We start from the raw sequence: 144,179 nt of genomic DNA on the forward strand, positions 1-144,179 counted from the left end.
TATAGGAAAATTAATACATAGAGATCAAGTAGGCTTCATGCCAAATAGACAGGCAGGCAATAATATACGCAGGGCAGTGTTATTGGCACATATTGCTAAAAAATGGAAAATCCCTTTATGTTTTCTATCTCTCGATATTAAGAGGGCATTTGACACAGTATCCTGGCAATATATGCAATATTCATTACAAAAATGGGGTTTTGGACCCAACTTTTTAACATGGATCAAAGCATTATATAATAGACCCAAAGCCTATATAAAATATGCTGGATACAAATCTGATGCCTTTAATATCGAAAGAGGTACCCGACAGGGTTGCCCATTATCTCCCTTATTATTTGCCCTTATACTCGAACCCATGGCCCAATACATCAGAACAAACCAAACTATAACTGGCATTGAAGTAGGAGGTATTACACACAAATTATGTATATTTGCAGACGATATATTACTTTTTCTATCATCACCACAGGTCTCTGGTCCTAACTTAATACCAGCTCTTGATGGATTTGCAGCCCTATCCGGCCTTATGATTAATCCTAAGAAATGCCTAGTGCTTAATATTTCACTCACAAACATGGAATTGATCCCGGCTAGGGCTGCACTCCCATTCACATGGGCAGAAAAATCAATCCCATATCTTGGAATTCATTTAACAGCATCTCATTCTGACTTATTCTCAACCAATTATCCTCCTGTATTAAGACAGATCACAAATCTAATAAAACAATGGTCGCAACTTCCTTTATCCTGGATAGGGAAGATTAATGCAATCAAAATGACTATTCTACCCAAATTGCTTTATCTATTCAGAGTCCTCCCTATTCCAATTCCTTCCTATTTTTTGAGAATAGTACAAAAAAGAGCAACTTCGTTTATATGGGGCTCTTCTAAACCACGTATACCTATACACACACTACATTTTCCCAAAAATAAAGGAGGCCTGGGATACCCTAATTTTACTAACTACTACAGAGCAGCACATTTGGCCAGTCTGTCCAAATACCATGCAAAACAGGAAATCCCATTATGGGTATTTATAGAAGCTTCAGAAAATGACCCTCTATTAATATCAAATTTATTATGGCTTGATCCTAAAGACCGCTTTAAAATTCATAATCCCATAACTAAACACTAATCTCTCTGGGATAAACTAAAAACCAAATATCAGTTACAATCTCCACACAATCCTCTCCTTTCTTTTATCAGAAATCCGGCCTTTTATCCGGCATGGATCTACCCAAATTCTTTTAAAGCTTGGACAACATCAGGCATTCAGACACTAAATGACTTCATAGCATCTAAATCATTCCTTTCATTCCCATCGCTTAGAGAAAAATATGATCTACCAAACTCTGAGATATTTAGATATCTCCAAATCAAAAATTTCTATACACCATTCCTAAAGGGGGATACACCATTATCCCAATTATCCATTTTTGAATCAATCTGTACAAAAGATCCATTTGCTAAAGGTACAATTTCATCACTTTATAATCAATTATATGGAGTAGTAAATCTTAATAGACCCTCTTACGTTCAGAGGTGGGAGGAGGACCTGGGACGAACTTTAGAAGACACGGACTGGTCTAACATATGGCTCACATCTAAGTCATCTTCACCCAACATCTTAGCACTGGAGACAAATTATAAAGTCCTAACTCGCTGGTACCTTGTACCCGCTAGAGTGGCAAAATATTCACCTAATACCTCAGCTCTTTGTTTTCGAGGATGCCCAGAAATAGGCACATATTTACACATACGGTGGACGTGCCCAGTAATCCAAACCTTCTGGAAGGAAGTCTTCGTGATTGCATCTAAAATATTTAAAAAAATAATACAACCAGATCCATATTTAACTTTACTTAATCTAAAACCGGAATGGTTAACACTCTCTCAATTCAAACTTATGATCCAACTAATAACTTCTGCAAAACAAACAGTGGCCAAGGCATGGGAATCTCCTACATTGGTACTAGCAGAAACAATTCACAGAATGAATAATACAATGTCCCATGCTAAGATGGTAGCCATCGATCAAAATCAAATTCCAAAATTTGAAAAACTTTGGCATCCTTGGATAAAACAACAGTTCCTGTCAAACTTCAATGACTCTGTCCTGTTGCCATGGTAACAGATTAAATGACTTACAGAGACACCCATTCTAAGGCTTCAAAGAGAACTAAAAAAGAATAATAAACTGACGAGCGGGACAACCTTGTGGACCATACCTCTACCTTTCAACCCTTTTTCTTCTTTCTGTTTCCTTTTCTCCACCTTACGATTAAAGCTCATTATCAGAATTTATTTGACCTATATACACTCTACTTGTAAACAATATGTATAGTAGATATAAATCATTTAAATACCTACAAAAGTAACTAAAGAAATGATATATATCTTTAATTTAGGTTTACGTGAACCCAATGTTTAATATTTGAAATTTCATGATATTTACCTATATAAACCCTACTGTAAAACAATGAGCTTACTTTATAGATCCTTGTAAACTTACTTTATGTATCTTTATAACATTGTATACTCAATAAACTTCTTTTGACAAGGAAAAAATGGAGTGTTGGGTCCAGGGGGGGATGGATAGAGTTCCTATGGGGAGAATTTAACTCTTGCCGTAATTAATGCTGAGGCCTGAGCAGGACCTAAATTCGTCAAATACCTTTTTGATAGTGGACATGTCAGAGGAGGGGTTTGTGGAAAATATAAGGACATCGTCCACAAAGAGGGACGTACGCAGGTAGTGTTTGCCAATTTTATTGCCATGTAGGAGGGCTATTTGAGCTAGGTGTCTGGATAGGGGTTCTAGTGCAATATTGAAAAGGAGCGGGGATAAGGGGCAGCCTTGTCGTGTACCTTTTGTGGAGGCGAAATTCATCAGAGAGTAGGCTTGCTGCCACCAGCTTAGCTGCGAGGGCTGTATACATGGTGTTAATGAGGTGGCAAAAGGGACCTTTGAAACCAATTTTTGTCATAGCCATGGCGAGCCGATTGAAGCTGACATTATCAAAGGCTTTCTCCGCATCTAACGTAATGATGGCGTAGTCACCGTCTGGATTATTTTTGGCATGTTCCAGGGCCAGCATGACCTTACTGATGTTCAGAGTGGCTGTCCTGCCTTTCACAAATCCAGATTGGGCTGGATGTATTAGGGAGGGAATGATGGCAGCAAGCCTAGTGGCGATGATTTTGGATAGGATTTTGACATCTAGGTTTAATAGGGAGATGGGTCTGTAGGAGCCTGGGTCTTGGGGGTCTTTGCCTTTCTTTGAGAGTAGTTTAATAATGGCCTAGTTGCCTGTTGGTAAGTATGAGCCACCGGACCATATGCCATTGTAAACCTTGTGAAGAGTGGGTTCTGCGATAGTTTGTAAGGTTTTGTAAAATTCACTAGTGAATCCGTCAGGACCCGGGGCCTTAGAGGGGGTTAGGTTGTGAATGGTGTTAGAGATTTCGGATAGAGAGATAGGAGCACTGAGAGCTTCTAGTTGCGAGGGAGTGACTTTAGGAATATCTATTTTCTCTAGGAAAGAGCATGCTGTCTGTTTATCTATGGGGTCTGGAGCATACAGTGCTGAATAGTATTTGAGCATTGCTCTATTTATCGTTTGTGGTGTGATATTTACATTGCCGTTAGTGTCTCGTAGGGAGGTAATGTGGGTCGGGCGGAAAGGTACCTTACAGAGCCTGGCTAGTAGTTTGCCTGCTTTACTTCCGAACTTGTGGAGGGTGGCGTCTAAGTGTGCTTTTTTAGTTAACTCGTGTGTCTGCCCAGGTGTCGAAGACCCTCTTGGCTGCCTGCCATTCGTTTTCTAGTGTCAGGGGAGTCCATGGTATATAGGGATCTTTGTGCCTGAAGTAGTCGCGTGCTGGCTATTTTGTATTGTGATAAAGTATTCATTTTAAAGGAGGTAGCATAAGAGATGATCTGACCCCGGCATCCCAGAAGAGGTTCGGGTCATCAGAGTGGGGGGCATTGGCCGTGGAGTATTCCGTCCATGATTTCTCCATGAATTGTTGGAAGTCAGTGTTATTGTGGAGGTATGAAGGGAAACGCCATATCTTGGGATGGGGAGGTAAATCGAGATTGTCGAGTTGCACTGAAATTGGGGCGTGATCACATATGGCAATGTTAAGGATGTCTGCACCAGATAACATGGGGATTAGATTGTCAGAGCCAAAAAAGTAGTTGGTTCTGGTGAATACATTATGTGGGTTGGAGTAGAAGGTTAATTCCCTGTCAGCAGGGTGTGTTAGACACCAAAGGTCTTGGAGGTGGAGGGATTCCATGGTGGATGTAAAGTGCATGGGAGTGGTGGGATCAAGTTCTGACCTGAGACGTTTAGGGGAAGATCTGTCATCAGTCTGATGTAGGATGTCATTGAAATCTCCTCCAATTAAGTGTGGGAGGTGGATGTTTTGAAGTAGCCATGCAGATAGTTCACTAAAGAAGTGTTTATTGGGGTTGTTAGGGGCGTATATGTTTGAAATCACTAGGTCCTTGGATCCTAGTTGGATATGTGCTGAGATGAACTGTCCCTGGCTGTCTGATTGTACGGATAAGACCGTACAGGGAAGGTTTTTGTGTAGCAGCAGGAGAACACCTGCTTTGCGCCCATTGGTATCTGAGCCTATGACTGTGCCTACCCAGAGCTTTTTCATAAAATGAAAATCAGGGGTTGATAGGTGATTTCCTGTAGTAGGGGGATATCAGTTTTAATTGTTTTGAGATGTCGGAGTATCTTCATTCTCTTGTTAGGTGATCTAAGCCCTTTTACGTTCCAAGAAACGATTTTCATGTTGGGGGGTTGGAAAATAGAAATGGGCTGAAGTTACAAATTTGTCACCATGTAGTTGATATTGTGAGGTTGTTACAGTATCAGGATGTATGAAACTATTCCCACTATAGGAGAGTGGTGTCAGGGAGACTAGTGGCATGCTAGTGCCCCAGGATAGATGGCAGGGGGGGAGGCAATAGGGAGGGAAACCTGAAACAAAAATAACACATGCAATTGAATGAACTTCACTGCGTGGAGTCACTGTGTAAGCCAGCTCCCAGTACACGAACCTGGTGGTATGACATACGAGAGCCCATTTCTGGATAGAAGATTTTTGAGTGGTTGGCACGGGTCGTGTATGGGGAGAGATGGTAGGGCTGCACACAGTGAGGCCAGGAGGCGGTAGTATAGTATATCAGAAACAATATAGAAAGAGAACAAATATTACTAGCTGAAAAAAAAAATAACCATAGAACACAATGATACATATACGGCCATCATAACGGTGGTAACATCACTATTTGAAACTGGTGGAAAGAGGGAGAAGCAGCGAGGTGCTTATACAAAACAGATTCAAACCTGAGGTGTTGCAGAGTATGCGACCTTGAGAGAAAGAGTTGCAGGGACAAAGGTTTGCGTCCCCCATCTCAACGCAGAGTGGCATGGTGGTGATCCGGGGCCGAGGGCCAGAAGCATTTGGGGGAGTCTTTTCGTGGGCTCCTTTGGTCCAGGGAGCGGTTGATTGGGGCAGCTTTAGATGGGTGTGGGGGTGTGAGCCTGCATGCAGAGATCATAGGAAAGCTTCCGCTTCAGAGGGGTCTTGGAATGAAAGTTGTTCACCATTAGGGGTCTTGAGAGTAGCCGGAAAGGCTAGTGTGAATTTGATTTTCTGTTTATAGAGTTCCATGCAGACCTGCTGAAAAGCTTTTCTTTTCTTTGAGACCTCAATTGAGTAATCAGCAAATATCAGAACCCTTATTCCATCAATTTGAAGTGAGCGGGATTTTCTGAACTTTTGTAAAATAAGAGCCTTGTCGGAGTAGTTTAGGTATTTGACGATTATTGGTCGGGGGGTTTGTGTTCAGAGTTGAAAGATCCCATGCGGTGGGCCCTTTCCACTGTGCAGGGGCCTGGAAGGCCTAGTGCTTCCGGAATGCGCATGGAGCAGAATTCAGAAAGAGCAGAAAATTTAAAATTCAAAATTAACATCCTCTTTTTCCCACAAATAGAGTTTTCTTTTGGTGGTATTTGATCACTTCTGCTGTTTTTATTTTTTGCGCTATAAACAAAAAAGTGCAACAATTTTGAAAAAAAACGCATTATTTTTTACTTTTTGCTATAATAAATATCCCCCAAAAATATATAAAAAAAACTATTTTTTTTCCCTCAGTTTAGGCTGATATGTATTCTACATATTTTTGATAAAAAAATCGCAATAAGCGTATATTGATTGGTTTGCGCAAAAGTTATAGCGTCTACAAAATAGGGGATAGTCTTATGGCTTTTTAAATTTTTTTTAATTAGTAATGGCGACAATCTGCGATTTTTATTGGGACTGTGACATTATTGCAGACACATCGGACAATTGACACTATTTTGGGACCATTGTCATTTATAGAGCGATCAGTGCTATAAAAATGCATTGATTACTGTGTAAATGACACTGGCAGTGAAGGAGTTAACCACTAGGGGGTGATGAAGGGTTTAAGTGTGTCCTAGGGTGTGATTCTACCTGTGGGGGGGTGTGCTTCAAGTCACATGACAGCGATCACCGCTCCCGATGGCAGGGAGCGGTGATCTCTGTCATGACACTAGCCAGAACGGGGAAGTGCCTTGTTTACATCGGCACTTCCCCATTCTGAGGCTCCGTGACATGATCGGCGAGAGACCAGCGGACATCGAGTCCGCCGGTCCCGCGGTCATGGTCACGCTGCACGCTGCGGTCGCACGCGGCGGGCGCGCCTGCTATCCCTGGCTCTTAAAGAGAATGTACAGGTACGCCCATTTGCCCACCGCTGCCATTGTGCCGACATATATAAGTGTGCAGCGGTCGGCAAGTGGTTAAAGAATGTGAACTTATGTTGAGATTAGTGATGGGTGCTTTTATTTTTTTTTCCAATTACATATGCATTTTTATTAAAGTGGTAGTAAACTGCTATGTGCTTTTTTTTTTTTTTTTTTTTTTTTTCTTTTTAAACCTGCAAGGTAAACCCATGATATACGAGCACACTATGTGGAATTTACCTTAGAACGAAGCCTTCCCACAGTGAGCTGTCACAAGGCTTCCATCTTCACTTGGTCATCCATCCGGGTTCACAGACTCCAGCTGTGTAAGTGGCCGGAGCCGCAATGACATCAAGCTGTGCCGTAAATGACGCTATGATGTTCTTTACGGCACAGGACTCTGAAGGAACGGCCCAGATGGCCGTTCTTTCAGAGCCCATGCGTCGATAACGTAACCGGCTGCATGTACCATAAATATCTCCTAAACAGCGCAGATTAAGCCTTATTAAGGGCTTACCTATAGGTACAAATTATGCATGGGAGTTTGCTCCTACTTTAAGCAGTATTAGGCCTGCTTTGCCCAGTAGTTTTAGTCTCAACAGGCCTAAATGCAAATTGGGAAATCACAGGTAGGCAGTTTCTTAAAAAAAAATAGAAAGACATGGCAAGTCCTTTAGGCTTGGGTGGGAAAAAAATGATCCAGTATCATCACAGTTTGATGGCATTTTATATATTCAAAAGGTGAAAAAAACAGTAAAAAAAAGCACAAAACACTTTACACCACCATCCCACATTTCTGACACCATACTGGCACCCTTATATAAACAGGCTTGGTTGGCTAGAAATTGGCTAAAGGCAATACAGTTTGAAGACAATGCAAAACAACAAGGAGATAGATGGCATAGGCAGGTGTTTTTTGACAAAAAAAAATAGAGCTACTGTACTAGGGCTTAAGTGGGTAAAGTGGTCAGTGGTAGCATAGTTTTGCAGCTGCTTAAACAAGACTGAACACAGAGGCAGAAGGCACTGTTTAATCCTAAACTGATTGTGAATGTATTTTTTTTTAAAAAAGATAACAACATCTCTATACTTACCTGCTCTGTGCAATGGAGTTGCACAGAGCGCCCCGAACCTCCTCTTTTTGGATCCCTCTTCGGCGCTCCTGGCTCCTTCTCTATGTCCAGTGCTCCCACGTGAAGCAGTTTTCCATGGGAGCACTTGTTTGTGCTCGCTCCTGGGCCCTGCTGCTGCATCCATTGACACAGACTGCAGGCCCCAGCTCCTCGTCACTGGATTTGATTAACAGCAGTAGGGAGCCAAAGGCTCCCAGTGCCCCAGCAAAGCCAGTAAAACCCAGAAGTGAGGGGAGCACAGATCTGCAAACATACATAATGCTAAATCACATTAGGGGCTCAGGTAAAGGGGGGGACATGAGGGAGGATACTGATGCCTAAACATTTTTTACCCTAATGCAAGGAATGAACATTATGGAAGATTGTAGCTATTCACTGACTACAAAATTGGCCAATATTTGATCATTTGAATTACATGCAAATTCAACTTGTGCCCATTTCCATTAGCTGGCTTCTGGCTGTAAAGTAAAAATGATCTGACAACTGTATAGCCACCGGTCAGCCCCCCCCCGGGAGCCCTCTTTTTCGAATCAATCTCCTCTGCATGGAATGAAACCAGAAGTGATCAGAGCAATGGTTCACTAGCTGTTATAGCCAAGGAGGCATCTAACTGAGCAGATTATGGAAACCCCCCAATGTCTCCATAAAGAGTACCTGTCACCTGCCCAATGCTATCACATGGGGGTTTGTTAACATCTTGTGTTAACAATAAAGTTCAATAAAAAAAGAGAAAAAGTTTAAAAATATATAATTATAAAAATATTTGTTAAAAACAAACAAAAAAATAACCATAACCCCTATTTTTCTGAACACACCCACAAAAACAAACATGTGCCTAGGGTGCGCACAAGTATGTAAACCGAGGTTGCACTACACATGTGAGGTGTCACCCTGAATATTGGATTGAGTGCAGTAATTCTAGCACCATTTTAAATTGGTGAGCAGTAAAGGCTTTTAAAGCAATGTCTATGGAGATGTTTGGGTACCATTGTTTATCATGATATAATTTGCTCCTTCTTTTATACTTTAACAAAAACTTGCATATTATATTGTATGTTTGCACTAAAATCCATTTTAATATATTTTTTCCTGAAAATATGTGTAATAAACAATTGCACAAATATTATGTGACATAAAAAAATTACAACATTTTTTTTTATTTTCAGGTCCTTTGCTTTCAGAAAATATATAATTTTCTGGTGGGTTTCAGTAATTTTATAGCCAAAAATGCAGATTTTTACATGTGTACAACAAATTAAAAAATTTTCCTCTAGTACTAAAGTGGATAATGGTTATTTTTGTCTTTTCTATCTTTTTAAAGCTGTAAAACATTAAATAAAAAAAATGTTGATAATCTCCTAATATGAAATATATAAACCTGGTACACCAGGTAGAGAAAGAGGGCTGCAAACTCGGGGCCTTGTCTTCTGTTATTATAGATTCTAACTTAGCTTCAATCCAGACAAAAAGTCCCTCTAAATATTCAACTGTCAAATGCCAGAAAATCTAAAGCCTCGTACACACGATCAGGTTGTTGGCCAACAAAACCATGGAATTTTGTCCGAAGGGCATTGGCCCAAACTTGTCTTGCATACGCATGACCACACAATTGTTGGCCAACAAACACGAACGTAGTGACATACTATGTTGTTTTTCAGCTCTTTAATACCACCCTTTGGGCTCCTTCTGCTAATTTCGTGTTAGTAGAAGTTTGGTGAGTGTTGATTTGCGCTTTTCATTTCACACTTTTCATTTTGTTTCTGAACTGCCGTTCATCAACCAGGCATGTTGAGGAATCGGAGAAGATCAGTGTTATTTATTATTGGCCTTGGAGTTATTGCTTTGACATTATTTTTTTGGTTGAATAATGATTTGATTTGGCATATTTTCTATATTTTTGAATGCATAGAATGCACTTTTGGTTAAGTTCTATTGAGAGATAGCATGTCTACTTTTATTTGTTTTCTTTTTTTAATGCAAAATAAAAATAATAAAAAAATTGTGGAGAATAATACTTGGCTATGTGTTTTACTTCAAATGACAGTTTGGGAGTAGGCAGTTACATTAAAAAAAATACAATGTAAAATTGACAAGGGACACCAACATAGTTCTATCTTTGATCTTAAAAACTACTGGATAATGGTGTTGTGGTAACTTTCCCAAATAAAAAAAAAAGCATAATATTATTATTCTTGCCATAACTCCATCAGTATCACCAGCAAAGCAGCTTCATTATTATCCCATTAAAGAAGAAGAGAATTGTGTGCTGTATTTCGAAATTGCATAATTTGCCAAGCCACAAATGTTGATTCTCCATTACGAATGCAAGTTTACAAGACAAACCGCTTCTGGCTCACCCTTGCTTCCGAGCATGCGTGTTTGTACTTTGGACTTTTGTCCGACGGACTTGTGTACATACGCTTGGAAAATCCGACAACACACATTTGTTTGCGTAAAATTTTAAAACATGCTAGCCAACATTTGTCCATGGAAAATCCGAGAGCAATTGTCCACTGGAGCATACACACGGTTGGATTTACCGCCAACAGCCTGTCATCGAACATTTCCTGTCGGAAAGTCCGATCATGTGTACGAGGCTTAAGTCTTTGTTGACAAATGAGTGACAGGTGGGGCTTAATGTTGAGTTAGCCAGAATTCAAGGCCTTGCAAACAGCTCAGATGTAGGATCTAATGGGGCTTTATAAGTAGTAAACGATCTGATTTCTAAACCCTTTTTTACATAATTCTATAGTGATGAATCCCACACTTTTTTTATAATTGGCTTATGCCTATGATAATGTGAACACATTTCTTTACAAAATATACAGCCAGTTGTGAGGTATTTCTTACGTGGAAAATCATTAACAGCATGACCGAACAACAGAAATTTGTCCCTGCTCTCCTGCAAATGATCACAGAATTTGGAACAAATAGGAATGGTTCTGACCAGTTACATAAAATAATTCTGACCTGCTATGTAAAATAGGAGACACGGTCAACAGTGACTTTCTACCACTGTACAATATCCAGACATTTGGCTTGGGAAATGAACATCAGTATTCTCCAAATCTTGTGAAATGTATGTTAGACCCCATACACACTATTAGATTTTCTGCTGATTTTTGTCTTCAGATTTACCAAAACCACATAATATGAGGTCAAACCTTAAGAGTTTCAATTTGTATGCAATCAGGCAGGCCCTTGCACTACATAGTTTTGGTAAATCTGAAGACAAAAATCTGCAGAAAATTGAATAGTGTGTATGGGGCCTAAAGCTGAGAGATCAGATCGTAAGTGACATTCTATTGCCAGATTTATTTGTCTGATTGTAATATGCTGAAAATGAAATTATCCTTAAAAAACAATATTAAGGCAAGGTAGACTGCCTCCATCTAATGTATGATGAATTGTTAAATGAAATACCGTATTTATCGGCATATAACACGCACAGGCGTATAACACGCACATTCATTTTAAGAGGGAAGTTTCAGGAAAAAAACTTAAATTTTAAATAAGGAACTTTTGAAGTAAAATAAGGGTCAGTGCCCATCTGCAGCCTCACCATTGCCATCAATGCAGCCTGATCAATGCCCATCTGCAGCCTCACAAGTGCCATCAATGCAGCCTCATCAGTCCACATCAATGCAGCCTTACCATTGCCATCATTGTAGCCGCCTCACCATTGCCATCAGTGCAGCCTGATCGATGCCCATCTGCAGCCCAGAGAGGACAGGGAGGGGGGCGGGACGAGCGCCAACAGATTACATACAGTGAGAATCTCCTATGATAGACAGAACAGAGGTCCAATGGTGGCCCAGGCGACAGGAGTTCCTATTACAGAGGCCGCCAAGTAAACAGGAGATTCTCACTGTATGTAATCTGACGGTGCTCGTCCTGCCCCCCCTCCGTGTCCCCACTGAGGCAGCTAAAACTGAAGTATTGGCGTATAACACGCACGCACTATTTGCACCCAATTTTCATGGTGAAAAAGTGAGTGTTATACGCCAATAAATACAGTAGATGTTTTATTAAATGTGTCTGCCATAAGAAATAAAAGGTTATTAATTCAATAAATGAATTTAATCTAGTACAAAGGTTTATCTTCTTTGTAACAAAAGGTACAGCAATCCATAATAACAATTAAAGAAAACCTCTAGCTTTGTAAAAAAAAATGAAATCTACTGCATATAGAGTGCCTTGAAAAAGTATGGATACGCCTTAAAATTTTCCACATTTTGTCATGTTACAACCAAAAACGTAAATTTATTTTATTGGGATTTTAGGTGATAGACCAACACAAAGTGGCACATAATTGTGAACTGGAAGGAAAGTGATAAATGGTTTTCATTTTTTTTTACAAATAAATATCTGAAAAGTGTGGCGTGCATTTGTATTCAGCCCCCTTTACTCTGATACCCCTAACTAAAATATAGTGGAACCAATTGTCTTCAGAAGTCACTTAACTAGTAAATAGAGTCCACCTGTGTGTAATTTAATATCCGTATAAATACAGCTGTTCTGTGATGCCCTCAGAGGTTTGTTAGAGAACCTTAGTGAACAAACAGAATCATGAAGGACAAGGTGCACACCAGACAGGTCATGGATAAAGTTGTGGAGAAGTTTAAAGCAGGGTTAGGTTATAAAAAAAATAACTCAGGCTTTGAACATCTCACAGAACACTGTTCAATCCATCATCTGAAAATGGAAAGAGTATGGCACAGCTGCAAACCTACCAAGTCATGGCCATCCTCCTAAACTGACAGGCTGGGCAAGCATTGATCAAAGAAGCAGCCAAGAGGCCCATGGTAACTCTGGAGGAGCTGCAGAGACCCAAGCTCAGGTGGGAGAATCTGTAATCTACACAACTATTAGTTGTCTAGTCTACAAATCTGGCCTTTATGGAGGAGTGGCAAGAAGAAAGCCATTGTTTATGGCCATGTGGGGGACACAGCAAACATGTGGAAGGAGGTGCTCTGGTCAGATGAGACTAAAATGTAACTTTTTGGCCTAAAAGCAAAAAGCTATGTGTGGCGGAAACTAACACTGCACATCATCCTGAACACACCATCCCCACCGAAAAAAATGGTGGTGGCAGCATCATGTTGTGAGGATTCTTTTTTTCAGCAGGGAGCTGGTCAGAGTTGATAGTAGGATGGATGGAGCCAAATAAAGTGCAATGTTAGAAGAAAACCTGTTAGAGTTTTTGCAAAAGACTTGAGACTGGGGCGGAGGTTCACCTTCCAGCAGGTTAACGACCTTAAACATACAGCCAGGAATAGTTTAGATCAAAACATATTCATGTGTTAGAATGGCCCAGTCATAGTCCAGATCTAAAGCCAATTGAGAATCTGTGGCAAGACTTGAAAATTGCTGTTCACAGACGCTCTACATCAAATCTGATAGAGTTTGAGCTATTTTGCAAAGAAAAATGGGCACAATTGTCACTCTCTAGATGTGCAAAGCTGGTAGAGACATACCCAAAAAGACTTGCCGCTGTAATTGCACGAAAGGTGGTTCTACAAAGTATTAACTCAGGGGGTGAATACAAATGCACCTACACTTTTCACATATTTATTTTTTTTAAATTTTGAAAACTTTTTATCATTTTCCTTCACTTCACAATTATGTGCCACTTTGTGTTGGCCTATTACATAAAACGCCAATAAAATACATTTACGTTTTTGGTTGTAACATGACAAAATGTGGAAAAGTTCAAGCGATATGAAAACTTTTGCAAGTCACTGTATGGTGAAACCTACCGAGCACAAAAAATACAAACAATGTGCAAGCCAAGCTGCAAAAGCAAAACAAAATTTAGCTAATGACACTCCAGGTTAAGGCAAGATCCTTACATTTATACTGCCATCAACATCTTTAACACATACATTAGTCTATTATCCTGGAGTTAAATATTTCTCATCTTGTTTTATTATCACCACATATAAGTGTGTAGTCATAAGCCAATATATGACATTTTGTGGAACACATAGCATTTTTTAATGTCTCAATCTATCTGTGTCACAACTAAAGAAAAACAGTCTTTGGAATTCAAGAAATCTCAATATTTCTTCGCATACAAAAGCAAATTACCATACATTGATAGCAGGAGCCTCAGCAACACAGTGGGGTGCATGTGTTTGTTATCAATGTTGTTTAAACGAAATACATGAGCTCAAGGTCCTGAAAACATTTGTGAATCGCGGCACTCACACAACTCTACTGTTATTGTATCACACTGCGTTACTGCTTCCTCAATGTTATTAACAATATGCCATCATGCTGACACAAACACAGCATAAATAATTCTCATATAAAGCAGCAAGAAAGCAATTTACTTGAGTTGTTACACAGCTGTGCTTTTGTCACCAATATAGTACCCCTAATCCTCTATCCTTTTTCAATTATTGGCACTGGATTGTAATACAGGCATTAGAGAAGCTTAGGTTCCATTGAATTCCAATCTGCTACTATTTTCAATTTTTGTAAGCTAAAATGTGTTCTGCCCTTAAATGATAAGTAGCCTGTTACATTTGTCTTTGTAAATTTGATGTTATATTTTGAATTTAATTCTGCTTTTCTTCATCTCATCTTCATCTCTGTCTGCTTTGCTTGTAGATTAGAGCTTTCTATACATATGATATGATCTGTCATTAGATACAAACTGGTAACTACAACTATCTCTCTGATGAGTTTGAAGGTAGAACAGAATAATTTTGGATGGAAAGTTGCACAATTTTGCAGTGTATGCAGCAAACATGCTGTACCATATTTACCATCCTTTTACTTTTCTCTCTCTGTCCCACAGTCACTCAAGATACAGAGATTATTAAGAACAACCTTTATGGGTGCATGTCTGAAATGGTGCCAGGAGACGCCTGATCACGGGGCTAGACATGTGCATTTTGTTTCGTTCCAAATCGAAATTTGGACAAATTTTTCATTATTCGGAAATTCGTATGCATCCGAATTTCCGAGTGACAAAAGTAACGAATTTAAACGAATCCGAAAAAATGAACTAATTTGAAAACAAATTCGAATCGAATTCAAAAACAAAGTCGAATCGAATTAAAAAAAATAGAAAACGATTTTCTAAAAATACAATAACATTGAATATAAAATGATAAAGCAATAGAATATATATATATATATATATATATATATATATATATATATATATATATATATATATATATATATATATATATATATATATATATATATATATATTTTTTTTTTTTACTGTTCTGTTCTATTGTTTTTCTATGCTTTTCTTTTCTATTATTTTCTATTCTATAATAGTCTTTTCTATTCAAATTCATATTCATTCTATACAAAATTCAAATTTCGGAACATGGCTTCTGAAGTTCGAATTTCATATAGAATGAATTTTAATTTTAATAGAAAATATTAGAATAGAAAAGAATAGACTAGACAAACAATAGAACAGACAGAATAAAATATAATAGAATATATATATTATTCTATTCTGTTCTATTGTTTTTCTAGTCTATTCTTTTCTACTCTATTCTAATCGTTTCTATTCAAATTCATTTTATACAAAATTCAAAAATAAATAAATATATATAAATATTTTTTTTTTCTATTCTGTTCTATTGTTTTTCTATTATTTTCTATTTTATTCTAATCTTTTCTATTTGAATTCAAATTCATTCTATAGGAAATTCAAATTTTGGAAGATGTTTTTATATATATATATATATATATATATATATATATATATATATATATATATATATATATATATATATATATATATATATATATATATATATATATATATATATATATGTGTGTATACACACACATATATATATATATACATAATATTATATTTTTTATATGCTGGTCTATTGTTTTTCTATGCTATTCTTTTCTATTATTTTTTATTTAATTCTAATCTTTTCTATTTGAATGCAAAATCATTCTATATGAAATTCGAATTTCGGAAAATGGTTATACAGAAATAGAATGAAATCGAGATATATATATATATATATATATATATATATATATATATATATATATATATATATATATAAAACCATCTTCCAAAATTGGAATTTGGTACAGAATGAATTCGAATAGAAAAGATAAGAATAGAATAAAAAATAATATAAAAGAATAGCATAGAAAAACAATAGAACAGAATAGAAAAAATATAATATATGGTATTCTAATCTTTTCTATTCAAATTAATTCTTTACCAAATTCCAATTTCGGAAGATGGATATGGAATATATATATATATATATTCCGAAATTCAAATTTCGTATAAAATGAATTCGAATTTGAATAGAAAAGATTAGACTAGAGTAGAAAAGAATAGACTAGAGAAATAATAGAACAGAATAGAATAAAATATAACATATTTATTATATTTTATTCTGTTCTGTTGTTTTCTATTATTTTCTATTATTTTCTATTCTAATCTTTTCTATTCAAATTCATTCTATACGAAATTCAAATTTCAGAAGCCAATTTTTCTATTTTTAATTTGAATTCATTCTATACCATATTTGATTTTTTGGCTTCTGAAATTCGAATTTCGTATAAAATGAATTCAAATTTGAATAGAAAAGATTAGAATAGAGTAGAAAAGAATAGCATAGAATATCCATCTTCTGAAATTGGAATTTGGTACAGAATGAATTCGAATAGAAAAGATTAGAATAGAATATATTATATATTTTTTCCTATTCTGTTCTATTGTTTTTCTATGCTATTCTTTATATTTTCTATTCTATTATAATCTTTTGTATTGCAATTCGATTTCATTTTATATGAATTTCGAATTTCGCAAAATAGTTATATATAGTTTACTTTTTAACGGTTAAATTTTTTTCGAATGTGGTAGAATTTTTTTGCATTTGATATTTTTTCGAATGCAGGCAAATTTTTTCGAATACGAAACTAAACGAATTCCGAAAACAAATGTAACAAATGCAACAAATTTAACTAAACAAATTTAGTTAAATAACTAATCGAAACGAAACTAAACAAATTTTTTCATCCTGCACATGTCTATAAGGGGCTCCGCTATCCGATCTATTGATCTACTGACCTCAGTGGCATCACTAGGGTTGGTGTCACCTGGTGCAGTAAAACATGGTGTCACCCCCCTTCCCAGGCGGGGGGGATACCATGTTTTACCGCACCGCCACGGCTCTCCCCTCCTAGCCCTCCACAGTGCTCTGTCCTGCCAGAGTGGAGTGACAGCAGAAGCAGGACAGAGCAGTAGACACTTGGCAGGCTAGCGCATCAGGCTCTCTCCTGTCTAGCCTGCCACAGTGCACTTGATGGTGTCACCCAAGGCTCAACCACGGACACTCCACAACCCCCTCACAGGGGGAGAGTACACCACATTAAAGGGTAGGTGTGGCCAAATTGCAATGGTAGGTCTTACAAAGGCATTGTTAAATACCATGAGTGCATTATGCACAGGGTTCAGAAGTACACTTCATACAGAGTGCAGAATTTAGGAATGTGATACAAACAGAGTGAAGAAGTTCAGGGTGCAAGGCTCAGAAGTTCGCTATGCACAGCCAGGGTGCAAGGATCGCTATGTACAGCCAGGGTGCAATGGTCGCTATGTACCAGCCAGGGTGCAGGGATCGCTATTTACAGCCAGGGTGCAAGGGTCGCTATGTACAGCCAGGGTGCAAGGATGCAAGGATCGCTATGTTCAGGGTGCAAGGATCACTATGTACAGCCAGGGTGCAAGGGTGCAAGGATCACTATATACAGCCAGGGTGCAAGGGTGCAAGGATCGCTATGTACAGCCAGGTTGCAAGGATTGCTATGTACAGCCAGGGTGCAAGGTTTGCTATGTACAGCCAGGGTGCAATGGTGCAAGGATCGCTATGTTCAGGATACAAGGGTGCAAAGATCACTATGTACAGGGTGCAAGGGTGCAAGGATCGCTATATATAGGGTGCAAGGATCGCTATGTACAGGGTGCAAGGATCGCTATGTATAGGGTGCAAGGATCGCTACGTACCGGGTGCAAGGATCGCTATGTACAGGGTGCAAGGATCACTATGTACAGGGTGCAAGGCTCTGAGTTCTCAATGTATGCTTCACAAGACAGAAGAGAGGATAGAAGAGAGGACAGAGGGGCTGCTGCCAAAGAGCGGCTTTAACTTACAGAGGATGTGCAGTCTGCACACATGGGCTTTAGAAGCAGTTACCGCCAGGATAGTGGAGCCGCTGATATAGTGGACCTGCCGGGATAGTGGAGCTGCTTGGATACTGGAGCCGCCGCTAGGATAGTGAATCTGCCTGGATAGTGGAGCTGCCTGGATACTGGAGCCACCGCCGGGATAGTGGATCTGCCTGGATACTGAAGCCGCCTCCAGGATAGTGGAGCCGCTTGGATAGTGTAGCCGCTTGGATAGTGGATCCACCTGGATAGTGGAGCTGCCTGGATACTGGAGCCACCACTGGGATAGTGGAGCTGCCTAGATACTGGAGCCGCCTGGATAGTGTAGCCGCTGGGATAGTGGAAGTGCCGGAATAGTGGAGCTGCCTGGATACTGGAGCCACGCCAGGATAGTGGAGCTGCCTGGATACTGGAGCCGCCACCAGGATAGTGGAGCTGCCTGGATACTGGAGCTGCCGCTGGGATAGTGGAGCCACCACCAGGATAGTGGAGCCATCTGGATAGTGCAGCTGCCTTGATAGTGGAGCCGCCACCGGGATAGTGGAGCCACCTGGATAGTGGAGCTGCCTGGATACTGGAGCCACTGCCGGCATAGTGGAGCTGCCTGGATACTGAAGCCACCTCCAGGATAGTGGAGCCGCTTGGATAGTGTAGCCACTGGGATAGTGGAGCCACCTGGATAGTGGAGCTGCCTGGATACTGGAGCCACCACTGGGATAGTGGAGCTGCCTAGATACTGGAGCCGCCTGGATAGTGTAGCCTCTGGGATAGTGGAAGCGCCGGGATAGTGGAGCTGCCTGGATACAGGAGCCCCTGCCAGGATAGTGGAGCTGCCTGGATACTGGATCCATGCCAGGATAGTGGAGCTGCCTGGATACTGGAGCCGCCACCAGGATAGTGGAGCTGCCTGGATACTGGAGCCACCGCTGGGATAGTGGAGCCACCGCCAGGATAGTGGAGCCGCCTGGATAGTGGAGCTGCCTTGATAGTGGAGCTGCCTTGATAGTGGAGCCACCGCCGGGATAGTGGAGCCACCTGAATAGTGGAGCCACCACTGGGATAGTGGAGCTGCCTGGATACTGAAGCAGCAGCCGGGATAGTTGAGCCACCTGGATAGTGTAGCCGCTGGGATAGTGGAGCTGCTGGGATAGTGGAGTCGCCAGGATAGTGGAGCTGCCAGGATACTGAAGCAGCAGCCGGGATAGTTGAGCCACCTGGATAGTGGAGCTGCCGGGATAGTGGAGCTGCCGGGATAGTGGAGTCGCCGGGATAGTGGAGCTGCCTGGATACTGGAGCCGACACTTAGATAGTGGAGCTGCCTGGATACTGGAGCGGCCACCGGGATAGTGGAGCCGCCTGGATACTTTAGCCTTCACCTGGATACTGGAGCCGCCGCCAGGATAGTAGAGCTGCCCGGATTCTGGAGCCGCCGCCGGGATAGTGGAGCTGTTGTGCACATTCCCCCTCTCTCTCTCATAAAGATACTGCTGGGCACCGCCGCCGGGATAGTGGAGCTGCCTGTATACTGGAGCCACCGCCGGGTAGTGCAGCTGCCTGGATACTGGAGCCGCTGCAGGGATAGTGGAGCCACCTGGATAGTGGAGCTGCCTGAATACTGGAGCCACCGTCAGGATAGTGGAGCTGCCTGGATACTGGAGCCGCTGCTGGGATAGTGGAGCTGCCTGGATAGTGGAGCCACCGCCGGGATAGTGGAGCCGCCTGGATAGTGGAGCTGCCTTGATCGTGGGAGCTGCCGCCGGGATAGTGAAGCCACCTGGATAGTGGAGCTGCCTGGATACTGGAGCCCCTCCCAGGATAGTGTAGCTGTCTGGATACTGGAGCCGCCACTGGGATAGTAGAGCTGCCTGGATACTGGAGCCCCTGCCGGGATAGTGAAGCTGCCTGGATACTGGAGCCGCCACTGGGATAGTAGAGCTGCCTGGATACTGGAGCGGCCATGGGGATAGTGGAGCTGCCTGGATACTGGAGTGGCCACAGGGATAGTGGAGCCGCCTGGATACTGGAGCCGCTGCCGGGATAGTGGAGCAGCCTGGATAGTGGAGCCCCAGGGAGAGTGGAGCTGCCAGGATACTGTAGCTGCCATCAGGATAGTGGAGCTGCCTGGATACTGGAGCCGCCGCTGGGATAGTGGAGCCACCTGGATAGTGGAGCCACCAGGATAGTGGAACTGCTGGGATAATGAAGCTGCCTGGATACTGGAGCTGCCGCCGGGGTAGTGGAGTCGCCTAGATAGTGGAGCTGTCAGGATAGTGGGGCGGCCGGGATAGTGAAGCTGCTGGCATAGTGAAGCCACTGGGATAGTGAAGCCGCCGGGATAGTGGAGCTGCCTGGATACTGGAGCGAGCCGTCACCTGGACACTGGAGCCGCCACCGGGATAGTGGAGCTGCCCGGATACTGGAGCCGCTGCCGTGCACATTCCCTCTCTCTCTCTCATAGAGATACTGCTGGGCAGAGAGGACTGTGCACACCGCCGGAAAAGGCAGGGCGCTGTCACCTGCTCTGTGTAAAGGTTAGAGCCAGGCATGTACTGGCCATTGGGACTATAGGGAGTTTCCCGGTGGGCCGATGGCTCAGTGGGCCAGTTTTTATGCAGTGTTCGGCAGCAGCGGAAGCGTGGCAGCAAACAGCGGCGGGGATTCGGTGAAGGTGGCCAGAGAGGAGGGCAGTTAGATGTGAGAGCCCAGGAGGGAGAAGAGCTCCACCCCCTCCCTGACCACTGAAGAGGCAAACAGGAGTGGGCCTGGCCACCCCAGCACTCCCAGAACCTCGTTTTCTCAACTCCTCTCTGCTCCAAGAACATTGTGGCCCGGGCAGGAGGACAGGCTGACTGAGGGTCCGGAGGAAGAGGATAGGCTGGAGGCGGAGGCTGCCAAGGAGCCACTGGAAGGAGCAGAGCAGCGAAAGCACCTCTGGATCAAGAGGGAGACTTGGTGCTGTTGCTGCTGGACATCAGGTACCCTGCATCCTACACATGCCTGCCCGCACACAGAGCCTGCAAGGGGGGGAGCAGAGGAGTGAATGCACATAGGAACAGTGCTATGTGGTCTGTCTCAGCCCTCCGCTCTTTCTCTCAGCACCCCTCTTTCAGCCCCCCTCTTCCTCTCAGTCCCCCTCTGTCTTCCAGCCCCCCCTCTTCCTCTCAGTCCCCCTCTGTCTTCCAGCCCCCCCTGTCTCTCAGCCCCCTCTGTCTCACAGCCCCCCATCTCTCATTCCCCCCTCTGTCTCTCAGACTCCCCTCTGTCTCTCCACCCCCCTGCTGTCTCTCAGCCCCCCTCTGTCTCTCTGCCCCCCACTGTCTCTCAGCCCCCCACTGTCTCGCAGCCCGCTCCTCTCTCTCACCCCCCCTCTCTCACTCACTCCCTCTCTCTTACACTCACCTCCTCTCTCTCTGTCTCATCCACCCCCTCTCACCCCTTTCTCTCAACCCCCCTCTCTCTCACTCCCACCTCTCTCTCTCACCCTCTCATGATATTCAATAATGGATGTGGGGTCCTTTTGGTGTGATTTTTTTTTTTTTTGGGGGGGGGGGGCAGCATTTTATTCATTAAAAGTGGGCCAGTCTGAATGAAGTCCAGAGCCACATTTTTGTCCCAGTCCAGCCCTGGTTAGAGCAGTGAGCGATGCGTAAGAGGCTATCGCCAGAGGTGGTCACCCCTCTGGCAGGTGTCACCCGGGTGCGGCCCGCAGCCCCATAGTGATGCCACTGACTGACCTAACGCTATAGGGTACCCCTAACTGACCTGGCCTGGCTCTCCCTAACTCTTAGGTGCCAGTGGATATGACCAGAAACAGAAGTGCTGGCCTGACCCACCGCACCAGTGATTTAGTTGCCGCTCTGGATTTGGCAGGAGATCGCTCTGCCATTACAAGCAGCATTTCTCGATCGTATTACAGAAGTGGAACAGAGGGTTTTCTTCTCACCTGAGGAAGCTGACTCCTGGCTCGATACCATCCTCAGGTCATGATACCCTATTGTTGTTTCACCGCTGGGTAATCCTCAGGGTATCCTGGGGTTTATGTTAGGCTATTGCCTCTTGTTATTGTCCACACATACCCTGGACTGAGTTATATGAGTCCATTGTTTGGGTTCTCTTTTGGTATTCCTACTGATACCACTGGGTCCCCTTTGAGTTGACCCTGGAATCTGTGTCCTGAGTTGCAGTTAAACTTGGTTGCAATCTTTTGTTCTTGCCTAGATTTCAGTACTCCCAGTTTTTTGCTGGGAGACATTCACCACATTTATCCTCACATTAAACATTGTCTGATGAGAATGAACTTATACTCTCTTCATGCTTCTTGCACATTGTGCCCCCTACAAGTGGCTGTCAGCCATATTTACTACTGTTATACAGGCCACCCTAATTTTTAAGGGGTGTGGTAGGGTGCTGTGAAGGGAGTTTAGTGTTGTTTTTATTGTTTCTGTTAGTTTCTCTTTTAATGCGCTACAGCTCAGTCAGTATGGGTTCAGGAATTATATGTCTGTTCTTGCACTTACCATGTTGTGTACTATGCCAGTCCATGTGGGTCCACTGCACCTCCTGCATCTGGTGCAAATATTATTATGAAAACCTATGACCCATTATAACATTATCTCTTGGAACACAAGAGGCCACAACTCTCTCATTGAGTGTTCCTTGGTTTTCCAATTTTTTTAAGAATTATAATGTCTGAACATTTCAAAATATGCACCTTCTGAGGAGTAAAACTCAAAGTCGCAAGAAACCTTGTGTAGGTTATCATTACCACTCTAGATAGTCTAATTTTGCCAGGGGTGTGAGTGTTCTGGTGCACGAGTCCCTGCCTTTTAATTTATCAAACTTGATACTGGACCTAGATTGACCTTATATAGCTATAAATTGCTTGATTTAATGTATGGAAACTATATTGGTAGGTCTCTATCTACCTCCCCTTGCTTCACTTAAATTACTGCATAAATTGAATACTATTATAGCCACTATGGATAACATTATCTTTATGGGAGATTTTATTATGTTTCTGGACCCCGGCGTGTGCACTACAGATGGTATAACTCAATCTGACCTTTCAGCATGGGTGGAGGCAGATGTTTGGAGGGGGAAAATCCAGATGATAAGACCTTCAGCTGGCATTCAGCATTGTACAAAATGTTCTCTTGTATTGATTTAGCATATGTGAGGGATTTTGTCCTTTCCTGGGTCAAAGAAATTTCTATTCTCTCATGGGGGATCTCTGACCATGCTTCGCTATTGCTGCAGGTCTCAGTCTCAGAGAACCCCTGGGATAAATTGTCATGGCTCTCCAGGTTCTGGATATCCAATGGCAGTGTAGATTTACTTTCAAAGATTTTATTGGAATTTCAACAATATAAATACAAGAACATACCTTGCAAAAAGACATAACAAAATGCTTCAAATATTATCCGATCAAGAAAACCTCTAGAAGATATAGAAGGGGCCCTGGAAGTGACTGAGGAGTATGAGACCTCAAGAAATAATATGATCGGAAAAAGACAAAATAAAACCAAAATAGCCAATGGAATCCACAGGATGCCCCGTGTTACTCTTTACCATACTCGAGCCTAGCTCCAGTTGTCATATGAGCCCCCCGGCACCCCTAATGGGAACAAACTGTGCCGAGAGAGTCCCCCCGAGACCCCCGGAGCCCAGCCAAGACTATAAACAAACACATCACACCTCAGTGGAGAAGATTATATGAGCTTATTTCTTATTGGCTCCTATGGAAGGTTGAGACACTTTATAATGGGATCAATCTAACTGCATTGATATTCGTAGCATAAAGTCTGTTCGCAAAAAATGTGAACTAGTAATATCCATCACACAAAAAGAAAGCTAAAGGAAAACCAGAGGGGGAGGGAAAAGAAGGGAGGGGTATGAGAGCCACTCAGCAAGCCTCACGAAGGAGCAAGGGTGGTGCCGTTTACTTGGTTTATTTACATTCCAGGGATGAGGGAGATACCTATGTGTGTAGCCCAGGGATCCCAGGTTGATTCGAACTGCGTCTTGGAATTTAGTAAGGCGCTGGTCAATTTCTCCTGGGACATCAACCAGGAAATTTTTCACTTGGCTGCCATAAATGACACCTTAGGCTGTTTCCAGGCCTTTGCAATTGTAAGTTTGGCGCTCAGGGGGATGAAGTGGATTAATTTGTGAGTCCATTTAGAAGCGCCAGGGACATTAGCATTCAAGAGGGCCACTGTGGGAGTTCTGGGAATCTGTTGTCCTGTCACTTTGTGGATTAGAGCAAATATCCTCCTCCAGAATGACCCAATTTTGGGACATTCCCACCATTGTGGGCCATAGAGCCGATCAGTTCACAACCTCTGAAACACCTGGGGTTGACAGAGGGAAACGTGTGGGCCAATCTAGAAGGAGTGAGATACCACCTGGTCATCACTTTGATATTTGATTCTATTAGGGAAATATTTTATATCCCTTTATAGGCTCTGGAGAAGGATATTCGCCAATTATCTAGATCCCATTGGATGTGTAAATCGTTCTCCCACGCAGCCATATACGAGGTTTTGCCTTCCTGCTGAGCTAGAGATTGGTATATGACAGAGATTCCACCCCTCTGATTTGTGGTCTGGTCTATCCAAGCTTCAAAGGGGGTGATCCTTGGAGGGGCGGGTTTCCCTATCCATATTTTATGGAGAAAGCGACTTATTTGTTGAAACCTAAAATGTTCCCTATCCGGTATGTCCAGTTTTTGTTGACAGAATTTTAAAGTTAAAGGGCCTGACGCCGTAAAGAAGTGACCAATCCGATACAGCCCCTTGTCCACCCACCATTTGAATGAAGAAATATTAAGGCCAGGAGTAAAATCTTGATTATTGAACATGTGAGCCAGAGGACGATAGTTAGAGGTAAATGAAGGTAGGGTCATTATTTTGTCCCATAGGGTCATGGATTGAGAGAGGGTAGGCGAGAGTATGGGGAGTCTGTCCCTGGGAGGGATCCACAATAAGTAATCAAGAGTATGGTTAGGAACTGACTGTCTTTCGATTTGGATCCAATCCATTTTTTTCTGTTCTAGAAAGAACCGTTGAAAGTTGGGCGATTCTCGCTGCTTGATAATACCAGAAAAGTCTTGGTAAACCCAGGCCCCCCTGTGTACGTAACCTATAGAGAGTGCTATTTGGTAATCTATGACCCTTGTTTCCCCAGATATACTTATTGATTGTCCTTTGGAGGGATTGCAAGTGATCCTTTTTAAGGTTAATCGGAATTGCTCTAAATAAATATAGCAGTCTGGGGAGGAGTGTCATTTTTATTGAGTGGATCTTCCCAAGCCAGGAAAGCTCTTTACTCCCCCAGGACTTCTGAATCCAGTTTCTTATACATGGGTGAGAAATTCACTGGGTAAAGTTGGTCAATTTTGGCAGTGAGTTGAATCCCTAGGTACTCTAGTGACGATTCGTTCCATTGAAATTTGAAAGATTTTTTCAGCAATTCTACTGTGGTTGGTTTCAATGATATGTTGAGAGCATGGATCTTGTCATACAGTAGGTGACTGCGATATTGTGTCAATCTCGGCGCTTTTCTTGGCGAGATTTGACACCTACGAGACCCATTTCGGGAGCCAGCAACGAGATGGCTCACTCATCGGGAAAGGAAAACTTTTTTTTCCTTTTGCGATGAGCGACAGGCAGTGCTGACAGCTGTCTGGTATGAATCCTGAGGGGAAATGCCGCGCCAAATTTTAAATGAAAAAAACGTTGTGGGTTCCCCCCAGGGGCGTACCAGGTCCTTAGGTCTGGTATGGATTGTAAGGGGAACCCCCTACGCCGAAAAATCGGCGTGGGGGTCCCCCCCAAATCCATACCAGACCCTTATCTGAGCATGCAGCCCAGCCGGTCAGGAAAGGGGGTGGGGACGAGTGAGCGCCCCCCCTCCTGAACCGTACCAGGCCGCATGTTCTCAACATGGGGGGATTGTGCCTTGGGGAGGGGAGTGCCCTGTGGGCCCCCCCACCCCAAAGCACCTTGCCCCCATGTTGATGATGGGTACCATGTACCCCATACTCATTCACATAGGGTGGGAGGCTGGGATCTGGGGGCCCCCTTATTAAAGGGGGCTCCCGGATTCCGATAAGCCCCCCGCCCGCAGACCCCGACAACCAACGGCCAGGGTTGTCGGGAAGAGGCCCTTGTCCTCATCAACATGGGGGCAAGGTGCTTTGGGGTGGGGGGACTCGCAGGGCGCCCCCCTCCCCAAGGCACAATCCCCCCATGTTGAGAACATGCGGCCTGGAACAGGCATAACAAACCCAAACGTCCTCTATCCGGAGAAGACGGGAATGCACATAAGAAACACATTTCCGAACACCCCACTCCCATTGCCCCATCCACCTCACATATGTCGGGCAACCACGGTGCACGTAGCGAGGATCCCTATCCCCCCACAGACATCTCTGGTGGTAACACTGCTTCCTCCTCACTTACGGCTGTTCAGCTCTCGCAATCTAGTGCGAGCTCAGCATCTAAGATGGTGGTGGGCCAAAGCCGATTTTTTCCTCAGGACACCATTCCCAAATTAAAAACTTAAAAAGTATACAATTAAATACCATCAATGTTGATGATAGAAACATCATCAACTTATCCAATTACATTTTATCAGATGAAGAGAAATCCCTCCTGTCAAAGGGTCTGAGCTTCTGTCCCAACTCCAATCTTGACACCTTTGAGGCTATTAAAGACCTAAACCTGTTCGCCCGTCAGTTGCCATTGAAGAGCATGTACTCTAAGGCCAAAACTAAACCCGAAACTACCGATGAACAACATGACAAGGACTTGGATGTCCTTTTGTCACTATTGGAGAATGAGGACTCTTCTGACCTTATCGACACAATTGATTTAGATTCCCTCCTTCTTGATAAACCCATTAAACCAACCACCTCATCTTATGCTAATAAGAAGCTGAAGAATAAATCGGATAAATTCCCTTCCCTTGGTTCTAACCCCAATCTGTTATCCTTCGTCACTACGGTCACGTCTGAAATCAAAAAACGTAAAATACACAAAAAGACCGGTAATGTATCTCCTTCTGAATTGCTCGCCTTAAACACCCTTAAAAAATGCCACTCCCTTGTCATTAAGCCCTCTGATAAGGGTGGCAACATTGTGATCATGTCGAACGAGCAATATAAAAGCATGTGCCGGTTCTGTCCAACCGGGACTGGTACAGGCCTATCCCCAGGACTAGTATTGCCAAATTTGAGATTCAATTTTATGCCCTAGTGGACGGTGCCTTTTCACAGGGTATCATCAATCAGGACATCTGGGAATTTCTACGAATAAAGTTTCCCAAAATTCCAACCTTCTATTGTCTACCCAAAGTTCATAAAAACTGTATAACTCCACCAGGTAGGCCTAAAATCTCCGGGAATGGGGCTATTACGGAACACCTGAGCCTTTTTGTAGATTCCCACCTAAAACCATTCGTCGAAAACCTGCCTTCATATGTGCGTGATACTATCCACCTACTACAATCCCTGGAAGGTCTACATGTCTCATCACAGTCATTGCTGGTAGCCATCGATGTCGAGGCCCTTTATAGCTCAATTCCGTACCATTTGGGGTTGACTGTGGTCAGACACTTAATCACCCAAACACACAGAGATGATAAAAAACTCTGTGAGTTTGTCATTATGGCCCTGGAGTTTATCCTTCATCATAACATCTTTTCTTTTGATGGCTCCCACTTCCTCGAGGTACAGGGCGTCGCTATGGGGACCTCCTGTGCCCCGTCCTACGCAAACCTGTACCTGGGGGAGTGGGAGCAGTCCTTTCTTTCTGACGAGGCCTTTAGATCGCACACTCAACATATAGCCGCGTGGTATCGTTATATAGACGACATTTTGGTGTTGTGGGAAGGTTCCGAAAGTCAACTAAACAAATGCATCGAAATGATGCAGCATAACATCTTTAATTTAAAGTTCACTGTGACCCAAAGTCCACACAGTATTACATTTTTGGATACGACCATCAGCAAGAACACCGAGGGGACTCTCTCTAGCAGCCTCTTTCGGAAACCTACCGCTGGCAATACCATCTTACATGCCTCCAGCTCTCACCCCCAACCATTGATCCGAGCGATTCCCTACAGCCAATACTTGAGGCTGAGACGGAATTGCTCTGACCAACAGACATACCTGACGGAAGCTGCCGCACTCAGAGACAGACTTCGTCTGAGGGGCTACTCTTCTACGCTTTTGAAAAAAGCGTTTAAACGTGCAAACAGACTTACTCGGCGTGAACTCCTCTTTGGTCCTCAAAAAAAGGCTGCGATGGATTCCACCACTAGGATTATTATGAGGTTTACAAACCAACACGAATCGGTCAAATCTATTTTCAACAAACATTGGCACCTTTTACACTCTGACCCCACCCTACGTCCACACTTACCCGCACGACCAGCGATCACCTATCGGCGTACCAGTTCCCTGCGCGACCATTTGGTCCGCAGTGAATTTGTCGGTGAATCACGTGGGGATCCATGTAAGAGGTTTGGAACATTCACATGTGGAGGATGTTCCATATGCAGATTTATGAATACACGACAGAACGTGACCCTCCCAAATGGGCATCCATATAGACCACGCCACTTTTCAAACTGCAAGACTGAGGGTGTGATATATCTTTTAGTTTGCCAATGTCATCAATTCTATGTAGGCAAGACCAAACAAAAATTCTCTTTGCGAGCCTCACGGCACATCACCGCCATGAGGAAAGCAAATCCCGAGCTCCCATTGGGGAGACATGTGGTGAATGTGCATCATGGTATCTTTCCCAATATTTATTTTTTAATTTTGGACAGAGTTCACCACAGCCCGAGAGGTGGGGACTGGAACAAGGCCTTGCTACAGCGGGAAGCCCGTTGGATCATGGACCTTGCTGCCACCTCACCCCCCGGCTTAAATGATCACTTGAGTTTTAGACCCTTCTTAGAGGGTTTCTCTTCTGGGGTTTGTGAGAAAGATTTATAAGGTGTTGATTTGTAGGGTGCTGTTATGTCCCTCTTGGTTGCCCTCTTAATATTTTTCATATATATATATATTTTTTTTACTTTAGTGTATACAGGCTTATCATCACTTGAGGTACACTGTCGGTGTTACTTGGGGAACAACTTTTTTTTTTTTTTTACCACAGCTCTGGCCCCTCTTTGTCCCACCTGGCGCACGTGGGCCTCCCGGGATTTGCAGTCCCTTGGGGGGCCTCCTTATGGGCGCCCGGAACATACTCGCGGGGTGGTTGGCGGCCAACGGCTGCCCTTCCATGCCTGCGGATCCTGGCGCCCCTCTATGCGTCGGTGGGCGGTTGCTGCATGACCCCTCCCACAGTCCGCTGTGGGGGGGTGCCGTGCAGTTCCCGCCCAGGGTCCCACTGCCCCGACGGTGCCCATTCAGTGACCACCCGAGGGTACTAAAATATGAGGTTGGTGACTCCATTGCAAATTCATTCAGGTAGTTGTGCTTATTTATCGCTTTTGCCCCTCCCTCTTCTATTTATCTACTCCCCCCTTTAAATTTCATGTAGCAATGTTCTCTCAGCGGTCCCCTTTGTGGATTGGGCTGCAGTATTCGGGTTGGTGTATGCCCTGTCTAAATATCAATAGACTGGGCGGAACGCCTTTGCGCAGGACGTCTTTTTCCTGCTGTCAGGGCCTCCGTTTTCCCCTCCCCGTTGGACGGAGCGGCGTCGTAGCGTTACCATGGATCCCCTCTCCCAGCGTCCATAGCTGGATCGGCGTTGTGGGGTTTCCATGGTATCCACACCCTGATTGGAGCGGCGGTATGATTGGCGGAACCCAGACGCCAATCAGTACCGCATTTATTTCCTCTTCCTCTCTATATTTAACCACCGGACGCCGTGTCGGTGTCACTGTCCGGCTCGGCGGCGGTGGTTAGAGACGGCACAAACAGAACCATCGATTACACTGCAACACAGTACCTCAGACAAGGTAAGGTTGTCCCTCATCTCCTTGTTAGCACTGTCTCTTTTCTGGCAACCCCCAATCGTGGTATGCTTCTTATTGTGCCTTTTCTGAGGAGTTTCCCGTTTATGCACATTAGATATCATTATACACAGCCAATACTTTTGTCTTGCTGGTGAGTAAGCTCTTCCCTCTCCTGCATTATTTTACAGATTCTGTACTGTATGAAGCTGCTATCTTTTACAACTCCTGGAGCTTCTCGTGCTCTCAAGGAACATTCGTTCCCCCCGCTCGCACATTGGGGACATATATTTACATCTAATTACCATATCCCTCACATACCAGCATTGGGGTAAGCTATGAACACTTAGACTGTTTTTCTACACCCGGCCTGTATGCATACCCGCATGATGCGTTGTGTCCATGCATTTTCAGCATATGGGTGCTTTCCGCTTCTTTACAGTACCCCAGCCTAGTTGGCCCCTTTCTTTTGTGTTTTCAGATATTTCCCCCCCCCTCTGGCTCTTCGCTTTTTGGACCCCTTCGGGATAGTGCTGTCACTCCCGGAATCCTCTCCTGGGGTGGCACATTGGGACCAGTGTGGAGAAGGCGGGGCCAGATATACTCCCGTTTCCTCAGTTGGATTGCTGGCGTCCTGTGTGTTTTTGCCCCCGAGATTTACTCCGACAGTCAGCCTCCCTTCCTGATTATACTTGGGTATGCGCACTTTTTTTTTTTTTTTTGTACAGAATGATGTTAGATGCAGGAAACATGTTCAATGCATTTGTTTCTAATTACGCTATGTCATGTTTCATTATGTAGTGTAAAATCCTCCTACAATTTGCCCTTGATGAAGGGACTCCTGCAGTCCCGAAACGCGTAGGCTCAGGTGGAAGACTACATGAATACACATTTGGTTCGCTCACCAGTATATTCCTGATTTTATTGTTAATTGACTATTCTATGTGATTGTAGTAGATTTTTCCTCATATGTATATTTTTGTATATTTGTACCAATAAAATTGCTTTTATTTTACTCCGTTGCCTTTAAAGTCCCACCATTTCATGAGGGGTTATTTCTTTTTCTCCTTACGTCAGGGATGGCGGCAACTCTTGTGACATAATTGGATGGTACCCCCTTTTTTGATTACAATCCATACCAGACCTAAGGGCCTGGTATGCCCCTGGGGGGAACCCACGCCGTTTTTTTCATTTAAAATTTGGCGCGGCGTTCCCCCTCAGGATTCATACCAGACAGCTGTCAGCACTGCCTGTCGCTCATCGTGAAAGGAAAAAAGTTTTCCTATCCCGATGAGTGAGCCAGCGGGACATGCACAGTACCCTGTCGCCGAGAACCAGCGTGATGGGATCGCGCTGGAAACACAATCTTGCGGTCAGGTACTGTAGTTAACCCTTAAGCCCGACACATCAGTGAAGTCAGTAAGGAGGCTACATAAATTTGGGAGAGATGTGATGGGTGAGGTTATAAATAATAGCATATCGTTGGCAAAAAGACCACATTTATGAGTTTGAGGACCACAGGAAACTCCCCGAATATTGGGGTTAGAACGAATCACCACTGCGAGTGTCTCAATAGCCAAGGCAAAAATTAAAGGGGACAAGGGGCAGCCCTGTCTAGTGCCCCTTGCTATATCAAAGGGTCTGGAGTGGTGCCCGCATAGTCTAATCTGTGCTGATGGATTGGAATAGAAGGAGTGAAGAAAGCCCAAAAATCGGTGCCCAAATCCCCATCTTTCTAATAGCCCAAACAGAAAGGGCCACTCTACTGTGTCGAAGGCTTTGTGTACGTCTAAACATAGAAGCATCCCTTCCTGTTTGGGGCCCCCGTCCCAACCCCCTTGTAGAAGGGAGACCAAGTCAATGGCCCTTCTAATTTATTCCGGCCCCTGTCTCCCTGGAATGAATCCAACCTGGTCTTTATGAACGTATTGCCCAATGAAGGAAGATAAGCGGTTAGCCAATATTTTCGTCATGATCTTGAGGTCATTATTTATGAGGGAGATTGGTCTGTAATTCTCAACTGCTTTGGGGTTTTTATTAGGTTTGGGGATTATCATTACAAAGGCCGCATTGAGTTGTGGATTGAGGGGGGTACCAAGGGCTTTTGTGTTGAAGAATTTAGCCATGTGGGTAGCTAAAGTGTCTACGAAGGCCTTATAGTATGGCACTGAAAGGCCATCGGGACCCGGGGCCGAGCCTGTTTTCAGATGTTTCACAACTTCCTTTATTTCTTCAATAGTTACGCTTGCTTCCATAATCTCCCTGTGATCCTCCGATAACGTAGGTATCGGAAGGTCCTGAAGAAATCTGGGAATTAAAAGATCTTTGTTCTTGGTAGGTTTGGCATATAGTGCAGTGTAGAATTCCCAGAAGGCCTCTAAAACCTTGTTGGGGTCAGCCGAAGGAGGATGACCGGCTACCTTTATCCTGGGGATACAATGAGAATGTATGCGCGGAGATAGTTTTGAGGCTAGCATTGGACCTATTTTATCTTTTTGGTGGTAGAATCTGGCTCCACTGCAGTGGATATAATTCTCCACTTTTACCGTGAGGACCAGATTCAGTTCAAGCCTAGCTGCGTCCAGTTGTGCTAACAGGGTTTTAGAGGGATTTTTCTTATGTCTACTTTTAAGGGCAGCAAAGTTCTTTTCTAACTTTATAATGTCTATTAGTCTTTCTCTCTTCATTTGGGTTGCTATACTAATAATTTTGCCTCTAATGGAAGCTTTATGGGCTGCCCAGAGGGTCTCAGGGGATATATTGTCAGTATTGTTAAGTAGGAAATATTCTTTCAGTGAGTTTTCCAATTCTGAAGTTTTGATGGGGTCATTTAGAATAGATTCATTTAAACGCCAATGAGAACCGAAGGCCTGGAGAGGGCATTTTGCATATGTAGTAGAACTATGGAGTGATCCAACCAAGCAGTATCAAATATGGTCGCCTTGTATGTATAGGGAATGAGTGAGGGGGGTATCAGAATATGGTCTATTCTTGCGTAAGACTGGTGGGGAGCCGAGAAGTGGGTATAGTCCTTTTTTGAGGGATTTAGTTCCCTCCATATGTCAATTAGCCCATGGGCGTATAGTATTTTGGCTATTTTCAAACTAGCTTTGGTGGGGCACATCAGTTGGGCTTTGGGGGGCTTTGATTTGTCGAGTCCTTGGTCAAAGGCTATATTTGAGTCGCCCCCAAAGATAACCTTACCTTCCACTAGGGGCAGTAGGGTTTTGAGGAGAGATTGAAAAAAAGCAGTTTGGCCTTTATTGCGGGCATAGTATGAAATTATAGAATACATATTGCCTTCAATAGTGCCCTTAACCAGGATAAACCTACCCTCCTGGTCTTTGTGGTCAGAAATGTAAGAAAATGTACTTTTTTTAGAAAAAAGGACTGCTACATCTTTGGTCTTATTAGCTGCATTCGCTATATAGAATGAGGGATAGTGTGGATGGAGGAATTTAGGGCTGTATCGGATTGGAAAATGAGTTTCTTGTATTAAGACTATATCTATCTTCAAGGACTGGTAGTTTTCAAAAGCAATTCTACGTTTTCTAGGGGAATTTAATCCTTGGGTATTGTGGGAAGCCACTCTAAGATCACGTTACCTACAGACATTTAATCAGAGGGGTGGAATGCTGTTGAGGAAGACGTCACTTACCCTCGGAAGACTTTCCAGCCTGGGCCCTTGACTTTGGACAAGCTCAGAATGAGACGGAGTTGGTGTCATATGCTTTATGAAACCTGCCAAGTGGCTCAGAAGAGAGAAGCGGTTATGGAGGAGGGAGGTAGAGGAAGGAGAAAAAAAAGAAAAGTAAAAAAAAAAACGTCGTCTTCTAAGAAGACAAAAGATGCCAGGCGGGGTCAAACCCCATCCAACATCTACAGTGTGGCTTCGGAGACCTCTAGGAGGGGTCCGAAGTCTCATGCCACAGAGGAGTGATATCCTCATCTGTGGAATGAGTGAATGCGCAGGGGTAGCACCCCCGGCCCTTTCTTATATGATAACAATAATTAAAGTAAACTGAAACAGCGAAGATACAACATAACCTAGAACCCATAGAGATATAAAGGAAGTCCTCGGGTCTCAGAACCTAAAGTGATAAGTGGACAGCATCCAAGATTAAGGACACCTGCCCTTTTCCCTCTAGTCAGGGGGACAGGAGAGACCTGGGGGTATATCAGGAGAGATCAACTTTTTGATTGCAGGACTGTCCCCAGGCCCAAGGTCCTGTGTCGCATGCTATCTAATGACCCTGATATCATCAAGTTCTCTGGGTGGCAGATTAGAACAAGAAAACATTTGAAATCCGAAAAGTCACGAACCATCTTGTCCCATAGAGTAAAATAGGGGATGGGACCTAAATCAAATGCCCCAAGACCGTAATTCAGTCTGGCTGTGGTGTGGGAATACATGTGAGAAACAGGGAACCGTGTATTGAAACTTCATAAAACCTAAAGATAGGCAACATGGGTGTAGAAAGGAGCTCCAGCAACAGGGGGAAATGACATCCCCAAGTGGAAGGCCCCAATGAGGGCAAAGAGGATGATAGGAACCCCAGAAGCAGCTTATGGTGGACGACCTTCTTTGGGTTTCTTTGACTTGCCTTTGTTCCATAGAGGGGATATCGGACTCTTCGGCGTGGGTCTTTTGGAGGAACCTCCTGGAGCCGCAGTGAGATCCATGGGTGCTTCCTGGGATATCAGCTTAAGGTGAAGGAAAAGTTTCTCTCCTTCTTGCAAGGAGGAGAAGGAATAGGCTTTATCTTGGATGGAGAATTTTACTCCAAAAGGGAAGGTCCAACGATACTTGATGTCCCGTTGAGACAAAACTGTCAGAAGCGGTTTAAGGGACCTTCTCTTCTGGATGGTCGATGGGCTCTATGGGCCCTGTCCAGTTCCAGACGATGAGGGGGCGTGTTGGGGATCAGCTCCTTGATGAGATCCTGGATTGCGTGAGGAATGTCTGTGATGTTTTCAGGGAGAACTCGGACTCTGAAATTATATCTCCTCGTCTGTTCTCGAGGTCATCTATCCTGGCCAAGGCTGCATCCAGTTGTTCCTGGAGGACCTGTATGTGAGCCGCATTCTGGTTGGTGTGGGAGACTGTGATATCTAATTTGGTTTCTATAGCCTCCATTCTGGAGCCGAGGTTGGCAAAGTCTGACTTAATGTCTCTGGTAATCTGAGCAGCTGTGTTAGCCAGGCCCCTCTCCAGTAAGGCAGAGAATTTCTGGAATAGATCTCCCTGTGGTGAGGATTGATCCTGGTCCTGCTGATAGGGAGAAAAATCAGCCTGGAAGGGTGTATGAGCAGGCCCTGCAGGGGACAGGTTATATTCCTCCAGCGTTCTGCTCAGTAGGGATTCTGTGGAGTCTGGAGAGGGGGCTGGGCAGTTTTGATGGGCTCCCTGGACCACCTGGGAGAAGGTCAGCGTGGCTGGAGCAATCACTTGCCTGTATTCTGGCTGCTTCTCCCCGCAGGCCGCATGTTGCTGTGTGGAGGTAATGCCGGTGGCCATCTTGGTACACCCACCGCGGTACACTCGATCGAATTCCGGCTCCAGATCATGCCTGGCGGCCAAATTAGACATACAGGGGGGGACCTGGAGGAGACCCAAATGCATCAGGAGTATTGGGGGCTCAATTCCGCGGGTGCTGCTGCTGCTGTGAGGCTCAGAGGGCGGAGGTGCTGCGGAGCTCCCGGCTGAAGCAGCCATCTTGGAGCTTGTGCACATGCGCTACTGAGGGCAGTGTAGATTTAAACTTTAGGCAACAATTTAACGTCAATTGGACTGTCAATCCCAACTCCTCATCAGATGCAGTGGTATGGGATGTCTTTAAAGCATTCAGTAGGGGTCAATACTGATTCCTCATAGCACACATGCGTAAAGAACTACTTGAAGACCCAATTAAGGCTGAGACCAAGGCCTCTAAACTCTGAGAAATCCGTCTTCTATGTACAACGCTGACTAGAAAGTGCTTACTTCATTTATCCCAGCAAAAATATGAGCAGGGTGAATGAAATGGGCAATTCGGGGCCTGGCTTGCCAGGGAACAATTGGTTTTCAAGAGTATCCCCCAATTTACCAGCCCAACAGGGGATTTATTTACAAACTTTGTGGAGATAAATTGGCTGCTTATCTCTTATTATCATGGACTTTATACTTCTCCGGTAAATGATACTAATAATGATCTTAGGACTTGTCTAACTGTAGTGAACTTTCCTGTTCTTATGTCTACTTACAGAGACCATTTAGACTCTGCTATCACATGTGAAGAGATGCAGAGAGCGATTTCCTTCTTTCAATCCAGAAAGACCCCTGGCCTACATGGGTTCTCAGCGAAAATTCTACAAAACATATGCAGAAGAGTTGTATCCCCACTTCTATTCCACGTTACTGACTGTTAGGCGCCCGACTTCTGCTTGCGGCCTAGGCTCTTGAGATGGCTCAGTGGAGGACCACGCCGGCGGATAATCAATTACACATACACACGAAGTACGTGCTGAATGATTACAATGGTTTATTGAATGGTTTGCTGTTTTATGCTGTGCCTCTACAAGACTCTGCCCCATTTGGGGGCCAATCAAAATAATACACATAAATGTTCATTAGCATATTAGTAATTTCTTAATCTTGTGATTTTCCATATATTAGTAATGTCTTCATCTTGTGACCTTAATGTTAACCTCTATAGTTCAAGCTATTAGGTCATTGATTCCTTACTTTCTGTTATCGTCTGCTGACCATGAGGTGCCCAACCACAAGTTCCTAAAAAAACTAATTCTGGCCTTTGCTGGCCTTTCATACCCAGCAACAGTGTACAGAGATAAAAACCACAGACAGATGTTTCCTCAGATGAAGACATCAGACAGGAATAGACAGACAGGGTGATATTGCAATGAGATAATTCAGTTATTAAGTAATACTGTCATAAGACACATTCTCTAGAATGTACCAAGAAAATCTTTTAAATCACTAAGCAGATAAACAATCCTGAACTTATATCCTCAGGGTAAAATCAATAATCAAAATCAATAACCAATAATGCAATGTATTATGGAATCTCCTTACAATCCTCCCTTTGACCATTCGATATCATCGAAATGGTCATTCTACCTTTTCGTCACGCCTTAAGGATTCATATCCCCCGGCCTCATTTTCCTGGTTCTCGTACCATACCGTGGGATCTCTGGAAATGGAAGTCAGCTTCATGGTTTCGGAATGTGCTTCGCTACCCTTCTTGCAGAGGCATTTAAGTAACATGAAGCATGCATACAAGAACAATATGAAAAGCAGTATGGTAAAAATTGTCATTGCAGTGTTCTTCAACCATGAAGTGAGACCTCCCAAACTGAACCCGGTAGAGAAAGGGTCCCATGTTTTCCCAATATCCCTTGCATCCTGTTGTAGCTTGTTTACCTCTTTTCTGTGTTGTGTAATAATATCATAGTAATCAGGGATCTCGATACTTGTGTTATGTATCCAGGTGCAGCATTCATAGTCCTCAGTAATTTCACAGAGGCCAGTGAGGGCTGCACTCATGCTCTCTATAGCCAAGTCATGTAACTCTAGTTGTTTTCTAATTGCTCTGGTTTCTAGGTTTAATTTTGTGATGTCATCAGAGTCCTTTTCCAAGATTTCATCAATGATTGAGGTGTAGTTGTTTAGTTTCTTCATACTTAAACTTTAACAACAACATTTTGTCAGTGAAACCTGAAGGGGGTTCAGTGGGGGGTATATTTCTTTTATACTTTAAACTAGGTGCATTGGCTGTCTGGGCATTTCCACATATCCCTTTTAGTAGCCCTAAACCTTCTGGATGGTACACACAATTTGTTATTAACCAAGTAGGTAGGAATACTATCAGAATCAGACATGTCCAGAGGCATAATGTTTTTCCTGACACAAAGGTAGAAATCATTTTGTCAGGTACTGTGTGCAAAGTTCTGTTACTCGTTTCTTCTTGTTGGTGGGGGATTCGTCTCGTCGGTCCGAGAGATTTGTTTTATGCCTTCTTGAATGTCCTTCAAATCTGGTCGCTGTTCCTGGTCAGAGGAGTCTTGGGGTGCTGGAGGAGGGTCAGGGGTCTGGGGTTGCTGTGGACACTTCTTTAACCGGCTGGCGTGGATCCAGGTGTTTCCTAGATCGGTCAGTACAGCAGTTCTGGAAACCTTCTCTATCTTCCAAGGTCCAGAGAAAATGGGTCCAACCTTCTTTTTGTGTGCCAGTTGTTTCACCAGTACTTTGTCTCCTGGGATGAAGGGATGAGTAGGTTCTGTTGAAAGAGGAGAAAAGGTGACAGAGACTTGTTCGTTCATATCCTGTAGCATACTTACCAGATTTTTCACGTACATTTCCTGTTGGGAATAGATGTTAATGTCAGTGTTTTGATCTAAGGAGGGCAGCTCTATGTTTGCAGGAACTCCCATCAAAATCTCAAAGGGCGAGAGTTTTGTTCTAGCATGTGGCGTTGTTCTGATCTGAAATAGGACAGAAGGAAGGTAATCCAACCATCCTTTCATGGTGCCCCCCCGTAGCCTTTTTTAACTTGTCTTTAATGTTCCTATTCATTCTTTCCACTACTCCTGCACTTTGTGGGTGGTAAGGGATGTGCAATTTCCACTGTAAGCCTAGTAGCTTAGCTAAAGTCTGTGTAACAGAGGAGCTGAAGGCAGGCCCTCTGTCTGACCATATGGCCGTTGGTATTCCGAACCTACAAACCCAATGGTTCAGTATGCATTTGGCAGCAATTTTAGCGGTCTCACCTGTACAAGGAATTCCTTCAACCCAACCTGACCATTTGCACACGATCACGCAAAGGCATTTCAAATTGCCTTTTTGTTTGGGCATGTGTGTAAAGTCTATTTGCAAATCTGTTAGGGGACCCAGGGGTGGGGGCAGGTGGCCATGTAATCCATGATTTTTCCCTTGGACATTGTTTTGTGCACAGGTCAGACAACTGCTGGTGAGGAGTTTTGCCTGTTTACTTAAGTTGTTTGTACAGAAAGACTTTGCGTATATGTTTGTTAGGGCGGTGGTACCTATATGTCCTGGACCATGGAGATAGGAGAGTATGAGAACACTGCTTGATTCTGGTATGCCCAATATCTTCCCCTCTTTTGACCAAAGACCTTCTTGGTCCTTGGTCAAGCCATCCTTGACCCAAAAAGAAACATCCTCCTCTGTAGCTAATCCCTGTATTTGTGCCACAACGGTTTTAAAGTTGGGTGATGTAAAATGTTCTTTGAAGAACATGGTTGTGGGGGCTGTGTCATATATGGCATCATTCAAACTACTGAATGTAGCCCCTGAATCCAACAATAGACATATCAGGTGATTGTCTACCCGCAATAGTACCTGCGGGAGACTTTTCCACGATGAATTGTAACACACAAGGCTGAGGGACGGGACATACTCTTGGCATCCCTATTGTGGTGTCCGCCGAGCTGACGGCCACTGCATCGGGATGCGTGGGGGTGGTCTATGAGGCTGAGGCTGGTATTGGGGTTGTGGTGGGGGTGGTTGGGGTTGTGGTTGGTGAGGGTACCTGATATCCTGAAGGCGACGGGGGGTGGTGTTAAGATTCCTACCTCTTCCTCTCTGGGCGTTCGTTCTAGGTCTGTAGGGACATTGGGATTTCCAGTGCCCCAGTTCCCCACAGTTAAAGCACCCCTGGTCTGGTGGGTAACCCTGGTCTGGGGATAAGATTGCATTGGTGGATAAGGTTGCACTGTCATCATGTGGGTGGATGGAGAACCACCTGTCGGCAAAGTCTGGGTCGGTGTCAGGGAGGGAAAAATGCCCCCCTTCTGCTCAAATACCCCTGATGTTTCCCGTGACCTAGCATCTTTCATAAATTCATCTGGAGGTTGTTCTGCCCACTTTGGATTAGTGAATTTAAGCAACTGCGTCACCTTCGTATCGCCACCGGCCATAATGGTGGTGGTGAACAATTGGGGGTTGGCGTTATCTACTGCCTTCCACAAGCCATATACCCGGGTACAAAATTCATAGAATTTTTCCTTTTGTCCCTGTTTTGCTAGGATAAGTTCCTGAAGTGCGGATGAACCCTTGTATATAGTAGACCAGTGATTCCCCATACCTTTCCAAAAAGACACCCAATCTTTATTTGTTTCTATGTGAGTTGTCCATAAGTCATCTACGGGATGCTCTTCTGGACTGTCAGGGTCAATTATACTGAGGATCCCTGCTATATCTTCTCTATCCAAGCTCGTACCTGCACTGTATTTTGCAAGGAAAGCGCCGGCCTCCCTAGGGCTTTTCTTTGGGCTGGGGCATAACTCCTTTATTTTTGACAGTGTGCCTAGGGGTAGGGGAATATGTATTATTGTTTCCCCTATATGCATAAGTGGTGCTTTAAAGGTGGCACCTAGAGTTTCCTGTTCCATTTCTATCTCCGTTTCCCCAGTGGATGATTCACCCTGCTCTCCCTTAGTTAGTGCAGAATGCTCCATTAGTTCATCCGCCCTCCTATCTAGCTCTCTTTTGTAATTTTCTAGCTCTTCCTCCCTCTTTAACATTTTCTCTTCTAATTCCTCCTTTCTTTTATTAAGCTCTTTTAACTTTTCTTCTAATTCCCTTTCCTTCGGATCCAACCTTCTAATCCTCTCTTCTTCCCTTCTTCGTATACCTTCTGCCCGGACTTCCTCTTCCCTGTTTCTACTTTCGTTTTCCCATCGTGTAACTTGTGCCTGATCAGCTGTCCCATATACCATGGTGGCCAAAACTGCTGGGTCCAGAGATGGATACAGCTGAAGACGTGGACCCAATGTTCCATCTTCCTGTTTAACCATCACATAAGGGGGGGGGTGGTGCCTCAGGTTGCTGAGATAGGGCGGGTGAGTTTACAGGTTTTGTTGTGGGGGTTTTAGTTACATACTTTGTTTTATACTTGGCTAAGCATTTATTCCATGTTTTGTAACAATCTTTCATGTATTGGGTGTCTTCCCACTTCCCAGGTGGGTAAGAGTGCTTGTGCACCTGACACACCTTGCTCACTTCCTTCCAATCATCCTCTGAACAGGGACCTAGTGGCCCCGGGTCATGTATCCCCAATTGTTGGCATCTCTCTCTGACCTGTGTCCAAAAAGGTTCTACCTGTGGCCCCGGTAGTGTGTTTTTAACGTACTCATAGGGGGATGGGTTGGCCGTGGTCTGGGTTGCTGCAGAATTCCCCATCTAATAACCTTGGCAGGGTGTGTCTAGTACAGGGACAGAGATGAAAGCAACCTGTTTGTGCTATAATCTGTTCCCTGACTTGGGAATAAGTCCCCTCGTCTGTTATCGCTGTGGGGCTGATATAGCTATGTAGGTTAACCCTCAGTACTCGGTATAGGAAACCCCTCCTTGTGGCAGGATATACTCCCCTTGCACCAAGTCGGTATGAAAACCCGGTTGGTCTAGTGGTGAGCAGGATCCACGTCCTGTCCACACTAAGGAACAGTAAACCAAACGTGCAATGTGGGCAAGCGGGTGCTATCTCACTACAATCGGGTTCTCGCCTTATGTGGTTCATCTAGTGTATATATGTGTAATACCTTAACAAAAAAATCCTCTAAATCAATACAGTACTTTACATTCAGTTGTCATACACATATGTTATACACCTATCTCTAATACTGTAAATACTTACGGTGGTACCTAAAAGAAAACAAGCAAAATCTTATATACAGTGGCCAAATAAAGTTACATTATCTCAACATGTTATTATAAGTGCACTTTTCAATATTTTCCCCCAAAAAAATGGGCGTCCACTCAGCCACTCCTTATACTACGGGCGTATTTTATACTTCCCGAGTTTACATACACATATATATCTCTACTCAACACAGTCGGACCAACCTAGTCGGACTATTCAAAAACCTGCGAGCCCTTATTAACCCTCCAAGGGACCAGCCTAGTCCGTTGCGAAGGCACAGTTATGTAAATAGGTGGGTATACAAGGTTATTTGAACATGGCAAGCATCAACACCAGTTACCAAAAAAATAGGTAATAAGGAGCAAATGACTTACCTGTTCAAACACCCCCACACTTTCTGGTACCAAAACTGTTAGGCGCCCGACTTCTGCTTGCGGCCTAGGCTCTTGAGATGGCTCAGTGGAGGACCACGCCGGCGGATAATCAATTACACATACACACGAAGTACGTGCTGAATGATTACAATGGTTTATTGAATGGTTTGCTGTTTTATGCTGTGCCTCTACAAGACTCTGCCCCATTTGGGGGCCAATCAAAATAATACACATAAATGTTCATTAGCATATTAGTAATTTCTTAATCTTGTGATTTTCCATATATTAGTAATGTCTTCATCTTGTGACCTTAATGTTAACCTCTATAGTTCAAGCTATTAGGTCATTGATTCCTTACTTTCTGTTATCGTCTGCTGACCATGAGGTGCCCAACCACAAGTTCCTAAAAAAACTAATTCTGGCCTTTGCTGGCCTTTCATACCCAGCAACAGTGTACAGAGATAAAAACCACAGACAGATGTTTCCTCAGATGAAGACATCAGACAGGAATAGACAGACAGGGTGATATTGCAATGAGATAATTCAGTTATTAAGTAATACTGTCATAAGACACATTCTCTAGAATGTACCAAGAAAATCTTTTAAATCACTAAGCAGATAAACAATCCTGAACTTATATCCTCAGGGTAAAATCAATAATCAAAATCAATAACCAATAATGCAATGTATTATGGAATCTCCTTACACTGACCTCTTTAAACACTACTTTCCTTCCTGTCTCTACGTCTGAGGCAGTGATTGTTGTCGTTCCAAAACCATGTAAAAATCTGCAAAAAAAGACTTATATCGTTCCATTCCACTGCTAAATATGGATGCTAAACTGTTAAGAAATTTTTTGGCTAACTGCCTCAATGTAGTTATTACAGCAAAGGTGCACCAAGATCAATCTAGAGCAAGGAGAGGTACAGATATTAATATTCGTCATGCCATCCTTAGATTCTGAGAAAGCATTCAACTCTGTAGAGTGGAAATACCTGTAGATGGTTTTGGACAGTTTGTGGTTCAGTCCCAGATTTATTTTCTGGCTTAAGTTATTGTACGCTTTCCTCACAGCCAGAGTAAGTACGAATGGTACCCTCTCGGTTCCCCTCCCTCTGAAAAGGGGGGCGAGACGGCCATTTTTCCAACTCTACTTTTGGGCAGCAATAGAAGGAGCTCACATGCAGCTCTAAACAGTATGGTGTTATGGGGACCTCAAGCCTATTCTTCCATTAACTGTCTTATGCAAATGAGGATTTTTGTATGGAATCAGTCTAGGGGGTTACTATACAGACTACCTTTTTACCCCACCTCCTTGCATGGGGGGATCTGTCGCCCTGCTATCTCTGCCATATGTAAAAGGAGGACGGTACCAGAAAGAAGGTACAATCCAAAGTACCACTTAGTTGAGCCTCAGGGATGTAGCAACTGAAAAAGTCAAAAATAAGCAGGAATAAAAAATTACAAATTTTATTAATCACAAAATAATACAAAGAAACATACTAAACTTCCAACTTCCACCATCTAAAAAGACAACGTTGTCTTGACCAAAAAATGCATCTAGACACCACTTTTAAAAAAGGATGGTCACTTGGAAACTTCTACATATTACGTTACTTTGTGCTGATAGCTTTAATTCCAGATCACTGGTGCATGGAATCCCTATGGGCCAATTCCTCCGGATTCTGAGGAACTGCACCAGTGATTGTCAGGTCACCTGAGCCCAGGTGACAGATGCACGCCATTGGGGTCAGGAGTGCACTGCTAAGGCTGACTGCCACAGATGGAGTTCTGGGTGGTTCAGGAAAGCAGGTCCTCTGGAGAACCTACACGGATCACACTGGGAGCTAGAGCATGAGATTCCCCAGGGAGCGGAGTCTAAGAGCCAGAAGGTGTTCACCAGAGCCCCTAGTGGTGGAGATAGACTTCGCTGCAACTGACTTCAGGTCGCGGCCCCCAGGGTTTTCCAGCTCACGCTCACGGTAGGTTACAGGAGGATAGAGAGGAAGCAGAGACAACAAGGGATAGTCAGGAGATAAGCCAAAAGGACAGGGCAACGAGCAGACAGGGGTAGTCAAAGAACACACCAAAGGTCAGGGTATGATGCAGACAAGGATAATCAAGAACAAGCCAAAGGACGGTAAACAGAATCAGATGTAGAGCACATGGCAAGAATCACACAGGAAGCCAAACACACAATATTGATCAGTGAGGTTTGGCTGAAGTGCACAGGTTAATATAGTGTTCCCTGTTAGAGGCTGGGGTGTAGCCATGCTTGAGGGAAGATTACTTAAGCAGACAGGTGAACAGGGGTCGGTCTGTAAGCTGAACACAACAGGGAGGTAAGCAGACAGACATAAACATTATTGCAGACTCATGACAGTGATTCTGACTTAAAAAAAGAGGCCCATGAGATGTATGCTAGATTCAGGGAGAGAGGCTATAGCCACAAAGTATTAAGAGCAGCTAAGAAAAGAGATTTAAGAATTAAATCAAGATAGGGCTTCACTGATTGCAGATTGAGCAGCCCTCTGCTCCCCGCGATAAGAAACACAGAGAGCACCTATAAACTTTATTACACAATTTGGCACACAGTGGCCAAAAGTCAGAGAGGTCCTGGAAAGGCATTGGTCCACTTATGTCAAGAATAGTAGGAGAATATCCACATATGGTTGCCCGGAGGGCTCACAATTTATCTGACATGCTCACCCAGTCTGAATTTGTACAGAGTTCGGGTAGCTCCTGGCTGACCTCTTTCCCTGGAACCAATGGGATGGTAGGCCAAAGGGATGGCAAGCAATGTCAGAATTGTAGATTTGTGGAAGTACAGCGACTTTCACGGATGCGGACAATGTGAGTATATATAAGATCAAAAGCTTTATTAACTGTGCAACCACTAAGGAGGAGGAAAGTGATTACCAGCACCACGCCAGCCCTCTCTATTATCCCCAGAGGGGGACACCTCTAATTTGACTCAGATGTGAGGTGAGCAGCCTGTGATACTGGTAGAGGATAGCACAAGCAGTTTGGATTTTTGCACCGTGCACTGTGCACTTCAATCAGTCACAGATATTATATATGAACTTTTTTGTGGAAAAAAAAAATAAAAATAAATAAATATATATATATATATATATATATATATATATATATATATATATATATATATATGAACTTTTTTTTACACTTTTATTATTATTATTGATGTTTTTTTTATAGTACAGCACTGTCTATTGATAATTTGCACCTTTTAAGTGAAGTGAGAACACTTGTTAGTGATAGCAGCTATTATTAATTATTCAAAATGTTAACACCACTTTATTTCACTTGATTACGCAGATTGATATTCACTTTATACAACCACTAAGGTAATCTATTATTTCCAATGTCCATGTAAAAAAAAATCTATGTGGGAAAAGCTAAACGCCATCTTTGAATCCGTATTGGAGAGCACATTGAACATAAGGAGCCAAAATGCTTATTAGCACAACATTTTCTCCTGCACCATCAGTCCAAAACTGATGGGTTACGGGTGAAAATGATATATTCCTTAAAGCTGACTCAAAGGAGGGGTGATTTTGATAGTCTTATTTAAAAAAGAAAAATTCTGGATTTACAAACAAAATAATTTGATGCCAAGGGGATCAACAAAGAGCTCAATTTGTAGGTATTCTTAGATTGAAGAAACATCTAATAAACTTTAAAAGTAAAATCTAAATTTTACTCTCTAAAAAATCTGCATCCCCCTCATGACTTTTATTTTAAGTTATTTATCTTATATTTATTTTTATATTCATTGGCTTATTTACTTCCATTAATTTTTTTCATCTATTATTATTATTTTGCGAGCTGTTGTATGTGCATTGCTCGCCATTCACAAGGAGGTGTTCTTCCATCAGATGGGTTCATCCATTTAAGTTCTTTGATAATGTTCACACCCAATTTTAATGAAATGCAAATGATGCGTCAGGTGCCCCTAAGAGGAAAAGATAGGCTGGATTAGAAGGTGTATTTATACATGTCCCAGCTAGAGGGCACCAATGTCCTGACGAAGCTGGGGTTTTCTAGCAAAACACATTGATGTCATGCTCTTGCACATCTGACATCGCTCCATGCTCCTGCCCACTTCTACCGAAGATTGGATGTACCGGTGTGGTAGCGTTTGAAACTCTGGAGCAAGACGCCATGCTCCCGTATGCCTGACACCATTCTGCGCTCCTGTTGGCTTCCACGGAAGACCGGGTATACCGATGTGGCAATGAATTAAGCCTTGGGTGAAGGTGTTAGATCACTTGAGCTGCTCACCTACCTGCCTCGGCATTAAGTAACTAAGCAGCATGAAAGCACTGCACCTATACCCGGCAAGCCATGGAGTGCATGCAAATGAGAAATTATGGGACAGTCTGGTAGTTGGAAACTGAAAAGAAGAAAAGATATACCTGTGCTCAAATCCCAATAGCTTGTACATGTATTTGAACTATCGGGTCCTACACTGTGTTGCCACTGCAAAGGTGGACACCATGCCAACATGGGGCATAAAGATCCAAGGTGGGGGAGAGCTGCAAGGTCATGTATTTCTTTTCCTTGTTGTAACACAGGTCAGTGACCAGATCTGAACCTTGTAGCTCTCCCCCACCTTGAGTCTTTATGCCCCATGTCCACCTTAGCATTTGCAGTGGCAAGGCAATGTAGGACTGGCTAGAAGAGGGATTACTTTGATGCAGTTGGTCAGCTTAAACATGTATTGCAATATATGTGAACTAAATATCCCTGTTTTTCATTTCATAGTTTGCTTGCAAGGTTGTAGCAGTGTGCAGAGGGTCCATCCAGAATTTGTAGTGTTAAAATGTGGCCACCCCCTTTAGCACCTGGTAGTTCAAATACATGAGGGTTTGAGCACATGTATATCTTTTCTTTGTTGTAACACAGGTCAGTGACCAGATCTGAACCTTGTAGCTCTCCCCCACCTTGGGTCTTTATGCCCCATGTTGGCATTGTGTCCACCTTAGCATTTTCAGTGTCAAGGCAGTGTAGGACTGGCCAGCAGAGGGATTACTTTGATACAGTTGGTCAGCTTAAACATGTATTGCAATATATTTGAACTAAATATCCCTGTTTATCATTGCATAGTTTGCTTGGAAGAGTGTAGCAGTGTGCAGAGGGTCCATCCAAAATTGGTAGTTGGACACTGCCTGGGGCTTCATTGTACTCTGTAAAACTTGCAAGTCTACAAAGGGACACATAACTATGCATTTCTTCACCTACCGGTGTCCTTAGCTTTTTTCCTTTTGCAGTCGTTGTGCCTTTAGATAGGAGGTTGGATTCTCCATACCATATACTTGCATGTCATTGCTGTATGCTCATAGTTTGCTGACACATTGTCATATTCTGTCTGGACATTATGACCTTGAAGTTGAGAGACTTCCATTCATTCTACATATGTTCTACCCAGAGCTGATTTACTAACATTCGTGTACAGATCCATGGCATTTTTGTGATTTACAGCTTGATGAACTATCATTATGTACTTATGATTAATGCTCAGGTTTGCCTAGTGGTGTGAGTGGTATCTAGACCCATTTTTTGGTTAAGACAACGTTGTTTTTTTTTTAGATGGTGGAAGGTGGAAATTTAGTATATTTCTTTGCATTATTTTATGATTAATAAAATTTGTAATTTTTTTTTCCTGCTTATTTTTTTACTTTTTCAGTTGCTACAACCCCGATGCTCAACTAAGTGGATTGCACGTTCTTTCTGGTACCGTCCTCCTTTTACTTACATATGCTTGTTATTGCCACAGATCCCCACTTATATGTGACAAGTGAGTGGATGAGGAACAGAAGATACTTGGGTACCCAATATATTCTAACCCCCATAATCGAATTAGTGTTTGGGTATTTCTGTCAGATCCCAAACCCTAAAGCATAGTATTTCTGATGGTAAAATATCCTAATTTTCGTCATTGGAGTCTAAACACTCTCTACCCAGTACTATATACTTTAAATATTTAGAGCCATGGCATGCTGTTAATGTCCAATTTCCTGAATCCATTACTTTGCAGTCTGATCTCATTGAATACCTGCTGTAAATTTTGGGGGATTGTAGCTCCACAGGACCGAGTGCAAAGCGGTAGATTCCAGCAGCACACAAGCAGAATACAAAATAAAGTCTGCTTATCTTCAGCACAAAGTAAAAGTAAAAAGGCACCTACAGTTCGTGGATGGGTCTTTATCCCAAGGTTTTACCAGTCCTTGTTGATTATTTTAGCAGCCCCCAGCAAACTCACGGCTCTCCAAGACAGGTGTATTCACCAACTCCTCCTCACCACCACACCAAGCATTACTTCCTGTCCTTTAAGAGCTGCTTCCTGGCGGCTCTTAACCCTGTGCTGGAACACCTGTAGTCAGGGGTGGAGGCTCTTTCGCACCCGAATATCACTTCAGAGCCTCTGAAATTCCCGGTCCCAAATATCTCTCTATTAACACAGAGAGAACTCTCCTGACTAAGGCTATTCCTGGGAATTCCTCACTCATCCTGGATACGACCACACTTCCCGTAAAGGGACCATAACGTGAATATCGGTGCTATATAGCACCCGTCCAGGACCCAACCTTGGCGTCCTGTATATATCCCCCCTCTGCCTCAATGCAGAGGTGTTGGAGGCACCATTTACCACCATACAATGGACGTGGGAGAGGGCCTTGGCATTCTGATGTTGTCTCCTGGGTCTGTGTTCTACCCCAAAATTAAACTCCTGGAGAGAAAGAAACCACCTTGTTGACCTGGCATTGGTGTGCTTGTTTTGTCTCATCCAAGTCAACGGGGCGTGGTCTGACACCAGGCAAAACCTCCTACCTAGGAGAAAATATCATAGGGAGTCCAGAGCCCACTTGATGGCAAGACACTCCCTCTCTACCACAGCATAGTTTTTCTCTTTTGTCATTAGCTTCCTGCTCAGAAAAACTATGGGGTGCTCTTCCGCATTGACATCTTCAGACAATACTGCTCCTAAGCCCTCACTTGAGGCATCTGTCTGCACCACAAACTCTTTAGCAGAATCAGTAGGCACAAGCACCAGATGCCAGCACAATGCCACCTTAAGCTTCTGAAAGGCTTCTTCAGTAGGGATGAGCTTCGAGTTTGAGTCTAACTCATGTTCGACTCGAACATTGGCTGTTCGCCCGTTCAACGAACAGCAAACAATTTGGGGTGTTCGCGGCAAATTCGAAAGCCACGGAACACCCTTTAAAAGTCTATGGGAGAAATCAAAAGTGCTAATTTTAAAACCTTTTATGCAAGTTATTGTCATAAAAAGTGTTTGGGGACCTGGGTCCTGCCCCAGGGGACATGGATCAATGCAAAAAAAAGTTTTAAAAACGTCCGTTTTTTCGAGAGCAGTGATTTTAATAATGCTTAACCACTTCCCGCCCGCCCTATAGCGGATTGACGTCCGGGAAGTGGTTCTGTTATCCTGACTGGACATCATATGACGTCCAGCAGGATAACATGCCGCCGCGCGCCCCCGGGGCCGCGCATCGCGGCGATCGGTGGAGCAGTGTGTCAGCCTGACACACCGCTACACCGATCTTGGTAGAGAGCCTCCAGCGGAGGCTCTTTACCACGTGATCAGCCGTGTCCAATCACGGCTGATCACGCTGTCAATGGGAAGAGCCATTGATCGGCTCTTCCTCACTCGCGTCTGACAGATGCGAAAAGAGGAGAGCCGATCGGCGGCTCTCCTGGCGGGGGGGGTCTGCGCTGATTGTTTATCAGCGCAGCCCCCCCTCAGATCACCACACTGGACCACCAGGGATGCCACTAGGACCACCAGGGAAGGGGCAACGTGGATGGCCAGGTATGTACCCCATGGCCATCCACATGTGCCCAATCTGTGCCAATCAGTGCCCACAAATGGGCACTGATTGGCACCATTCTGTCATTGATGTGCCCAGCAATGCCCAGATCTGCCCAGCAATGTTTTATCAGTGCCACCTGTCATTGCCCATCGGTGCCACCTGTCAGTGCCCATCTGTGCCCATCTGTGCCCATCTGTGCCCATCAGTGCCCACCTATCAGTGCCCATCAGTGCCACACATCAGTGCCACCCATAAGTACCCATCAGTGCCACCCATATGTACCCATCAGTGCCACCCATATGTACCAATCAATGCCACCTACGAGTGCCCATCAGTGCCGCCTATGAGTCCCCATCGGTGCCACCTATGAGTGCCCATCAGTGCCGCATACCAGTGCCACCTATCAGTGCCCATCAGTGCCACTTATCAGTGCCCATCAGTGTCGCCTATCAGTGCCCATCATCAGTGCCCGTTAGTGCCACCTCATCAGTGCCACCTCATTGGTGCCACCTCATCGGTGCCCATCAGTGCCACCGTATCAGTGCCCATCAGTGCAGCCATATCAGTGCCCATCATTGAAGGAGAAAGCGTACTTATTTACAAAAAATTTTAACAGAAACAAAGAAAAACTTGTTTTTTTTCGAAATTTTCGTTTCTTTTTTTATTTGTTGCGCAAAAAATAAAAACCGCAGAGGTGATCAAATACCACCAAAAGAAAGCTCTATTTGTGGGAACAAAATGATAAAAAATGTTTGGGTACAGTGTAGCATGACCGCGCAATTGTCATTCAAATTGCGACAGCACTGAAAGGTGAAAATTGGCCTGGGCGGGAAGGTGTCTAAGTGCCTGGTATTGAAGTGGTTAAAGTGAAACAGAAAAAGTGTAATATTCCTTTAAATTTTGTACCTAGGGGTGTCTATAGTATGCCTGTATACCTAGGGGTGTCTATAGTATGCCTGTAAAGGGGGCGCATGTTTCCTGTGTTTAGAACAGTCTGACAGCAAAAATGACATTTCAAAGGAAAGGTAATTTAAAACTACTCGCGGCTATTATTGAATTGCCGGTTCGACAATACACATAAAAGTTCATTGATAAAAACGGCATGGGAATTCCCCACAGGGGAACCCCAAACCAAAATTTAAAAAAAAAATGATGTGGGGGTCCCCCTAAATTCCATACCAGGCCCTTCTGGTCTGGTATGGATATTAAGGGGAACCCTAGCCAAAATGTTTTAAAAAAATGGCGTGGGGTCCCCCTAAAAATCTATACCAGACCCTTGAGGGGAACCCTGCGCCAAAATTTTTAAAAAATTTCCATACCAGACCCTTATCCGAGCATGCAACCTGGCAGGCCACAGAAAAAGAGGGGGGACGAGAGAGCGCCCCCCCCTCCTGAACCTACCAGGCCACATGCCCTCAACGTTGGGAGGGTGCTTTGGGGTAGCCCCCCAAAACACCTTGTCCCCATGTTGATGGGGACAAGGGCCTCATCCCCACAACCCTTGCCCAGTGGTTATGGGGGTCTGCGAGCAGGGGGCTTATCGGAATCTGGAAGCCCCCTTTAACAAGGGGACCCCCAGATCCCGGCCCTCCCCCTGTGTGAAATGGTAAGGGGGTATTTTGTACCCCTACCATTTCACAAAAAAACCTGTCAAAAATGTTAAAAATGACAAGAGACAGTTTTTGACAATTTCTTTATTTAAATGCTTCTTTTTACTTCTATCTTCCTTCGGTTTCTTCCTCCATCTTCTTCTTCTTCTGGTTCTTCTGGTTCTTCCTCCGGTGTTCTCGTCCTGCATCTTCATCCGCAGCGTCTTCTTCCCTTCTTCTCCCCGGGCCACTCTGCATCCATGATCGCATGGGAGGGTGCTACCCCAAAGCATCCTCCCAGTGTTGAGGGCATGTGGCCTGGTAGGTTCAGGGAGGGGGCGCTCTCTCGTGCCCCCTCTTTTTCTGCAGCCTGCCATGTTGTGTGCTCGGATAAGGGTCTGGTATGGATTTTTGGGGGACCCCACGCCTTTTTTAAAAAAACATTTTGGCGCGGGGTTCCCCTTAAAATCCATACCAGACCTGAAGGGTCTGGTATAGATTTTGAGGGGGACCCCACGCCATGTTTTTAAAAAAATTTGGCTAGATTTCCCCTTAATATACATACCAGACCAGAAGGGCCTGGTATGGAATTTAGGGGGACCCCCACGTCATTTTTTTTTAAATTTTGGTTTGGGGTTCCCCTGTGGGGAATTCCCATGCTGTTTTTATCAATGAACTTTTATGTGTATTGTCGGACCGGCAATTCATTAATAGCCGCGAGTAGTTTTAAATTACTTTTTTTTCTTTGAAATGTCATTTTGCTGTCAGACTGTTCTAAACATGGGAAACATGCGCCCCTTTACAGGCATACTATAGACACCCCCCAGGTACGAAATTTAAAGGAATATTACACTTCTATTGTTTCACTTTTTAGCATTATTAAAATCACTGCTCCCAAAAAAACGGCCGTTTTTAAAACTTTTTTTTTGCATTGATCCATGTCCCCTGGGGCAGGACCCAGGTCCCCAAACACTTTTTATGACAATAACTTATAATAACATATAAGCCTTTAAAATTAGCACTTTTGATTATTCATGTTCATGTCCCATAGACTTTTAAAGGGTGTTCGCGTGTTCGAACAAATTTTTTGCCTGTTCGCAAGTTCTGGTGCGAACCGAACAGGGGATTGTTCGGCTCATCCCTATTCTTCAGCATCCGTATTCCATTTGATCATTACTGATTTCCTGCCTTTTTTAAGTCAGTCAATGGTGCAGCGGTGGTGGCAAATTTGGGGACGAATCTTCGCTAGTAACCAACTAGGCCCAGAAATGCTCTGACCTGCTTTTTGGTTAGGGGACAGGGCCAGTTCTGTATGGCTTCTACCTTATTCAACTGTTTCATTAACCCCATACCCACAGTGTACCCTAGGTACTTGGCCTCCTCCGTCCCAACCGCACATTTCTCCGGATTAATTGTGAACTCTGCTTTCCTCTGAGAGTCTATGACTGCCTGAACTCAGGGAAGATGGGACTCCCAATCGGTGCTAAAAATGACAATATCATCCAGGTAGACAGAGGTGTATTATCGATGGGGGGGTAATGTTTTGCCCATTGACCTTTGTAACTTGGCAGGGGCAGAGTGTAAGCCAAATGACATCCTCTTATACTGGAAGTGGCCTGCGGGAGTGGAAAAAGCAGTTTACACTCTGGCCTCTTTGGTGAGGGGAATCTGCCAGTACCCTTTTGTGAGGTCCAGTGTGGTGATGTACCGGGCAGGACCCAACCTTTCAATTAACTCGTCTAACCGGGGCATTGAATAGGCTTCAAACTTTGACACTTCATTAAGTTTCCTAAAGTCATTACAGAAACGCAGGGTGCCGTTGGGTTTCGGTACCAAAACTATTGGACTCGACCATTCACTCTGAGATTCTTCAATGACGTCAAGTTCAAGCATCCTTCTCACCTCTTTGGACACTGCCTTCCTATGAGCTTCTGAGATGCAATATAGTTTTAATTGGACTCTTATATTGATTGGGTTCTGTTATAATGTCATGTTCAATGACATTGGTGAGACCAGGTAACTCTGAAAACATTGCTCTGTTTCTCTGCAAAACCTCCTTTGTTTGTTGAGTTCGAGGCTTAGAGAGGGTAGCAGCAACCTGCACCAGGTCAATTCCAGCAGGGTCTCCTGCATTGACACCTACCACAGCGGACACCTGTTCTCGTTCTCTCCAGGGTTTCAACCAATCTTTGTGATAAATTTGGTACGGTTTCCTTTTACCAGGATGGTGCACCCTGTAGTTCACCTCATCATCTTTTTCCACCACCTCAAAGGGACCCTGCCATTTGGCTAAAAATTTGCTCTCTACTGTGGGAATCAGAACAGCCACCCGGACCCCTACTTGAAACTGCCTGATGTTAGTAGACCGGTTGTACACCCTTCTCTGGGCATCCTGGGCCTTTTGGAGATGCTCCCTCACTGTCACATACCTGGTGGAGACTGAGCTGTAGAGAGGGCTTATCTTGAACCTCCTGTCTAACACCCCTGGTAGAGATAACAGGGAGTAAAAGACGCAGAGTTCTGAGAACTGGAACTCCATGTTGCTGGATCAGCAGGCGGAAGTGTGGTCGGAACATAAGCCAGGAGGTCATCAACAGCCGAGCAGAGCAGGTACTGGAACGTGAGGCAGAAGCAGAGACAGAATACAGGCCAGGTTCAGTACACAGTCGGTCAGCGAGGTGAAGAATCATGAAGCAGGAACAGAGTCAAACACAAGCCGGGGAATCAGGAAGGCAGGCAGTGTAACGAGCCCCTGCTCACTCGATTCCACTCTCCCGACACTCCTCTGCTGCTATAGAATCAGATTGCAGATCGCAACATCTGATTGTTCGGTCATCCGATGCTCTGGGATTAGAACTACAGCTATGTGCCGTTCTAACCCAGTTGTGATAGCTCAGAACAAACACCAGGCAGGCTGTATGTAAGTTCAACCAGTTATCTCCTTTATTGAAAAATACAGGCTCTTTTATACAATAAAAGAGGAGGTGCGTACCTCCGGCTCATATTACTCTGAACATACACCTGTGACCAGAAACCTAATTAAAATGGGCTAATTAACTAATCCCTTTAGACAGCCAAGATGACATTATAGTGTCAAAAATGTGTTGATCTTGCCTTCATCAGATGGGGTGATGTCACCCCTTGTAAAAGCCAAATTTTGAAGATGCACACAAATTGAAAGTCAAACTGGGGATTTCCCTCCTGATCCCATGCCTAATATCAACATGTGCTAGCTCCTATCATGGGGGATCAATGGACGTGTTTTGGGGGTGCAACCACTTCCTCTCACGTACTTGCGTTGCGAGGAAGGGGTTGCACCCACAAAACACATACATTGATATCCCCTGATGGCAGATAGCACATGTTGATACACTGTGTGCATCTTCAAAATTTGGCTTTTAAAATGCTTCGAAAATTTAGAAAACTTGGTACAAAAAAATATAAAATGGTGTCATTTTGTGGTTATTTAGATTCTTCCTAGTACATCAATCATGTTCTTCAGTTTTTGTTCAACCTCATTTGTTTTTTGCTTTTTGATGTCTAAATCCCGACTACACCACATTATGCGCTGGATTAGTCTTTGTGCACTGTCACTGGTGAAATGAGGAGATTGTTCTTCCACAACATGCACATCACCTAAAAGAAAAAATACACACCATGTATTATATATATGCAGGCATACCTCTATTACCTGAATCTGTGATGTCAGACACTGACCTGTTGTGGTGACAATTTTAACCACTTCTTCCACCTCTCCTTCCTCCACATCCTGAAGTTGTGGTGTCCTCTGTTCCCCTTCTTTCGGAGGTGGGGGGTTCCCGGTGTCTTCAGACGTCCCGAGTCTTTTCTACCCTATGAGAATGAAACAAAGGGTATACTTAGCACACAGATATTTGAGGCCAGAAATAGGAATATGAAACATTGCTTGGATGTGTCGTACAATTGTCTGTTTTGGCAGAGTTCCAAGCTGAAGACATGATTTTTTCCCTTACCAAAGCTGGAATATTTACCTTTTTTGGACAAGTTTCACACATGGAGATACCCCAAGTATCCACTGGAGTACCTGTGTGGGACACCCTAAAAAGTTTGTTCTGGTGTCCAACACTAGTGCTCCTGAGTCCAGATGTGTAAACAGCTGCTGAGTGTCCTCTCCTTACATTAACAGTAATTACATTACTGAATCAGGCTTGCAATTCTTTCTAGATTCAAACACATCTAGACAACAATGTCCTAAACTTCTTTTAATACAAATTAGCATGAACAAATGTAGTTAACCCTGTATCTGCCAAAAACATTGTATCTAGTTGGCAAACGAACAATGTTTACTGCGACCGATTACTGTGCCCACGCACATGAAAGTAGCTATTTAAAACTGTACAACAATAAAGAAAAGCACATGGAGCAGCATGCAAATAATAATAATAGGAACATACGACCAGTACTTTTTAGAAGCCCTTTCTTTATTCTTCTGTACTGATCCTGCTCCCTCAATTTCAGGTCTGACCAGTGTTTCCTCAATTGCTCCTTGGATCGCCGTACCCCAAAATTCCTGTGCAGACTCTTCACAACTTTAGACATGATCTTGGCCTTTCTCACATTTGTTTTTAGGTAAGGTCCATACTTCCCGTCATAGTCAGCCCTCTTCAAAATGTCCCCCATCTCCACCATCTCTACAAAGGCCATATTTGAGGCCTTAAATCTCCTGCGGGATCGTGACGTTTCTGGTTCCAGGCTTTCCTCCTCGTTACTGCTATTACGCACCTGCTGTGTCTCCACCATGTTCCTCTCCCACTGTGATGAAAGAGACGGGGCGGGGAATATTCTAAAAAGAACATCAGGGGCGGGTGATGCGGGCGGAGGTTCACGCATGCGCAGTGTACATAAAGCTAACACGCGTGTGTCATACGTACAATCTGTGAGTGGAGGAAGCGACAATCGTGAGAACGCATGTAACATTTTAACTTGGGACATTAGTGGCCTATACTGATTTGAGATTGAGGCCTATATTGGGATAACATTAGGAGAGTTTAGCCTCATATTAGTGTTTTTGTCTTGTGTTTTGTCTTGCAGCAAATATAAAACAATTCAAAGACCCTCATGGGCCAGTTCATAGACAGATACAGGGATATGAGAAATTTGTGGACGGTTAAAAACCCCTTATATCGAAATAAACCAGCTAAGAAGGCATTGCTGGAGAAACTGCTGCAATTTGTGAAGACGCAGGTCCCCGATGCAAACATTGAATTTGTGGGTAAGAAAATTGGTAGCTTGAGAAGCACGTATAGGAAGGAGCTTAATAAGGTCCAGGCTTCCATGAAATCAGGAGCAGCAGCAAAGGATGTGTATGTACCCAGTCTGTGGTACTACATCAGGATGCGGTTTCTGGAAGACTAGATTGAAGCCAGGGAATCACTTTCTACACTTCCATCCTCCCTTCCCTCAACCCCAGCTGAGGCTTCCAAGGACCAACCTGGGCCTTCCATCCTAGAAGAAGTTGAGGAGCCCAGCTGGAGCCAGGTATAGTATTTTTTAACACATTTATTGTAGAAAAATTATTGTTGTTAACTAGATGTTATTATTTATAAAAAATAAACGATTTACCAAAAAGTGTTTTACATATCAATAGACAGTAGGGGCCAAAAATGATTGTGACAAGAATGAAAAATGCTGGGCTCAGAATATAGTCTTTTCTATATTATTAACATTCAGTTTGCAACAGTCATAAGCTGAAAATTGTGTGTGATTGATGAACCAAAAACTAAAACTATGTCCCTTTTTCATACACAGGAAGACCTCAGCCAGGATGAGGCTCTGGAATGTGGCAGACAGGAGGAGGCGGGGGTAAGTGTCAGCCAGGAGGTGGGGGTAAGTGTCAGCCAGGAGGTGGCCAGGCCCAGTAGCCTCACCCAATACCAGGTGCCTCCCCTCCGCCTTACATTAAAAAGGGCCAGGAAGGGGAGTAACGTGGAGGAGGCAGCACTGGGCCTCATTAAGGACACTAATGCGGCCCTGAAAACACCCCCACACTGAAGAGGCCTATGGCTGCTATGTAGCTGCAAAAATGCATCAAATGGAGGAGAGCCAATGCCTCATCTGTGAGTAGATTATTTTTCAGGCCCTTCATAAGGGGTTGAGGGGCCAAATGACTGATGACATGCACTTATGTGTGCTCGTCCATTCTCCTCCACCTCCTCCTGCCACGAGTTTACCTCCAGAGCCACAGCCTCCATGAAAGGCTGCAGGGAAGCATGGATGGAAGGCTGCAAAGAAGACAAGAAAGTAATAGAAATGGAGGAGGGCCAATGCCTCATCTGTGAGGAAATTATGTATCTGTTCCTAAATAAGGGGTTGAGGGGCCAACTCACAACAAAAACCCACCTGTGTGAGTTGGACCATCCTCCTCCTCCTCCACCTCTTGCCACAACTCCAAAATCACAGCCTGGAAGCAAGCCTGGAAGGAAGAGTGGAAGGAAGACAAGAGTGTGATGGCCTGGGTTCAGTCTGGTCTGACAAAAGATGCAGGCTGTTGTATGACCACAGCTTGGGGACATATATGTCATCTGCTGCTGTTCCTGATTTCTGGGAGTCCTGGACCAGATTGTGCTCCCTATTATATGGACTTTTCAGGCTACCAATTTTTAGTTACAAAGAGTTGATGTGTGCCCTGGGGTACAAAGTCTTCGCAAATGCATGCAGTTTCTCCAGCGTTGCCTTCCTCTTTATTTTGTTATGAGTCAGAATAAATGGAGATTTTTTTGTATGAAAATGCTTGCCTATGTATTTTTCTTCAAATAGGACAGTTTGTTTGTGAGTAGGCAGGTATATTTCAAAATACAATGTCTAATTAACAAGGGACACCAACCAATCTCCTTGTGGTTACTAAATACAAGATAATAATGTTGTTGTGGAAACTTGACACACAAAAAAAAATATGGAGATCACTAGAAAATAATTTTAAAACAATCAAAAAAAAGGAGTTCTTGATTAAAAAAAAAAAAATATGACTATAAAAAATAATTCTAAACATTATTATGGAGATCTGGCTTTAAAAACAAAAAAGATTATTCAGGAGATCACGAGAAATAATAAAGAAATCAGTTTGTCAGAACTCTGTGTGAATATGAGCAGCAAAACAACTTCATTCTTCTAGCATTCTAAAAGAACAAGAGAATGCGCTGCATTAAAAGATCCAAAAATTTCTAGCATGACGAATGTGCTATCTCCATTACGAACGCTAGTTTTACCAGACCGAGCGCTTCCGTCTCGTACTTGATTCTGAGCATGTGTGATTTTTAGTGCGTCCGAATTGCATACAAACTAACGCATTTTCGGATAGGAACTTTTTCCGACCGAAAAATAGAGAACCTGCTCTCAATCTTTTGCTGGCGGGAATTCCACCAGCAAAAGTCCGATGGAGCATACACATGGTCACATTTTCTGACCAAAAGCTCTCATCAAACTTTTGCTGGCGGAATTTCCGATCATGTGTATGGTTCATTACATGCAACCAAATGTAACTGGAAATGATCTGGATGTCTAATTAACTGGATAATTGTGAGCACATGGGAACTCGAGCCGGTGCGAGTGAACTCACCCAACCTGAGGAACCTATAGAACGCCAAGTATATGGCTGCCTTGAGGACCACGCTGAGCAGCCTCCTGAAAGGTGACCTGGTCAGCAACTCCGACAAGCCCCGAAAGATGTGTCCTGAGATAGGGAGTCTGCTGACAGAAGAAGGAGGACTACTCCACCGAATCCCCCTCAGAATGGTCTTAATGGAATGGGCTGAAAAGATGGATGGTCTATTTGGGTCCTGTAAGGACAAAAAATGCTGAACCCCTGCCAGATATGTTTTGATCGTGCCACATGACAGCTTCAATTGTGAGTGTCAAAAATCAACAAAAGCATGCAGGTACCAAATGTCATGATCATTGAACCAAGGATACTGGGACTGGAAGACCTGGAAGGTTTTCCAGGCCGTGACATAAGCCTTCTTGGTGTTGACTGATAAAGATTTATCAATCAATTCAGCTGCGTTGGCCCAATGGGAAACTAATCCATCATCAGTAGCGAGGACTGTGGGGATGGCATGGCGCAGGCATCTGCTTCTGGGATCTGTTGGAAAAACAATGGGTAATTAAGCCGAGACAGAGCATCTGCTACAACATTCTCTGCCTCACTGATCAATCTACAATGTGAAAATAAAACTGCAGGGATAACCAAATCAGCCTGTGAACGAAGGACATGATGATTAATGACCTAGATCTACCTTTGTTGATAATCTCCACAGCAGGTTGATTGTCCATTGAGAAAACAACCGTTTACCCTGACCACAACCTACCCCACACCTGGGCTGCTGACACTATAGGGTAGATTTCAAACAGTGCAGAAGACTCTGTGAATCCCGGTATGGCCAAGTTCTCCTCTGGCCATGGCCTTGCAAGCCAGTGAGTGCCAAAAATGGCAGCATAACCGGCAGTGGCCGCTGCATCCATCACGACCTGAGGAGAGGATATGGACTCCGCAGGGATGAACATGGCAATCCCATTCCAACGCTGGAGGAACTTGTCCCACTTGCGCAGATCAGCCAAAGCTGCAGCATCCAGCTTGACCAGAGTCAGAGTCAGGGGCTGATGGCAACAAAGCAAATAACCTCAAAATAAAAGACCTACCCTGCGGAATGATTCTCATTGTGAAGTTTAACATGCCTAACAAAGACTTCAACTCCACCCTGGAACAAGCTTGAGAGATAGTAAATGCATGAAGACAATATGTGATTCTGCCAAGCTGATCTGCAGGTAGACTAGCCTGCATGGCCTGCATATCCAGAGTGATCCCTAAAAAGGTAAGCGCCGGGCCTTCCATCTTCTTGACTGCCAGCGGAACATTGAGCGCTGCAAAGACTGATAATAATTTCTGTAGATCAGCAGGGGCCTGCTTGGAACTCTCTATAAGTAGGAAGTCATCCAAATAGTGAATGACATCATGAAAACCTTCCACATGAGTAAGAATCGAACTGAGCGACTGCGCAAAGGTGTCAAACAACCAGGGGCTGCTTTTGGAACCAAAAGGGAGCTTGTGGCAAAATAATATAACCCCCTTCACTTTACCCCGTGCCACTGCCAGAGTGACGGTAAGACTGGAAGAAGTTTAAACGCATCTGCTATGTTCGCTTTGGACAGCCAAGCACCCTCTCTGACCCTGGTAATACGTTGGATTGCCTGATCCACAGATGCATACTTTAAAGAAAATCCTTCTGATGGGATTAAGGAATTTAAGCTAGGTACCTCAGAACAATGAGGGGCGGACAAATTATAAGTTAAATGTAGTTTATTTGAAAACTTCCCTTTGACCACCCCAAGAGGATTGACCCTCCAGAACCGAAAAGGTGGTGTACAAAATGGACCAATAACAAACCCTTTGTCCAGTTCAGACTGGAGCAGTGAGTCTACTGCCTCCATATTTGCCACTGATGATCTTAGATTAGGACACTCAAATGTACCTGAAGGCAAAGTGATGAACCCCGTGTGGAAGACCCTCGTAAAACCCTCCACCAAAAACAGACACAAACTGGAAGATGGGTGAGAGGACAAACAAGCCTGTAAATATGCCACGTTGATGCGGCTTAGCCAACTACTCTTGCCTTGTTTCAGAGAACAGGCTGCTGAAGTGTGCCCTGAAACAGCTAGAGCATACGTGCAAAAGACAGCACTGACTATAGTTACACACCCCATGATTGAAATTATTACAAATCTGAGATTTCCCCAGATATCGAATAGGTCGAGCTAACTTGTCAAAAGCAGCCGTCTGAGCTGGGGCTGGTAGGGAACTAGAGAAAGCCCTAGACATGCCTGGAATTGGAGCACCAGTATGCAGTATGCGAGGATGACTGGCATGTTGCTCAAACTGGTGACCTCAGCCCAGCAAAATGTCTGCAAAATGGCTCAGTATCCACCCCACTCCAAACTGTAACTACCTGATGTTAGGTAACATGGCAACGGCTTTGGCGGAAAATGATCGGTGATAATCATAGAACGACATACCCCCGATCTTATGTCCCAACTCCACCACTGCATAGAGATAATGGTCCAGCTCCTCCCTCCAATGGGGGCTCACCATGCATACAATATCTCTGATCATGCTGAACGCTAAAACAAACTCTGGGATATAGAGCTTGCGTCCCTAGTCCCTGTGGTCCCTAGTCTTGACAATCACTTACACATCACCACAGGCATAAGACTTATTGTCAGTCACATCATGGGCGGCAATCAACAAAGATGCCAAGTTTATATCCTTGCCTTCTAAAATTTCCTTCCTGATATTCCCGGGGATAAAATGAGCCGGGGTAACAGAGGGGACACCAGCGCCTGTACCTGAAGCCTATGGCATGTGGCTTAAAACCATGGGGACTCCAGAACCTGCTGCAATCCCAGAAACCGCAAGATCCACCGGGGCCGGACTTGGACGGCTCTCTAAAACCTCCACCTCAGGGTGGAGTAAATTTGCGTGAGAGACGTAGTGACCATACGCAGGGTGACCTGCTCAGCACTGGAACCTGAAGAGCTAGGAAATAATAATCTAAAAAGTTCCGCCTTGTGGGCTGACGCTGGGTATGAAATACCCTAAGACGTAACTCCGTCATCAGTCTCGGGTCGGTCCAGGACCTCAGAGAAGGCATGCTGTCATGTTCCGAACCCCTAGCTGGAGAAGGGGGGATGGAGGCAAAATCCTCAATGTCCGCTGCTTGAGACATGACCTAAATAATCAAAATAAACCATCATAAGCACACACAAAAAATAACTGACACGACAATAACCAACCCTCTTTAACCCCTCCAGCTGTCTCCCATTTCCCCAGAAACAAGCCCTTGTGAGTCCAAGAAAGCACACATTACACCAAATGTTTGGAGGCCGAGTAACCTGCGGTTCAACAGGTCAATTAAAAATGTACACTCAACCCTACCAAGAAACCTGAAAACGTGTCAGGTTCAACATGACTAGTAGTGTAGCGAATCATAACAAATGAAAATAGTTTAACGCGCTGACTGAGAAACGGGTGAGGAGACTTGCCACTGCACAAGCCAATTAAAAACAATCGTCTCAACCCGCTGATACCTAAAACATGACAGGTAAATACTGCAATGATAACCGTGACTTGACTTGTGTAGGCTACGTACGATGAAGTGAACAACGCATAAGCAATCATGACTTACCTTGGACCGAGAATACTCCTTATTAAACGAACGAGGTCTGCACCTGACGACCGATGCACACTCTGAAATATAATGTATGAGCGGGACTGAAAACATGTCAGACCCCTAAAACAGAGGATGAATAACCCAAAGTATAGCAGATAATTTAACGTGACCCCACCCACAACAACCTGAAAAACGTGTCAGGCAACCAAACAAGTGTTGAAGACATGATGTGTGGCCGTGACATGAATATGTATGAAAAGGATGAGGAGACTTGCCACTGCACAAGTTAATTAAAAATGAAAACATCTTAATCTAATGACACCTATAAATGTGATGGGTGACCCTGCAGTGATAAGAACCTCCAGGCCTACAGCGGACCATGACTCCTGTGTGTGTATGGCAGTCTGTAAAAGATAAACCAATGAAACACCTACCTGAGCTGGCCTGAAACCTGGAAGAAAGATACTTTGTGCCCTTGTTTGTTAAGCCGGAACAACAACTACAAGAAAAAATTGAAACAAAACATACTAAAGCTAATACTTGAAATGACCCATGGCTAAATAAACTCAGGTAGGAAATGAACCAGGCTACTGATCTGTGAGATGCCTAAGAACCCCTGTCAGGTGCCCTCCACTGGCTAACCCAACGTGGCGTGGTGAGATGCGGCCGAACTGATGAAAAGAATGTGGAAACCGAGCTGCTACAGCGTCCCAACTAAGGAAAACTACCCCATGCCTGGTGACTGATGACCTGACCAGCATAACCTGCAGCCGAAGCAGTCCCCCTCTCCTCCTGTGGCCTGAATGAAATGAGGCTTGCAGCTTCACAAACATGAACCCCAACCCACCTACCATGCCCTACCCCCTACCTAAAAAACCCCAACCCCCGCCTCACCCAGAATGTGTAACCCAAACCGTAACTACTGTAAACACATGACACTGACTGAACACTTCTGAACTGAATGCAGAACGTATGTACACTTAGACCAGTATCCTACAAAAATAAATATATGACAGACGTGTGAACAACCGGACATGAGGAATTTACCCAAGATAACTGCTTAACAAGGTATGCATTGCAAATAAAATACACAAATAAACGGATGGACAAGGAGATGCGGTCCGTGTGACCAAGTGTGACCGAGTGACATGTACCCTCATACACCACATGATGGAGCTGTGACTACAGGGAAAGTGCCACATGTCATGAGGGCTGCTCCGGCCTGACCTGCTGACCCATGGTGCTAGTACTGGAGCACCTGCTTGCACCATCTCGGCCTGCATTGGCAGACACCAGACTTCTCCGACTGTCACCTGCCTGTCGCTCAACCGAACACCCCCCCAGCCCCTGAAACACTCGCCCCTGATGCACAAAGAGAGACAAAGCTTTTATGCAAATGTGATTTGTCCCTAGAAGCAGCAAAATGCACACATGGAATCAAATGGCCATTCCGTTTTGCTGCTGTATATTTGAAACAGAAAATATGATTGGCACATGGCCAGTTTTGCAAAGCAATATGCATCCAGGAGTGAACATCGTACCCCCGTGTCTGGATGGCCAGAGGAGCCCCCTCACAGTTGATGCCAAATGACCGAGCCCCCCGTGGGCAGTCTACCGCTGGTAATGGACCCCCACTGATCGGTACCTGATCCTTGTACCAGAGACTACCCGGCCCTTGCTGCCGCCGCCACACGTCCACCTTGCGGCGCCAAAAACCAGAAATTACGTCAGCTGGTCACCCAGAAATGACGCAAAACATCCGAAGCATCAATTGAGAGAGAAGGAGAAAGGAGGAGGAGGGCGGGTTTAAGAACAGCATGACTCCTCCTACAAATTCAGGCTGACCTGCGGCTAGCATTCTCTTATCTTCTAGTAAACAGAAGAGAATGGCTTACTGAAGCAAGTTGGGATTTTTAAGGGTATTCCCTGTGTGGGAGAGTTGGCTCTAAAGGAAAGGGTTCTCTCTCTCTCTCTCTCTCTCTGTAAGTCAGGAAACATGATTGAGGCAGTGTGTATGGTGGCTGGGAGTATTCAATGGCTTTGTTTCTTTATGAAAGATTGGACACATGGTGCATTTATACCAAGTGCTGTTGTGATTGTATACAGTGATGCTTCTGTACCTGTACCTGTACCTGTACCTTGTATTTGTCATCTTGACTCGGTTACCTTAAATCTGTTATTTTGTTCCTACTGTTTGCACTTGCTCTGGCCCTCTTATTTACCCATCTTTCCTGCTGTCTTTTGCACCTCCTTATCTGATCTATCTCCTTGCTTTGCACATTCTTCTCCTTCTCATTTTTGTTCTTCTTATTATTCTTCTTATTATTACAAGTATTTTTTTATAGCACCAACATTTTATGCAGTGCTTTATGTATTGTACATTCACAATAGCCCCTGCCCTCAAAAAGCTCACATGCATACTTACACATACTAGGACCAATTTAGACAGGATCTAATGACCCTACCTGCATGCCTTTTATGTGTGGGAAAAAACAGAGTAACCATGCAAGAATAGGGAGAACATGCAATTGCTTGTATATGTTTGTGGTGGTGTGTTTTTTTCCACCTGCTGTGTTCTTATTACATCTTATTTGCACTTAGTTTGAGTCCAGTCTCCTCAGTGAAGCTACACAGATCTGGTCACACCTGTTTTTGTAGGATACCAGCACTTGGTATCTCAACATATACATTACCTTTAAAGAGAGCTATGAGCAGGAGAAGCAATCAGAGCCAAGGAGAGCGGAAGGTTTCATTGGGCAAGTGCAGAGGAAGTGACCACAGAGGGTCACACTGGTTTGATGAATTCCTTGCCCTTCCCCCTGTACAAGTTCACATAAACTACTAATTTTCTTGACTGACAGATTTTCAGGGTTTTGTGACAAAGCGGGTAAGACCAGGCCCAGCTGCATTAGTTCAGGAGGGTCTGGAGACAATGAATGTGCGAGATCCCTTGAAGCTACAGAGAGTGAGAAGTGAGTCAGCTTGGATGGGTGGTAGGTTCCCATCCTCTCTTAAGTCTGTTCACAAACAGTATGATCTATTTAAGTGGCCAGTCGGGTCAGATCTTTCAGAGTGTCAGGTATTCCGACTTGGCCAAGCTCATCCTTCAGCTGTTTGGAGAGACCCTGAAGGAATTGGTGTTTAGGTGCAATTTCATTCCACTTGGTGTCCACACCAACAGAAAATCAAAGATGCATCCCTTAAACAGTCTTTGTCCCCCTACAGAGATTCATCAAAGCAAACTTATTATAAAGCTTGGCAAGGGAGAGACATTTCGCTGGTCCATAAGGTGGAATGCCCAAGCTTGTAGTTTTTCCTGAAGAAGACAGAAAGGTATAAGATTTGGAGATGGCCTCTAGCACAGAAATGTTAAGCTTTGAAACTTGATCTCAAAGCTTATCAGGCAGGGAATGGAGCCAGTTGCATTTCTGTGTCTTCCTGTTGAGCTGAGTGTTTGCTCTGAACCTAAGTTCAGATGGAACATTTGCTGGTTGGAAATTTGCCCAAATTTGAACTTTTTGGACATTTGCATTGCCAAAGCCATCATTGGCCAAAGTCTTTAAAGGTCCAAAGACCAACTGAGAAAGAAATGGTCTGATTTCAAACATAGAGAACACGATCAGCTAGGTTGCATTCATCACTTCATCCAAAAATGTAGGCAGCTGAAAGGATTGGAGGAATTGCAAGACCCCCCTTGCACCTGGAGCCCCGTGCGTTAAGACTAGGGATGAGCTTTGAGTTCGAGTCAAACTCATGTTCGAATCGAACATCGGCTGCTCGCCAGTTCCCAGAACAGCCAACAATTTGGCAAATTCGAAAGCCGCGGAACACCCTTCAAAAATCGATGGGAGAAATCAAAAGTGCTAATTTTAAAGGCTTATATGCATGTTATTGTCATAAAAAGTGTTTGGGGACCTGGGTCCTGCCCCAGGGGACATGTATCGATGCAAAAAAAAGCTCCAAAAATGGCCATTTTTTCGGGAGCGGTGATTTTACGCCATTACGTAACTGGGTCACCCCACCCCCTCTGACATCACGGGGAAACCAATAGGGAAGTTGCCGTCAAGTCCCCATGCGTCAGAGGAGGGCGGGGTCACCGGGTGGCCCCACCCTCCTTTATTTAAAAAGTGTCAGAAGAAGAGAAGCGTCACACAGCGGGAGCCTGCCATGGATGCAGAGCGGCCCAAGAACGAAGCGGGGAAGAAGACACTGCGGAGGAAGATGCCGGACGAGAACACCGGAGCAAGAAGCAGAGGATCGGAGGAAGAACCAGAGGAAGAAGAAGATGGAGGAAGAAACTGAAGGAAGATAGAAGGAAGAAGACCCAAAGAAGATGGAAAGAAGAAGACTTTAAATAAAGGAATTGTCAAAAACTGTCTCTTGTCATTTTTAACATTTTTGACACTTTTTTTGTGAAATGGTAGGGGTACTTTTGTAGCCCATTACCATTTCACACAGGGGGGGCGGGATCTGGGGGTCTCCTTGTTAAAGGGGGCTTCCAGATTCTGATAAGCCCCCCGCCCGCAGACCCCCACAACCACCGGCCAAGGGTTATGGGGATGAGGCCCTTGTCCCCATTAAAATGGGGACAAGGTGCTTTGGGGGGCCACTACCCCAAAGCACCCTCCCAATGTTGAGGGCATGTGGCCTGGTACGGTTCAGGAGGGGGGCTCTCTCTTGTCCCCCCCTCTCTTCCTGCAGCCTGCCAGGTTGTGTGATCAGATAATGGTCTGGTATGGATTTTTGGGGGGACCCCACGCCATATTTTTTAAAAATTTTGGTGCGGGGTTCCCCTTAAAATCCATATCAGACCCAGGTCTGGTATGGATTTCAAGGGGGGCCCCAATGCCATTTTTTTTTTAATTTTGGCGCGGGGTTTCCCTTAATATCCATACCAGACCTGAAGGGCCTGGTATGGAACTTAGGGGATTCCCACACAATTTTTTTTTTAATTTTGGTTCGGGGTTCGCCTGTGGAGAAATCCCATGCCATTTTTATTAATTAACTTTTATGTGTATTGTCGGACCGACAATTCATTAATAGCCGCGAGTAGTTTTAAATGACTTTTTTTCCTTTGAAATGTCATTTTGCTGTCAGACTGTTCTAAACACGGGAAACATGCGCCCCTTTACAGGCATACTATAGACACCCCCCAGGTATGAAATTTAAAGGAATGTTACATTTTTATTGTTTCACTTTAAGCATTATTAAAATCACTGCTCCCGAAAAAACGCCCGTTTTTAAGACTTTTTTTTGCATTGATACATGTCCCCTGGGGCAGGACCCAGGTCCCCAAACACTTTTTATGACAATAACTTGCATATAAGCCTTTAAAATTAGCACTTTTGATTATTCATGTTCGAATCCCATAGACTTTAACGGTGTTCACGTGTTCGAACAAATTTTTTGCCTGTTCACATGTTCTGTTGCGAACTGAACAGGGGGGTGTTTGGCTCATCCCTAGTTAAGACAGCCCTACTGCTTGGGGGCATTGCCGCCCCCCCCTGGAAAATACCACCCAAGGCAAACACAGATATGCCTTTTTTTTTCTCTTGTGGCTCTTAGTGCTATCTACATACGCATTAGGTTGCAGGTACAGTCGGCTTCTTCTATTGTCCTTTTCGTCTGTGGGAGGCAGGTGTATGCATACATTTACCCCACACAGGGATAAACGTGTCCTTTTTCCCTGGGGGAGGCAAGCATATGCAGTGCTTTTTTGGATCTGCATACATTTACCTCACACAGAGATAAACGTGCCCTTTTCCTCTGTAGTAGGCAAGCACATGCAGAGCCCTTTGGCTTCTGCATACATTTAACCCATATAGAGGAAAACATGTCCTTTTCCTCTGTGGGAGGCAAGTGTATGCAGTCCCCTTTGGGCTATGCATACCTTTACCCCACACAGAGGAAAACTTATCCTTTTCTTCTGTGGGAGGCAAGCATATGCAGAGCCCTGACAGAGGAAAAGGTGTTGAAGTAAAAACAGACTAGTGTGTAGTGTATCAGAGCATCTTATAAAAAGAAAAGTGAAAAAGCAACAAGACTATTGGATCCACAAGATCTTATAAAAATAGTCTCACACCACATTTACTAAACGCAGCAAAGAGGTTAATACCCAGATACTGGAAACAGGCTATATGCCCCACATTAGGAGAATGGAAAAGGGAGGTGGAAGAGATGATGGAGGCAGAAAGGTGGGTTTATAAGACCAGAAATAAACAGGACAGATTTGAAAAAATATGGGCAAAGTGGGAAAACTGATAAGATGTTAGATAAAATTAATTAGAAGCCATTGCCGGAAGTTAAGACAAACTCTAAAGGGGAATTTGATAATGGGGGAAAAAAAAGTAGGGAATGATCCACAACATTTCTTTTATATCTTTTTTTTTTCTGTATTTGTTGTTTGCTGATAAGACTATTAAATTAAATTTGTGATTGTGTGTCGTATGCTGATTGTACAGGATGGCTCCCTCTGAGGCATTTGCTTACCTCTTTTACTCTCCCCCTTCTCCCCCTTCCTTACCCCTCCCTTTTTTTTTTTTTTTCCTCTCACGTAATAAGTTAATAATATACTCAAAGTACAAGCACTTGAAAATTTTTGAATTATTATAATATATTCATAAATGAGGGGAGGGTTTATCCCCCCTATCTCCCTCCCCTCCCTCCCCCTCTTTTTTTTTTTTCCACTCACATTTAACAGGTAACAACAGAGGTAGAGCACAAGCACTTGATATTTTTGAATTATCATATAATCAACTAATAAATAGGGTAAGTTTTCCCCTCACGCCCCCCCCTTTTTTTTTCAACTAATATGTTAATAACATACACAAAGCACAAGCACTTGAATTTTTTAAAATTATCTTATTATGCATTCATAAACGAGGGGAGGGTTTACCCCCCCATCACCCCCCCCCATCAGCCCCCCTTTTTTTTTCACATATAACAGGTTAATAATATATATGGAGCACTAATATTTGAATAATTTAAATAAGTTTTATAACACTTTCATAAAATTGGAGTTTTTGGTTTTACTTTCTTTCACGTGTAATAAGTTAATGACACATATAGAGCACAGCACTTGAAAGAAGGTCTTTTCCCACAGTACACAGTACACAGAGTACAATATTGGAAGATCTTAAATTACTTTTATAGCACTCTTATAAAACTGTTTTTTTCTTTTTTTGGGGTATGGGGGAGGGGGTGTAGAGGGAGCCATCCCTGTTATTGGCGTGTATATATAAACTAGGATATTGAATATAGTCCTCTGTCTTGGGGAGATGAGCCATGTTAATGTTTATGGTAATAAAATAAAAATGTTTAATAAAGAATGAATTATAAAAAAGAAAAAGCAACGAGATATATCCATTTAAAAAAACTTTTTTTTAGGGAAAAGGATAAGATATTACATCTGGCGATAGATGGGCTTGGGGGGGGGTATTATCCCCTTGTGTTCCACGTGGGGATTTGGCACAGGGAAAAGAGGGTTTGGCAAAGAAATGGGTGGATGGGGGCATTCATATAGGAATAAATTCGAGTTGGGATTGGGAGCCATTGAATGAGGAGGATGAGGGATTAGCATAGAAGTTGGAAGGAGGTGGAACTTGAGAAGCCAGAGGATGACTCTTGTGTGGAGTAGGGAAGATGTAAGGAGGATGGGGTGGTGCAGGATGGCTTTGAGTAGAGAGCTGATGAAAGGGGGGTACTAGTGCTGCTGCAGACCCTGAGTGCAAGGATGGGTATGGATGGGTAGGTGGTGGAACACCACTTATTCTGGCACCGCGAAACTGCATTGCCACTGCATAGATACTATCAATGCACTGCTTCTCCTGGTCAGGATATGGTACAAAAGTGTGACAAAAGCAGGCACGTGGGTTGCCCGGATCTAAAAAGGCATCCACACTGCACCTCTCTTTCCCCACTTCCTGCAGCAGTGCTAATACTCTCTCCTTGGTTTCATTGCTGAAACCAGCCCCCCTCTGATGCTGATTATGTCCACGGCCACTGGCAATGACACATACTTGGCTGGATGCTGTGGTGATGGGATCCCATTCCACAGACTCCTAAAAAAAAGTAGAAAACATTTACACAAAACCATGGAAAATGTGTAGACAGACAGACAGATAGATAGATACATACCTAACACAGTGAGTTGTCAGTGGGCTCAGGTGTTGGATGAGGGGAAACATTGCTGGTCAACTTGTGGACGATTCCCCTGGCAGCACATCTAGATCAAATGCCTCCTCCTCACTCTCATCCCGGATTTTTGATGTTGTTCTGAAAAGAGGAAAATAGATTAAAATAGCTATACGAAAATATATAATTAAAAAAAGGAAAAAGTAGGAAAAAATACTATATCATATTAAAAACATAAAAAAAGGCTGCAGATAACTTAGCAAACCAACGAAAAAATATTCTAAAATAAATATAAAAAAATGATGCTGAAAACTTATCAAAAACTATAACTTATCCTGTAAAAAAAGACAAATGAAAAAAGGCTGCAGAACATTAGGGAAAAATATCATGTAGATAAATAAAAGAAAGAAGCAAAAGGTATTAAAAAAATATTTTACCCAAAAAATATATATATATATAATGTGTGTATATGTATATAAATATATATGTGTATATATATATATATATATATATATATATATATATATATATATATATATATATATATATATATATATGTTACTTTGTATGTATGGATTGCATAGATTGTTAGTGACATGTGGTAGATATTTCATGTCAATAGTACGAAAAATGGTGACATGTTCAATAGTTATTTTACTCTATATATATATATATATATATATATATATATATATATATATATATATACATATATATATATTTATATATATATGTACACACAGTATCTCACAAAAGTGAGTACACCCCTCACATTTTTGTAAATATTCTATTATATCATGTGACAACACTGAAGAAATTACACTTTGCTACAATGTAAAGTAGTGAGTGTACAGCTTGTAAAACAGTGTAAATTTTCTGTCACCTCAAAATAACTCAACACACAGCCATTAATGTCTAAACTGCTGGCGACAAAAGTGAATGAACCCCTAAGTGAAAATGTCCAAATTGGGCCCAATTAGCCATTTTCCCTCCCTGGTGTCAAGTGACTCGTTAGTGTTAAAAGGTCTCAGGTGTGAATGGGGAGCAGGTGTGTTAAATTTGGTGTTATCGCTCTCACTCTGTCATACTGGTCACTGGAAGTTCAACATGGCACCTCATGGAAAGACCTCTCTGAGGATCTGAAAAAAGAATTGCTGCTCTACATAAAGATGGCCTAAGCTATAAGAAGATTGCCAAGACCCTGAAACTGAGCTGCAGCATGGTGGCAAAGAACATACAGTGGTTTAACAGGACAGGCTCTGTGGAGCTGGTGCCCCACTGTGCATGGCTTTCTCTTCCTCCATCAGATACCTCCTAAACCTATCCTACAGGCGTTTGGCCAGGATCTAGGCTACAAAAAAACACAAATGTGTTAAAGAAGGTTAATCTGCAATCTTCAGGAACATTGTACTATGGATATCATGCCTTCTGTATAATGGATTTTCTTCTTTCCTTTCACTGCAAAGTAGTCAATCACTCTCAATTTGTCGTTAAGGCTGATGTAATGTCCATCCATATCTTTACTTTCCTTAAGCAATCATTGCAGAGGGGATGAGATACATCCCACAATTCTGTGTGGGCCTCTACAGCAGTGATGAGCTCTGCCTGGGACATGTCTGAAGCCATCTCTTCTCTAACGTAAGCAATGAGACTGTGGGGGTTATTTATAAAAGGCAAATCCACTTTGCACTACAAGTGCACTGCAAGTGCACTTGGAAGTGCAGTCGCTGTAAATTTGAGGGGTAGATCTGAAATGAGGGGAAGTTCTGCTTATTTTATAATCCAATCATGTGCAAGCTACACTGCTGTTTTTTACTTTCCTTGCATGTCCCCCCCTCAGATTTACAGTGACTGCACTTCCATGTGCACTTGCAGTGCACTTGTAATGCAATGTGGATTTGCCTTTCATAAATAACCCCCTGTGTGATGCCAGTGGTTGCTGAGAATGTAGTGGATCCAAGAAGCTGTTATTTTAATCCACATAGAACACCCTAAACCTTCAGTGTCAGAGCCAATGTCCGGACAGCAAATGTTTGGTCAAAATTTACATTCAGACCGAACATTAGCCGGCAGCAAAATAGTTTCATAGCATAGTTTGTGAAGGTCTTTTTTCACAGTACTACACAGTTTTATCTTAAAAGTTTAACAAAATGGCAAAGCACAGTGCGCAAAAAACTTCAAAACGTAACCCCATTTCCCTAAGCTCCCACTTATCCCTGTATTCCCAATATCCCTGTATTCCCAATAAATCACTCCAAACATGTGAAATATAAACTACAGATATGTGTTTGGCAAAAACTAGTATCAGGACAGTACACAAGATAATAGCTAGAAGAGATGGGCCAAACAACCCCCCCTGTTTGGTTAAAAGCAGAACTCCCGAACAGGGGAACCCCATTGAACTTTATGGGAACCGAACAGGAAAAATCAAAAGTGCCCATTTTGAAAGCTTATATGCAAGTTATTGGCCATAGGGGTATGGGAGTCCGAGTACTGCCCTGGGGGACATGTATCAATGCAAAACATTTTTTAACCACTTGCCGCCCGCCATATAGCAGAATGACGTTGGTAAAGTGGTTTCAATATCCTGACTGGACGTCATATGACGTCCTCAGGATATTGAGCCGCTGCGCGCCCCCGGGGGCGCGCATCGCGGCGATCGTTGTTGCGGGGTGTCAGTCTGACACCTTGCAACACCGATCCAGATAAAGAGTCTCTGACGGAGACTCTTTACCACGTGATCAGCCGTGTCCAATCACGGCTGATCACGATGTAAATAGGAAGAGCCGGTGATCGGCTTTTCCTCACTCACGTCTGACAGACGCAAGTAGAGGAGAGCCGATCGGCTGCTCTCCTGACAGGGGGGGTCTGTGCTGATTGTTTATCAGCACAGCCCCCCCTCGGATCCTACCCAGGACCACCAGGGAAGCCGCCCAGGACCACCAGGGAAGCCGCCCAGGACCACCAGGGAAACCAGCCACACTGGACCACCAGGTATGCCCCCTAGACCCCCAGGGAAATACTGATCTGTGCAAAGGCAGCTGCCAATCAATGCCCAGGCAGCTGCCAATCAGTGCCCACTCCCATGCCTACCACTGCCAGTGCCACCAGGGATGCCCATCAGTGCCGCGTATCAGTGACCATCAGTGCCACGTATCAGTGCCCATCAGTGCCGCCTATCAGTGCCCAGCAGTGCTGCCTATCAGTGCCCAGCAGTGCCACCCATAAGAACCCATCTGTGCAGCCTTTCAGTGTCCATAGGTGTTGCCTAACAGTGCCCATCAGTGCCCACCAGTGCCACCCAGTGCCACCCATAAGTGCCCATCAGTGCCGCCTATCAATGCCCATCAGTGCTGCATATCAGTGCCACCCATCAGTGCCGCCTACCAGTGCCCATCAGTGCCGCATATCAGTGCCCATCGTCAGTGCCCGTCAGTGCCCACTCATTGGTGCCACCTCATCGCTGCCGCCTTATCAGTGCCCGTCAGTGCCACCTTATCAGTGCCCATCAGTGAAGGAGAAAACTTACTTATTTACAAAATTTTTAAACAAAAACAAAAGCAAAACTTTTATTTTTTTCAGAATTTTCGGTCTTTTTTTATCTGTTTCGCAAAAAATAAAAACCGCAGAGGTGATCAAATACCACCAAAATAAAGCTCTATTTGTGGGAACAAAATGATAAAAATTTAGTTTGGGTACAGTTTAGCATGACCGCGCAATTGTCATTCAAACTGCGACAGCACTGAAAGCTGAAAATTGGTCTGGGCAGGAAGGTGTCTAAGTGCCCTGTATTGAAGTGGTTAAAAATGGTCATTTTTTCAGGAGCAGGGATTTTAATGATGCTTAAGAAATTCAAACAAAAAGTTTTTTTAAATATAGTGCCTGGGGGGTGGGTGTCCCTTTAGTCTGCCTGCAAAGTGGCACATCTGTAGCATGCATAGAACATGCTGCAGCAAAAAATTATATTTACATTAACATTCAAATAACATTTAAATTGACTCACAGTTGCAATTACTGACAGCCGGCTATTGAAATAAATAAAGGAAAAAAGGCGGTACTACGGACCGATGAATGCTGGGTCAGTGATATCACAAGGGGGTGGTGCTGCCAGATTATGTCACCAAGTGGCCCAGCTCTTTCCTATATAAGAACTTCATAGACCGCGGGAGCTTTTTTCTTTTCTTTTTTGGGTGCGGCCGGCAGCATGATTGATGATAGATTTACATTGGGGACACTGTTTTTTATCTTTTAATAAAGGAATTGTCAAAAACTGTCTGTGTGTTTTTATTACTTTTGACACTTGAACTATGTACCCCATACTCATTCACATTGGGGGGGTGGGACCCCCCCATTTAGTATTTTTTTACTGGCAAATTTTTTGGAAGTGTATTTTATAGACAAAGGCCCAGAATTCAGAGGTCTGTGGAATAGCCCTGGAGATATCAGCATCTCAACCTCCGCAACATCTCCAAAATATGCCCCTTTCTAACCAATAACACAACAAAGCTCTTAATCCCGTCCCTGGTCATCTCTCGCCACGACTACTGCAACTCCCTTCTCACTGGCTTATCTCTACATAGTCTATCCCCCTTCAATCCATCATGAATGCTGCTGCCAGACTCATCCACCTTACCAATCGCTCTGCGTCTGCTACTCCTCTCTGTCAATCCCTCCACTGGCTTCCGCTCACCCAACAAATTAGATTCAAAATACTAACAACTACTTACAAAGCCATCCACAACTTAGCCCTCAGCTACATCACTAGCCTCGTCTCAAAATACCAACCTAATGGTGGGGTGTGGCTAGCTGCCGAGCTGAATGGAAGCCTGATCTCACAGCTCCTGCACTGAACGGAGAACCAGAGCTCAAATCACTGCCTCAGACCCCACAAACCTGGAGAACCAGACCAGAACCTCTAGAAGGAGGAAAGAATACAGGATTCCCACAAAAATCACAGATTTCCTCACCTTCCCTCAAGGAGATAAAATCCAAGATGGCCACCGTGGCACTGCACAGCACACAGAGGATTCCTACACTGACCTGCCTGATGATGAAGAATCCTCCATTTCAGCCCAGCACAACTCATCAGGCTCCCAGCTATCCTCAGGCCCCTCATCCACCTCCAACAGCCCTGCAAAAGCAAGGATGCAACTGGATACAGCGGATCAGTCACAGGAGGTAAGGCCTGCATTAGAAAATCTCCTCACACAGCCTTCTGCAGCTTCCCCCATAGCAGCCTTCCCTACTACAAATCAGCCTGTCATAGACACTATGCTGAAAGAAATGCTGATGCCAATTCACAGCTCCCTCCAGTCTGACATTTCTTCAATGTTTACAGCATTTAAAACAGAAATGCTGCACACAGGGCAGAAAGTGGGAATTATTGAAAAGCAGATGAGCGTCATGACAGAAACAGTTAATGACCTGGTAGACGCACATGACCACACCAGAGAAGAACACCGCTGGGTGCATGCCAAAATGGCGGATCTCGAAGATCGCTCACAGAGCCAAAATATCAAGATAAGAGGAATCCCTGAAACTATCCTACCAGCAGATCTCAACTCCTACGCTAGGAAGTTGATCTTAACACTTCTCCCAGATCTCCCACCGATCGAGACGATCATCGATCGCATCCATCGTCTCCTAAAACCTCCTCACCTACAAGCAGAAGTACCTCAGGATACTCTGATGCGCATCCATTTCTACCACACCAAGGACATGCTCCTTACACAATCCAGACACCTGGGACAGCTCCCACATCCATATGCAAAGCTGCAACTTTTTGCTGACATCTCTCAATACACTTGTCAACAGAGACGTCAACTGCAAACAATCACAAAACCCCTCAATAATCATAAGATCCCATTTCAATGGGGGTTCCCAACCAAGCTGATGGTTACCAGAAATGGAACACGCCACAATATCCATACCGTCGAAGAGGGCATACAATTGCTCAAAACATGGGGTATCATTCCTGACAGTGACCCTCCAACCCCAGTGACCCACAAACCAAACGCGCAATCCTTCAACTCCGGTCATTCTCACCACTACAACAAATGACTTCCAAATCAGTGATGCTGTGAATCCAATCTCAGATAAGCACTCCGATTCAGTACCTGCTCGTTGCAGTTAGTTTACGAACTTTACCCTCAGCCACATTCAGCAGTCCCCTAACACACTGCTGACACCTGTTTTCCCTTACCCTCTTGTTTATCACTAACTACCTTGCTGTTTTTCTCCCTTCCTTCCTTATCCATGACAGCTCAAGTCCCTCTGATCCAGGACTTCTAACAACAACCAACCTCCTCGAGCAATTTACCCATCTGAGTAACTGTAAGTAGTACCTTACTCCACTACCTATACGCACCACTTTCAAAATGCCCAAATTTCTGTCACTGAACGTAAAAGGACTCAATCACCCTGCCAAAAGGACATCTCTGTGGTGAACTGCACAGGATTCTCACTGCGATGTCCTGTGCGCACTTTAAAACCAACGCCGAACCTCAGTGCTCCGATAAGAATTTTTCAAACATCTTTAAAGCCTCGGGTCCTGACAGCTATTAAATCTACATGCTCATTCACCCTACATGACAGCCTTCAGAATGTTGACGGTAGATATCTGGCATTGAATTGTACATTAACCACTTCAGCCCCGGAAGGATTTACTCCCTTCCTGACCAGAGCACTTTTTACAATTTGGCACTGCGTCGTTTTAACTGCTAATTGCGCGGCTATGCAATGCTGTACCCAAACGAAATTTGCGTCCTTTTCTTCCCACAAATAGAGCTTTCTTTTGATAGTATTTGATCACCTCTGCCATTTTTATTTTTTGCGCTATAAACAGAAAAAGACCGAAAATTTTGAAAATAAAATGATATTTTCTACTTTTTGTTATAAAAAAAATCCAATAAACTCAATTTTAGTCATAACATTTAGGCCAAAATATATTCGGCCACATGTCTTTGGTAAAAAAAATGTCAATAAGTGTATATTTATTGGTTTGCGCAAAAGTTATAGCGTCTACAAGCTAGGGTACATTTTCTGGAATTTACACAGCTTTTAGTTTATGACTGCCTATGTCATTTCTTGAGGTACTAAAATGGCAGGGCAGTACAACCCCCCCCCAAATGACCCCATTTTGGAAAGTAGACACCCCAAGGAAATTGCTCAGAGGCATGTTGAGCTCAATGAATATTAATTTTTTTTTGTCCCAAGTCATTGAATAATGACAAAAAAAAAAAAAATTACAAAAAGTTGTCACTAAATGATATATTGCTCACACAGGCCATGGGCATATGTGGAATTGCACCCCAAAATACATTCAGCTGCTTCTCCTGAGTACGGGGATACCACATGTGTGGGACTTTTTGGGAGCCTAGCCGTGTACGGGGCCCCGAAAACCAATCACCGCCTTCAGGATTTCTAAGGGCGTAAATTTTTGATTTCACTCCTCACTACCTATCACAGTTTTGAAGGCCATAAAATGCCCAGATGGCACAACCCCCCCCCCAAATGACCCCATTTTGGAAAGTAGACACCCCAAGCTACTTGCTGAGAGGCATGTTGAGTCCATGGAATATTTTATATTTTGACACAAGTTGCGGGAAAGTGACAATTTTTTTTTTTTTTTTTTCACAAAGTTGTCACTAAATGATATATTGGTCACACAGGCCATGGGTATATGTGGAATTGCACCCCAAAATACATTTAGCTTCTTCTCCTGAGTATGGGGATACCACATGTGTGGGACTTTTTGGGAGCCTAGCCACGTTTTTTATTTTATATATTTTTTTTTTTTTTACACTTTTTTTTGTAACTGTAACTTTTATAACTGTAACCAGTTCCAGGTTCGGGTCTCTCAAAATGCGATGGCATCTTGGGAGACCCTGTGAAAGTGTGCCTAGTTGCAATGCTGTACCATACGCTAATACTCAACTAGTGCATGGTAGCGTTCAAAACATTCTCCAACATTCAAAACCAGGATTCTCAGGACAGGAGGGAAAATAATAGCGGGTGTCACGCCTATATCCACGCTTGCTGCAGACACAACATCTTTTTTGGGGGGGTTAGTTGGGTAGGGGTACTCGGGAGGACATAAAGAAAATGCCTCTCATGCAGCCGACTGCATTTGGTTGGGGATGTGAATGGGGGAAGTACGGGTGCTGCAGAAGTGGTGGGTTCCCAATTAGGATTGGCGAATGCTGCAGGGAGGGCACTATGGGCACGACGGGCCTGTGTATGTCTTCTTGGTGGCAGCGGGACACTATTTGTGCTTGCCACCTCACCAGCTTGAACTGCACTTATGGGACTCGCTACGTCACCAAGTGTTACTGCAGTGCTGGTTTGACTACGAACGGGGTGTACTAGGCCGCTGGTGCTTGCCAGTTCACCAAAACGCTACCAAAAAAACTGTTAGCGATCGCAGGGATCAGGCCTGACTCTGCAAATGCTGCAGTTATGCGTTTAGTGTTTTGTAAGTGACAGTGATCGATCGATACTGCACTTGGGTGGGCTGGGCTGAGAGGAGGGGCAAAACGCAGGTGCTAGCAGGTATCTGGGCTGATCCCGCTAACACTGCGTTTTTGGGAACCCTAAACTGCTGGGGACACTAGTATAGATCTGATCGGATCAGATATTGATCCGATCAGATACTATACCACTAAGGGAGGTTTATGCTGCGTGCGTGGGTGTTAGCGGTACTGGCGCTGATCTGACGCTGCCTGGGGCGACGCATATCACCGCCGGGCGATCAGGGGGCTAAACCTTTATTCGGTAATAAATGGCGGGTGCCCTGACACTATAAAAAAATAAACAAACAGTGTCACCCGTAACGGTTATACGGTGATCAGTGGTGCAAGGGTTAACTAGGGGGCAATCAAGGGTTTAAAACATTTATTAGGTAGTATATGGGGGTCCCTGTCGCTATAAAAAGCTGACGGCGAACCTATATATTTACCTCCCTAACTAGCGTCACCAGTGACACTAATGCAGCAATCAGAAAAATGATCGCTTAGCGACACTGGCGACGGGGGGTGATCAAGGGGTTAAAACTTTATTGGGGGGGTTAGGGGGTTATCCTAGACCTAAAGGGGGCTAACCCTAACTGCCCTACCACACTAACTGTCACAAACTGACACCATGCAGTAATCAGAAAAAAAAAAACTGCTTGGTATCAGTGTGACGGGGGGGGGGTGATCGGGGGTAATCGGGGGGGATCGGGGGTGTAATGTGTGCCTGGCATGTTCTACTGAGTGTGTGTGTGTGTGTGTTGGTGCACTCACATTCCAGTCTTCTTTCCTCGGCGCCAGAACGGAAAATGCCGAGCCGAGGAGAGATGACATCATTTCCTCTGCCTCTGTGTACAATACAGAGGCAGGGAAATTATCCCATTGGCTGGGAGCGATCGCGAGGGGGGCCACGAATGGATGGCCTCCCCCTCACCACCGATCGCCGGGGAAGATTTGCCGACTGCCGCAGGTACCGGGGGGGTCCGATCGGACCCCCCACCCGCGGGCAGGCAAGGACGTACCTGTAAGTCCTTTTGCCTGCCCGTGCCATTCTGCCGACATACATCGTCGTGCGGCGGTCGGCAACTGGTTAAACAACGATAATTACACCATCGTATCAGTATATGCCCCCAACAAGAAACAGATTCACTTTCTGTCCAAATTGATGAAAAAAATCAATCGCTTTAAACAAGGACACCTTGTCATGTGTTGGGACTTTAACATAGTACCTGACAACTCCATCAACTCTTCTTCCCACTCAACCAGAGTTACATCTCCTATGGGACCATTCATTCGATCTCATGACCTATTTGATGTGTGGAGATGCCATCACACCACCGAAAGGGACTACTCCTTTTTCTCCCCTAGACACAACTCTTACACTCGGATTGACTACTTCCTAATGGATAAATGGACTTTGCCCAAAATCTCCTCCACGGAGATATTGACCATTACGTGGTCTGACCACGTTCCGGTTACAATGACCATAGAAGACTCGCTGAAGATTTCCTGTACACGGATATGGAGAGCGAATACTGCGATTCTCCACCCACTGATCCATTCTTCTCATATTAGAAAGCGTTTAACATAATACTTTAATACTAATGCAAGATCTGTTAGCAATTATACCGTTCTTTGGAATGCCCATAAGGCATTCATAAGGGGGATCCTTATTCAACTTACTGCTAGAGAGAGGAGGAGGAGATCACAGCGTCTAAACACAATTACTGCCGATATTAAAACGCTAGAACACCAAAACCAAACTAATCCAGATCCATTAACCAAGACTAAATTAGACTCCCTTAGAGAGGAATTAAAATCTCTCCTTCTAGAATCCTTTGAAAGAGCACATAAGCATTTTAGAGCTCAACACTACTCTACTGGTAACAAAGCCGGAAAGGCATTGGCCAATAGAATTTAAAGGTTACTATTCCAAAACCAAAATTACCCATCTATTCCACCCAGCTACTAAACAGAAACTGATAGATCCACAAGCTATTGCAGACGAATTTAGTTACTACTACAATACACTTTATAATTTAAAAGATGACACATATGTCACACAGCCATCTCTACCTGACATAGAGGCATTTCTCAATGAGATCAACCTCCCTAAACTGACCACAGAACAACTAGACTCCCTGAATACCCCATTTACAGATCTAGAAATCAAAAATATAATTTCATCACTTCCCTCTAACAAATCTCCTGGCCCAGATGGTCTTACAGGAGAGTATTACAAACAATTTGGAACTGTGCTAACATCATATCTGACCAAAGTGTACAATGACGCTGCCTCCTCCTCCTCTCTCCCCCCAGAAATGCTAAATGCCTTAATTGTTACACTACGGAAGCTGGGGAAAGAGCCTACCTCTGCACAAAACTTCTGACCCATATCTCTTCTCAATGTGGACACAAAAATCTATGCCAAAATAATAGCCAACAGATTACTCAACCTAATGCCCCTTCTAATACATAAGGACCAATCAGGCTTCACAAAAGGGAAGCAGACAACTGATGCCACTCGTAGAATTATCCACATAATCCATCATGCTGAGATATCTAGAACGCCTTCTCTGCTCCTGTCCTTGGATGCAGAGAAGGCGTTCGATAGGAAATTGGAAATATCTTGAAACAACCCTTGGCAAATTTGGTTTTCAGGGCCCCATTCTGGCAGCCATAATGGCTCTGTATTCCTCCCCATCAACGCAGGTCTATACGTCGGAGATGCTGTCTAAGCCATTCTCCATCACTAATGGCACCCGACAAGGTTGTCCGCTCTCACCAATCATTTTTAACCTAATTATGGAACCCTTAGCAGAACATGTCAGATCCCACTCTACAATATCAGGCTTCACCATTGGAACCACAGAACACAAAATAAATTTATTTGCAGACGACATGATAATGATGATCACAAACCCTCACTCTTCCCTGGCTTCGGTCCAATCGCTACTGAAAAGGTTTAGTACTTTATCTTACTACAAAGTTAATGAACATAAATCCTACATTCTAGACCTGGGCATTGATGCAACCACTAGTAATCTACTCCAGACCCAATATCCTTACCCATGGGCGGAGGATAGTATTCCCTACCTCGGCATTAATCTCACCAAATCCACTAGAGGTCTTTTCGCACACAACTAAACAGACGCCAAACCGATGATGCTTACTGAAACCACAAAACTCTCCAAACATGGCCTGGCAGCCTTTAAAATGATGGTATTGCCACGGTTGCTCTACATATTTCACACGCTTCCTATACCACTTTCATCTACCTACCTGAAATCTCTCCAATCCATCCTAAGCCAATTTGTTTAACAAGGGAAAAAATCTAGATGTAGTCACACAAAACTTATTAAACATAGATCCGTGGGGGGAATGGGATACATAGACATCAAAGACTACTACAATGCCACCATTCTATCACAAATGAAAGAACGAATGAATACCTCACCCAAAACTCTCAGGACAATATAGAAAATCACAAGACACCGGGCACAAACCTCGCCAACTGCTTATTTAGTACCTCTACACATAATCCTCACATTTTCCACTACTCACCCACTGTCCAAGCCTCAGTTAAAGTGTGGTGTACACTACACAATACCAAATGGTCACATGTACTGACGAAACCAGTACACATTCCTTTAAACACCTTAAAGCTTCTTACTCCTGACTTAACACTCCCATCCTGGATTACTGACCGGGTAACATACACACAAGAACTTTGCGATCTAACAACCTGCAAATCCTTCTCACAAATAGGCAAAGACCTCAATGCAACCTCCAAAGACTTCCTCAGCTACTTCAGATTACAAAACTGCTTCTCTAGAAGGAAAACTACCCTTGAAACTATGGAACTACTTCTTTACAGAACACTCTAACACTAAAGGGACTTCCCTCATATACTCATTCCTACAAGAAAAAAACATGTTCAGCAAAACCAAACCTCTCCTTGACTGGGAAACTGACCTACAGACACAATTCACAGATCCCCAATGGCAACAGGCAATCACATCTATTTACAAAGCAACAACTTGCACCTCCCTTTGGGAAATTACCCAAAAAACGTTAATGAGATGGTACCTAACTCCGTCCAGACTGGCCAAATTCCACAAACACGCCTCACACGACTGCTGGAGAAACTGTGGCCATACGGGCACCCTCCTCCACATTCTTTGGTCTTGCCCAAATGTAACCCAGCTTTGGAAACATGTGGAATCCATACTCCAAGACATACTCCATAACTCGGTTACAATTACTCCACACTTAGCCATTCTTAATCTGACAATAGAAGATTTTCCCATACACCAAAGAACAGTGATTACAAACGTCCTCCTAGCTACCAAACTCTTGATCACTAGAAACTGGAAATCTGACAACATTCCCTCCCTTATGGAAGTTACTAACTTAGTACAAACCCATTTCACTTATGAAACCCTTTTGTCACGCAGCAAACAATCCCATACAAAGACACTAACTTGCTGGAACCCATGGGTCCATTGGTACTCAAAAAAGAATTAACGATTGAAGTAAGGTTTAAGGTTGAAGCTCCCCCCCCTTCCCTTATCCCTCCTTGCCCCTCCTTCCTCTTGCACCCCTCTCCTCCTTACCCCACCCCTCCTCCTATCATTCCAGGTCAACTGTTCTACCCTATGTTTATAATGACTTTGTTAACGATTTTTTCTTTCTCATAGAACGTTATTCATAAAATCGCTATTCAGACTATACTTACAATATCTAGTCTGTAAACTTACATTTACATGTTCATGTTCCTGTTCCTTACTATGACTTCATAACCTGTAATATGTAAAACTCAATAAAAATTTATTGGAAAAAAAAACAAATACCAACCTAATCGTTCTCTTCATTCCTCTCAAGACCTCCTGCTCTAGCTCCATCATCACCTCTTCCCATGCTCGCCTCCAGGACTTTTTCATAGCCTTTCCAATCCTATGGAACTCCTTACCCCAATTTGTCCAATTATCTCCTACTCTATTAGTTTTTAGACGATCCCTGAAAACCCTCCTCTTCAGAGAAGCCTATCCTACCCACACCTAACAACTGTATTTTCATTTTTTCCATCAACTCATCCTCTACAGTTATTACCTTTTTTTTCACTTGACCCCCCCTTCTAGATTGTAAGCTCTAATGAGCAGAATCCTCTGATTCCTCTTGTATTGAATTGTATTGTAACTGTACTGTCTGCCATCTTGGTGTAAAGCTCTGCACAAACTGTAGGCGCTATATCAATCTTGTATGATAATAATAATAATCTTCTACCCATTGGGTGGTGCCATCACGGTGGAACAGAGTGGCTCTTTTGTTCCTTCCTCTGGTAGCTATTCCTGAATGAAATCCTCCCTTGCTGCTGTTTTGCCTCTCCCTCACTTCCCTTTTCTTTAATCGTTGGCATGAACATATATGCTCTGCTACCTCTTCATCCTCATTCTCTTCATCACAGGAACCCACTTGGCAGTAACCTGAAGTTGCGGGGATATCACTGTCATATGCTGCTCTACTTCTATGTTCTTGGTGCTTTTTTCTTCAATATATGAAAGCAAGAAATCTTCCACATTCTTCCATAGAAGAAGAGAAGGCTGCAGAAAACTGAATGTTCTGTAACTGGGAGGAGAAAGAAGAGGAAGATTCCTCAAGTCCCAAGTTCATGCTGCTAACCCCAAAACAAAAATAACCCTAGCAAAAATAAATTAAAATAAAATATACCTCCCCACAAAAAAAATGAAAACCTTAAGCCACTATTTTTTTGTTTGCTTTTTAACCTAGAAAGAAGTGTTAAGTCTATGCACAGTAAGTGTGGGGGAAGTGGGGGATATACACTACTATGTAGCCCACCCCACTGCAATTCACAATAATGAAGCACCAAACAGCACTGTGTATAGCACTCTAGAGCAGTGGTCCTCCAGTACACTCAACAGGCCATGTTTGCAGGTTTTCCTTTATCTTGCACAGGTGCTTTAAATCAGAGTCAATTGCTTGGTATTTTGGACAGCTACTTTATCTAACAGAAATTCCAAAAACGTGGCCTGTTGGGGGTACTCCCGCCTGTTGGAGTTCTCCAATAGGGATGAGCCGAACACCCCCCTGTTCGGTTCGCACCAGAACATGCGAACAGGAAAAAAGTTCGCTCCAACATGCGAACACTGTTAAAATCTATGGGACACGAACATGAATAATCAAAAGTGCTAATTTTAAAGGCTAATATGCAAGTTATTGTCATAAAAAGTGTTTGGGGACCTGGGTCCTGCCCCAGGGGACATGGATCAATGCAAAAAAAAGTTTTAAAAACGGACGTTTTTTCAGGAGCAGTGATTTTAATAATGCTTAAAGTCAAACAATAAAAGTGTAATATCCCTTTAAATTTCGTACCTGGGGGGTGTCTATAGTATGCCTGTAAAGGGGCGCATGTTTCCTGTGTTTACAACAGTCTGACAGCAAAATGACATCCCGGTGACCCCGCCCCCCTCTGACGCACAGGACATGACGGGACTTCCCTGTGACGTCACGGGGAATGCCACAGGGAAGTCCCGTCCCATGCGTCAGAGGGGGGCGGGGTCACCGGGTGGCCCCACCCCCGTTATTTAAGAACTGTCAGACGAGGAGCGCCGTCACACAGCGGGAGCCTCCCTTCATGCCAGCATGGATGCGGAGCGGCCCGGAGAAGAAAATGAAGAAGAGAAGAAGAGAAGAAGAGAAGAAGATGAAGAAGAAGAGCGGGAGCCTCCCCCCATGCCATGGGTGCGGAGCGGCCCGAGGAGAAGAAGATAGAAGACGCCGTGGAGGAGATGCTGGACGAGAACGCCGGAGGAAGAACCAGAAGAGCCAGAAGAACCAGAAGATGAAGGAAGATAGAAGAAAGAAGAAGTATTTAAATAAAGGAATTGTCAAAAACTGTCTCTTGTCATTTTTAACATTTTTGACAGTTTTTTAGTGAAATGGTAGGGGTACTTTTGTACTCCCTTACCATTTCACACAGGGGGGGGGCCGGGATCTGGGGGTCCCCTTGTTAAAGGGGGCTTCCAGATTCCGATAAGCCCCCCGCCCGCAGACCCCCACAACCACCGGCCAGGGTTGTGGGGATGAGGCCCTTGTCCTCATCAACATGGGGACAAGGTGTTTTGGGGGGCTACCCCAAAGCACCCTCCCAATGTTGAGGGCATGTGGCCTGGTACGGTTCAGGAGGGGGGGGCACACTCTCGTCCCCCCCTCTTTTCCTACAGCCTGCCAGGTTGCGTGCTCGGATAAGGGTCTGGTATGGATTTTTTGGGGGACCCCACGCCGTTTTTTTTTTTTTTTTTTGGCGCGGGGTTCCCCTTAAAATCCATACCAGACCTGAAGGGTCTGGTATGGAATTTAGGGGGAACCCCACGTCATTTTTTTTTTTTAATTTTGGCCGGGGTTCCCCTTAATATCCATACCAGACCTGAAGGGCCTGGTATGGAATTTAGGGGGACTCCCACGTCATTTTTTTTTTTAAATTTTGGTTCGGGGTTCCCCTTTGGGGAATTCCCATGCCGTTTTTATCAATGAACTTCTATGTGTATTGTCGGCAATGCAATAGCCGCGGGTAGTTTTAAATGAGTTTTTTCCTTCAAAATGTCATTTTGCTGTCAGACTGTTCTAAACACAGGAAACATGCGCCCCTTTACAGGCATACTATAGACACCCCCCAGGTACGAAATTTAAAGGGATATTACACTTTTATTGTTTGACTTTAAGCCAGAACCGTTTTTAAGGCAGGGCAAAAGGGGCAGCTGCCCTGGGCCCCATCATTGTTGTGGGGCCCAAAGCAGCTGCCTCATACTTGCCAACTATCCCAGTTTAAATTCACTTATCCCTTGAAGTTTTAGTCCCATGCTGTGTCCTGATATCCCACTGTAAAGTTCTGTTGCTGCTGCCCAGCTCTGCCCTATTGCCATGTACAGATGACTCACCTGCAGACCTTGTGTTTATATGTAAATAACCAGCATTGATAAGTAAATAGCGGCGGCATTAATATGTAAAAAGTCAGGTAACCACTGTATTGATATGTAAATTGAGGCAGCATTCATATGTATATCATATCCCCCTGAGGTCATATCTACCATCACTTCTGCTGAATGCTGCCCACTGGAGAGGTAAAAGAGCATGCTTGAAAATCCTGCCTACAACTGTGTTCATTCAGCCCAACATCAGCCTGTTCTGCAAAGGTAAGCAAATTGGAGGTGGAACCTTCCAATGCAACCTGAATTTTGGTGTATGTAAATACGCACATCACAGCCATGAGACATGAGAGTGTCATTAACAATTAATGGTCCCCTCACCTCCCCAGTTCATGGTGTGCAGGCAGTGAGGAGTTGATGTGCAGTAACCTTTAGCAACCAATCAGTGAGCAGTAATGCTGTGACTAACCCCTTGCAACCAATTAGTGAGCAGTATTGATGTATAGTATTCTCTAGCAACCAATCAACAAGCAGAAGTCATGTGCTGTAACCCTTTAGAAAATAAACAGTGAGCCATAATGTGTGCTGTAACCTCTAGCAACCGGTCATTGAGCGATAATGATACACTGTAACCTCCGGAAACCAATCGCAATCGCTGCCTGATCTGATTCAGTAAACTGATTTTGAGTCTAGTTGCTATTTATTGTATGTCTCAAAGCATGTGGAGAGTGAAATTGCATGGAAGAGGGGACCCAAGAAAATGTTTGCCCAGGGTCCAGTCAATATTAAAGACGGCCCTGCTTTAAGCATTATTAAAATCACTGCACCTGAAAAAACGGCCGTTTTTAAAACTTTTTTTTGCATTGATCCATGTCCCCTGGGGCAGGACCTGGGTCCCCAAACACTTTTTATGACAATAACTTGCATATTAGCCTTTAAAATTAGCACTTTTGATTTCTCCCTTAGACTTTTAAAGGGTGTTCCGCGGCATTCGAATTTGCCGCGAACACCCCAAATTGTTCGCTGTTCGGCGAACTTGCGAACAGCCAATGTTCGAGTCGAACATGAGTTCGACTCGAACTCGAAGCTCATCCCTATTCTCCAATTTGAAAGCCTTTTTTCTGCTTGATCACTCATATTAGCAGTGGGGTTGGATGCTTGAAGGTTGGTCGAGTGCCCGATTGTTTATCAATTAATCAGTTTCTGAATATGTGTCTTCTGTCATGTTTGGCCATCTTTTATTATGCATACCCCTGTCTCTCCCCCCTGCAGCCTTGTATATACAGGCATTTTGTCATGTTTTTAGGCACACTGTCGGTCACACTGTCGGTCTCTCTTTTGAGGAGTATTTGTCAATCACAGTCCTCTGGCCCCTCCCTGTCCCGCCCGGCGCACGGGGGCCTCCCGGGATCTACTATCCCATTGGGGGGCCTCTTGTTAGGCGCTTGGTTTATGCCGTGGGGGGATGGGCAGCAACATTGTTGCTTGTCCTCACCTGCGGACCCGGTGGTTTAGGATGCTCTGCTGTGGGGGGTGCTGTGCAGCGGTTGTTCAGGGTCCCTCCCCCCCTCGGGTATCTATGAGTAACCACTTGTGGGTTGAGGCGGCGACTAGGCACGATTATTCTGGTAGGTTTAATGACCATTCTAGTTATTTTCGTGTAATTTTTACCCATTTTTTTGCCTGCCTCTTCTTTCATCTATTCACCCTTTGCTCCATTATGTATATCTGGAGCTGTATGTGCAGTCCCCTACCTTCTGTTTCCCCCCCTGTTATGGGCACCATATCTAGGCTGGGTATATGCCTTATACCTCACTGACGAGTGAGGAGCTTGTGTGGGCCTTTTCTACGGCACTATTGAGAAGTGTCAGGAGAATGTCGCCATTTAGACGCTCTCCGCTGTTGCCATGGTTTGCATTCCTTCCTTCCCCCAGGCGGAGCGGCGTCATGGTGATACCATGGCTCCCATCTCCTCCTATCTCTATACGGAGCGGCGTCACGATGGGCGGAACTAGCACGCCAATCAGCACCGCACCTGTCCTCCTCTTACTACATATTAAGCCGCCGGTGTTCTGCCGAGAAAGTTCCGCTCGGCGGATTAGTTCCCCCCTCTACTGCGCATGCGCAGTAGAAGGCGGCGGAAATAGCCGAAGCGGAACAGCTGAAAATCAGCTGTACACGGCGCCTGTAAGAGGGCCCCTCGCGGGCTCGCTTCGCTCGCCACGCTTCGGGCACGGCCTCGCTGCGCTCGGCACTTTTAGATTCCCCCTCTAGGTCCACTTGGATAGTGGGGAAGGAACCTGGACCCAGAGCGCAGGCGCCGTGTACAGCTGATTGAAGCGTTTGAGCTTCGGCTATCTCCGGCGGCCGACAGTAGTACGTACTGCACAGGCGCCGCGCCTGCGCAGTACAGGGGGGAACCTATCCGCCGAAGGAACTTATTCGGCAAGACACCGGACGCCGAGTCAGTGTCACTGTCCTGCTCGGCGGCGGCGGTGGATTGGATGAACGGAGCTCCCCAGCACACTGCAGTGCAGCCCTACAACCAAGACGGTAATGCTGCCCTCCGCCCTCTTCTTTTTGCCTTTTTATTTGTACCTCCATTTTGCTGTAGGCTCCATGTTGCCTGTTTCTGATGGAGTTCTTATGCAATGTATACCATATATTGCTATACTCAGAGGGTATTCCTGTTTCCGTTTTTGTGATCAGGTGTTTTTATATTATATTACAGATCTTGTCTGTGTAGGAAGTCGCTATCCTCGGTGACCCTTGGAGCTGCTTGCATCTAGGGGCCTCCGTTTTCTCTCTGTTATCTCCGGGTCCTTGGTTTACTCTCCTTAACAATTCCTTTCATGAACTATTACTAGGGTAAGTTATGTACACTAGATTACTTTCATCCCCACCCCCCGCCTGGACGCGGATCCGCACGGTGGACATGGGGCTCTGCGTCCATGCTGTGGCGATTATTATTACAGGGGTTCTCCGTTTGTAGAGGGACACCAGTCTATTTGGGTTTTTTCTTTGTTTCAGACAATCCCCCCTTTTGGTTCTTTTTCAATCGGACTCCCCTGGGATAGTGTCGCCCCTTCTGAGCTCGCTCCTTTGGGGTCACACGGTGGGACCAGTGTGGATAGGGCGGGGCCAGACATACGCCCGTTTCCTGTTTTGGATTTCTGTGGCGTTCGGTGTGTACTCACCTCCGAGACTTTGACAGTGAACTTTCTTTACTGACTATACTTGGGTATGTGTATCATAGTTACATAGTTACATAGTAGGTGAGGTTGAAAAAAGACACAAGTCCATCAAGTCCAACCTATGTGTGTGATTATGTGTCAGTATTGCATTGTATATCCCTGTATGTTGTGGTCATTCAGGTGCTTATCTAATAGTTTCTTGAAGCTATCAATGCTCCCCGCTGAGACCACCGCCTGTGGAAGGGAATTCCACATCCTTGCCGCTCTTACAGTAAAGAACCCTCTACGTAGTTTAAGATTAAACCTCTTTTCTTCTAATTTTAATGAGTGGCCACGAGTCTTAGTAAACTCTCTTCTGCGAAAAAGTTTTATCCCTATTGAGGGGTCACCAGTCCGGTATTTGTAAATTGAAATCATATCCCCTCTCAAGCGTCTCCTCTCCAGAGAGAATAAGTTCAGTGCTCGCAACCTTTCCTCATAACTAAGATCCTCCAGACCCTTTATTAGCTTTGTTGCCCTTCTTTGAACTCGCTCCATTTCCAGTACATCCTTCCTGAGGACTGGTGCCCAGAACTGGACCGCATACTCTAGGTGCGGCCGGACCAGAGTCTTGTAGAGCGGGAGAATTATCGTTTTATCTCTGGAGTTGATCCCCCTTTTAATGCATGCCAATATTCTGTTTGCTTTGTTAGCAGCAGCTTGGCATTGCCTGCCATTGCTGAGCCTATCATCCACTAGGACCCCCAGGTCCTTTTCCATCCTAGATCCTTTTCCCACCCAGAGGTTCTCCCCCCAGCGTATAGAATGCATTCATATTTTTGCCACCCAAATGCATTATTTTACATTTTTCTACATTGAACCTCATTTGCCATGTAGTCGCCCACCCCATTAATTTGTTCAGGTCTTTTTGCAAGGTTTCCACGTCCTGCGGAGAAGTTATTGCCCTGCTTAGCTTAGTATCGTCTGCAAATACAGAGATTGAACTGTTTATCCCATCCTCCAGATCGTTTATGAACAAATTAAATAGGATTGGTCCCAGCACAGAACCCTGGGGCACCCCACTACCCACCCCTGACCATTCTGAGTACTCCCCATTTATCACCACCCTCTGAACTCGCCCTTGTAGCCAGTTTTCAATCCATGTACTCACCCTATGGTCCATGCCAACAGACCTTATTTTGTACAGTAAACGTTTATGGGGAACTGTGTCAAATGCTTTTGCAAAATCCAGATACACCACGTCTACAGGCCTTCCTTTATCTAGATGGCAACTCACCTCCTCATAGAAGGTTAATAGATTGGTTTGGCAAGAACGATTCTTCATGAATCCATGCTGATTACTGCTAATGATATCGTACGTATTACTAAAATCCTGTATATAGTCCCTTATCATCCCCTCCAAGAGTTTACATACTATCGATGTTAGGCTAACTGGTCTGTAATTCCCAGGGATGTATTTTGGTCCCTTTTTAAATATAGGTGCTACATTGGCTTTTCTCCAATCAGCTGGTACCATTCCAGTCAGTAGACTATCTGTAAAAATTAGGAACAACGGTCTGGCAATCACTTGACTGAGTTCCCTAAGTACCCTCGGATGCAAGCCATCTGGTCCCGGTGATTTATTAATGTTAAGTTTCTCAAGTCTAATTTTAATTCCGTCCTCTGTTAACCATGTAGGTGCTTCCTGTGTTGTGTCATGAGGATAAACACTGCAGTTTTGGTTACTGAAGCCCCCCGATTCACTCGTGAAGACTGAGGAGAAGAATAAATTCAATACCTTCGCCATCTCCCCATCCTTTGTAACCAGATGTCCTTCCTCATTCTTTATGGGGCCAATATGGTCTGTCCTCCCTTTTTTACTGTTTACATACTTAAAGAATTTCTTGGGATTTTTTTTGCTCTCCTCCGCTATGTGTCTTTCATGTTCTATCTTAGCTGTCCTAATTGCACCCTTACATTTCTTATTGCATTCTTTATAAAGTCTGAATGCTGAGGATGATCCCTCAACCTTGTATTTTTTGAAGGCCTTCTCCTTTGCTTTTATATGCATTTTTACATTGGAGTTAAGCCATCCAGGACTTTTGTTCGCTCTTTTAAATTTATTACCCAATGGGATACATTGGCTAATGCCCTTATTTAATATGCTCTTAAAGCAAACCCATCTCTCCTCCGTATTCTTTGTTTCTAATATTTTATCCCAGTTTATGCCTTTTAGCAAGGTTTGTAGTTTAGGGAAGTTGGCTCTTTTGAAATTCAGTGTCTTTGTATTCCCTTTATGTTTCCTATTTGTGTGATTTATACTGAAACTAATTGACCTGTGATCACTGTTACCTAAATTGCCCCGCATTTCCACATCCGTGATCAGGTCTGTATTGTTGGTAATCAGTAGATCCAGTAATGTTTTATTTCTAGTTGGTGCGTCTACCATCTGACCCATAAAATTGTCCTGCAAGACATTAAGGAACTGGCGAGCCTTAAATGAATGTGCGGTTCCCTCCGCCCAGTCTATGTCTGGATAATTAAAATCCCCCATTATGATAACACTTCCCATTCTTGCTGCTAATCCAATTTGTGATAGGAGATCCGTCTCCACTTCCTCCCTCAGGTTTGGGGGCCTATAGCATACTCCCAGTATTATTTTCCCCTTAGCTTTATCCCTTTGGAGCTCTACCCATAAGGATTCCACCTCCTCTCTAGCTCCCTCAGTGATGTCATCTCTCACATTCACTTGTACATTATTCTTGATATATAGGCATACCCCTCCCCCTTTTTTACCCTCTCTATCCTTGCGGTATAGGGTATACCCTTGAATGTTTGCCAGCCAATCATGAGAGCTGTTGAACCAGGTCTCTGAAATTCCCACAAAATCCAAATCCTCCTCGTACAACAGTATCTCTAGTTCACCCATCTTGTCCGCCATGCTCCTGGCATTGGTGAACATGCCACATAGTTTAGACCGGTCGCACATTGTCCTCGTATTGGGTGTTTCGAGATTGCAACTAGGACTTGCTACTATACTCACCTTGTGTTTTTGTGCTTTGGTTAACCTACCACTAATGCCCCCAATACTAGCCTCTGGAATATCTTCCGCGCTGGCTATCTCTGCCTCTGGACCCTCCCCCCCATCGCCTAGTTTAAAAACCCCTCTAACTTTTTGGCCATCTTCCTTCCCAGCAGATCTGCACCCTCCTCATTTAGGTGCAGTCCGTCCCTTCTATAGTACCGGTTACCAACTGAGAAGTCGGCCCAGTCCTCCAGAAACCCAAACCCCTCCTTACTACACCAGCTCTTCAGCCACTTGTTTACTTCCCTAATCTCCCTCTTCCTTTCTGGTGTGGCTCGATGTACCGGTAGTATTCCTGAGAATACTACCTTGGAGGTCCTTTTCCTCAATTTAGCTCCTAAGTCCCTAAAATCGTTCTTTAGGACACTCCATCTGCCTCTGACTTTGTCATTGGTGCCAACGTGCACCATGACAGCCGGGTCTTCCCCAGCCCCTCCCAGTAATCTGTCCACAAGATCCGTGATGTGCCGAACCCGAGCGCCCGGTAGACAACATACTGTTCGGCGCTTCAGGTCTTGGTTACAGATTGCCCTCTCTGTCCTTCTAAGAATTGAGTCCCCTACCACCAGAATCTGTCTTTCCTTTCCCTTTGCTGCCCCCCCACTCTCACTGGAGGAGTTCTTCCCCCGGCAGCTAGGAGAGTCCCTCATCTCCAGCAGTGCTGGTCCCTGACTGGTTTCACCAATGACACTCAAAGTAGCGTACTTATTGGGATGCTCCAGTCCTGGATCGGCCTCCCTGGCTTTTCCCCCTCTACCCCTCCTGACTGTCACCCATCTACTCTTTGCTAGTGCCAGCACCTCTTTGTCTCCACCCGCCTCTGTGCTGGCCCCTGCCAGCACCTGCCGTGTACGTTCCTGGCTCTCATTTAGTATGGAGGGACTTCTCAGTGCTGACAGTTGCTTCCCCAGATTCAGAACCTGGGCTTCCAGGGAAACAATGTGCTTACATTTTGCACAGCAGTATTCGCCCTCGATCTGATGATCAAGGAACGCATACATGCGGCAAGATGTACAAAGAGTCGCCTCTCCACACCCGCCGGGCATCGTACCTATTAAATTTAGTGAGGATTTGGGGATTTTACCCTGTCCAAATTACCTAACAGCTAGCTTCCTGGCACTAATACTCAAGACAATACACAGGTACACAACAAGACAATACACAGGTACACAACAAGACAATACACAGGTACTCACAGACCTACGTGCAATCGCAGAACAGTCGCAGACCTATGTACACTCGCAATACTCAAGTATACAATACACAATACACAAGTACTAACGATCCACACACACTACTCAGACAACACTCATGTACTCACACTACACAGGTACTATGACCCCTGTTATAATCTCCTGTTTTAAACTCTGGTTTTAACTCACCACTTAGAAAAGTTCCACTTGGTATAAGTTCCAGCAATCTCCCAATGAGCAGGCTCAGGATGAGTCCTACACACAGTTATATAGACTGCAGGCACCTGTGAGCAATCACCCCTCCCCCTACTTAATAGCCTGAAGGAACCAAAGAAGAAAAAAAAAAAAAAAAAAAAGCTATTTAAAAAGTGACAGAAAAGGCTAATTGAAAAGCTAAAAGGAAAAGCCCCAAAAATGCTACCCAGCAAACAAAAAGTAAAACTTGTTCACTCTCCGTCTGGTTTTAACTCACCACTTAGAAAAGTTCCACTTGGTATAAGTTCCAGCAATCTCCCAATGAGCAGGCTCAGGATGAGTCCTACACACAGTTATATAGACTGCAGGCACCTGTGAGCAATCACCCCTCCCCCTACTTAATAGCCTGAAGGAACCAAAGAAGAAAAAAAAAAAAAAAAAAAAAAGCTATTTAAAAAGTGACAGAAAAGGCTAATTGAAAAGCTAAAAGGAAAAGCCCCAAAAATGCTACCCAGCAAACAAAAAGTAAAACTTGTTCACTCTCCGTCTGGTTTTAACTCACCACTTAGAAAAGTTCCACTTGGTATAAGTTCCAGCAATCTCCCAATGAGCAGGCTCAGGATGAGTCCTACACACAGTTATATAGACTGCAGGCACCTGTGAGCAATCACCCCTCCCCCTACTTAATAGCCTGAAGGAACCAAAGAAGAAAAAAAAAAAAAAAAAAAAAAGCTATTTAAAAAGTGACAGAAAAGGCTAATTGAAAAGCTAAAAGGAAAAGCCCCAAAAATGCTACCCAGCAAACAAAAAGTAAAACTTGTTCACTCTCCGTCTGGTTTTAACTCACCACTTAGAAAAGTTCCACTTGGTATAAGTTCCAGCAATCTCCCAATGAGCAGGCTCAGGATGAGTCCTACACACAGTTATATAGACTGCAGGCACCTGTGAGCAATCACCCCTCCCCCTACTTAATAGCCTGAAGGAACCAAAGAAGAAAAAAAAAAAAAAAAAAAAAAAAAAAAAAAAAAGCTATTTAAAAAGTGACAGAAAAGGCTAATTGAAAAGCTAAAAGGAAAAGCCCCAAAAATGCTACCCAGCAAACAAAAAGTAAAACTTGTTCACTCTCCGTCTGGTTTTAACTCACCACTTAGAAAAGTTCCACTTGGTATAAGTTCCAGCAATCTCCCAATGAGCAGGCTCAGGATGAGTCCTACACACAGTTATATAGACTGCAGGCACCTGTGAGCAATCACCCCTCCCCCTACTTAATAGCCTGAAGGAACCAAAGAAGAAAAAAAAAAAAAAAGCATCTCTCTTATATATATTTTTTTTTTTTATGTCAAGTTGTACAAAATGGTTTAGGATGCAGGCAATGTGCTTAATACATATGATTTCTAATTACGTTAATTTACATCTCATTATGTAGTGTAATTCCTCCTACAAGTTGTCCCTGATGAAGGGACATGGTAGTCCAGAAACGCGTAGGCCCAGGTGGAAGACTACATGAATATACATTCAAATTCTACACCAGTGTGTCCATCTTGTTACTATTTTATTGTTTGTTCAGTGAATTGTATCAGACTTTTTTTTATGTGCATTTTTGTATATTTGTATATCTGTACTAATAAAATTGTTTTTTACTACTCTGTTGCCTTCAAAGTCCCACCCATTTTTTGAGGGGTTTTTTCTTTTTCTCCTGTTGGGGGTACTTGAGCACAGGGTTGAGAACCACTGCTCTAGAGCACTGTATAGCACATTCTCTTCCTAATTACACACTGTCAGCATGCCATATTTACTTCAACACACTAATGCCATGTACACACGGCCGGACTTTTCAACCAAACTTGTCCAACTGAGCAAATTCGTCGGACAATTCAACCGTTTGTGGGCTTCATCGGACCTGCAGCAGACCTTTTCTGTCTAAAATGTGACAGACTTTAGATTTAGAACATGTTTCAAATCTTTCTGACGGACTCGAGTCCGGTTGAAAAATCAGTTCGTCTGTATGCTAGTCTGATGGACGAAAACCAACGTTAGGGCAGCTATTGGCTAATGGCTAAAAACTTCCTTATTCTAGTCTGGTCGTACATCATCACGGTCAAATCCGTTGGACTTTGGTGAGATTGTGTGTAGACAAGTCCGATTCGATGAGAGTCCATCGAAAAGTCGGTCGAGAGTCTGTCGAAAAGTCTGATGTGATTCAGTCCATCGAAAGTCCGGTCGTGTGTACACAGCATAACACATGGCTGCTGTGAACATTTGCAGTTATAGTAAGGGTGCAGGCATATAACAAAGCCCCCATTATTGGCCATTCTAAGTTACTTGACCTAACTTTAAAGGCCAGGAAATGCATTATTGCTAGTTGGTTGCTATGACAGCAAACAGCTGCATCAGTTCACCATGAACAGATTGTGTTTGCCATGAATCCATGCTTTACCCAATCCTCCTCTTGTTTTACCAATCCACATTCTAAAAAAAAAAAAAACAATTTTGGCTTTACATGCATTTTATCACTTTTGCACTTTTCTTGATTATTATATTTTTTTAAATATAGTTTTCAGTAAAAAAAACAAAGAACAAAGTGCATCCATTACAGTATGCCCCTTGTTGAATAACCTGGATGCTTACTTTTTTCAAAAGTGTCTTTTTTAGGATGCTTTTACTGGCAAAAAATAAGGTGTTAGAAAATGAATCACTGAAAACTGTAGCTTGCAAGCCAAAATTTACACTAATTACTATTGTTTTGATCATACCATGTCCAATCACTGGCTGAAAAAGAGAACAGCACCAGTCCTATAATATATCTATTGGCAAATGTTATGGGATGGCTTCTTTTATCAAAAGTTTTTGTAGCGATACACCCCGAAAGAAGCTGCTTTTGCTTGTTCAGTCCGTTACCCTGCCTCTCAACCCCAAAGAACTGTCCCAGCCCCTCTGGCACACCTAGCAATGTGATTAATGGAATAACACAGTAATGACACACAGACACAGTTCAAACTGTTTAAAATCTCTCAAATTTTTTTAGTCAAGAGAAAAGACGTAAAAGGATATTGGTCAGCCAAGTCGTGGCTAAAGCCAAGACTCAGTTGAAATAGTTCTCAGAACAGTCAATAACACTTTGCAACAATAAGAGAATAATATCAATATACACAGATTAAATGGACTCCCCAAGCAAGCTATTGATTGCTGTAGAATGCTATGGCTAAAGGGGAACCCCGGGCCGGCCTATAGTACCTTTAATACTAATGAGCAATGAGGTAATATAAAGACCAGTGATGTGTCCCTTTTAAGAGTAATAAAATAGCAATGTTGAAAGTGCAAGGCCTTGCGATTATCTTCACCAGCAGGTGGAGCTCATATAAGACAATTAATTCTCAGAATCCAGTGAAAGGAAATCACTAGGCAGCACAATGGATTTGATCCGGCAGTAACAGGTCCTCTCTGGCCTTCCAAAATTTAATGTCTGCCTACAGTGTTCAAAAGTGGGTAATGCGTTAGCAAATTGGGCAATTTGCCCTCTCACCTGTCCTGTGACCAGATAAGAAGGAGGGATACCCTGGCAGGTAGTACTTCAGTGTCTCACCTGCGACCTTGTGACTCGATCACCTCTTGCCCTCAGCTGGTATGAAGATGCACTGGAAGTCTCTCTCTGGTAGGACATCTGTCACTGTCAGACTCCTGGAACTGTGGCAGAATCAGAACACTGACTTCTGGAGCTGTGGCAGGATCAACATACCTACCTCTGGAACTGTGGCTGGATGGATCCCCTCCGTGAGTAACAGCAGCCCCTCAGATCACATCTGTTTCTTTCTCTGCCTCATGGAGATCTCCCCAGCCTTCCAAAATGGAGTCCTAAGCCAGCCCTCTGGGATTTGTAATCCTGCCCCTTTAAGAGTCAATTAGGGTGCTTTGTGCTGGAACTGCATATTCCAGAGTCCTTCTCAGCTGCTGTTGCTTGTTAAAGTCTCATTCATTGGCTCCTGTAACTGTGCCGTTAATTAGCTCTCTTCCTCCTGCCAATAGGGTGCAGAGTGAGCAGATGCCTGTGTTAACATGCAGTCAGTGAAGAGAAAATGGAGGGGGGCGGAGAAACTCCTCATAGCTGCAGACACTCTGAACTTTATCCTGTCGGCTTATCTGTGTTAATGTAAGTCTTTGCCTGCAGCACCCACTACATATTTATTCAGGGATGATGAAATACTTGGCATTGCTGGGCCACTGTAAACATTGTGATTTGTTGGAAAATAAATCAAGATAATAATGCAAACTGATTTCCAAAATGGACACTCTTAACTAATAACCCTAAAAGGTGTCCATAGAACAAGACACACATATAAGATATCAAAATAGACAAAAAAAAAGCTCATGATCAGTATACCTTGTTGTTATTGGCATGTTTTTCATGTAATATTACCCCTAAAGCCTGGTTCACACTATTGCACCGTATACACGGTGGGATTTTCCGACGGAAAATATTGTCGGAAATTCCGACCATGTGTAGGCTCCATCAGACATTTTCTATCGGAATTTCCATCACACAAAATTTGAGATCTGGAACAAAATCTGTTGTCGTAAATTCTGATCATGTGTACACAATTCCAACGCACAAAGTTCCATGCATGCTCGGAATCAAGCAGAAGAGCTGCACTGGCTATTGAACTTCCTTTTATCGTCGTACGTGTTGTATGTCACCGCGTTCTTGACGTTCGGAATTTCTGACAAGATTTGTGTGACCGTGTGTATGCAAGACAAGTTTGAGCCAACATCCGTCTGAAAAAATCCATGGATTTTGTTGTCGGAATGTCCGATCGTGTGTACGGGGCATAACAGGTTTTTTTTGTTCAAACAGGCAGGCTGAGCAAAAAAAAAAAACTGAAGAGCTCGAGAGGAGCCACTGTACTAACTATGCAATGTTCCCGTTGAGCTATTGTGTTCTGACAGGGGGACTGCCCCCCTCCCCGCTAGAACACACCAGTCAGTGCCTCAGCTATTGGCTGAGAGTGCTGATCAGGTGTCGTTCGGCAGATCTTTTTCATTTATGCCACTTCAACAAAAGGCGGCTGTTTGGACTGACTGCCGCATTGAACCGGCCGATGTGTGTCTACACTCTAGTAAAAAAAAGTTGTTTTTTTTTTTCTATTAGCTTCCATTCCAATAAAATGGAAGAAGTAGAAGCAGATGGGGGAAGTGCTTTGAATATCCTGGGATTGTAACTCCTATAAAATAAGTAATTTTAAGATTTTTTTTCTTGGTTTTGAGCTTTTCATTATTACATGTAATGTGAAAACATAAAAATATTTTAGAAGTCCTCAAATTTAGGCTAAATATGGGAAAATATTTTTTGAAATTGCAATAGTATTAGCTTTGCTTATAAATAAAAGCTAAACACTTTTTCCATTTTTTTTTAATATAAAGAAATAAAAAAAATTGATTTTATTATTAAAAAAAATTCAAAATACAATTTGAAAATAATTGTGTCATGCAAAGTTATTAAGTAAACGTACACATATCAAAACTGAAAAATATGGTGTGGTTGTATTACCATTATTCTTATGCCGCGTACACACGGTCGGACTTTCCGGCATACTTGGTCCGGCGGACCAGAGTGTGCCGGACAATCCGCCCGTGTGTGGGCGGCGGCGGACTTTTCCGGCGGACTTCTTCCCAAAAGCCCGCCGGACCTAGATTTTAAACATGTTTGAAATCTTTCCGTCGGACTCAGTTTCGGGCGGAAAGTCCGCTCGTGTGTGTGCTGGTCCGACGGAAAGCCCGCTCGTGTGTAGGCTGGTCCGACGGACCAAATGCGACACGAGGGGATGGTATTGCATCTCGCGCTCGCTGCAATAGGAAAAACAAATCTTCCTATTGCGGCGAGCGCGGGGCATACCAGGCCCTTAGGTCTGGTATGGATTATAAAGGGGAACCCCGCTACGCCGAAAAAACGGCGTGGGGTCCCCCTAAAATCCATACCAGACCCCGATCCGAGCACGCAGCCTGGCCGGTCAGGAAAGGGGGTGGGGACGAGCGAGCGCCCCCCCCCTCCTGAACCGTACCAGGCCGCATGCCCTCAACATGGGGGGTGGGTGCTTTGGGGGAGGGGGGCGCCCTGCGCCCCCCCCCCCAAAGCACCTTGTCCCCATGTTGATGAGGACAAGGGCCTCTTCCCGACAACCCTGGCCGTTGGTTGTCGGGGTCTGCGGGCGGGGGCTTATCGGAATCTGGGAGCCCCCTTTAATAAGGGGGCCCCCAGATCCCGGCCCCCCACCCTATGTAAATGAGTATGGGGTACATGGTACCCCTACCCATTTACCTAGGAAAAAAGTGTAAGTAATAAAACACACTACACAGGTTTTTAAAATATTTTATTAAACAGCTCCGGGGGGGGATCTTCCTCCGGCTTCGGGGGTCTTCTTCCGGCTTCGGGGGTCCCTCCGCTTCATCTTCTCCCGGCGTCCGGTTGGTTCTTCTCCGCTCTCCGGCCTCTTCTCCCGGTGTCGCAGGTCTTCGGCCGGCCCCTCCGCTCTCTTCATGTAGCTCTATTGCGAGCGGAGGTCCGGACTTCTGGGCTTCTTGGCTTCTTGGCTTCTTGGCTTCTCTTCTCTTCTCTTCCCCCAGATGTTGACACGACGCTCTCTCCGGCTGGACTGGTCTCTGAGGGCTGCGTTGTGACTTATATAGGCGGAGACCCCGCCCCCATATGATGTCACAGTCCCTGGGCATGCTGGGACTGTGACGTTTTAGGGGGCGTGGTCGACCACGCCCCCTAAAACGTCACAGTCCCAGCATGCCCAAGGACTGTGACATCATATGGGGGCGGGGTCTCCGCCTATATAAGTCACAACGCAGCCCTCAGAGACCAGTCCAGCCGGAGAGAGCGTCGTGTCAACATCTGGGGGAAGAGAAGAGAAGAGAAGCCAAGAAGCCAAGAAGCCAAGAAGCCCAGAAGTCCGGACCTCCGCTCGCAATAGAGCTACATGAAGAGAGCGGAGGGGCCGGCCGAAGACCTGCGACACCGGGAGAAGAGGCCGGAGAGCGGAGAAGAACCAACCGGACGCCGGGAGAAGATGAAGCGGAGGGACCCCCGAAGCCGGAAGAAGACCCCCGAAGCCGGAGGAAGATCCCCCCCCCGGAGCTGTTTAATAAAATATTTTAAAAACCTGTGTAGTGTGTTTTATTACTTACACTTTTTTCCTAGGTAAATGGGTAGGGGTACCATGTACCCCATACTCATTTACATAGGGTGGGGGGCCGGGATCTGGGGGCCCCCTTATTAAAGGGGGCTCCCAGATTCCGATAAGCCCCCGCCCGCAGACCCCGACAACCAACGGCCAGGGTTGTCGGGAAGAGGCCCTTGTCCTCATCAACATGGGGACAAGGTGCTTTGGGGGGGGGGGGCGCAGGGCGCCCCCCTCCCCCAAAGCACCCACCCCCCATGTTGAGGGCATGCGGCCTGGTACGGTTCAGGAGGGGGGGGGCGCTCGCTCGTCCCCACCCCCTTTCCTGACCGGCCAGGCTGCGTGCTCGGATCGGGGTCTGGTATGGATTTTAGGGGGACCCCACGCCGTTTTTTCGGCGTAGCGGGGTTCCCCTTTATAATCCATACCAGACCTAAGGGCCTGGTATGCCCCGCGACGGGGCTAGCAAGGTGTCAATCTCGCCGATAAAAGCGGCAAGATTGACATCCTTCTCTAGTCCCGTCGCACCTGAGTCACGTTCAAAATGAACGGACTTGTCCGTGTGTGGGCAAGTCCGTTCATTCTGAAAGTCCGCCGGAACTCCGGCGAAAGTCCGTCGGAAAGACGGGCGGACTTAGCCCGCCGGAAAATCCCGGCGTGTGTGGGCAAGTCCGTTCGTTTTAAAGTCCGGCGCACCTGGCGGACAAAGTCCGTCGGAAAGTGTGCCGGACCAAGTAGGATAGAAAGTCCGCTCGTGTGTACGCGGCATAAGTCATCAGCAGTTAAATGCATTTTAAGCATTTTGCCATGTAATCGTTAAAATGTACTTACTGTTGTTTGCTGAAACTCACATCATATATTTTTTTGAAGGCTACTAGCTGAAAAAAAAAAAACAGACTTTAAACTCAGCAGAACATTCATCAAAGGAAAAACATCTGTTTGAAAGCTGTGGGGCTGTTGCCTTTGATAAATCTGGAACATTTTGCAACACTGATTTTGCTCCAAGTTTTCTGTGGGAAATCTTTGATAAGTGCTATAGTTCTACGAGCAGAACCTCCTCTTTATTCAATGCAGTGTAACATTAGAGTGTGCATATTGATCTCGGTGAATCATACTGGGGTTTCCAGGAAAGATAGCAATATGCAGTTTAAAGAAATTGAATAAATAAATTTCATACCGCGCTCCAAACCAATTATATAAACATATATACATACATATACTGTAGTAAATATAAACAAATGAAATATTGCTAAGAACATTCAATTAATATATATAACATATATCAACAATGATAAGTGGGGCAACTAACTGACATTAGTTAAAATTCCATTAGATAAATTAGATCCAGAACATAAAAAAAAATAAATATAGTTGTTTACAAATCATATAAAAATGTAATTAGAACTAAGTATGCACAATATTCTATAAAGTTTACTGGAATATAGGTAGGAGACATAATCCATTGGTAGATGTGAGTGAATCTTTAACATTTCAGCTGTTTTCTCATTATGCTTCTGCTATCCATTGAATAACGCTATTTATTTCCTAATTATAATATTCTTAAACTTGTTTTAAACTAAAGTCTAACCCCAAAGTAAAAATCAAACATTTTAAAATCCCCAAGCATTATTACAATTATTCCAATATTGTATCAATTGTATTAACTCTATCAATTTTATAATAAAATAAAATAATAAAACACTTCATGCCTCTAATAGTGTGACCCCCTGTATGTAACAGTTGTATATCCAGATTTTGGCACTCATATGTATAACAGCTTAAAAACAATTAAAAAACATTTGCACAAATAACCATTCCCTTTGTTTGGTAACAGGCAATGCCCTTGTGCAGTGCCAGGTTCCTATTTCTTAAAGTTCAATATCAATAAATGGGCTCATTGCCACAATTACTTTTCAAACATATACCCTATTCCCTTTTCCATAGTTAATCTTGAACAACACATATTTTTCCTACATATAACACCACCCTAGGCTCCTCTACAAAAACTATAATGCCATTTATTGTACACCTCGGAGTCCAGGGCAATTATATCAATCTGAAATGTAGTATGTTTGTTGATATTGAAAAATACCTTCCAAAACTTCAACAATGTGAGAATAGGCAATTGCACAATTAAAACCGTTAAAGTCAGACTCTAACTGGCATAATCAAAATACCCCAGCTATAAGTTAAAATGTTACTCTTAAAAATTTGTATTTTGCAATTATCTTAAACTTTATAATCTACTTAATTATCTGATCAGATTCCTGAAAAGAGGACATTTGGTATCCTTAAAATACATGTAATTTAGTAGTGACATCACGTTTTCCATATATGATTCCAATTAACAGTACATTGAGCATAGACTAATAATATGTGCCCAACACATTTTATGAACATACTAATGCCGCGTACACACGGTCGGAATTTCCGACAACAAATGTCCGATGTGAGCTTGTTGTCGGAAATTCCGACCGTGTGTAGGCTCCATTGGACATTTTCCATTGGAATTTCTGACAAACAAGATTTGAGATCTGGATCTCAAATTTTCCAACAACAAAATCCGTTCTTGTAAATTCCGATCGTGTGTACACAATTCAGACACACAAAGTTCCACGCATGTTCTGAATCAATTACGAGACGGAAGCGCTTGGTCTTGTAAAACTAGTGTTTGTAATGGAGATAGCACATTCGTCACGCTGCAAATTTGAAAATCTTTTAAATGCAGTGCATTCTCTTCTTCTTTATAATGCTAGAATAATGACATTGTTTTGCTGCTGATATTCACACAGAGTTATGAAAAAATTATTTCTTTATTATTTCTCGTGATCTCATGAATATTGTGATCTCCATTGTTTTTCTAGTGTTCTCCATAATATTGTTTTCCGTTTTGTGTGTCAAGTTACCACAACACCATTATTATCTTGTATTTTTTTAACCTCAAGGAGGTTGTTTGGTGTTTGTGTCCCTTGTAGGGATGAGCTTCGAGTTCGAGTCGAACTCATGTTCGACTCGAACATCGGCTGTTCGCCAGTTCGCCGAACAGCGAACAATTTGGAGTGTTCGCTGCAAATTCGAAAGCCGCAGAACACCCTTTAAAAGTCTATGGGAGAAATCAAAAAAGGCTTATATGCATGGTATTGTCATAAAAAGTGTTTGGGGACCTGGGTCCTGCCCCAGGGGACAAGGATCAATGCAAAAAAAAGTTTTAAAAATGGCAGTTTTTTCGGGAGCAGTGATTTTAACCACTTCACATCCAGGCCATTTCTGACACTTCGCTCCTACATGTCAAAAATCATCATTTCTTTGCTATAAAATTAGATAGAACCCCCAAACATTATATATGTTTTTTTAGCAGAGACCCTAGAGAATACAATGGCAGTCATTGCAACTTTTTATCTTGCACGGTATTTGCGCAGCAATTTTTCAAACGCGTTTTTTTTTTTAAAAAAACAGTTTCATGCTTTAGAAAAAAACAAAACAGCAAAGTTAGCCAAATTTTTTTGCATTGTGTGAAAGATGAAGTTACGCCGAGTAAATAGATACCTAACATGTCACGCTTCAAAATTGCACACGCTCGTGGAATGGCGCCAAACTTTGGTACTTAAAAATCCCCATAGGCGACGCTTTAACATTTTTTACTGGTTACATGTTTTGAGTTACAGAGGAGGTCTAGGGCCAAAATTATTGCTCTCGCTCTAACGTTCGCGGCGATACCTCACATGTGTGGTTTGAACACCGTTTTCATATGTGGGCGGGACTTACGTATGCGTTCGCTTCTGCGTGCGAGCTCACGCGGACAGGGGCGCTTTAAAATTTTTTTTTTTTTTTTATTGTTAATTTTACTTAAAAATTTTTATTTTTACACTTTAAAAATTTTTTTTTTTTTTGATCACTTTTATTCCTATTACAAGGAATGTAAACATCCCTTGTAATAGGAATATGACACGATCAGTCCTCTTTACAGTGAGATATGGGGTCAATAAGACCCCACATCTCACCTCTAGGCTGGGAAGCCTAAAATAAAAAAAAAAAATAAAACGATCGCCGCTTCACAGCTGAAGCGGCGCCGTTTTTTTGAATGCAGAGGCCGGGCGTGACGTCATAACATCGCGCCCGGCCTCCGAACGATCATAGAGACTCCGGCGACCATCTGGTCCGCCGGAAATCTCTATGGTGAACATCCGGCGCCGGCAGATCCGCTATCCGACTCACCGATCGCTGAGGTGAGTCGGTAGTAGCACCGGAGGGCGGCGGGAGGGGGGGGACGTCCCCTCCCGCCGCCCGTAAGAACGATCAAGCGGCGGAACAGCCGCTATGATCATTCTTATGGTGTACGGAATCGCCGGCTGAAAATGCCGGTATCTGAATGATGTCTGTAGCCTCAGACATCATTCAGATATAAGCCCCGAAAGTCGAGGACGTCATATGACGTCCTCCGGATGTCAAGCGGTTAATAATGCTTAAAGTGAAACAATAAAAGTGTAATATTCCTTTAAATTTCATACCTGGGGGGTGTCTATAGTATGCCCGTAAAGGGGCGCATGTTTCCCGTGTTTAGAACAGTCCTTGCACAAAATGACATTTCAAAGGAAAAAAGTCATTTAAAACTACTCATGGCTATTAATGAATTGCCGGTCTGATGATACACATAAAAGTTCATTGATAAAAACGGCATGGGACTTCCCCACAGGGGAACCCCGAACCAAAATTTAAAAAAAAATGACGTGGGGTTCCCCCTAAATTCCATACCAGGCCCTTCAGGTCTGGTATGGATATTAAGGGGAACCCCGGACAAAATTTAAAAAAAACGGCGTGGGGTCCCCCTCAAAATCTATACCAGACCCTTCAGGTCTGGTATGGACTTTAAGGGGAACCCCAAGACAAAATTTTTAAAAAATGGCGTGGGGTCCCCCAAAATATCCATACCAGACCCTTATCCGAGCACGCAACCTGGCAGGCCGCAGGAAAAGAGGGGGGGATGAGAGAGCGGCCCCCCTCCTGAACCTTACCAGGCCACATGCCCTCAACATTGGGAGGGTGTTTTGGGGTAGCCCCCCAAAACACCTTGTCCCCATGTTGATGGGGACAAGGGCCTCATCCCCACAACCCTTGCCCAGTGGTTGTGGAGGTCTGCGGGCGGGGGGCTTATCAGAATCTGGAAGCCCCCTTTAACAAGGGGACCCCCAGATCCTCCCCTCTGTGTGAAATGGTAAGGGGGTACAAGAGTACCCCTACCATTTCACAAAAAAACTGTCAAAAATGTTAAAAATGACAAGAGATGGTTTTTGACAATTCCTTTATTTAAATGCTTCTTCTTTCTTCTATCTTCTTTCTTCAAACTTCTATATTCTTTCTTCTATCTTCCTTCGGTTTCTTCCTCCATCTTCTTCTTCTGGTTATTCTGGTTCTTCCTCTGGTGTTCTCGTCTGCCATCTTCCTCCGCAGCGTCGGCGTCTTCTTCCCTTCTTCTCCTTGGGCCGCTCCGCATCCATGATGGCATGGAGGGAGGCTCCCGCTGTGTGACGCTTCTCTTCTGATGGGTCTTAAATAACGGGGGCGAGGCCACCTGGTGACCCCGCCCCCTCTGGCACACGGGGACTTGACGGGGATTTCCCTGTGGCATTCCCTGTGACGTCAGAAGGGGGCGGGGTCACCCGTTATGTAACCCCACCCCCTTATGATGTCACAGGGAATGCCACAGGGAAGTCCCCGTCAAGTCCCTGTGCATCAGAGTGGGGCGGGGTCACCAGGTGGCCCCGCCCCCCGTTATTTAAGACCCATCAGAAGAGAAGCGTCACACGGCGGGAGCCTCCCTCCATGCCATCATGGATGCGGAGTGGCCCAAGGAGAAGAAGGGAAGAAGACACCGACACCGCAGAGGAAGATGCCGGACAAGAACACCGGAGGAAGAACCAGAATAACCAGAAGAAGAAGATGGAGGAAGAAACCGAAGGAAGATAGAGGATAGAAGAAAAATGATAGAAGTTTGAAGAAAGAAGATAGAAGAAAGAAGCATTTAAATAAAGGAATTGTCAAAAACTGTCTCTTGTCATTTTTAACATTTTTGACAGTTTTTTTGTGAAATGGTAGGGGTACTTTTGTACCCCCTTACCATTTCACACAGGGGGGTTGATCTGGGGGTCTTCTTGTTAAAGGGGGCTTCCAGATTCCGATAAGCCCCCTGCCCTCAGACCTCCACAACCACCGGGCAAGGGTTGTGGGGATAAGGCCCTTGTCCCCATCAACATGGGGACAAGGTGTTTTGAGGGGCTACCCCAAAGCACCCTCCCAATGTTGAGGGCATGTGGCCTGGTACGGTTCAGGAGGGGGGCGCTCTCTCATCCCCCCTCTTATCCTGCGGCCTCCCAGGTTGCGTGCTCAGATAAGGGTCTGGTATGGATTTTTGGGGGGACCCCACGCCATTTTTTAAAAAAATTTTGGCGCGGGGTTCCATTTAAAATCCATACCAGACCTGAAGGGTCTGGTATAGATTTTGAGGGGGACCCCACGCCATTTTTAAAAAAAATTTTGGCCGAGGTTCCCATTAATATCCATACCAGACCTGAAGGGCCTGGTATGGAATTTAGGGGGACCCCCACGTCATTTTTTAAAAAATTTTGGTTTGGCATTCCCCTGTGGGGAATTCCCATGCCATTTTTATCAATGAACTTTTATGTGCATTGTCGGACCGGCAATTCATTAATAGCCGTGAGTAGTTTTAAATGACTTTTTTTCCTTTGAAATGTAATTTTGCTGTCAGACTGTTCTAAACAGGGGAAACATGCGACCCTTTACAGGCATACTATAGACACCCCCAGGTACGAAATTTAAAGGGATATTACACTTTTATTGTTTCACTTTAAGCATTATTAAAATCACTGCTCCTGAAAAAACGTCCGCTTTTAAAACTTTTTTTTGCAATGATCCATGTCCCCTGGGGCAGGACCTGGGTCCCCAAACACTTTTAATGACAATAACTTGCATATAAGCCTTTAAAATTAGCACTTTTGATTATTCATGTTCGTGTCCCATAGACTTTAATGGTGTTCGCATGTTCGAACAAATTTTTTGCCTGTTCGCAAGTTCTGGTGCGAACCGAACAGGGGGGTGTTCGGCTCATCCCTAGTCCCTTGTTAATTTGACATTGTATTTAGGAAATGTACCTGCCTACTCACAAACAAACTGTCCTTTTTTAAGTAAAACACATAGGCAAGTGAATACAAAATAGCCATTTATTATGGGTCATAATCAAATAAAGGGGAAGGCAATGCTGGAGAAACTGGTGAAATTGGTGAAGCCTTTGTACTCCAGGGCACACATCAACTATTTTACAGCCAAAATTGGTAGCATGAGTAGTCCATATAATAGTGAGCACAATCTGGTCCCGGACTACAAGAGATCAGGAACAGCAGCAGATGACATATATGTCCCCAGGCTGTGGTCATACAACAGCCTGCATCTTTTGTCAGACCAGACTGAACCCAGGCCATCACACTCTTGTCTTCCTTCCACTCTTCCTTCCAGGCTTGCTTCCAGGCTGTGTATTTGGAGTTGTGGCAAGAGGTGGAGAAGGAGGAGGATGGTCCAACTCACACAGGTGGGTTTTGGTTGTGAGTTGGCCCCTCAACCCCTTATTTAGGGACAGATACATAATTTCTTCACAGATGAGGCATTGGCCCTCTTCCATTTCCTGCATTTTGCATGCAGCCATGGAGGCAAAGGCCTCTTGAAGAGTGGGGGTGGTTCTGAGGGCAGCATTAGCCTCCTGAATCAGCCCAAGTGCTGCCTTCTCCACGTTACTCCCCTTCCTGGGCCTTTTGGTTGGAAGGCAGAGGGGAGGGACCTGGGATATGGTCAGGCTACTGGGCCGGGCCACCTCCTGGCTGCAATTTACCCCCGCCACCTCCTGGCTGCCATTTTCCCCCACCACCTCCTTGCTGCCAATTTCCCCTGCCACCTGCTGGCTGCCACATTCCACAGCCTCCTCCTGGCTGCCACATTCCACGCCCTCCTCCTTGCTGAGGCTTTCCTGTATATGAAAAAGGGACATAGTTTTAGTTTTTTATTCATCAATCACACACAATTTTCAGCTCATGACTGTTGCAAATTGAATGTTAACAAATAGAAAAGACTATCATTCTGACCCCAGCATTTTTCATTTTTGTCCCAAACATTTTTGGCCACTACTGTCTATTGATACAGCGGGGACAGAAAGTATTCAGACCCCCTTAAATGTTTCACTCTTTGTTATATTGCAGCCATTTGCTAAAATCAAAAGTTCATTTTTTTCCTCATTAATGTACACACAGCACCCCATATTGACAGAAAAACACAGAATTGTTGACATTTTTGCAGATTTATTAAAAAAGAAAAACTGAAATATCACATGGTATTGAATGCGGCCAAGTACAGGGATATCCTGGACGAAAACCTTCTCCAGAGTGCTCAGAACCTCAGACTGGGCCGAAGGTTTACCTTCCAACAAGACAATAACCCTAAGCACACAGCAAAAATAACGAAGGAGTGGCTTCACAACAACTCCGTGACTGTTCTTGAATGGCCCAGCCAGAGCCCTGACTTAAACACAATTGAGCATCTCTGGAGAAACCTAAAAATGGCTGTCCACCAACGTTTACCATCCAACCTGACAGAACTGGAGAGGATCTGCAAGGAGGAATGGCAGAGGATCTCCCAATCCAGGTGTGAAAAACTTGTTACATCTTTCCCAAAAAGACTCATGGCTGTATTAGATCAAAAGGGCGCTTCTACTAAATACTGAGCAAAGGGTCTGAATACTTAGGACCATGCGATATTTCAGTTTTTCTTTTTTAATAAATCTGCAAAAATGTCAACAATTCTGTTTTTTTTTTGTCAATATGGGGTGCTGTGTGTACATTAATGAGGAAAAAAATGAACTTAAATGATTTTAGCAAATGGCTACAATATAACAAAGAGTGAAAAATGTAAGGGGGTCTGAATACTTTCCGTCCCCACTGTATGTAAAACACTTTATTAAAGCAGCAATTAGTGATCAGTAATAACATCTAGTTAACATCATTAATTTTACAACAAGAAATATGTAGAACAATGCTATACCTGGCTCAAGCTGGGCTCCTCCACTTCTTGCTGGCTGGAAGGCCCAGGTTGGATGTCGGAAGCCTCAGCTGGGATGGAAGGAAGCGTGGAAGGAACAGTGGAAGGAAGGGTGGAGAGTGATTGCCTGAATTCAGTCTGGTCTGACAGAAAATGCAGTCTGTCATAGTACCACAGCCTGGGGACATAAATGGCATCTGCTGCAGCTCCTGATCTCATGGAATCATGGATCTTATTGCGCTCCCTATTATAAGTGCTCCTCAGCCCACCAATTTTTGCCTTCAAATAGGAGATGGTTGCCTTGGGAATCTGCGGCTTCACCAACTCCAGCAGTTTCTCCAGCGTTGTCTGCCTCTTTTGTTTATGAATATAATGCGGATGTTTCACCTGCCACAGACAGGGCAGCTCCCTGTACTTGTCTATGAATAGGGGGAGGAAGTTGTGATCATTGAAGCCATTCATTTTCTCTGCAAGACACAACACAAGACAAACCCTAATGTCAGACTAAACTCTCCTAATCTTGTTCCAATATAGGCCTCAGTCTAGAAGCAGTATAGGCCACTGATGCACCAAGTTAAACGCCGCTCACAGATTGTACGTACGACGCATGCGTGTTACTCTTTATATACACTGTGCATGCGTGAAACTCCGCCCGCCCCTAACGTTCTTTCTAGTCTATACCCCACCCCTTGTCAGTGGGAGAGCACATGGCGGAGAAAGAGCAAGTGCATGCAGACAGCAGCAGCAACGACGAAAGGCCAGAGCCACAAATGTCCCAATCCCGGAGGAGATTTAAGGCCTCAAATATGTCCTTTGAAGAGATGGTGGAGATGGTGGATGTCACGGAACGCCCCACACTCTGCTTGAGTTCTTCCGTCAGTATACCACTTCCTCCAAGTCTGGACACAGATATCAGATATTCCAACCGCTCCCAAGCATAAAACAAGGCGACACTTGTGTCACTGCTAACATGGACTATTTTTATTTAGAATCAAAATTACAAGACTTTATATACCGTTAGAAGAGGAGGTTACCCCCTCCTGCTCATATTACTCTAACAATACACCTGTAACAAATTAATATGAGCTAATTAACTAATCCCTTTATGCAGCCGATGTGACTCTGTGCCCTTCAGGATTTCACTACAGGTCAGACTTGTTGTCACCGAGCTTCACACAGTACATTATACATTATCATAAGTACAACCACAGGACATTTTCTCACAATAGCAGGAGCTAATTACAATTAACAATACAAACAGTGATCTTCCCCCTCCTCAGCCTAGTCATCAACAAACTATAGTAGGAGTAGACTGTTTGTCTCCTAGCCAGTCCTGGAGGCCAATGTGATCAGCTCACTCAATTAACATGTTGAGTTCAGAATCAAACAAACCAATAATAGTCTCTACATAAATCCTGGGAGATATTGTGGACAAATATTACTGTCCCATTTTAAGTAGTCCAAGATATATTTTCTCACTCACCCTGTGCCAGGATAGCACAGGGTGACTTAGACATAAGAGGTGTATGGGGAGCGGAAACAAGGGCATCCCTTACTTTCCAAGGGATTCTGAGTTCCACGGGCCCTCCCGTCACAGTGGACATCTTGAAGAGGGCCGACTATGACGGGAAGCATGGACCATACCTAAACCCAAATGTCAGAAAGGCCAAGATCATGACTAAAGTTGTGAAAAGTCTGCAGAAGAATTTTGGGCTACGACGATCCAAGGATCAACTGAGGAAATGATGGTCAGACCTCAAATTGAGGGAACAGGATCAGTACAGAAAAAAAGTAAGTAGTTGTCGTGTGTTCCTATTATTATTATTGCGTTCATGCTGCTCCATGTGCTTTACTTTACTGTTGTACAGTTTAAAATGGCAAGTTTCAGGTTCGTGGGCACAGTAATCGTTCGTAGTAAACATCGTTTGTTCGCCCACTAATACAATGTTTTTGGCAGATGCAGGTTAACTACATTTGTTCATTCCTATTTCTATTAAAAGAAGTTTGTTGTCTAGATGGGTTTGTAACTAAAATGAAATGCAAACTTGATTTAGTGGACAGGAGCATGAAGGAGAGGACACTCAGCAGCTGTTTACACATCTGGACGCAGGAGCACTAGTGTTGGACACCAGAACACCATTTTTAGGGTGTCCCACACAGGCGCCCCAGTGGATACTAGGGGCGTGTCCATGTGTGAAAACTGTACAAAAAAGGTAAGTATTCCAGCTTTATAAAGGGAAAAAAATAATGTCTTCAGCTTGGAACTCTGCCAAAAAAGACAATTGTACGACACTTCTAAGCAATGTTTCATATTACTATTTCTCGCATCAAACATCTGTGTGTTAAGTATACCTTTTTTTTATTCACATAGGGGAGAAAAGACTCAGGACATTTGAGGACACCAGGGACCCCCCACCTCCTAAAGAAAAGGAATTCCCCACACCACAACCAGAAGATGTGGAGGAAGGAGAGGTTTATGAAGTGGGCGAAATAGTGACCACAACAGGTGAGTGTTTAAGACCACAGCATCAGGTAATAGATGGTTGCCTGCATATTTATAATACATGGTGTGTTTTTTTATTTTAAGTGATGTGGATTTTGTGGAAGAAGAATCTCATTTTACACACGTCCTCATCGGGGAGATCATGGCGTGCAATCGTGATTTACAGAAGCTCAAGGAAGACATCAATGATGTAAAAAAAAACTCAAACACATCATTGATATTTTAGGCAGAATCTAAAACACCCCAAAATTCTTCTAGTTTGTTTGTATTTTGATTATTTTCACACATTTTAAATATTTTTTAGAAAGCCACATTTTGGAGATGCACACAGTGTGTCAACATGTATCTGCCATCATGGGATATCAAAGTACGTGTTTTAGGTATGCAACCCCTTCCTCGCAACTAAAGTAGATGAGAGGAAGGGGTTGCACTCCAGAAACAGGGCCATTGATCACCCATGATGGGAGCTAGCACATGTTGTCATTTGGCATGGGATCAGGAGAGAAATCCCCATTTTGACTCTCAATTTGTGTGCATCTTCAAAATTTGGCTTTCACAGGAGTGACATCACCCCATCTGATGAAGGCAATATCAACACAGTTTGGACATATTAATGTCTGATATTGCCTTCACTTTGTAGGTTACTGAGCTGTGTATTGCTTTATGGTTTTAAACATGCCTGTTTTAACACAAAAAAGGCTATTTGTACCGGTTTGTTCAAAAATCCTTTTCTAACGCACATGTGAATGTGCAGAGAGTAAAAAGTTTTCTAATCAACAATGTGTGGCTTCTTCTTTCAATGCTCAATATCATTGTTTGGACTAAGTTGGTGTTTAAACTGAAATGGGGGTTACTTACTAAAGGCAAATCCACTTTGCACTACAAGTGCACTTTCAGTTTCATGTGCACTTTTGCAGTGCACTTGGAGTGCAAAGTGGAGATTCCTTTAGTAAATAACTCCCACAGTGCCTTATAATTTGCCACAATCATGCAATTTTCGTGACTCACTAAAATTCATTCATGGTGCTGAAAATTATGTATATTTTGATCAGTAATGCATTACATACATTAACAACAAAAACAAGGTGTGTGTAGCAGACCCACAACATAATAATAGTTCGCTGAAGAAGAAATTGTCACCTCATGTACCAAATAAATTACGTTTGCACTATTGAAGAAAATGGCCAAAAATAAAAGCCCATTGGAGAACCTAGGAGACAGCTAAAAGAAACACAAACAGTAAACCAAAGGAAATATTATTACAGTTTAACTAAAACAATTATTTAAAAAAACAATATAACATTTATTTTAAGGAGTATTTAAAGACAAAAATATAAGGTCCACTTATCAGATTCCTCACCCTCTCTGATGGCCCATTGTAAAAAATTGAGGGGGGGTATGTTTTGGACAGGTAACCCTCTCCACTTCATTGAGAGCTGAATGCATAAATAATGTGTGTTACTTTGGCCAGCCCCTCCTTACTTACACTATTGGCAGCCCACTGGACAGGTAAGAAGTGTCATAATACAAAAATATAAATACACACTGTACAAATTGAAGCACTTTTTTACATTCTGCAATTACCTATCAAGATAATAGGAGAACGAAACTTTAAACAGTATCATTTGAAAGTATTCTGGCAGGCCCTTTCACTACATGCTTTGGGGCATTCATGCAGAAATCTGACGACAAAAGAGGTAGGTACAGTGTGTATGGATTTGGCAAAGTCAGCAGATAGAGGATTGATATTGGTTGACTTAGCGGTTGCGGGGAGGGAGGATTCCAAATTATTTTGGAACCCAAAAAAAGCCTCTGGCACACTGCATGAATTTAAGAACACAAATAATATTTGGACACATTTTAGGGGGTGTTTAGGGTAAAGCACTACTATGGAGCTGACAAAATACATTGTTAAGTGACTAGGCTAGGTGTGTATGGGCCCAGGATAGCATGCTGGGGAGGTTAGTGAAGGGAAATATGCATGAAGGACAAAAAAGAAGTTTAAAAAATTCAAGCATGCATGAGGACAAAGGGGACATTCACAGCATCTTACAATCATGGTATTTAGGGAATGATGAAAGAAATACAATACATTAGCAAACATTAAATACATAGAATGTGATGTTAAAGGAGAAAACTTACCTTAATATAGTCCTTCTGCAGGACCTGAATGAGGCAGAACAGGTCTCTGGAATAATGATCCCCAGTGCCTGGGGGGAGATGCCTGTCGAGAACTTGATGTCCTGCAGACTTCTCCCTGTTGCCAAGTACCGCAACGTGGCGACTAGACTCTGCTCGGCAGTGATGGCTTGCCACATGCCGGTGTCTTGCTTGGTAATACAAGGGGACAGCAAAGCCAACAAATGGTGAAAAATGGGGTCCGTCATCCAGAGATAATTCCTGAAATCATCAGGATTATTCTCACAGATCTCCTGCAACAAAGGCATATGAGAGAATTGGTCACGCTGGAGTAACCAATTCATGGTCCATGAACTCCTCCCCGCCCTGTTCATGGACTGGGCTTGGGTCAAAGTAAGAACCCCAACACCAAGCCCCTGCACAACACGAACTCTGCGACAAGTACGTACCCGCAACATGGCTTCAAAACGGTCAGCTAGCCAGAACGAACTAACAGAACTGAACTGAAAATCAGAAAGGCCTGAGAAGAGAGAGCTGAAAATCAGAAACGAGCGGACAAGAATGCACTCAGAATCAAATACATACTATAATAATACTCACTGAAAAACAAATGCAAACTAACTACACGCACTGAAAACCAGATATTAACCCACAAGCACAAACTGAAGAGCAGTAATGATCGGAAAAGCATGAGGCTGAAAAGCGCAAATCGTCTCTCACCAAACTTCTACTAGCACGAGATTAGCAGAAGGAGCCCAAAGGGTGACGCACTTGATATTGAACTTCCCTTTTCTAGTGCCATCGTACGTGTTGTATGTCACCGCGTTCTTGACGTTCGGAATTTCCGACAAGATTTGTGTGACCGTGTGTATGCAAGACAAGTTGGAGCCAACATCCATCGGAAAAAAAACATGGATTTTGTTGTCGGAATGTGCGATCGTGTGTACACGACATCACAGTAGTTGCAATCTTTCAACAATAAACATGTAATAAAAACATACTTAAAATCTATACAGATAACTAAACCCTTCTCAACAACTCGCAGTTGTCTTCAACATTCGCTTTCCCTTCCAGCAAGTCTAATGCCGCTTACACACGGTCATATTTTCCGACGGGAAATGTTGGATGTGAGCTTGTTGTCAGAAAGTCCGACCGTGTGTATGCTCCATTGAACATTTGCTGTCTGACTTTCCGCCAACAAAGGTTTGCTAGCAGGTTCTCAAATATTCCGCCAACAAAACTTTGTTGTCGGAAAGTCCGATCGTGTGTACACAAGTCCGGGCACAAAAGTTTACGCATGCTTGGAATCAAGTACGAGCCGGAAGTGCTCGGTCTTGTAAAACTAGCGTTCGTAATGGAGATATCACATTCATCACGTGGCAAAACAGTCGCTGACTGGCCCAGATTCCTCGCCTTCCTGGTCTTTTTGGTTGGGGGGCAGAGGGGAGGAATCTGGGATTCTGTCAGGCTTCTTGCCACGGCCACCACCAGGCTGAGACTTTCCTGTGTATGAAAATGGTACATAGTTTTAGGTTTTTGGTCATCAATCACACACAATTTTGAGCTCATGACTGTTGCAAATTGAATGTTAACAAATAGAAAAGACTATGCTTCTGGCCCCAGCATTTTTCATTCTTGTCCCAATAATTTTTTCATAATGGAGATATCACATTCGTCAAGTGGCAAATTATGAAATCTCTCAATGCAGCACATTCTCTTTTTCTGTATAATGCTAGAATAATGAAGTTACTTTGCTGCTGATATTCACAGAGCTCTGACAAACTGATTTTTTATTATTTCTCGTGATCTCCTGAATAATATTAGTTTTTGTTGTTTTTTTTCTCCTGATCTCCAGAATAATCTTTTTTTTTTCTAGTGATCTCCATAATTTTTTTTGTCATTTTGTGTGTCAAGTTACCACAACACCATTATTGTCTTGTATTTTTTAACATGAAAGATACTATGATGGTGTCCCTTGTTAATTTGACATAGTATTTTTGAAATGTACCTGCCTACTCACAAACAAACTGTCCTTTTTGAAGTAAAACACATCGCCAAGTATTTGTCCAAAAAAAATTATAAATTTAATAGGGGTCATAACAAAATAAAGAGGAAGGCAACACTGGAAAAACAGTTGGATTTGGAGAAGACTTTGTACCCCAGGGCAGACATCAATAATTTGACTTTTAAAATTGGTAACCTGAGGAGTCCACTTAATAGGGAGCACAATACGGTCCAGGACTCCGAGAGATCGGGAGCAGCAGCAGATGACATATATGTCCCGAGGCTGTGGTCTTACAACAGCCTGCATTTTTTGCCAGACCACACCAAACCCAGGCCATCACTTTCAACACTTCCTTCCACACTTCCTTCCATGCTGCTGTGTTGGGTTGGGTTGGGTGGCTGTGGTTTTGGTAGTGTTGCTGGAGGTGGTGGAGGAGTATGGTCCAACTCACACAGGTGGCTTTGAATTGTTAGTTCACCCCTCGTCCCCTTGTTTAGGGCCTACAGAATGATTTCCTCACAGATCGTGCTTTGGCCCTCCTCCATGTGTTCGAGCTTGCTTGCTGTGACACAGCCAAAAGCCTCATGGCCACCCAGGGTCGTGTTAAGTGCTGCAGTAGCCTGGTGAAGGAAAACAGTCACTGACTGGTCCAGATTCCTCACCTTCCTGGTCTTTTTGGTTGGAGGGCAGAGGGGAGGAACCTGGGATTTCGTCAGGCTTCTTGCCATGGCCACCACCTGGCTGAGACTTTCCTGTATATGAAAATGGTACATAGTTTTAGGTTTTTGGTCATCAATAACATACAATTTTGAGCTCATGACTGTTGCAAATTGAATGTTAACAAATAGAAAAGACTATCCTTCTGGCCCCAGCATTTTTCATTCTTGTCCCAATCATTTTTTCGTAATGGAGATATCACATTCGTCAAGTGGCAAATTATGAAATCTCTCAATGCAGCACATTCTCTTTTTCTGTATAATGCTAGAATAATGAAGTTACTTTGCTGCTGATATTCACAGAGTTCTGACAAACTGATTTTTTATTATTTCTCGTGATCTCCTGAATAATATTAGTTTTTGTTGTTTTTTTCTCCTGATCTCCAGAATAATCTTTTTTTTTCTAGTGATCTCCATAATTTTTTTTGTCATTTTGTGTGTCAAGTTACCACAACACCATTATTGTCTTGTATTTTTTAACATGAAAGATACTATGATGGTGTCCCTTGTTAATTTGACATAGTATTTTTGAAATGTACCTGCCTACTCACAAACAAACTGTCCTTTTTGAAGTAAAACACATCGCCAAGTGTTTGTCCAAAAAAAATTATAAATTTAATCGGGGTCATAACAAAATAAAGAGGAAGGCAACACTAGAAAAACAGTTGGATTTGGAGAAGACTTTGTACCCCAGGGCAGACATCAATAATTTGACTTTTAAAATTGGTAACCTGAGGAGTCCACTTAATAGGGAGCACAATACGGTCCAGGACTCAGAGAGATCGGGAGCAGCAGCAGATGACATATATATCCCGAGGCTGTGGTCTTACAACAGCCTGCATTTTTTGCCAGACCACACCAAACCCAGGCCATCACTCTCAACACTTCCTTCCACGCTTCCTTCCATGCTGCTGTGGTGGGTTGGGTGGCTGTGGTGTTGGTGGTGTTGCTGGAGGTGGTGGAGGAGTATGGTCCAACTCACACAGGTGGCTTTGAATTGTTAGTTCGCCCCTCGTACCCTTGTTTAGGGCCTACAGAATGATTTCCTCACAGATCGTGCATTGGCCCTCTTCCATGTGTTCTAACTTGCTTGCTGTGCCAAAAGCCTCGTGGCCACCAGGGGTCGTGTTAAGTGCAGCAGTAGCCTGGCGAAATAAAACAGTCTCTGACTGGTCCAGATTGCTTGCCTTCCTGGTCCTTTTGGTTGGAGGGCAGAGGGGAGGAACCTGGGATTCCGTCAGGCTTCCTGCCACGGCCACCGCCTGGCTGAGACTTTCCTGTGTATGAAAATGGTACATAGTTTTACGTTTTTGGTCATCAATCACACACAATTTTGAGCTCATGACTGTTGCAAATTGAATGTTAACAAATAGAAAAGACTATCCTTCTGGCCCCAGCATTTTTCATTCTTGTCCCAATCATTTTTGGTTACTACTGTCTATTGATATGTAAACCACTTTGTTAAATCAGAAATTAGTGATCAATAACACCTAGTTAACATCATTAAATTTTTGACAATAAATATCTTCAACAATGCTATACCTGCCTCAAGCTGGGCTCCTCCACATCTTCTTCCTGGGTGGAATGACCAGGTTGGACTTCAGGAGCCTCAGCTGATGTCACAGGAAGTGCTGAAGGAAGTGTGGATAGTGAAGGCCTGGGTTCCGTCTGGTTTGACAAAAGACACAGTCTGTCGTAGTACCACAGCCTGGGTACATATACGTCATCTGCTGCTGCTCCGGATCTCTGGGAATCCTGGACCTTCTTGCGCTCCCTATCATATGTGCTCCTCAGGCTATCAATTTTGGCCTTCAAATATTTGATGTCTGCTGTGGGATACACCGGCTTCACCAATTTCAACAGTTTATCCAGCGCTGCCTTCCTATTTTGCTTGTTCAAGTAGTCCCTGTTTTGGACTTGCCGGAGACATGGCTGCTCCCTGTACATGTCTAGTAATCTGGGCAGGAAGTCCGGGTCAGTTAATTTATCCACCATTTTAGCTGCAAGACACAACACAAGACAAACTCTAATGTCAGGCTAATCTCTCCTAATCTTGTCCCAATATAGGCCTCAATCTATAAGCAGTATAGGCCACTAACCACTGATGCCCCAAGTTACAATTGTATCTTCGTTTGCACGATCGGCGCTTACAATCCTCTGTCCTCCACTCACAGATTGTTATGCTTGTTATGCGTGTTATGCTTTATATACACTGCGCATGAGTCAAACTCCACCCCTGTCCTTCTTTCTAGTATATTCCCGCCTCTTCTCTTTTGGGGCAGTGGGAGAGCACGTGGTGGAGACACAGCAGGTGGGTGCTCTTATCAGCAATGACAAGGAAAGCCCAGAGCAAGGCAGTTCCAGATCCAGGAGGAGATATAAGGTGGAGATGGTGGACATCTTGAAGAGGGCAGACTATGATGGGAAGTATGGGCCATACAGAAACCCAAATGTGAGAAAGGCCAAGATCATGACTAAAGTTGTGAGAAGTCTGCACAGGACTTTTGGGGTATGACGAACCAAGAAGCAATTGAGGAAACGCTGGTCAGACCTGAAATTGAGGGAGCAGGATCAGTATAGAAAGATGATGACTCTCTGACAGAGACAGCCCCTCCATCTCCCCATGGAACTACACTCAGTGAGCTAGACAAGAAATTCAAGGTCTCTAGACCCCAATCCCCTTTTGAGTCCATATGTATAACACAAACTCCCCAACGCCACCTACTCTCTGTAACACGCTCTTTCCTATTCACAAACATTTCCCCAAATACAAGCAAGGCATGCTTGACTTGGTAGAAGGAACTCCATCAATTACTCCCGAAGACTGGGAACAAATCTTTCTGACTATACACAAAGGATCGGTTAATGTCACTACACAAGAAAATGGATACTAAAAATTCAAACACGTTGGTACCGCACACCTATACTGATCCACAAATACCAACCAGGTCTCCCAGATACCTGTTGGAGATGACAAAGTGATAAAGGGTCTATCCATACATTTTCTGGAGCTGCCCTAAAATCCAATTGTTCTGGTCTGAGATCCACCGCATCATTGCCAAGGTTACCACATACTCACTTGAGTTCACACCAGCCCAATTCACGCTACACTACTCCCCCTCTGTATACAAATGATATTTCAAGTCCCTTTGCCATGCACATGGTAAACGCAGCCAAACAATGCATAGCAGTCCATTGGGGAACTTCACACATCCCCACTACCAAAGAATGGCTTTCTAGAATAGCCAAAACAGCAGAAATGGAACAACTCATCTGCATAGCCAACAACACACCTACAACATTCTCTTCCAAATGGGACTGTTGGACTCACTTTCTAACAACGACAGAATACCACAACCTTATCATCGCCAACGCAACGCAAACATACACCTCAGGAGACAGCCCATCCTAAAAAGTCCGGACACCAACCCGCTGCCCAACATGCACCACAATGCACAACTAAAACACAGAATCTCTAAAACCCATATCCCCCATTCCAAACATCTACCCACTCCCGTGGAGGGAGAGAGAGATGGTACCCAATCCACTCCCTTTGCCACCTCTCCCCACCCCTCCACCCCTATTCCCTATCTCCCTTATTTACTCTCAATATCCCTCCCCACCACTCCACCTTCCCCAAACTTTCCTTCAAACCACCCCTGAACCCTTCTCTTATCATGGAAATCCAGAAGCATGATACCCTACTCAGACACATTCTGATCACAACAATTTTGCCCTATTTTCAATGCTTCAGATGGGTAAGAAGACAAGACCATATATACCTCATCATACACTTTTATCACTTACTTGCTAAAGAGACACCAAACCGCCTACCAACCGTTACACGTTTATCCGACTATAATGGAAATAACGCCCAAACCTTCCTTAATGAACTCTTGTGTCCCTCCTAAAATACATACCTTTACAACACCCACTACAAATAGCTAATAGTGATATTACTGCGATCACTCTTAAATCGACTCTTAAAAAACTCAAACCCCCCCGTTTATAACACCAAACCTATACTGTACTAAATTTTTATGTACTTGTTAACTGTTATGTGCACTTCTATGTGATACTAGTATCTGTAACATACTCTACTATGTTGTAACTATTTTATTTTCAATAAAAATTTTTATGGAAAAAAAAAGAAAGATCAGGAAAGTGCTGCAAAAAAGTAAGTATTTGTCGTGTGTTCCTATTATTATTATTACTATTTCTATTAAAATAAGTTTATTACATTGTTGTCTAGATGTGTTTGAAACTATAATGAGATGCCAACTTGATTCAGTGTAAGGAGAGGACACTCAGCAGCTGTTTACACATCTGGGCGCAGGAGCACTAGTGTTGGACACCATAACAACCTTTTTATGGTGTCCCACGCAGGTGCTCCAGTGGATACTAGGGGTTTCTCTATGTGTGAAACTCGCACAAAACAGGTAAGTATTCCAGCTTTGGAAAGGGAAAAAAAATCATGTCTTCAGCTTGGAACTCTACCAAAACAGACAACTGGACGACACTTCCAAGCAATGTTTCATATTACTATTTCTCACCTAAAATATCTGTCTGCTAAGTATACCTTTTTTGTATTCACATACCGGAGAAAAGAATCGGGACATCTGAGGACACCAGGAACCCCACATCTCCTGATGAAGGGGAAATCACCACACAACCTAAGGACGTGGATGCAGAACCTGAGGATGTGGCTGCAGTGTCCACAACAGGTCAGTGTCTGAGACCACAGCTTCAGGTAATAGATGGATGCCTGCATATTTATAATACATGGTGTGTTTTTTTATTTTTAGGTGATGTGGATGTTGTGGAAGAAGAAACGCAAGTGCACTAGTCCTCATCTGTGAGATTATGGTGTGCAATCGGGTTTTAGAAAAGCTGAAGCAAAACATCAATGATGTTCAAAACAGACTGAGCAACACCATTGATGTTTTATGCAAAATCTAAACACAAAAAAATGTAAACTTTGTCGTTATTGTACGTTATTTAAAAGTTTTTAATTAATTGCAAAGCCAAATTTTGAAGATGCACACAGTATGTCAACATGTGGTATCTGCCATCATGGGATATCAATGTACGTGTTTTGTGGCTGCAACCCCTTAGAGTAGGTGAGAGGAAGAGGTTGCACCCCCGAAACATGTCCATTTATCCCCTATGATGGGAGCTAGTACATGTTGACACACTGGGGCTTATTTAAAAAAAGCAAAACCACTTTGCACTACAAGTACAATGCAAGTGCACTTGAAAGTGCACTTGTAGGGCAAAGTGGATTGTCCTTTCTGATATAACGCCTAGTGTGTCATCATGTGCTAGCTCCCATCATGGGTGATCAATGGATGTGTTTCGAGGGTGCAAACCCTTTCTCTCATCTACTTTAGTTTTGAGGAAGGGGTTGCACTCACAAAATGCGTACATTGATATCCCATGATGGCAGATACCACATGTTGACACACTGTGTGTTTTGTGGCTTTAGAAAAATAGACATGGGGAAAATACACACGTTTTAGGCATGGTATCATGAGGGAAATCCACATTTTGAGTCCCAATTTGTGTGCATCTTCAAAATTTGGCTTTTACAGGGGTGAGATCACCCATCTGATGAAGGCAAAATCAACACAGTTTTGACATACTAATGTCTCATATAGCCTTCACTTTATCAAAGTTGAACTTTGTAAGTTCCTGAGTTGGGGATGTGTATGTTATGGTTTTAAACATGCCTGTTTAGCCACAAAAAAGGCTATATACTGTCAAACCTTTTTCGTGTATACATGCTATACACCAAAGATGTTGGTTTGTTAGAAAACCCTTTTATAACGCACATGTGAATGTGCTTGGAGTAAAATGTTTATACTCAACAATGTGTGGCTTCTTCTTTCAATGCTCAATACCAGTTTTTTGAGTAAGTTGGTGTAGTTACAGTGGCAATGGGGGTTATTTACTAAAGGCAAATCCATGCAGTGCAAAGTGGATTTGCCTTTAGTAAATAACCCCCACTGTGTTGTAAAATTTGCCACAATTAGGCCATTTTAGGGACTACAAGCAATTAATTCACGGATTTGAAAAGGATGAATTTTTTTTTATCATTAATGCATTACATACATTAACAACAAAAACATTGGGGGTTATTTACGAAAGGCATATCCACTTTGCACTACAAGTACAAGTATCTGAGGGGTAGATCTGAAATGAGGGGAAGCTCTGCTGATTGTATTATCCAATCATATGCAAGCTAAAATGCTGTTTTTGTTTTCCTTGCATGTCCCCCTCGCATCTAAAGCAACTGCACTTCCAAGTGCACTTTCAGTGCAATTTCAAGTGCAAAGTGCCTTTAGTAAATAACCCCCATTGTGTGTGTGTAGCAGACCCACAGCACAACATAATACTTAGCTGAGGAAGAGGTTGTAACCTCATGTATCAAATAATTATAATTATATATCATTTTAATAATTACGTTTGCACTATTGAAGAAAATGGACAAAAATAAAAGGCCATTGGAGAACCTAGGAGACAGATAAGAAACACAAGCAATAAATCAAATGAAATATGAGTTTAGTTTTTCAAATAAAATGTATTTTACTGAGCTTCCAGATTTTCTGGTATATCAATTGCCCCCCTACCCATGAAGTACTCAACTTTGCTTTGCCGTACTTTGGGGGGGCAAGCCAGGACGGCCAGTTTCAAACGCTGTCATTGTTTCTGCGGGTGAAAAGTCAGCCTTGGTCACAACTGAGGCCAGATAGTTGGCTGCATTCTTATGCAGAAAATTATGCAGAATGCAGCAGCTTAAAATTATGTGGTTCAGTTTTTATTCGGCCATGTTTATGAAAAAGACGGAACCGGCTGGCCATTATGCCAAAGGCATTCTCGACCACTCTTCTGGCTCTGGCCAGTCGGTAGTTAAAAACCTTCTGCTCCGGGGTCAGGGTCCTCATGGGGAATGGTCTCATCAAATGCTCCCCCAGCGCAAAGGCATCATCCGCAACAAAAAGAAACGGGAGGCCCGCGCCACGTTATCCGCTGGAGAAGGCAATCCCAAGCTGCCATTCTGGAGACAGCTGTAAAATTCTATCTGGGCGATGACTCCACCATCTGACATATAGCCATTCTTCCCCACGTCCAGATAGTGGAACTCGTAAGTCGCCGACACCACCGCCAACATTACAATACTACTGTACATCTTGTAGTTGTAGTAGTATGACCCTGAGTTGGGGGGTGGGACAATCTGGATGTGCTTCCCATCTATCGCACCACCACAGTTGGGAAAGTACCACTGCTGGTCAAATTGGGAGGCCACAGTATGCCATTCCTGTGTGATGGAAGGAAACTGTGGAGTCAAACAAGAAAAAAAAAAGTAATTTTGCACATAACATTGCAAGCAGATTAGACACAAACATTCTTGGCCAACATAAGTATAACATTTATTGAAATGAGTATTTAAAGACAAAAGTATAAGGTCTACTTATCAGATTCCTCACCCCCTCTGATGGCCCATTGTAAAAATTTGAGGGGGGGGTGTTTTGGACAGGTAACCCTCTCCACTTCATTGAGAGCTGAATGCATAAATAATGTGTGTTACTTTGGCCAGCCCCTCCTTACTTACACTATTGGCAGCCCACTGGAGGGGTAAGAAGTATCATAATACAAAAATATGAATACACACTGTCCAAATTGAAGCACATTTTTATATTCTGCAATTACCTATCAAGATAATAGGATAACAAAACTTTAAACAGTACCATTTGAAAGTATTCAGGCAGGCACTTGCACTACATGCTTTGGTGAATTCATCCATAAATCTGATCACAAAAGAGGGAGGTTGTCAGAGAGCTCACCTTGCTGGTCGCGGGGCTGGCCGCCCTTGTGCGCGCTGGTGCGCACCGGTGCGCGTTGGCGTGCGTTCCTGTGTGTGCTGCTGTGCGCGTTCCTGTAGGTGCTGGTCTGTGTACTGGCATGCGCGTGCATGCGCGCGCCTGTGAGCGTCGGCGTGCATGTGTGCGCACCGTTTGGCACCAGCCGGCCTATTTAAGTTTGCCATGCACTCTGCTCGGTGCTGCCTGATCAACAGCTCCCTGTGCCATAGTTCCCATTGCCTATCTTGTGTTCCTGTGTACCTGATCCTCTTATGACCCAGATTGCCCTTGGATTCTCCTCATTGCTGCCCATACCTGACCTCGGCCTGTTTGACTCTGCTTCTGCCTGCTCCTACTGTACCTTTGCTGCCAGCCTGCTGACGAAAACCTGCCTGCTCTGCTCCTGCTCAGCACCTGGTGGCCTGTGCTCCTGACTACTGACCTGCTGCTAGAAGATCATCTCTCATATAGTACCTGGATTCCTTCAGCAGGCTCCCATACTACTCTGCACTCCCGTGCCTCCTGTCTGCTCTACCAGGGGCTGTGAGTTGGATACATATGGGAGTCTACCCTCTGCCCAAGTGGACTCGCTGGTTTGGTAAGTAGAAGTCTAACATAGTTGTAGTGTGTATGGGTTTGGCAAAGTCAGCAGAGTATTTAGCGGTTGGGGGGAGGGAGGGTTCCAAATAAGTTTTGGCCCCTCCCAAAAAAAGTCTCTTGCTCTGTGCCTGAATTTAAGAACAACAATAACATTTGAACACATTTTAGGGAGTGTTTAGAATAAGCTCTACAATGGAGCTGACAAAATACATTGTTAAGTGACTAGGCTAGGTGTGTATGGGCCCAGGATAGCATGCTGGGGAGGTTAGTGAAGGCAAATATGCATGAAGGACAAAAAAGGAGCATTAAAAGCTTACAGCAACAAAGGCTAAATAAATAAATAAACAAAGTAACCAATTCTTGGTCCATGAACTCCTCCTCCCCATGTTCATGGACTGGACTTGGGTTAAAGCAAGAACTCCAACACCAAGCCCAACAACAGCATGAACTCTACGACTAGTACATAACCGCAACATGGCTAGAAAGCAAACGGCTGCTCAGAACAAATTGACAGAATGCACTGAAAATCAGAAAGGACCTGAGAAGAACGAGCTGAAAATCAGAAACGAGCGGACAAGAACGCACTGAAAATCAGAAGCGAACTATAAATAGAACACACTGAAAGACAGGAACAAACTGACAACATGCATTGAAGAACATATACGAACCGACAAGCACAAACTGAAATGCAGAAACGAACTGAAAAGCATGAGGCTGAAAAGCGCAAATCGTCTCTCTCACCAAACTTCTACTAACACGAGATAAACACGAGATTAGCAGAAGGAGTCCAAAGGCTGGCGCACTGGCTATTGAACTTCCTTTTTATTGGCTCGTCGTACGTGTTGTACGTCACCGCGTTCCCACGTTTGTAATTGTTGGCCAACATTTGTATGACCGTGTGTATGCAAGACAAGTTTGAGCCATCAACCTTTGAACAAAAATCCACGGTTTTGTTGGCGGAAAGTCTGATTGTGTGTACACGGCATAAGACTCGCTGAATATGGAACGCAAATGTAACAGTATGCATTCACGAGTAATACTTATGATAATGAAGTGCACCAATAAAATACAATTTATAAGAATATATTTTATCTTATCATCTACTTTAATTATTCAACTTCTATTATTTAATATGCAGAACAAAGATGGCAATATTAAATGTGTTAAAAATTAAGTGTGTTAAAATTGTGTGTAATTGTTTAATAATCATGTAAGAAATAAGTAACAATATTATGTTCAATGTCAAGTCCCCCTTTTCCCTAGTTTTAATATTAATACATGGGCTTACATATATATCTCAAAATTTTTCAATGTCTACTGCATGGTTTGAGACTGGCTGCAAAAATTTACTTCCTCATATTAAACTGAAAGCTTTTAAATCAGTAAAACATAAATATTCTCATGCCTGGCTAATTTTAATTTCTAAAAACACTTCTTGTTTTTCTTTACTTCAAGCAGTAATTAAAATGCAAGCATACAAGCAAATATATATTTTTCAATGTACCCATATCATGAAACTACGTCTTGAAATTATAAGTTGCACATCCAAAACATTACTGTAACTTTCTCCTAATTCCAGCTAACATCCTAGGATCTGGACAGCCCTTGATGATCTCATTTAAATCCTAACTATCCCTTGGTTCAATTATAATTTCATAATCCATCAACGTATGGAAATGAATTCCTCACGGAGCTACAGCAAACATGGACACTTGCCAGGAATGGTATGCTCCGCCATCAATGTTTCCTGTGTCCCCTTTAAACACAGAATGTAATGTCACTTCCTGTTTTTTGTGTTTTTTTTATCTATTTAATTTCTGAATGTCTTGTCTCTGTGATGTATGGTGTCAACTTGTATATTGAACATTTTCATCAGACATATCGGTAGCATACTAATTTACCTCCGATAATGGATTAGCTACAGACACAGTGTTCCTAAACTTCTAGATGCGAGCTCTACCTGGCCTATGAGTGGTAAGTTCCATTAACTTTTCCACTGCAATCCTAATCCCCGTACACACGATCGGACATTGATCGGACATTCTGACAACAAAATCCATGGATTTTCTCCGACGGATGTTGACTCAAACTTGTTTTGCATATACATGGTCGCACAAAGTTGTCGGAATTTCCGATCGCCAAGAACGCGGTCACGTACACCATATACGACGAGACTATAAAAGGGCAGTTCAGAACCAAGCGCGGCACCCTTTGGGCTCCTTTTGCTAATCTCGTGTTAGTAAAAGTTTGGTGAGAGACAATTCGCGCTCTTTCAGACTTGTGGCTTTCAGATCGTTTTCTGCTGTTCAGTTTGTGCTTGCTGGTTTGTATCTGGTCTTCAGTGTGTGCAGCGAGTTACGCGTGACTCTTGTCATTGTGTTCTTGTTTGTTCGTTACTGTTTTTCAGGTCGCTCTTCACAGGCCTTGCTGTTCTTCAGTCTGTTCTGTTACTCCGTTCTGAGCAGCCGACCGTTTTCTAGCCATGTTGCGTATACATACTCCTCGTAGAGTTCGTGCTGTGTGGGGGCTTGGTGTTGGGGTCCTTACCTTGACCCAACCCCAGTCCATGAACAGGGTGGGGAGGAGTTCATGGACCAAGAATTGGTTGCTCCAGCATGACCAGTTCTGTCACATGCCTTTGCTCCATGAGATTCGTGAGAATAATCCTGATGATTTCAGGAACTTTCTCCAGATGACGGACCCCGTTTTTCACCGTTTGTTGGCTTTGCTGACCCCCTATATCAGCAGGCAGGATACCTGCACGAGGCAGACAGGGATAAGCCTGCAGGACCTCAAGTTCTCGACAGGCATCTTCCCCAGGCTCTGGGGATCATTATCCCCGATACCTGTTCTTCCATCATCCAGGTCCTGCAGAAGGAGTAGATTAAGGTAAGATTTTTATCCTTTAACATCACATTTTATTGTATAGAATGTTTGCTAATGTATTGTATTTCTTTCCTCATTCCCTAATTACCGTGATTGTAATATGCTGTGAATGTCCCCTTTGTCCTCATGCATGCTGGATTTTTATGTAATTTTTTTCTTGTACTTCATATATATTTGCCTTCACTTACCTCCCCAGCATGCTCTCCTGGACCTATATTCACCTCGTGTAGACACTTAACAATTTATTTTGTCAGCTCCATAGTAGTGCTTTACCCCAAACACCCCCTAAAATGTGTAAAAATGTGATTTGTGCTTGAAATTCTGGCAGAGTGCCAGAGGCTTTTTTTTGGGTCCCAAAATAATTTGGAACCCCCCCCCCCCAACTGCTAACTCAGCTGATACCAATCCTCTATCTGCTGACTTTGCCAAACCCATACACACTATACCCACCTCTTTTTGTGGTCAGATTTATGGATACATTTCCCAAAGCATGTAGTGCAAGGGCCTACCTGAATAATTTCAAATGGTACTGTTTAAAATTTTTTGTATCTGCCTATAATGTAAGTAAGGAGGGGCTGGCCAAAGTAATACACATTATTTAGTCATTCATCTCTCAATAAAGTAGAGAGGGTTACCTGTCCAAAACATCTCCCCCTCCCCCCATAAAATTTAAAAAATGGCCCATGAGAGGGGGGGGGAGGAATCTGATAGGTGGACCTTATACCTTTGTCTTTAAATACTTCCTAAAATAAATGTTATACTGATGTTGGCCAAGAATGTTTGTGTCTAATCTGCTTTCCATGTTGATGTGCAAAATTATTAATTTATTTTTCTTGTTTGACTCCACAGTTTCCTTCCACGCCACAGGAATGGCAGACTGTGGCCTCCCACTTTGCCGAGCGGTGGGACTTTCCTAACTGCAGAGGGGCAATTGATGGGAAACACGTCCACATCGTCCCACCACCCAACTCGGGGTCATACTATTACAACTACAAGGGGTTCAATAGTATTGTGATGTTGGCAGCGGTGTCGGCTACTTACGAGTTCCTGTATGTGGACGTGGGGAAGAATGGCCAGATGTCAGATGGTGGCGTCATCGCCCAGACGGGGTTCTACAGGCGTGTCCAGAATGGCAGCTTGGACTTGCCACCTCCAGAAGACAATGCGGAAGGACTCCCATTTGTCTTTCATGCGGATGAAGCATTTGCGCTGGGGGACCATCTTATGCGGCCATTTCCTATGAGGACCATCACCCCGGACCAGAGGGTTTTTAATTACTGGCTGGCCAGAGCCAGAAGAGTGGTGGAGAACACATTTGGAATAATGGCCAGCCAGTTCCACCTATTTCTTACACCCATACATATGGCGGAGTATAAACTCAATCATATCATCCTGGCTTGCTGTGTTCTACACAACTTTTTAAGGAGAAATTCTGCAAACTATGCTGGCTCAGTTGGGCCTGAATCTGTAAATCATGTAAATGAACCAACCCTGATGGCGCTTGAAGCTGGCCGTACTGGCTTGTCCCCCCTGAGTGCCCGCGAGGTCTGTCTAAGATACCTTGAATGCTTTGCGGGTAGGGGGGCCATCAATACGCCAGACAATGTCTGAGACATTTTTTAAATAAAAAAATAATTTTAACTACTAAAATATTTGCTGACATTTATTGCTTGTGTTGCTTTTAGCTGACCATGACTGAAATGTGGGTAGTCCTGAAAATGGCGTGATTGTGTAACATTAGAAAGCACTGTTGGGTGTTATTTACTAAAGGCAAAGACACTTTGCACTACAAGTGCACTTGAGACTGCACTGAAACGGCACTTGTAGTGCAAAGTGGATTTGCCCTTAGGAAATAACCCCCCCATTGTCACCGAAAACCACAATTTTACCACAACAAAAGTTTTGGAGCATTGAAAGAAGAAGCCACACATTCTTGATTATCAATCTTTTTTAATACCAGCACAATCACATGTGCATTTCTAAAAGGTTTTTAAAACAAACTAACATGTTTGTTGTATAACAATTTTTTGGGTCACATTAATAAAAGTAGAAATGTCCATTCCAACAGGCATGTTTAAAAGCAACAAGAAATACACAAATCTGGAACTTACAAAGTTCAACTTTTATAGAAATTGAAGGCAATATCAGACATGAGTATTTATAAACTGTTTGATATTGCAATCAGATGTGGTGAAGTCACCCCTAGAAAAGATACATTTTGAAGATGCACACAAATTGCCGAATGTCAACATGTGTTGCTGCCATCACGGGGGATCAAGGGATGTGTTTTGGGGGTGCAAACCCTTCCTCTTAGCTACTTTATTATTGAGGAAGGGGTTGCACCCACAAAACGCATACATTGATCTCCCGTGATGGCAGATAGCACATGTTGACACACTGTGTGCATCATCAAAATTTGGCTTTTCGAATATGTCAAAAAATTTGAAAAATTTTTAGATTCCAAAAAGCACAAAAAAGTAAGGGATTTGGAGGTGTTTTAAACTCTCCCTAAAACATCAATGATGTTCTTTATTTTGAACATCATTGATGTTTTCTGGATGTTTTCCAAGTCCCCATGATCTCCCCGATCAGGATTTGGGCACTCTCACTGGTGAAATGACCTGGATCCACAGCATCACGATCACCTAAAAATATAGCAACAAAACACCATGTATTATAAATATGCAGGCATCCATCTCTTACCTGAGCCTGTGGTCGCAGACACTCACCTGTTGTGGTGACTATTTCCACCACATCTCCTTCCTCCTCCTGTTGGCTTTGGTGGATTTCCACTTCCTCATTAAGTGGGGGGTCTGTGGTCTCCTTGGATGAGTGGTGCCCTCCGAGTCTTTTCTCCCCTATGTCAAAATAAATAGGTATACTTAGCACACAGATATCTTATGCCAGAAATAGGAATATGAAACATTGCTTGGAAGTGGGGTACAATTGTCTGTTTTGGCACAGTTCCAAGATGACAAAATATTTTTTTACTTTGTCAAGCTTGAATACTTACCTGTTTTGGACAAGCTTCACAGATGGAGACACCCCTATAGTATACACTGGAGCACCTGTGTGGGCCCCCTAATAAAAAGGGTGTTCTGGTGTCCCACACTAGAGCTCCAGCGTCCAGATGTGTAAACAGCTGCTGAGTGTCCTCTCCTTACACAGAATCTAGTTTGCATTTCATTCTAGTTACAAACCCATCCAGACAACAAAATTATTTGAAGAGAAGTAGGCTAGCAAAAATGTATTCAAATGCATATGTCCAAAACATGGTGTTTTCTATGCCGAACGAACAATGTTTCATACGAACTAATATAATGTGCCCATGAACATGAAAGTTGCCATTTTTAACTGTACAACAGTTAAGAAAAGCACATGGAGCAGCGCGAACGTTAGAAAAATAAAGAATAGGAACACAGGACAACTACTTACTTTTTTGCAGCACTCTCCGGATCCTTCTATACTGCTCGTGCTCCCTTGATTTGAGGTCTGACCACCGCTTCCTGAGTTGATCCTTGGATCGTCGTATACCAAAATTCTTCTGCAGACTCTTGACAACTTTCGCCATGATCTTGGTCTTTCTGACATTGGGGATGGGGTAAGGTCCATACTTCCCATCATAGTTGGTTCTCTTCAGTATGTCGACCATCTCCAACATCTCCCCAAAGGACATATTTGAGGCCTTAAATCGTCTTCTCCGGGATCCAGACGTTTCTGGCTCCAGGCTTTCCTCCTCCTCGTTGTTGTAATTAGCATGCACCTGCTCTGTCTCCGCCATGTGCTCTTCCCCCACTGCGCTGAACGAGAAGGGGTGGGGAATAGACTAGAAAGAACATCAGGGGCGGGCGGAGTTTCACGCATGCACGGTGTATATAAAGTGTAACACGCGTGCGTAGTACGTACAATCTGTGAGCGGAGGAAGGAGTATCGGAGGCGCCGATTGTGATAACGAAGGTAAGATTAAAAATTGGGCCTATACTGCTTCTAGATTGAGGCCTATATTGGGACAAGATTAGAAGACTTTAGCCTGACTTTAGGGTTTGTCTTGTGTATTGCAGATAAAATGGATGGCTTCAATGACCACAACTTCCTCCCCCTGTTCATAGACAAATACAGGGAGCTGCCCTGTCTGTGGCAGATCAAACACCCGCAGTATAATAATAAACAAAAGAGGCAGGCAGCGCTGGAGAAACTGCTGGAGTTGGTGAAGCCGGTGGTCCCCACGGCAACCATCCCCTATTTAAAAGCCAAAATTGGTGGCCTGAGGAGCACTTATCTTATGGAGCCCAAGAAGGTCCAGGATTCCCAGAGATCAGGAGCTGCAGCAGATGACGTTTATGTCCCCAGGTACTATGAGAGACTTTGTTTTCTGTCAGACCAGACTGAAGTCAGGGAATCCCTCTCCACTCTTCCTTCCACTCTTCCTTCCACCCTATCTTCCACCCCAGCTGAGGCTTCCGATGTCCAACCTGGGACTTCCAGCCAGGAAGAAGTGGAGGAGCCCAGCTGGAGCCAGGTATAGCATTGTTCAACAGATTTCTGGTCAATAAATAAATTATGTTTACTAGATGTGATTATTGATCACTAATTGCTGATTTAATAAAGTTTTTTACATATCAATAGACAGTAGTGGGCAAAAATAATTGGGACAACAATGAAAAATGCTGAGCTCAGAATGATAGTCTGTTAGATTTGTTTACATTCAATTTGCAACAGTCATGAGGTGAAAATTGTGTGTCATTGATGAAGAAAAAACTAAAACAATGTCCCTTTTTCATACACACGAAGACCTCAGCCAGGAGGAGGCTGTGGAATGTGGCAGCCAGGAGGAGGCTGTGGAATGTGGCAGCCAGGAGGAGGCGGGGGTTAATGGCAGCCAGGAGGCGGGGCTAAGTGGCAGCCAGGAGAAGGCCGGGCCCAGTAGGAGCCTGACAGAATCGCAGGTCCCTCCCCTCCGCCTTCCAAACAAAAGACCCAGGAAGGTGAGTAACGTGCAGGATTCAGCACTCAGGCTGATTCAGGAGGCTTCTGCATCCCCCAGAGCCTTCCCCACTCCTGAAGAGGCCTTTGCCTGCATGGGTGCCACAAAACTGAAGGACATGCAGGAGGGTCAACGCCTCATGTGTAAGGACCTTCTTTATAAAATGTTAACTAAGGGGGTGAGGGGCGAAATCACACCCAATACCCACCTGTGTGAGTTGGACCATCCTCCTCCTCCTCCTCCTGCCACAACTCCACCACCACAGACACAGTGTGGAAGGAAGCGTGGAAGGAAGACCAGAGAGTGATGACCTGGGTTCAGTCTGGTCTGACAAAAGATGCAGGCTCTTGTATGACCACAGCCTGGGGACATACATGTCATCTGCTGCTGTTCATGATCTCTTGGACTTCTGGACCAGATTGCACTCCCTTAGATATGGACTCCTCAGGCCACCAATTTAGCCATGAAATAATTGATGTGTGCCCTGGGGGCCAAAGGCTTCACCAATTTCTGCTGTTTCTCCAGCATTGCCTTCCTCTTTGTTTGGTTAGGACCCCTTAACAAAGGAATTTTTGTTTCAATTATACTTGCCTATGTGTGTTTTCCTTCTAAAAGGACAGTTTGTTTGTGAGGAGGCAGGTACATTTCAAAAATACAATGTGAAATTAACGAGAGACACCAACACCAAACAATCTCCTTGAGATTAAATAATACAAGATAATAATGGTGCTGTTGTAACTTGACACACAAAACACACCCAAAAATATTCTGGAGTTTAAAAAAAAAATAAACATCAGGCTTGAAAAAAATACTAACCAAAAAAAATAAATAAAATACAAAAAAAGTTTGAATCAGATGTGACAAATACAAATATTATATTGATGAAATCAACAGAAATAATAAAGAAAGAAGTTTGTGAGAAGTCTGTGTGAATATGAGCAGCAAAACAACTTCATTATTTTAGCATTAGAAAGAAGAACAGAGTGCGCTGTATTAAACAAATTAAAACATTGCAGCCTGACGAACGTGCTATATTCATTCCGAACACTAATTTTACCAGACTGAGTAGTTCCGTCTCGGAATTTATTCTGAGCATGCGTGGCACTTTGTGCGTTGGAAATGTCCACACACGGTCGGAATTGACGTGATCGGATTTTGTTGTCAGAAAATTTTATAGCCTGCTCTCAAACTTTGTGTGTCGGAAAATGCGATGAAAAAAGTCTGATGGAGCCCACACACGGTCGGAATTTCTGACAACAGGCTTCGATCGCACATTTTCCGTCGGAAAATCCGACCGTGTGTACAGGGCATAAGACTTTAATACTCCCTGAGTTTTCTGGCTACTCTTTTTTAATTCAATTTAATTTTAATTAATAACTCCTCTCTTACTTTTCCTTCAAATCTTAACTTACATTGCTCCTACAATGTAGGGTGTTTTCATTAAAAACACTTTTAAACTCACTTACTTTATCCTTACCACAATGTAGGGTGTTTTCATTAAAACACTCCCTCTCCACACAGCCCCCTGCACACCTAAAACACTTTCATTTGTAACCTTGAAATCATTGTTTGCCATTACCTTTAAAGAGTAATCAAAACACATTAAACATTTTTTCTAAACAATTACACTTCTTGCAAGCAATTTAAGCGCTTATACTCTATAAATCTATAAACAAATATTTGTAAAGGGGAGACCTTCCTCATTTGTACTGTATGTCTGTTTTAGTCTCTTGAGATATTTGTTGACACTCTGTTGGAATGTACCAGTGGCTGTGGTAACTTAATCAAAAAAGCTTTCTCTTGTTTAACCATTAACATATCCCTTTGAATTCTCTGTGTAACTCTGGTTATAATTTTTTTTATAGTAGTTAAAGCTTTAAATTTACATTGCATAGCTAAAACCCCTTTTTTCCCATATGCACCACAGCAACATCAGTTTCCTTAATTTCCTTAGTCTTTTTAACACCTTAGGTGATGACCTACCCACATTTGAGATTTTCCCCATACCTTCTTTCATTTTTTAAAGAAAAGTTAGCAGATTATATGAACATACATACAAAAGTACTTACCACTCTCACGATATTTGGGTGTGAGCAAGGGAGATTCCTAATTTACTTTGTCCCTATTTCTGACTAAAATAACTACCAAAATCTCCATAGAAGCCCCAGGCTGCTACAACAAACAGAATGTAAGTAATATCTTCCAACCAGTAATCACAAGTTTCTACAATGATACCAGTGAAGTAATACTAATGTGCAAGTACTTCCAAAGCACCTGATCAGAGGCGTCTGTCCTATAAGGGTGGGCAACCCAGGTGAAACTTAGGAATTAACCAATTCTGTCACCAAAGCGGCCTACACCCTCACCAATAAAAATACTCAAGAAAAACAATTCTCCCCTTTTAATTTTTTAAGTTCCTATCAAAATTAATCTATATTAAAGATATTACCTAATTACTTGAGAATTTAAAACTCTGACACCAAACTGTAAGGTGCACCTTCACCTTTAACCACTGGTCCTGATTAGGGATGAGCTTCGAGTTCGAGTCAAACTTATGTTCGACTCAAACATCAGCTGTTCGCAAGCTCAGTGAACAGCGAACAATTTGGGATGTTCACGGCAAATTCGAATGCCGCAGAACACCCTTTAAAAGTCTATGGGAGAAATCAAAAGTGCTAATTTTAAAGGCTTATATTCATGGTATTGTCATAAAAAGTTTTTGGGGACCTGGGTCCTGCCCCAGGGGACATGGATCAATGCAAAAAAAAGTTTTAAAAACAGCCATTTTTTCAGGAGCAGTAAATTTAATAATGCATACGGGAAACAATAAAAGTGTAATAACCCTTTAAATTTCATACCTGGGGGGTGTCTATAGTATGCCTGTAAAGGGGCGCATGTTTCCCGTGTTTAGAACAGTCTGACAGCAAAATGACATTTCAAAGGAAAAAAGTCATTTAAACTACTCGCGGCTATTAATGAATTGCCGGTCCGACAATACACATAAAAGTTCATTGATAAAAATGGCATGAGAATCCCCCACAGGGGAACCCCGAACCAAAATTAAAAAAAAAAATGATGTGGGGGTCCCCCTAAATTCCATACCAGGCCCTTCAGGTCTGGTATGGATATTAAGGGGAACCCCGGCCAAAATTTAAAAAAAAAAAAAAAAAGGCATGGGGTCCCCCTCAAAATCTATACCAGACCCTTCAGGTCTGGTATGGATTTTAAGGGGAACCCTGAGCCAAAATAAAAAAAAACATTGTGGGGTCCCCCCAAAAATCCATACCAGACCCTTATCCGAGCCCGCAACCTGGCAGGCCGCAGGAAAAGAGGGGGGACGAGAGAGCGCCCCCCTCCTGAACCATACCAGGCCACATGCCCTCAACATTGGGAGGGTGCTTTGGGGTAGCCCCCAAAACACCTTGTCCCCATGTTGATGAGGACAAGGGCCTCATCCCCACAACCCTGGCCGGTGGTTGTGGGGATCTGCGGGCGGGGGGCTTATCGGAATCTGGAAGCCCCCTTTAACAAGGGGACCCCCAGATCCCGGCCCTCCCCCCTGTGTGAAATGGTAAGGGGGTACCCCTACCATTTCACTAAAAAACTGTCAAAAATGTAAAAAATGACAAGAGACAGTTTTTGACAATTCCTTTATTTAAATGCTTCTTCTTTCTTCTATCTTCCTTTGGTTTCTTCCTCCATCTTCTTCTTCTGGTTCTTCTGGTTCTTCTGGTTCTTCCTCCAGTGTTCTCGTCTGGCATCTTCTCCACGGCGTCGGTGTCTTCTTCCCTTCTTCTCCTCGGGCCGCTCTGCATCCATGATGGCATGGAGGGAGGCTCCCGCTGTGTGACGCTTCTCCTCTTCTGACGGTTCTTAATAACGGAGGGCGGGGCCACCCAGTGACCCCGCTCCCCTCTGACGCACGGTGACTTGACGGGACTTCCCTGTGACATTCCCCGTGACGCACTGGTGGTTTATGGTTAAGATGGGCGTTACCAACCATTTTCCACCAATAAGGGGTATATGTTCAAAGGACATATTTCCTTTAACATGCATTCAACCAATCAGAATGTCATATAATTAACTCTTTACATCTCTGTATCTAAGAAAACTCATTATGTCACATTATATTATGTCACCTAGACAGATATGACTCCAGACAGACTATCTCATGACAAACACGTTCCTCATTTCGGGTTTCAATTTCAGCATAAGTTCACTTCCTAGACAACAATAAATTTACCTGATCAACAAAATGATAAACCTAAAGGCGAAGAAGAGTATTAGATTGCATAGTATGAAGATAAGGGGGACTTTTTACATGCCCCTTTCAGTGGTCCTCTGAAGCCCATACATTATAAAACAGGTCAAGCTACCAAGCATCAGGATCCTTAATACTTCTCCAGCTTTGTGAAGAAAAATATTGCACACTGGAGTGTGTACAGCTTACTCAAAGCTCCTTGAGTAGAAAAAAGTCCATAGTGTATAGAAGATGGAATGACGGGGAGGTGGTGGATGGAGGTTGGAAAGATTCAGATAACTCCTGCAGCTTCTCAGCTTAGATCTGGGAAGGATCTCCAAAGGCAGTATGCAAAAGACAGAGCAAGGTTTCTGGAGTTAGTAAAACCATATGCACAACAAGTTTATTAAAATATCACACTTACATGTTAAAATTAAAAACTTGTTGTTCAGCAAGTAGGAACCAACACTATTACCGCAAACATGATGGAGTATAACTGCCACAGGAAGACAAGCGGGATATGCAGCAGGTAAGGACACCGTGGACATCATACACTCCTCTGGGAGCTGGAAGGCCAATCAGCAGCATCCTCAGTCACATGGGAGAAGTAGCAGCTGTCAATATCCAATAATGATGCCATCCAGGCAGGAAGTACCTATCTACTGGGGCCAGTGCCTTTAATGTTGGCAATGAGAAGGGTGATTCCAGGGCTCTGACCCCTTTATTAAATGTCTGTTACAGTACAGGAGAGGAGCCTGTAAAACTGCATAATGCTGAAGGTAAGGCTTTAAAGCTGGCCACATGAGTTACAATCCAAATGCACAAAATCTATTTAGTCACCTTTAGATCTATGTAGTAAAAGCCAAATAAAAATAATCCATGCAATTTGTACCCAATTAGGCAAGTTCTCATAATACATATATAAAATTCATTTTATAGTCCTGACCATAATAACAAAAGAAAATATTTACAGAAAATACTATAAATTCATTTCAACGTAGACTTGGGTCTACTGGTATTCTTTAGTACATGCTATATCTATTGTGCTCTAAATCTAAAGGAGAATAGGAGTACTATTTACTTCGATGTACCCATAGAAATCAAATGATCATCATTCCACCAGACAGAAATTGATAAGTGTTATATATGTGTGTCTGTTCTCAATTTTCTGTATTGTATTTTTCCACCTAATATCTGTTTTTCCCCTAAGATAAGGCTGAAGCCTAGAATGTCTGCTCAGTGCATACTATTGAATGTGAAGTATAGACATGAATGTCTATAATCAAATCTATGAAGAAAAAGCATAAATTCACACTTACATTTCATGGAAACTAGAGAAAGAAATATATTGAGTGTGTGTATATATATATATATATATATATATATATATATATATATATTATCTCACAAGAGTGAGTACATCCTTCACATTTTTGTAAAATATTTTGTAAAATATTGCCATGCAGACCAATCTTTTCATGTGACAACACTGAAGAAATTACAGTTTGCTACAATGTAAAGTAGTGAGTGTACAACTTGTATAACAGTGTAAATTTGCTGTCCTCTCAAAATAACTCAACACACAGCCATTAATGTCTAAAACACTTGCAACAAAAGTGAGTACACCCCTAAGTAAAAATGTCCAAATTGGGCCCAATTAGCCATCTTCCCTCCCCGGTGTAATGTGACTCGTTAGTGTTACAAGGTCTCAGGTGTGAATGGGGAGCAGGTGTGTTAAATTTGGTGTAATCTCTCTCACTCTCTCATACTGGTCACTGGAAGTTCAACATGGCACCTCATGGCAAAGAACTCTCTGAGGATCTGAAAAAAGAATTGTTGCTCTACATAAAGATGGCCTAGGCTATAAGAAGATTGCCATGACCCTGAAAGTGAGCTGCAGCATGGTGGCCAAGAACATACAGCTGTTTAACAAGACAGGTTCCACTCAGAACAGGTCTTGCCATGGTGGGCCAAAGAAGTTGAGTGCACATGCTCAGCATCATATCCAGAGGTTGTCTTTGGGAAATAGACGTACGAGTTCTGTCAGCATTGCTGCAGAGGTTGAAGGGGTGGGGAGTCAGCCTGTCAGTGCTCAGACCATACGACGCACTCCGTATCAAATTGGTCTGCATGGCTGTTGTCTCAGAAGGAAGCCTTTTCTAAAGATGATGCACAAGAAAGCCCACTGAAGAAAAGAAGACTAAGGACATGGATTACTGGAACCATGTCTTATGGTCTGATGAGACCAAGATAAACTTATTTGGTTCAGATGGTGTCAAGCATGTGTGGCATCAACCAGGTGAGGAGTACAAAGACAAGTGTGTCTTGCCTACAGTCAAGCATGGTGGTGAGAGTGTCATGGTCTGGGGCTGCATGAGTGCTGGTGAGCTACAGTTCATTGGGGGAACCATGAATGCCAACATGTACTGTGACATACTGAAGCAGAGCATAATCCCCTCCCTTCAGAGAGTGGGCCGCAGGGCAGTATTCCAACATGATAACGACACCAAACACACCTCCAAGATGACCACTGCCTTGCAAAAGAAGCTGAGGGTAAAGGTGATTGACTGGCCAAGCATGTCTCCAGACCTAAACCCTATTGAGCATCTGTGGGGCATCCTCAAATGGAAGGTGGAGAGCGCAAGATCTCTAACATCCACCAGCTCTGTGATTTCGTCATGGAGGAGTGGAAGAGGACTCCAATGGCAACCTGTGAAGCTGTGGTGAACTCTATGCCTGAGAGGGTTAGGGCAGTGCTGGAAAATAATGGTTGCCACACAAAATATTGACACTTTGGGCCCAATTTGGACATTTTCACTTAGGGGTGTACTCACTTTTGTTGCCAGCGATTTAGACATTAATGGCTATGTGTTGAGTTATTTTGAGAGGACAGCAAATTTACACTGTTATGCCCTGTACACACGGTCGGATTTTCCGATGGAAAATGTGCGATCGGAGCTTGTTGTCGGAAATTCCGACCGTTTGTGGGCTCCATCAGACTTTTTCCATCGGATTTTCCGACACACAAAGTTTGAGAGCAGGCTATAAAATTTTCCAACAACAAAATCCGATTGCGTCAATTCCGACTGTGTGTGGACAATTCACGCACGCGCAAAGTGTCACGCATGCTCAGAATAAATTCCAAGACGGAACTGCTCGGTCTGGTAAAATTAGCGTTCAGAATGGATATAGCACTTTCATCAGGCTGCAATGTTTTAAATTGTTTAATGCAGCGCACTCTCTTCTTCTTTATAATGCTAGAAGAATTAAGTTGTTTAGCTGCTCATATTCACATAGAGTTCTCATAAACTTCTTTCTTTATTATTTATCGTGATTTCATCAATATAATATTTTTATTTGTCACATCTACTGAAAAAATATTATTTTTTGGATGTTTTTAGATTAAATTTTTTTTTTTTTTAAAGCCTTATCTTGTGTTTTATGTATTTATTTATTTATTTATTTTTTACTCCAGAATAGTTTTGGGTATGTTTTGTCTGTCAAGTTACCACAACACCATTGTTATCTTGTATTATTTAATCTCAAGGAGATTGGTTGGTGTTGGTGTCTCTTGTTAATTTCACATTGTATTTTTGAAATGTACCTGCCTCCTCACAAACAAACTGTCCTTTTTGAAGGAAAACACACATAGGCGAGTATAATAAATCAAACCAAAAATTTATTAAGGGGTCCTAACTAAAGAAAGAGGGAGGCAACGCTGGAGAAACTGCTGAAATTGGCGAAGCCTTTGGCCCCCAGGGCACACATCAACTATTTTACTGCAAAATTGGTGGCCTGAGGAGTCTATATATAAGGGAGTACAATCTGGTACAGAAGTCCAAGAGATCATGAACAGCAGCCGATGACATCTATGTCCCCAGGCTGTGGTCATACAAGAGCCTGCATCTTTTGTCAGACCAGACTGAACCCAGGCCATCACTCTCTTGTCTTCCTTCCATGCTTCCTTCCATGCTGTGTCTGTGTTGGTGGAGTTGTGGCAGGAGGAGGAGGAGGATGGTCCAACTCACTCAGGTGGGTATTGGGTGTGATTTAACCCCTCAACCCCTTAACCCCTTTTTCAATGTTTTATAAATGATTTCCTCACACATGAGGCATTGGCCCTCCTGCATGTCCTGCAGTTTTGTGGCAGCCATAGAGGTAAAGGCCTCTTCACGAGTGGGGAAGGGTCTGAGGGATGCAGAAGCCTCCTGAATCAGCCTGAGTGCTGAATCCGCCACGTTACTCCCCTTCCTGGGTCTTTTGTTTGGAAGGCGGAGGGGAGGAACCTGGGATTCTGTGAGGCTCCTACTGGGCCCGGCCACCTCGTGGCTGACACTTACCCCGCCTCCTTCTGGCTGCCACTAACCCCCGCCTCCTCCTGGCTGCCACATTCCACAGCCTCCTCCTGGCTGAGGTCTTCCTGTGTATGAAAAAGAGACATAGTTTTAGTTTTTTCTTCATCAATCACACACAATTTTCAGCTCATGACTGTTGCAAATTGAATGTTCACAACATTTTTGCCCACTATCATTTTTGCCCACTACTGTCTATTGATATGTAAAACACTTTATTAAAACAGCAATTAGTGATCAATAATAACATCTAGTAAACATCATTTATGTTTTGCCAGGAAATCTGTAAAACAATGCTATACCTGGCTCAAGCTGGGCTCCTCCACTTCTTCCTGGCTGGAAGTCCCAGGTTGGACATCGGAAGCCTCAGCTGGGGTGGAAGATGAGGTGGAATATAGGGTGGAAGGAAGAGTGGAAGGAAGGGTTGAGAGGGATTCCCTGACTTCAGTCTGGTCTGACAGAAATTGCAGTCTCTCATAGTACCACAGCCTGGGGACATAAACGTCATCTGCTGCAGCTCCTGATCTCTGGGAATCCTGGACCTTCTTGTGCTGCCTAAGATAAGTGCTCCTCAGGCCACCAATTTAGGCTTTTAAATATGGGATGGTTGCTGTGGGGACCACCGGCTT

General features: G+C 43.7%; 1 long non-coding RNA gene across 3 annotated transcripts; it reads right to left on the minus strand.

Moving 5' to 3' along the window:
* Positions 1-36,589: 36,589 nt before the first annotated feature.
* Positions 36,590-99,078, minus strand: LOC141145128 (uncharacterized). 3 transcript variants are annotated; one of them, XR_012244515.1, is made up of 3 exons: positions 98,516-99,078; positions 70,897-71,034; positions 36,590-38,359 (listed from the first exon to the last, which is right to left on the minus strand). It is a non-coding gene; the product is annotated as an uncharacterized lncRNA (long non-coding RNA). The 3 variants fall into 3 exon arrangements; XR_012244514.1 differs by having other exon boundaries at positions 98,576-99,077; XR_012244516.1 differs by having other exon boundaries at positions 98,733-99,076.
* Between the last annotated feature and the right edge of the window lie 45,101 nt (positions 99,079-144,179).

This window comes from Aquarana catesbeiana, linkage group LG05, assembly GCF_042186555.1.
Source record: "Aquarana catesbeiana isolate 2022-GZ linkage group LG05, ASM4218655v1, whole genome shotgun sequence".
In the NCBI taxonomy this organism is placed as follows: Eukaryota; Metazoa; Chordata; class Amphibia; order Anura; family Ranidae; genus Aquarana; species Aquarana catesbeiana.